This window comes from Macaca nemestrina, chromosome 20, assembly GCF_043159975.1.
Source record: "Macaca nemestrina isolate mMacNem1 chromosome 20, mMacNem.hap1, whole genome shotgun sequence".
NCBI lineage: Eukaryota > Metazoa > Chordata > Mammalia > Primates > Cercopithecidae > Macaca > Macaca nemestrina.
The window spans coordinates 57,315,184-57,448,594 of record NC_092144.1 but is presented as its reverse complement, the minus strand read 5'-3'; the positions used below and the strand labels follow the sequence as shown (position 1 = coordinate 57,448,594).

The 133,411-nt window shown below is 48.6% G+C and overlaps 2 protein-coding genes and 1 pseudogene across 8 annotated transcripts; 1 reads left to right on the top strand and 2 right to left on the bottom strand.

Annotated features, from left to right (window-relative positions):
* Positions 1-6,060: 6,060 nt before the first annotated feature.
* LOC105478601 (BCL2 binding component 3) lies at positions 6,061-18,272 on the top strand. Of its 5 annotated transcripts, none has more exons than XM_011736077.2 (4): positions 6,061-6,216; positions 10,368-10,656; positions 12,066-12,256; positions 17,181-18,272. In XM_011736077.2, exons 2-4 carry the CDS (start codon positions 10,383-10,385, stop codon positions 17,295-17,297), a joined length of 582 nt encoding a protein of 193 aa, XP_011734379.1. In that variant the 5' UTR covers positions 6,061-6,216; positions 10,368-10,382; the 3' UTR covers positions 17,298-18,272. The 5 variants fall into 5 exon arrangements, with proteins under 5 accessions (XP_011734379.1, XP_011734377.1, XP_070943351.1 ...); XM_011736075.2 differs by lacking the exon at positions 6,061-6,216 and adding an exon at positions 7,552-7,822; XM_071087250.1 differs by lacking the exon at positions 6,061-6,216 and adding an exon at positions 8,130-8,433.
* An 11,126-nt stretch (positions 18,273-29,398) lies between these two features.
* LOC105478598 (SUMO1 activating enzyme subunit 1) lies at positions 29,399-116,111 on the bottom strand. 3 transcript variants are annotated; one of them, XM_071087245.1, is made up of 9 exons: positions 115,917-116,111; positions 102,931-103,042; positions 95,051-95,224; positions 92,036-92,178; positions 89,234-89,333; positions 72,390-72,495; positions 39,226-39,370; positions 35,663-35,732; positions 29,399-30,434 (listed from the first exon to the last, which is right to left on the bottom strand). In XM_071087245.1, exons 1-9 carry the CDS (start codon positions 116,012-116,014, stop codon positions 30,342-30,344), a joined length of 1,041 nt encoding a protein of 346 aa, XP_070943346.1. In that variant the 5' UTR covers positions 116,015-116,111; the 3' UTR covers positions 29,399-30,341. The 3 variants fall into 3 exon arrangements, with proteins under 3 accessions (XP_070943346.1, XP_070943348.1, XP_070943347.1); XM_071087247.1 differs by lacking the exon at positions 115,917-116,111 and adding an exon at positions 103,926-103,944; XM_071087246.1 differs by lacking the exon at positions 35,663-35,732.
* LOC139360385 (putative uncharacterized protein FLJ38264) lies at positions 61,147-66,684 on the bottom strand (annotated as a pseudogene).
* Positions 116,112-133,411: the final 17,300 nt, after the last annotated feature.

Here is a 133,411-nt window from a genome sequence, read left to right as displayed (position 1 = left end):
TAAAAGAGGCAGAGGGGTCCTTAGCTAGAGGTTTCCTTGCTTGGATTCTCAGAGTCAAGGGACTCCCACACTGGTAATAGTAATGATAGGTAAAATATATTAAACATCCACCATGCCCCAGTACTTTTATTGTTTAATTTTTTTTGGTTTATTTATAAAACAGGGTCTCTTTATTTTATTTATTTATTTATTTTTGAGACAGAATCTCACTCTGTCGCCCAGGCTGGAGTGCAGTGATGGGATCATAGCTGTCTGTGGCCTTGGCCTCCTGGGCTCAAGCGATCCTCCTTCCTCAGCCTCCCAAGTACCTGGGCCCACAGGTGCACACCACCACACCTGATTAATTTTTTAATTTTTTGTAGAGTTGGGGATCTCACTATGTTGCCTAGGCTGGTCTGAAACTCCTGGGCTCAAGTGATCCTCCTGCCTCAGTCTCTCAGAGTGCTGGGATCACAGGCATGAGCCACTGTGTGCCTGGCCCAGTGTTTTATCTTTATTCACCTTCTGACTACACATCCTATGAGGTAGCGACCTGTGCTGTCTTAACTCACAGATGAGGAAACTGAGGCACAAAGCTGTGACCAATTCCCCCAACATCACCCACAGCCAGTAGGTGGCACAGGGGATTCTAACTCAGGCCATCTAGACTCACAGCCCACAGTCTTTTGTGAGGACTGTATGCGGGCGTGGGAAACCAAGGCAGGAGAATGGGTTCAGGCCAGGAGTTCGAAACACGCCTGGGCAGGCAACAACCTCATCTCTACAAAAAATTAAAAAATTAAGGCCGGGCGCGGTGGCTCAAGCCTGTAATCCCAGCACTTTGGGAGGCCGAGACGGGCGGATCACGAGGTCAGGAGATTGAGACCATCCTGGCTAACATGGTGAAACCCCGTCTCTACTAAAAAATACAAAAAACTAGCCAGGCGAGGTGGCGGGCGCCTGTAGTCCCAGCTACTCGGGAGGCTGAGGCAGGAGAATGGTGTAAATCCGGGAGGCGGAGCTTGTAGTGAGCTGAGATCCGGCCACTGCACTCCAGCCTGGGCGACAGAGTGAGACTCCGTCTCAAAAAAAATAAAAATAAAAATAAAAAATTAGCCAGGCGTGGTGGTGTGCACCTGTAGTCCCAGCTACTTGGGAAACTGAGGTAGGAGAATTGCTTGAGCCTAGGAGGTGGAGGCTGCGGTGAGCTGTGATAGTCAGCTGTGATCATGCCACTAGACTCCAGCCTGGGCAACAGTGCAAGACCCTGTCTCAAAAAAAAAAAAAAAAAAAAAAAAAAGAGGCAGCCCTTAACCCACCCACAAACTTCTTTTTCTTTGCCCACAAGGGTTTTGTGTTGTTGTTTTGCGGGTGGGGGTTGGTTTTTTATTTTTGAGACGGAGTCTTGCTCTGTCGCCCAGGCTGCAGTGCAGTAGCACGATCTTGGCTCACTGCAACCTGGGCCTCCCGGGTTCAAGCGATTCTTCTGCCTCAGCCTCCTGAGTAGCTGGAATTACAGGCATGTGCCACCGCACCCAGCTAATTTTTGAATTTTTAGTAGAGACAGGGTTTCACCATGTTGGCCAGGCTGGTGTTTTGTTTTGCTTTTGAGATAGGGTCTCGCTCTGTTGCCCAAGCCGGAGTACAATGGTGCGATCACAGCCCACTGCAGCCTTGAACTCACAGGCTCAAGCGTTCCTCCCACCTCAGCCTCCCAGTTAGGTTCCTGCATGTTGCCCAGGCTGGTGTGGAACTCCTGGGCTCAGGCAATCTGCCTTCCTCGGCCTTCCACAATACTGGGATTACAAGCGTGAGCCACCACGCCTAGCTGTAGGGAGGACTTTGACTAGTGACAATGCTTATGGCCAAATAGACTCTTGGCCTCTCCCCGTCTTTTCTACCTTCAGCCACCAAGCCAGATTCCCATTATCTTTCACACTCATTTTCTTCTCAAAAGAACATTACAGGCTGGTGCGGTGGTTCACACCTGTAATCTCAGCATTTTAGGGGGTCAAGGAGGGAGGATTGCTTGAGGGCTGGAGTTTGAGACCAGCCTGGGCAACATGGTGAAACCCTGTCTCTACAAAGAAACAAAGAAAGAAAGAACATTCCGGGGCCGAGCATGGTGGCTCATGCCCATAATCGAGGCACTTTGGGAGGCCAAGGAGGGAGGATCACTTGAGCCCAGGAGTTTGAGACCAACCTGGGCAACATGGTGAGACTCCATCTTTATTAAAAAAAAAAAAAAGAAAAAAGAAGAAGGAGAAGAAGGAGGAGGAGGAAGAGGAGGATGAGGAGGAGGAGGAGGAGAAGAAGAAAGAAGAAGGAGGAGGAGGAGGAGGAAAAGAAGAAAAGAATATTACAGGCTGGGCATAGTGAATCATACTTGTAATTCCAGCACTTTGGGAGGCCAAGGCAGGCGGATCATCTGAGATCGGGAGTTTGAGACCAGCCTGGCCAACATGGTGAAACCCCATCTCTACTAAAACTACAAAAATTATTAGCTGGGCATGGTGGCACATGCCTGTAATCCCAGCTACTCAGGAGAGTGAGGCAGGAGAATCACTTGAACCCAGGAGGTGGTGGTGGTTGCAGTGAGCAGAAATCAGGCCACCACATTCCATCTTGGGTGACACAGCGAGACTCCATATCAAAAAAAAAAAGAGAACATTCCAGTACATCTGACCTCCGGGTATCTGCCCTGCAATGGGCAGTCTGGACACTGCTCAGTGAGTGAGAGGTGTGAAGTACAGGCAGGACCATAAGCTAGCAGAGGGCTAGAGACTGCCCTTCTCTCAACTTCATCACTGTCAAACACAGAGGAAATACTGGCAATAATTAGTTATACAAGTGATAATAGCTAACACTTATTAGGCACTTACTATATGTCCAATACTGCACTAAATGACTTCCAGTGTGATCTCATTTAATAAGTGTCTAAAGCAGCATTTCTCAAACGTATTTATTTATTTATTTATTTATTTTTATTTTTATTTTTTTGAGATGGAGTTTCGCTCTGTCGCCCAGGCTGGAGTGCAGTGGCCAGATCTCAGCTCACTGCAAGCTCCGCCTCCCAGATTTACGCCATTCTCCTGCCTCAGCCTCCCGAGTAGCTGGGACTACAGGCGCCCGCCACCTCGCCTGGCTAGTTTTTTGTATTTTTAGTAGAGACGGGGTTTCACCATGTTAGCTAGGATGGTCTCGATCTCCTGACCTCATGATCCACCTGCCTCGGCCTCCCAAAGTGCTGGGATTACAGGCTTGAGCCACCGCGCCCGGCCTCAAACGTCTTTAAACTTGATCTACGGCCAGAAAAATACTTTCCTTGTAACCTAATATGTATTCACTATACATCAATAAAATGTTCATAAAATATTACTTTCCCTTGACTTCATAATTTTTCAAAATTATATATATATATGTATTTTTTTTTTTTTTAAGATGGGGTCTCGCTCAGCACCCAGGCTGGAGTGCAGTGGTGCAATCTTGGCTCACTGCAACCACGGTCTCCCGGGTTCAAGCGATTCTCCCATCTCAGCCTCCTGAGTAGCTGGGATTACAGGCAATGCAACCATGCCTGGCTAATTTTTGTATTTTAGTAGACCGGGGGTTTCACCATGTTGGCCAGGCTGGTGTCGAACTCCTGACCTCAAGTGATCCACCCTCCTCGGCCTCCCAAAGTGTTGGAATTACAGGCAAGAGCCACCATGCCCGGCCCGTAGTGTATTTTTGTTGTTGTTGGCGTTGTTTTGAGACGGAGTTTTGTTCTTGTCGCTCAGGCTGGAATGAAATGGCGCGATCTCGGCTCAATGAAACCTCCTTCTCTTGGGTTCAAGCAATTCTTCTGCCTCAACCTCCCAAGTAGCTGGGATTGCACCACCATGCCCGGCTAATTTCTGTATTTTTAGTAGAGATGGGGCTTTACCATGATGGCCAGGCTAGTCTCGAACTCCTGACCTCAGATGATCCACGCCCCCCAGCCTCCCAAAGTACTAGGAGTGAGGTGTGAGCCACCGTGCCCGGCCTGTAGTGTAGTTTTTAAAAACTCTGGTCAAAGCAGTCATGTATGCCTATAATCCCAGTTACTAGGGAGACTGAGGTGTGAGGATGGCTTGAGCCCAGAAGTTTGAAACCAGCCTGGGTAACACAGCCAGATTCTATCTCAATTAAAACACCACTAACAAAACCTCTTGTCTAGGGCCAGTAAAATTGCAGGTAGAAGTTGTGGTAATACAAAATTGTGTACTTTTATCACCACTTACAAACCATACACCTAAAAAGAGTGAATGTTCTTGTGTTTAAATACATCTCAATAAAGCGCAAGTTGGTTGGGATGTGAATGCATCTTTTTTTTTTTTTTTTTTTTTTTTTTTTTTTTTTTTTTTTGAGACGGAGTCTTGCTCTGTCACCCAGGCTGGAGTGCAGTGGCCAGATCTCAGCTCACTGCAAGCTCCGCCTCCCGGGTTCCCGCCATTCTCCTGCCTCAGCCTCCCGAGTAGCTGGGACTACAGGCGCCCGCCACCTCGCCCGGCTAGTTTTTTTGTATTTTTTAGTAGAGATGGGGTTTCACCGTGTTAGCCGGGATCGTCTCTCGATCTCCTGGCCTCGTGATCCGCCCGTCTCGGCCTCCCAAAGTGCTGGGATTACAGGCTTGAGCCACCGCGCCCGGCCGTGAATGCATCTTACTGAGAAAAATGCATTAAGATCAGCCAGGCATGGTGGTTCACACCTGTAATCCCAGCACTGAGGGAGGCCGAGGCAGGAGGTTTGCTTGAGCCCATAAGGTCAAGACCAGCCTGGGCAACATAGCGAGACCACCCATCTCTATTAAAAAAAAAAAAAAAAAATTAGCTGGGCATTAAAAAATTTAAATTTTTTGGCCGGGCGCGGTGGCTCAAGCCTGTAATCCCAGCACTTTGGGAGGCCGAGACAGGCGGATCACGAGGTCAGGAGATCGAGACCATCCTGGCTAACACGGTGAAACCCCGTCTCTACTAAAAAATACAAAAAACTAGCCGGGCAAGGTGGCGGGCGCCTGTAGTCCCAGCTACTCGGGAGGCTGAGGCAGGAGAATGGCGTGAACCCAGGAGGTGGAGCTTGCAGTGAGCTGAGATCCGGCCACTGCACTCCAGCCTGGGCAACAGAGCGAGACTCCGTCTCAAAAAAAAATAAAAATAAATAAAAAATTTAAATTTTTTAATTTAAAATTTAAAAATTTTAATAAAAATAAAAATAAAAATTACTTAGGAGGCTGAGGCAGGAGGATCTCTGTAGCCCAGGAGTTTGAAGCTGCAAGGCTATTGTACCACAAGACTATCTATTGTGCCACTACACTCCAGTCTGGGCCACAGAGTGAATCTTTTATCCAAAAAAAAAAAAAAAAAAGCTGAGTGTGGAGGCTCATGCCTGTAATCCCAGCACTTTGGGAGGCCAAGATGGGCGGATCCTGAGGTCAGGAGTTCAAGACCAGCCTGGCCAATATGGTGAAACCGCGTCTCTACCAATAATACAAAAATTAGCTGGGTGTAGTGGCGCACACCTGTAGTCCCAGCTACTCGGGAGGCTGAGGCAGGAGAATTGCTTGAACCCAGGAGGTGGAGGTGGCAGTGAGCCAAAATCGTGCCACTGCACTCCAGCCTGGGCAACAGAGCAAGACTCTGTCTCAAAAAAAAAAAAAAAAAGTAAGATCCATGTAAGTGATGTCATATATCATAATCCATGGTTTACTCATGAACCACAGTTTGGAAAACACCAGGAAGAAGGAAGGGAGAATGAATAATCAGGGAAAGGGAAAGAGAGAGGAAAGCTGAGGCGTTCCCAATGTTTCAAATGGGAAAATTTCATGTGAGATATAGATTAACTGCTTTTCTTGGGGAAGCTAAGAGTGTGTACTTGGAGGCAGTCAAGTTTGAGAAGTCTGACATCTTTTCTCAGCCAGCCCCATGCTAGGCACTGGAAGGTGACTCACTCTGATGAGGCGATTGTGATTGGGTGAGACCCGGTAGGGATGGAAAGTGTAGAGGAGGAGACAGGAGTCCACAGCTTTGGAAGAAGGAAGGACAAAACTCAAAACTCCCTGAACCAGAGCAGAGAAGGAAGTAACAATGAGAAACTGAAAAAGGAAAGGGAATAGAAAACTATGAGACAGGATAAAATTTGGCGTGGGGTCTGCCCGGGCATGTCCATGCCAGGTGCCCAGGGCTTCTTCTGCGACGTGGGTCCCCTGCCAGATTTGTGGTGAGTGTGGCCAGGTGTGCATGCTCCCGTGTGTGTGCAGTCAGTGGACCAGTTAGCAAGAAGCTGTCACAGGTGTGACTTCATGACATGTGTCGGTGGTCAGTTTCTTCTATGTCTATGTCTGATTTGGTCTGTCTATGAATGTCAGTTTCCTTCCTTTTTTCTTTTCTTTTTTTTTTTTTTAGATGGAGTTTGCTCTTGTTGTCCAGGCCGGAGTGCAGTGGCAGGATCTCGGCTCACTGCAACCTCTGCCTCCCGGGTTCAAGCAATTCTCCTGCCTCAGCCTCCCTAGTAGCTGGGATTACAGGCATGCGTCACCACACCCGGCTAATTTTGTATTTTTAGTAGAGACAGGGTTTCACCATGTTGGTCAGGCTGGTCTCGAACTCCTGACCTCAGGCGAGATCCGTGCACCTTGGCCTCCCAAAGTACTGGGATTACAAATGTGAGCCATCGTGGGGGGCAAATGTCAGTTTCTGATAGTTTTAATGTGTTAGCTGTGAAATTGCGTGAATGCATTTGTGTATGTCCCTGTTGGAGTGTGATTTGGATTTGGCTGTGTGTCCAGGTATCCCTGTAACAGGTGTCTGTGTGTGTCTGGGTGTGTATGTGTGTCCCCTGTGCCTATCAGCAAGTTTGTGTTTCCAGACAAGCATTCCGCCTGTGTCTGTTGTGGTTGCACCACCGTGTATGTGGTGTGGGTGCCTGTTCGGTAGGGTTGTTTGTGAACACAGTTCGTGGGCCCAGGTGTGATCATCAGTGTGGGTGTTTGTGCAACTGTGTGTGGCCCTGCCATTGTGTCCGTCTGCTTGTCAGGGGGCCCTGTTAGTGGGTCTGTGCATTTGCGTCTGGGTGTGTGTGTTAGCCCCATCAGTAAGTGAGTGTGTGTGTTCGTGCCCCTGTCCATGGTGTGGATTTGTGAGACTGTGGCCTTGTGTCCATGAGTATATCCTCTGGGCTCTGCCTGCACGTGACTTGGTGGACCCTGGAACGTCGGTCGGTCTGTGTACGCATCCCTGGGGGTGTGGATCTGTGGGTCCCAGTCAGTGTGTGTGTCCGACTGTCCCGGTGTCTGGGCGATCTCCCTGGACCCCGCTGCACAGCGCCTGGGTCCTCCTCGCCTTGGGCCAGGCCCTGCCCCGTCCCCTGCTGCAGGGAAACCCCCGGCGCGGAGGTGGGGGGGCGCGGCGCGCGCCTGCAAGTCCCGACTTGTCCGCGGCGGGCGGGCGGGGCCGTAGCGTCACGCGGGGGCGGGGCGTGGGACCCGCCGGGCGGGGGCGGGGCGGGGCGGGGCGGGGCGGCTTTGGAGCGGGCCCGGGATCCGCCGGGCGGCCTGAGACGCGGCGCGAGCCACATGCGAGCGGGCGCCTGGCGGTGGCGGCGGCACCAGCGATCCCAGCAGCGGCGGCCACTACGCGGACGCGCCTGCGGCCCGGGGAACGGCAGCAGCCACAGCCACAGCAGCCGCCACTGCAGTTAGAGCGGCAGCAGCAGCGACAGCCCCAGCAACAGCCGCCGCGGAGAGCGGCGCTTGGCGGGCGCGCCCTCTTGAAGGAAGCCGCCCGCCCCCCACCGCCGCCCCCTCCGGCGTGTTCATGCCCCCGGGGTGAGTGTGCGCGCCCTGACTCCTAGCCGGCGGCGATCGGCCAGGCCGGGTGGACTCCCTGGAGGAGGTGACGGGAGTGCAGGCGGAGAGCAGTGTGGGCGCCCTGCCTCACCCCACCGCGCCTCCCTCCAAACCCCGCGAGGGACCCTGGGCCGAGGTCGCCGGGTGAGAGGCGGCTCGGCGTTGGGGCGCCGGTCTGGGCGCACAGGTGCCTCGGCGGTCTGGCGGGTTTGTTTACAAACAATGGGGTGCGGGCTTGGCAGCGCCCCCTGGCGGCCAGTGCGGCCCCGGGGAAGAGGGTCGACCCCGGGGTGCCCCAGCCCCCAAAGTCCGGGAGGGGCGGGGGGGCGGCACGGAGGGGCGGCCACACCCAGGGCGCGCGCCCGCTGGGGGCGGCGACGGGGGGCGGCTCGCGGGCCGTGGAGTCTGCGGCTCCTGCGGGCGGGGGCTGCGCCCCAGCAACAGCCGGTTATTGGCCCCGCGCTCGCCTGGCGGGCGGGGCGGGCGCACGTGGCGGCGGTGGGGGGGGCTGTGACAGCGGAGGGGGGCGTCTGGGACCGCCGTGGGAGCGCGCGTGTGCGGGGTTGTGGATCTGCAGGTGTCTCGCCTGGGTGTGTGCGCGTGTCTGGCTCTGAGTTTGTGCTGGGTTCTGCAGCGAGTGGTGGTGTCGATCCGGAGGAATGTTGGGGTTTCTGACCCGTCGGGGTGTCTGCGTGAGTCCCCGCGCCTGTTTGTGTGGGGTTCTGTCTGTGGGTGCCCTGCCTGTGGGGTGGGTGGACCTGCGTGTGTTCTCGGTGAGAGTTGTCTGTGTGTGCTGTTTTGGGGTGATACTGGGGGTCTGTTGCCTGCGTGTGCTGGGCTGTGGAGGTTGTAGTGTGTGTGTGTGTTGCTGGAGTGAGCTGTTTGTGTGTTTCTGTGTGTGTCTTGCCCGAGCGTGCGGTGTGTGCGCTTGTGTCTTGCCTGTGTGTTTCTGTCTTGGCTGAGGCTGTCTCTGTATCTCCGGGGCATGTGTGTCTTTGCCCAGCGTTTGTGATGCTGCGCCTGCTAAATGCAAATGTCTTGTTTTCTGTCCAGGTGTCTGTGTGAGTTCTCAGGTGTGTGTGTGTGTGTGTGTGTGTGTGTGTGTGGTGGGGGATTGTTTCAGTCTGGGTTTGGCTTGTGTGTCTGGCATCAGCGTCTGGGATTTGAGGGCCCAGGATCTGTGGGGTCTATACAGTGTAGACGGTGGGTGTTGCTCGCAGCCTCTGGATGGGGTTGTTTCTGAGCCTCTGTGTGTGTGTGTAGTGTATGCGTGTGTGTGTTGGGTCTGAGGGGCTTGTCACTGTGATCGGCTGGCTCATGTGTGTCATGTGGGCTGCGTGTGTGTAGTGTTTATGTCAGTCACGTGAGACCAGTGTTTTCTGTGGGTGCGCTAGGTGTGTGCGCTGCTGGGCTGTGTGGGATTAGAGTTAGCTGTAGGGTGTGTGTGTGTGTTGCTGACAGTTGGTGATGGTGTTTGAGGGCTGCGTGAGGAGGGTGGGTTGGTGTCTGCTGGTCGTAGCCTGCGTGTCTGGTGGTGTGTTGAGGTCTGATGGCATGTGTCTGTGTGTGCCTGATTTACGTGTGTCCTGAGAGTTGGTGACATGTGGGTGTGTTTTGGGGGTGTTGATGTATGTGTGTCCGTGGGTGTCTGTTTTGTGTTGATATGTGAGTCCAGAGGTGTGCCGGTCTTATCTCTGGAGTGAGTGTGTGTGTGTGTGTGTGTGTGTGGGGAGAGGGGCATGTTTGGGAACTGAGGCAGTGCCTAGCTGGTGTGTGTGTGTTTGTGTTTGCAATGGCTGCATTGTGTTTGCATGTGCCCCTGGGCATATCAACAGTGGGTCAGTGTGTGAGACTTTGACAGTTTGGATGTGTGTGTGGGGATGGGTTGTGCCAGCCAGTGTGGGCAGTATGTAGAGTGCTTGTGATGGTCTGTCTGGATGCTCCTGCTTTGGTCGGGGTGTATGTGTGTGTGTGTGTTGTGTGTACCGAGTAGTGATGTCTGAGACTGGGGCCATCTCAGTGTTTGTGTGCAAGTGGGAGGTGGGGTGGGTGGTCAGGCTGGCCAGTCCCGCGTGAGTCCTTGTGTGTGTGCTGTGGGGGCCTCACTGTGCCTCGCTGCCCTCCCTGTGTGCCCGTCGCTGTGTTGGGAAAGTTGTCCCCACCAGCCCTTGCTGTGAGTCCCAAGTGGAGTGAGTTTGTGTTGTGGGACTGTCACAGCCCACGTACACACACCTGCTAGACCCCTCCATCCGTCCTGTGTGAGCCCTGCCTTTGCTGTGAGAGCCATCCTGTGCTCCCTGTCCCTCCTGTGTGCCCATCACCGTATGCAGGGGAGGCTCTCCAGACCAGCCAGGACCCGGTGGTGTCATCCCCTGGTTGGGCGTGTCTCTGTGGGGCCATCACCCCCTCCGCATGCACACACACCTCCACTCTTCTCCATCTGGGTCCTGACCCCGGGTAGACTGGAGGTACAGTGGGTCCTGGTACTTCCCTGCTGACCTGCTCCTCCTCCCGTGTCCCGCAGGCCCCAGGGAGCGCCATGGCCCGCGCACGCCAGGAGGGCAGCTCCCCGGAGCCCGTAGAGGGCCTGGCCCGCGACGGCCCGCGCCCCTTCCCGCTCGGCCGCCTGGTGCCCTCGGCAGTGTCCTGCGGCCTCTGCGAGCCCGGCCTGGCTGCCGCCCCCGCCGCCCCCGCCCTGCTGCCCGCTGCCTACCTCTGCGCCCCCACCGCCCCACCCGCCGTCACCGCCACCCTGGGGGGCCCCCGCTGGCCTGGGGGTCCCCGCAGCCGGCCCCGAGGCCCACGCCCGGACGGTGAGTGCCCGCCCCGCCCCCGGGGTGATAGGAGTCGGGAAGAGAGAGGACCTGAGACTCGGAGGAACTGGAGAAGTGGGAGAGGACGGGGTAGGGGGGAAGTGGCGAGCCCGGCCGGGCCACTGGGAGGGTGTGGCCAATGTGGTCTTTGTGTTGAAAGAAGCAGGAAGACGGAGGCTGGGGGTGGAGGGGGAGGTCAAGTGGGAAGTCCCTCCTGGAATCTGACTGCAGTCCCCGAATTGCAGCCCACTGTCTCTTCCGGGCCTGGGGCAACAGCTGCATCCGAGCTGCCCTCCCCCAGTCTGGGTCCCCTAGACCCCCTGGAGGATTCTTGTTGCAGGGAGTGTGGGCCGAGCGGGAGGACTGTCAACTCTGGGCTCTGGGGAGGGGTCGAAGGGCCTTTGCCTTTATTTGCATCTCTTTGGCCAGGGTTGGCCCTCTCCGCAGTCCCGGCGGAGGAAGGAGAGGGGGAGGGGCCATTGTGTTGGGAAAGTCCCCTCGGGGAGGGGGGAGTCTTGGGGAGGGAAGGGTTAAAGGTCCCCTGCCTGATGGGCTGTTAACCCTGTGGTGCCCGGGGAGCCCCATCCCTGCCAGCAGGCACTGTAGCCCGGGAAAGTGAGTCCTGGTTTCCCATCCCCCATCCTGTCCCGGCAGCCCAAGGGGAGCAAGGAAAGAGAAAACTTCCCTAGCTCAGTTCCTGGAAGCCCTGGAAGGGGACACCGATTTCAAGCCAAGGTCATAGATGTGGAAACTGAGGTCCTGGTTGTAGGCCTTAGGGAACCCTCAGACCAGGATCTGGTGGGACGGGCGGGCAGGAGCCTCCCAGGGCTCTCAGAAGGGGGTGGGGCAGCAAGGCATCTCCCGCGTCCCAGCCCCCAGGCCCGCGCTCTGAAGCTGCCACAGTCTCTGGCCTTCTGGTCTCTAGGCCTCTGCCACATCCGGAGGTGTGGCTTCCCTGTGGTTGGACACGAGAGGGCTGGAGACCTGAGGCTTGTGATCTGGGTGGGGTTCAGTCGCTGTATCCCTGTGTGACCTTGGGATACTCCCTACGGGCGGGCCTCAGTTTCCCTGTCTGTCACATGGAACAGGCAAGATGTGTCCCCGTTGGGAAATAGAGGTCGTTAAGCCTGACCACCCCCGGGGTCACCTGTCTGGCCGTCTACCTTTCACACTGACAAGGGCCGTGGGGACGTAGCTGGCCAGACAGGTGACCCCAGAGCGGCGTCCCCAGGTCCTTTTTGCTTTCTGGTGCCTGGGGAGGAAAAGCTGAGAAACTGACTCTAAGACGGGGCGAAGGGATCACTAGAAATGAGTCGGGGAGCAGTAGCTGGGAAAGAGGGAAGTGGGCCCGTACACTTCGAGGCCTGGAGGGGTAGTGGGTGCTGACCGCGCCCCTCTGCTTCTCCAAGGTCCTCAGCCCTCGCTCTTGCTGGCGGAGCAGCACCTGGAGTCGCCCGTGCCCAGCGCCCCGGGGGCCCTGGCGGGCGGTCCCACCCAGGCGGCCCCGGGAGTCCGCGGGGAGGAGGAACAGTGGGCCCGGGAGATCGGGGCCCAGCTGCGGCGGATGGCGGACGACCTCAACGCGCAATACGAGCGGCGGGTGAGTGCTGGGGGTGGGGTAGACGGCAGGTGGGACTTCCCGCCGGAGGAGGGGGCGGCAGGCGGCCCCCGCCAGATGTGCGGCAGCTGCTGCCCTGCGCGGCTGGGTCGCTCCGCGGACAGGCAGGTGGGGGGTGAGTGGGTGGGGGGTATCGCGCGCCCGCAGAGCCGCCCAGGGACTCCGCGCCGCGGCTGACATAGCCGGAGCCAGAGCCCGGGCCAGGGCCGGGGACTAGGCCGCCGCGGAGACTAGCGGCGCGCCCGTGGCCCGCGGCCGCGGGGACTGAGGGCGGCGCTGGGCGGCGCGGCTCATATATCCCGGGCTATTTATAGCTGGTGAGTCAGCAGCCGCGCCGCGCCCGCCCCCTGCCGTCCCTCTCGCGCGGCCCGCAGCGCCACACAGCTTCCCGGGCGCCGGGGCGTGCCGGGGACAGCCGGGGCGGGCTGAGGACTGCAGGGGAGGGCTCGGAGCCCCGCCCCGCGGGAGGCCCCGCCCCCAGCCCCTGGCACGGCCCCGATTTTTTAAAACAGATATTCGAAGCCCACAGCAGAGAATGGGAAATCACAAACATCGTGCGCCCACTAGCCAGCTCTGTTCAGTCTGAACATTACACCCGCATTGCTTATTAACAAACCAAACAAAACCGCAGAAACGCATGTGGTGAAGCTCCTCACTCTCCCCATCCCTTCCCCCTCCCTGCATCCAAAGGAAATCTCTCAAGTTGGCCTGTCTCAACCCCTGCCGGTGTTGCTTTTACTCCATATTTACCAGGCCAGAACCAGGGCTTAGGATCATGGGGCAGTCTTAGCTTAGCCTACATGACATAGTTTTTGTTCCTCCCCAGAATTCGTTTTTCCCTTAATATTAGGCTTCAGATTCACCATATGTTCAGCCAGGCTCGGTGGCTCACGCCTGTAATCCCAGCACTTTGGGAGGCGGAGTTGGAAGGACACTTTACCCCAGGAGTTCTAGACCAGTCTGGGCCACATAATGAGACCCCTATTGCTACAAAAAATATAAAAATTAGCCGGGTGTGGTGGTGCCAGCCTGCAGTCCCAGCTACTCGGGAGGCTGGGGTGAAAGGGTCCCTTGAGCCAGGGAAGTCCAGGCTGCAGTGAGCCATGAAGGGCCACTTAACTCCAGCCTGGGGGCAGAACAAGACCATCGCAAGAAAGAAACAACAAATACAGCCATTTTCGGCCGGATGCAGTGGGCCACTCCTGTAATCCCAGCCCTTTGGGAGGCGGCGGCAAGCGGATCACTTGAGGTTGGGAGTTCGAGACCAGTCTCACCAACATGGTGAAACCTTGTCTCTACTAACAATACAAAAATGAAGCCCGGGCACGGTGGCTCACACCTGTAATCCCAGCACTTTGGGAGGTTGAGAAGGGCGGATCACCTGAGGTCGGGAGTTTGAGGGGAGCCTGACCAACATGAAGAAACCCCGTCTCTACTAAAAATACAAAATTAGCTGGGTGTGGTGGTGCAGGCCTATAATCTCAGCTACTCGGGAGGCTGAGGCAGGATAATTGCTTGAAACTGGGAGGCGGGGGTTACCGTGAACCGAGATAGCGCCATTGCACTCCAGCCTGGGCAACAGGAGCAAAAATCCGTCTCAAAAAAAAAAGAAAAGAAAAATTAGCTGAGCATGGTGGCACACCAGTAATCCCAGCTACTTGGGAGACTGAGGCAGGAGAATCTCTTGAACCCAGGAGGTGGCGGTGTGGAGGTTGCAGTGAGCCGAGATCAGGAGATCAAGCCACTGCACTCCATCTTGAAGGACAGAATGAGACTCTGTCTCAAAAAAAAAAAAAAAAGGCCGGGCGCGGTGGCTCACGCCTGTAATCCCAGCACTTTGGGAGGCCGAGGCGGGCGGATCACAAGGTCAGGAGATCGAGACCACGGTGAAACCCCGTCTCTACTAAAAATACAAAAAATTAGCCGGGCGCGGTTGTGGGCGCCTGTAGTCCCAGCTACTCGGGAGGCTGAGGCAGGAGAATGGCGTGAACCCAGGAGGCTTGCAGTGAGCCGAGATCGCGCCACTGCACTCCAGCCTGGGCGACAGAGCGAGACTCCGTCTCAAAAAAAAAAAAAAAAAAAAAAAAAGCCATTTTCACTGCTACATAGTATTCTGTTGGATAAACATAGTATCCTTATTCATTTTCTCATTGATGGATAGATATGTATTTTTATTTTATGTTTAGAGACAGGGTCTCACTCTGTCTCCCAGGCTGGAGTGCAGTGGTTCAATCACAGCTCCCTGCAGCCTCCAACTCCTGGGTTTAAGGGATCCTCCCGTCTCGGCCTCCCAACTAGCTGGGACCACAGGCAGGTGCACCATGCCTGGCTAATTTTTATTTTATTTTTATTTTTATAGAGATCAGGTCTTTCTGCGTTACCCAGGCTGGTCTCAAACTCCTGGCCTCAAGTGATCCTCCTGCCTCAGCCTCCCAAAGTGCTGGAATTATGGGCCTGAGCTACCTCACTCAGCCTATTTTAAAATATATTTCAGATTTTATTTATTGGCTTTCTTTTTTCTTTTTTTTTTTTTGAGACAGAGCTTCGCTCTTGTTGCCCAGGATGGAGTGCAATGGCACGATCTTGGCCCATTGAAACCTCCACCTCTCGGGTTCAAGCGATTCTCCTGCCTCAGCCTCCCAAGTAGCTGAGGTTACAGATGCCCTCCACCATGCCTGGCTAATTTTTGTATTTTTAGTAGAGATGGGGTTTCACTGTGTTGACCAGGCTGATCTTGAACTCCCGACCTCAGGTGATCCACCCACCTTGGCCTCACAAAGTGCTGGGATTACAGGTGTGAGCCACTGTGCCCGGCCATTATTTATTGCCTTTTTTCCTCTCCTACACATGCATGTTTCCAGGTGTGCTCTTGTGTTTCTAGAGTAGGTACCTGGGTGGTCTGCCCACCATCCACCTTACTAGGTGATTGCTAGCTTGCTCACCAGGTGGCACCCACAGCAGTTTGACAGTGGTGGGTTTTATAACTTACGCCAATCCGATGTGCCCCCTTTGCCACCATCTCCTGGCCCCAAGAGTTGCTAGGGAGTGTTGAGGAGACTGGGCTGGTACCAGGCGACTCACTGCCAGGTAACAGGAGGAAGATGAGGATCATTTAACCTTCTGTAAAGTGAGTTTCTCCTTCCCCAGCACCTGAAGGGGAGGAGGTTAGGTGGTCCCCACTTAGCATAGAGCCTGCCTGTGGAGCTACAGGGAGTGGCAGAGAACTGCAGCTCTCTGTACGCTTTTTTGTTTTGTTTTTTGAGATAGTCTTGCTCTGTCGCCCAGGCTGGAGTGCAGTGGTGCAATCTCAGCTCACTGCAACCTCCGCCTCCCGGATTCAAGCGATTCTCCTGCCTTGGCCTCCCAAGTAACTGGGACTACAGGTGCATGCCACCATGCCCGGCTAGTTTTTGTTGTTTTAGTGGAGATGGGGTTTCCCCATGTTGGCCAGGCTGGTCTTGAACTCCTGACCTCAGGTGATCCACCTGCCTTGGCCTCCCAAAGTGCTGGGATTACAGACATGAGCCACCTTGCCCAGCCTTTTTTTTTTTTTTTTTTTTGAGACGTAGTCTCGCTATGTCACCTAGGCTGGAGTGCAGTGGCGCGATCTCGGCTCACTGCAAGCTCCGCCTCCTGGGTTCACGCCATTCTCCTGCCTCAGTCTCCCGAGTAGCTGGGACTACAGGCGCCCGCCACCACGCCTGGCTAATTTTTTTGTATTTTTAGTAGAGACGGGGTTTCACTGTGTTAGCCAGGATGGTCTCAATTTCCTGACCTCGTGATCTGCCCGCCTCAGCCTCCCAAAGTGCTGCAATTACAGGCATGAGCCACCGCACCCGGCCTGTATTTTTTTTTTTTTGAGACGGAGTCTCGCTGTGTCTCCCAGGCTGGAGTGCAGTGGCGTGATCTCGGCTCACTGCAAGCTCCGCCTCCCGGGTTCACGCCATTCTCCCGCCTCAGCCTCCCAAGTAGCTGGGACTACAGGAGCCCGCCACCACGCCTGGCTAGTATTTTGTATTTTTAGTAGAAACGGGGTTTCACCATGTTAGCCAGGATGGTCTCGATCTCCTGACCTCGTGATCCACCCGCCTCGGCCTCCCAAAGTGCTGGGATTACAGGCTTAAGCCACCGCGCCCGGCCCCGGCCTGTATTTTTAATAGAGACGGGGTTCCACTATGTTGGCCATGCTGGTCTCAAACTCCTGGCCTTAGGTGATCTCCCACCTTGGCCTCTGAAAGTGCTGGGATTACAGGTATAAGTCACCGCACTGGGCCTCTGTACACTTTTTAGTATTGCCTTTAATTTTTACCAGTCGGGAGCCTTTCCTAGGACTTAGCCTCCCGCCTTCCCACTTCCTAGCATGTTGGAGCTGAGAGGTCCCTAAAGACCACCTTGTTTTCACCCTGCCACTGGAGAGAAGGCAGGGGTTTCACTCAGCATTGCCTAGAGGTGCTTCTTTTGAAGCCTTTGCAATGGGGGGTGAACTCTTCCCAGTTCTCCTCCTTCCACAGAGTGTTCTAGAACTGCCAAGACTGTGGGCACCCTGCTCCTTTCTCCTCATCTTGCCGGCCCTGCAGGGAGGGGTAGGATAGGTTGCAGTCCATCTTTCAGCCCCTTGTGGGATCTTTCCTAAGTGTACAGCAGGGCTGGGGCGGCCGCAGCTAACATGTGCCACACACTCGCTGGGTGCCTAGCTCTCTGCTGAAGACATTCCGTGTTTGTCCTCTGCCTCCTGGTCTCAGGTCCTGGATGAGGATGTGACCTCCAAGACATGGACGTTAGCCCAGGTGTGGGGAGCAGCCGGAATAGGGGTGGGCGAGACGGTCGCCTCACTGCTGGAGCTGACCATCCCCTCTCCCCTCACCATACTCAGTCCCCTGCTAACTGCCCGGTCTCTCTTCCCCAGAGACAAGAGGAGCAGCAGCGACACCGCCCCTCGCCCTGGAGGGTCCTGTACAATCTCATCATGGGACTCCTGCCCTTACCCAGGGGCCACAGAGCCCCCGAAATGGAGCCCAATTAGGTGCCTGCACCCGCCCGGTGGACGTCAGGGACTCGGGGGGCAGGCCCCTCCCACCTCCTGACACCCTGGCCAGCGCGGGGGACTTTCTCTGCACCATGTAGCATACTGGACTCCCAGCCCTGCCTATCCCGGGGGCAGGCCGGGGCAGCCACTCCAGCCCCAGCCCAGCCTGGGGTTCACTGACAGAGATGCGGACTCCTGGGTCCCTGGCCAAGAAGCCAGGGGAGGGAGGGCTGATGGACTCAGCATCGGAAGGCGGCGGTGACCAAGGGGGTGGGGACTGAGCCGCCCGCCTCTGCCGCCCACCACCATCTCAGGAAAGGCTGTTGTACTGGTGTCCGTTCCAGCTGCAGGGGTGACACTGAGGGGGGGCTCTCCTCTCGGTGCTCCTTCACTCTGGGCCTGGCCTCAGGCCCCTGGTGCTTCCCCCCCTCCTCCTGGGAGGGGGCCCGTGAAGAGCAAATGAGCCAAACGTGACCACTAGCCTCCTGGAGCCAGAGAGTGGGGCGCGTCTGCCGGTTGCTCCAGCCAGGTGCCCAACCATCTTCCCTGAGCCAGCCGGCGGGTGGTGGGTGTGCCTGCCTCACCTTCATGCGGGGGTGGCCAGGAGGGGCCCAGACTGTGAATCCTGTGCTCTGCCCACGACCGCCCCCCGCCCCATCAATCCCATTGCATAGGTTTAGAGAGAGCACGTGTGACCACTGGCATTCATTTGGGGGGTGGGAGATTTTGGCTGAAGCCGCCCCAGCCTTAGTCCCCAGGGCCAAGCGCTGGGGGGAAGACGGGGAGTCAGGGAGGGGGGGAAATCTCGGAAGAGGGAGGAGTCTGGGAGTGGGGAGGGATGGCCCAGCCTGTAAGATACTGTATATGCGCTGCTGTAGATACCGGAATGAATTTTCTGTACATGTTTGGTTAATTTTTTTTGTACATGATTTTTGTATGTTTCCTTTTCAATAAAATCAGATTGGAACAGTGGATACTCTTTCTGCTTGCCTTCCCTGCAGCGTGGCCTTGAAGAGGTCTTTTTTTTTTTTTTTTTTTTTTTGAGACGGAGTCTCGCTCTGCCGCCCAGGCTGGAGTGCAGTGGCCGGATCTCAGCTCACTGCAAGCTCCACCTCCCGGGTTCACGCCATTCTCCTGCCTCAGCCTCCCGAGTAGCTGGGACTACAGGCGCCGCCACCTCGCCCGGCTAGTTTTTTGTATTTTTTTTAGTAGAGACGGGGTTTCACCGTGTTAGCCAGGATGGTCTCGATCTCCTGACCTCGTGATCCACCCGTCTCGGCCTCCCAGAGTGCTGGGATTACAGGCTTGAGCCACCGCGCCCGGCCGAAGAGGTCTTCTAATCAGAGGCTCTGTGAGCCCTGCTTGTGAGTGGGTGGGAGAGGCGGGCCCGGGCAGTTGTGGCTCCATCAGAAGAAAGGCTAAGGGGCCTGAGCTCCACCAGACTGGGACACTCCCAGCCTTCATCATCCCCATTCCTGGTAAAAGTGAAGCTCGGCCTGGTGCCATGGGTCATGCCTGTAATCCCAGCACTGTGAGAGGCTGAGATGGATGGATCTTTTGAACCCAGGAGTTCAAGACCAGCCTGGGCAACACAGTGAAACCCCATCTCTACAAAAAAAAAAAAAAATTAGCCAGGCATAGTGGTGTGGGTGTGTAGTCCCAGCTACTCAGGAGACTGAGGCAGGAGGATCACTTGAGCCCAGGAGTTGGAGGCTGCAGTGAGCTATGATCAAGCCACTGCACTCAAGCCTGGGTGACAGGGTGAGACCCTGTCTCAAAAACAAAATAAAAAGTGAAGTCCCCAAAAGGGTAGGGGTTCTTTGTTGCTTTATCCTCACTTTGTCCCCAGTGGATAAAGTATGTTGTAAGGGCACTTGATATTTAATGGATGAGTGAATGACCCATAACATATTCAGAGGCACCACTGTGACAAGTGCTGGGGATAGAGTCATGAGACAGACCTCATCTCTGCCCTCACAGAGACAGAAAGGGACATCTGGCCTTGCACTGTGATCAGCCGTAGGCTGCCTCTCCAGCTGGAGGAGCACCTGGAGCTAAGATCACAGTCCCCGCACACTGCCCTGAGGCCTAACCAGGCTGGGCATAAGCAGCTGTGTTGAGTAAAAGTAGAAAGGGTCGCTCCTACTGCCATCTTCTGCAAATGGCGATGGCCACACACTGCCCTTGAGCCCTTTCCCTGTACTGATAACTGAGTGACAGAGACCTCAATGAGAAGCAGGGAGGTGGGCAGATCACCTGAGGTCAGGAGATCGAGACAAAAATCAGCTAAGCGTAGGGGTGAGTGTCTGTAATCCCAGCTACTCAAGAGACTGAAGCAGGAGAATTGCTTGAACCTGGGAGGTGGAGGTTGCAGCGAGCCAAGATTGTGCCATTGCATTCCAGCCTAGGTGACAGAGCAAGGCCCTGTCTGGAAGGAAGGAAGGAAAGGAGGGAGGGAGGGAGGGAGGGAGGGAGGAAGGCGGGGCATAATCCCAACACTTTGGGAGGCCAAGGTGGGCGAAGATCAGGAGTTCTAGACCAGCCTGGCCAACATGGTGAAACCTCGTCTCTACTAAAAATACAAAAATTAGCCAGGCGTGGCAGTGCACGCCTGTAATCCCAGCTACTCAAGAGGCTGAGACAGCAGAATCCCTTGAACTCAGGAAGTGGAGGTTGCAAGTGAGCCAAGATTATGCCACTGTACTTCCAGCGTGGGTGACAGAGAGAGACTGTCTCCAGAAAAGAAAAAGAAAAAAAAAAAGAAAGAAAGAAAGAAAAGAAAGAAAGAAAAGAAAGAGAAGCAAGGTATAGGCCAGGTGTGGTGGCTCACACCTGTAATCCCAGCACTTTGGGAGGCTGAGGTGGGAGGATCACTTGCAGAGTTCAAGAACAGCCTGGAAACATAGCAAGACTTCATCCCCACACACACACAAATACTTTTTTTAATTCGCTGGGCATAGTGGCACAAGCCTATAGTACCCACTACTCAGGGAGCTGAGGCAGGAGGATCATAGCTTGAGCCCAGGAGTTGGAGGCTATAGTGAGTTATGATCATACCACTGCATTCCAGGGCAACAAAGGGGGACTCTGAAGCAGGGTATATAATTATATAATATTTACAGACACAGGGTCAGTCCCAGATCCACCCCTTCCCAACTATCCTTGCTGCTAAAGGGACGCTAGGGGAAATGGCCCATCTGGATGGCCAGGGTGTGGTAACCGGGAACAATCACTTTGGAGAGGTATTTGATAAAACCGTGTGCTGTGATATGAATGAGTTCCCCGAAGTTCTTGGGTTGGAAATTTAATCCGCAGTGCTACAGATTTTAGAAGTGAGACATTCAAGAGGTAATTAGGTCACCAGGGCTCTGCTCTCAGAAATGCACTAATGCCATGACCACGGAAGTGAGTTTTCACAGGAATGGGTTCCTTATTAAAGAACGAGTTCACCCCTCTGTCTCTCAGATGAGATGCCTTCCTCCATGTTACAACGAAGTCAGAAGGCCCTCACCAAATACCGGCCCCACCATCTGAGACTTCTCAACCTTCAGATTTGTGAGCCAATAGATTTCTTTTTTTTCTTTTTTTGAGAGGGAGTCTCGCTCTGTCTCCTACAGAATTTCACTCTGTCTCTCAAGCTGGAGTGCAGTGGCACAATCTCAGTTCACTGCCTCCTCTGCATCCTGGGTTCAAGCGATTCTCCTGCCTCAGCCTCTCTAGTAGCTGGGATTACAAGCGTGCCCCATCATGCCAGGCTGATTTTTTGTAGAGATGGGGTTTCACCATGTTGGCCAAGCTGGTCTTGAACTACTTATCTCAAGTGATCCACCTATCTTGGCCTCTCAAAGGGCTGGGATTACAGATGTGAGTCAGTGCGCCCAACCAGATTTCTGTTCATTACACATTTCCTAGTCTGTGCCGTTCTGTCAAAGCAAGACAAAACAGACTCAGACATGGTGTCAAGATGAGAATGCACATACCTTGTGGCAAGCAATAGCTTTTGTGGGCATCCCCCTTAGAAGAACACGGGTGCATACAAGTATCCAAGTACTGGCAATGCACAAAACCATCTAAGTATCCAACAGCAGGTGGAAGGGTAAATAGTCTCATGTAGTGGCCAGGCCAGGTGGCTCACACCTGTAATCCCAACACTTTGGTAAGCCAGGGTCAGGAGTTTGAGACCAGCTTGGCCAACATGGTGAAAGTCTGTATCTATTAAAAACACAAAAATTAGCCAGGCATGGTGGCAAGCACCTGTAATCCTAGCTACTTGGGAGGCTGAGGCAGAAGAATCGCTGGAACCCAGGAGGGGGAGGTTGCAGTGAGCCGAGATTGTGACATTGCACTCCAGCCTGAGCAACAAGAGCAAAATTTCGTCTTAAAAATAAATAGGGTTGGCCAGGCGTGGTGGCTCACGCCTGTAATCCCAGCACTTTGGGAGGCCGAGGCAGGCAGATCACGAGGTCAGGCGATCGAGACCATCCTGGCTAACACAGTGAAACCCCGTCTCTACTAAAAATACAAAAAAAAATTAGCCAGGCGTGGTGGCAGGCACCTGTAGTCCCAGCTACTCGGGAAGCTGGGGCAGGAGAATGGCATGAACCCGGGAGGCGGAGCTTGCAGTGAGCTGAGATCATGCCACTGCACTCCAGCCTGGGTGACAAAGTGAGACACCGTCTCAAAATAAATAAATAAATAAATAAATAGATAAATAAATAAATAGGGTCAGGCACGGTGACTCATGCCTGTAATCCCAGCACTTTGGGAGGCCAAGGCAGGCGGATCATGAGGTCAGGAGATCGACACCATCCTGGCTAACACGGTGAAACCCCATCTCCACTAAAAATTCAAAAAATTAGCCAGGCGTGGTGGCGGGCGCCTGTAGTCCCAGCTACTTGGGATGCTGAGGCAGGAGAATGGCGTGAACCCGGAAGGTGGAGCTTGCAGTGAGCTGAGATCTGGCCACTGCACTCTAGCCTGGGTGACAGAGTGCGACTCCGTCTCAAAAAGAATATAAATAAATAAATACATACATATATACATACAAAAATTGGCCGGTGTGGTGGCAGGCACCTGTAACCCCAGCTACTTGGGAAGGTAAAGCAGGAGAATTTCTTGAACCCGGGAAGTGGAGGTAGCAGTGAGCCAAGACCATGCCACTGTGCTCCAGCCTGGGCGACAGAGCCAGACTCTGTCTCAAAACAAAAAACAAACAAAAAACAAAACAAAACAAAACAATGTATACTGTAAAAACAGTATACATCCATTAGCGGGAATGAACTAGAGCTTTACCAACATTAAGAAAAATGACAGATAATGATGAACAAAAACTGCAGTGGCAAAATAGTGGGTATGTGGGTATTTATTAGAACATTTAGCTGAGTGAGGAGGCTCCTGCTTGTAATCCCAGCACTTTGGGAGGTTGAGGTGGGTGGATCACTTAAGGTCAGGAGTTCAAGACCAGTCTGACCAGTCTGACCAAGTGAAACTTCGTCTCTACCAAAAATACAGAAATTAGCTGGCATGGTGGTGGGAGCCTATAAACCCAGCTACTTGGGAGACTGAGGCAGGAAAATTGTTGGAACCTGGGAGGTGGAGGTTGCAGTGAGCCAAGATCACACTATTGCACTCTAGCCTGGGTGACAGAGTAAGACTCTGTCTCAAACAAACAAACAAAAAGTAATCAAATAAATACTCCAAAAGAAGGCAGGAAAAGAGAAACAGGGGAACAAAAGTGGGACAAATGGGAAACAAATGGTAGACCTAAATTCAACCATGTTAATAATTCTAAGACATATTATGAGAAAGGGGAGCCAGTTATGGGAAGACGTCGCATCCTCTACCAAAGGGATGGCCATGCACTGCAGTGAAGGCAAAGCAGGGCTTTGGCCTGGGTGTGAACACTCTCTGCATGGCCTTTGCCCTGCTCACAAATATTTAAGCATGGAGACAAATAGAGGTTCTTTTATTTATTTATTTTTTTTGTGTGACAGAACTTCACTCATTTTGCCCAGGATGGAGTGCAGTGGCACAATTTCGGCTCACCACAACCTCCGCCTCCTGGGTTCAAGTGATTCTTCTGCTTCAGCCTCTCAAGTAGCTGGGATTACAGGCATGCGCCACCTTGCCCGGCTAATTTTGTATTTTTAGTAGAGACGGAGTTTCTCCATGTTAGTCAAGATAGTCTCAAACTCCCAACCTCAGGTGATCTGCCCAGCTTGGCCTCCCAAAATGCTGGGATTACAAGCATGAGCCACTGCGCCCAGCCTCCTTTTTTTTGTTTTTTTGTTTTTTCTTTGAGACTGAGTCTTGCTGTGTCGCCCAGGGTGGACTGCAGTGGCGTGATTCTCACTGCAACCTCTGCCTCCCAAGTTCAAGCAGTTCTCCTGCCTCAGCCTCTCGAGTAGTTGGTATTACAGGCATGAGCTACTGCGCCCAGCCACCTAGATGTTTTTTCTAAACATGATATTCTTCATATTTATCCTGTTTGGGATTCACTGAGCCTTTAACATCTGTAGATTTTTGGCTGGGCCTGTTGGCTCACACCTGTAATCCCAGCACTTCGGGAAGCCAAAGCGGGTGGATCACTTGAGGTCAGCAGTTCGGGACCAGCCTGGTCAACATAGTGAAATCCCATCCATACTAAAAATATAAAAATTAGTTGGGTGTGGTGGTGGGCACCTGTAATCCCAGCTACTTGGGAGGGTGAGGCAGGAGAATCACTTGAACCCAGGAGGTGGAGGTTGCAGTGAGCCGAGATCACACCACTGCACTCCAGCCTGGGTGTCAAGAGTGAAACTCCGGCCGGTCATGGTGGCTCACGCCTGTAATCCCAGCACTTTGGGAGGCCGAGGCGGGCGGATCACAGCGTCAGGAGATTGACACCATCCTGGCTAACATGGTGAAATTCCGTCTCTACTAAAACTACAAAAAAAAATTAGCCGGGCATGGTGGCAGGCGCCTGTAGTCCCAGCTACTCAGGAGGCTGAGGCAGGAGAACTGAAGAAGAATGGCGTGAACCCAGGAGGCGGAGCTTGCAGTGAGCTGAGATGCGCCACTGCACTCCAGCCTGGGCAACACAGCGAGACTCCATCTCAAAAAAAAAAAAAAAAAAAAAAAGAGTGAAACTCCATCTCAAAATAAATAAATAAAAAGTAAAAAAATTGTAAATTAAAAAATTAGCCGGGTGTGGCGGTGTGCACCTATAATCCCAGCTACTTGGGAGGCTGAGGTGGGAGAATTGCTTGATCCCAGGAGGTGGAGGTTGCAGTGAGCCGAGATCATGCCACTGCACTACAGCCTGGGCGATAGAGTGAGACTCCATCTCAAAAAAAAAAAAAAAGAAAAGAAAGAAAGAAAAGTACCAGCTAGATGCAGTAGCTCACATCTGTAATCACAGTACTTTAGGAGGCTGAGGTAAGAGGGTCACTTGAGGCCAGAGGTTAAGCCTGGGCAACACAGTGAGATCTCATGGCTACTAAAAATATGTATATAACTTTTTTGAGATGGAGTTTCACTCTTGTTGCCTAGGCCAGAGTGCAATTGCACGATCTTGGCTCACTAAAACCTCCACCTCCAAGGTTCAAGCGATTTTCCTGCCTCAGCCTCCAGAGTAGCTAGGATTACACGCATGTGGACCACACCTAGCTAATTTTTGTATTTTCAGTAGAGATGAGGTTTCACCGTGTTGGTCAGGCTGGTCTGGTGACTGCTGACCTCAGGTGATCCAGCCACCTTGACCTCCCAAAGTGTTGGGATTACAGGTGTCAACCACTGCACCCAGCCAATAATTTTTAAAAAGTTAGCCAGGGGGAAAAAATTAGCCAGGTATGGTGGTGCCTGCTTGTGGTCCCAGTTACTCAAGAGACTGAGGTGGGAGACTCACTTTGAGCCCTGAAGATCAAGATTTCAGTGAGCCATGATTGGACACCCCTGCACTCCAGCCTGGGCGACCGAGTACGACCCTGTCACTAAAACAAAACAAAACAAAACTGGCCAGGCACGGTGTCTCACGCCTGTAATCCCAGCACTTTGGGAGGCTGAGGAGGATGGATCATGAGGTTGGGAGTTCGAGACCAGACTGGCCAATATGGTGAAACCCCATCTCTACTAAAAATACAACAAAAATTAGCCAGGCATGGTGGTGGATGCCTATGGTCCCAGCTGCTCAGGAGGCTGAGGCAGAGGAGTTGCTTGAACCTGGGAGGTGGAGGTTTCGGTGAGCCGAGATCACGCCACTGCACTCCAGCCTGCGCAACAGAACGAGACTCTATCTCAAAAAACAAAACAAAAACCAACAAAAACCAACTTCTAAAATGCATTTATATACTCGCTAACCCTGGAACTTGGCTTTGGGAAGTCTTTCCTAAGTGTGCACAAAGAAAACAAGCTCGGCCGGGCGCGGTGGCTCAAGCCTGTAATCCCAGCACTTTGGGAGGCCGAGACGGGCGGATCACGAGGTCAGGAGATGGAGACCATCCTGGCTAACACGGTAAAACCCCGTCTCTACTAAAAAATACAAAAAACTAGCCGGGCGAGGTGGCAGGCGCCTGTAGTCCCAGCTACTCGGGAGGCTGAGGCAGGAGAATGACGTGAATCCGGGAGGTGGAGCTTGCAGTGAGCTGAGATCCGGCCACTGCACTCCAGCCCGGGCTACAGAGCAAGACTCCGTCTCAAAAAAAAAAAAAAAAAAAAAAAAGAAAACAAGCTCAACATCACTCAGCAGCAGACTGATTCAATAGTTAATGGTTCACCCGTTTTGGTTTGGGAATTTGATGCATGAGATATAAGGATCTCTGAGACATACTGAGAAAAAAGTACATTGGAGAAAAAGAGTTATTTCTGAATACGTAAAATAGCAGCTAACATTGAGCAATTTCGACTCAAAGAATGAATTTATTTTTTAATCCTCACATATCTGAGGAATGTACCATTATTCTACCTATTTTAGAGATGGGGCAACAGAAAGTAGTGTGGCGAGGGTCACATGGTTAAGTGGTAGAATCTAGGTTTGAACATGGCAGTCTGGAAGGATTCACTCTCAACAGTTACCAGGGGTGACCTCCAGGGAGTGGATATGAAAGTGGATACAGCTAGCCGGGCGCAGTGGCTCATACCTGTAATCCCAGCACTTTGGGAGGCCGAGACAGGCAGATCATGAGGTCAGAAGATCGAGACCATCCTGGCTAACACGGTGAAACCCCATCTCTACTAAAAATACAAAAAAAAAAAAAAAAAAAAAATTAGCCGGGTGTGGTGGCGGTTGCCTGTAACCCCAGCTACTCGGGAGGCTGAGGCAAGACAATTGTTTGGACCTGGGAGGCAGAGGTTGCAGTGAGCCGGTGATTGTGCCACTGCACTCCAGCCTGGGTGACAGAGTGAGACTCCATCTCAAAAAAAAAAAAAAAAAAGTGGATTCAGTACAGCTAGGCTGGGCGTGGTGGCTCACACCTATAATCCCAGCATTTTGGGTGCTGAGGCAGGTGGATTACTTTAGGTCAGGAATTCAAGACCAGCCAGGGCAACATGGTGAAACCCTGTCTACTAAAAGTATAAAAATTAGCTGGGCATGTTGGCGGGGGCCTGTAATCCCAGCTACTTGGGAGGCTGAGATAGGAGAATCGCTTGAACCCAGGAGGCGGAGGTTGCAGTGAGCCAAGATCGCACCATTGCACTCTAGCCTGGGTGACAGAGCAAGACTTGTCTCAAAAAAAAAAAAAAAGGATACAGCTAACATGTGCAAAAAGCATCTCATATTTCTCTCCAAAATACAGTTTAGCTGTGAAGTCAGCTGCTACTATTATGTGGCCAACATTGTGCTGACAGGCTGTGCCCTGCAGCGGAGAGGAATCTTCTCTTTATACTTGTATATTGCTTGAATATTTTACAAGCTTAGAAACCAAATCCACCCACCCTTCTGGACCTAGCTGAAGGCCCTCTTTCATGAAGGCCGACATGATGCTTTTCAGTGACTACTGGATCTCAGGGACTTGTGAAGGGAAAGTCCAAAATCTTATTCCCACTGAGCGAACAAGCCGTGCCACTACATGAATCTCTACTGAGTACCCCGCATTATGGCCTTCCCAATCAACGCCATTTCCATCTCTCCCTTGCTTGTGACGTGAGGCTGTTTCCTTATCTCCAGCACAGGCGGAGAACAGCATCTACCCCCATGGGGTTGCTGTGGGGATTCCAACTCAAAGAACAAGGACTCTGAAAAGTACCAGGCAGGTTGCATGGGTATAATGACCGTTAACTGTTATCATTAAACTTGTCACCTGCAACCTAAGCCATCTCTTCCACACCTGTAACGAGCTAATAGAACATATGCCAAGATACCTTTTTTTTTTGAGATAGTCTCGCTCTGTTGCCCAGGCTGGAGTGCAGTGGCGCAGTCTCAGCTCACTGCAACCTCCACCTCCCATCGGGCTCAAGCAATTCTCCTGCCTCAGCCTCCTGAGTAGCTGGATTATAATCGCACACCACCATGCCTAGCTAATTTTTGTATTTTTTTTAGTAGATATGGGGTATCACTGTGTTGGTCAGGCTGGTGTTGAACTCCTGCCCTTGTGATCCGCCTGCCTCGGCCTCCCAAAGTGCTGAGATTTTTTTTCTTTTTTGAGACAGTATCTCGCATTGTCACCTAGGCTTCATTGCAGTGGCGAAATGCAGGTCGTTTCAGCCTCAAACTCTTGGGCTCAAGTGATCCTCCTGCCCCAGTCTCCCAAGCAGCTGTGACCATAGGCACAAGCCACCATACTCAGCTATTTCTTTTTTTGTGGAGATGGGGTCTTGCTTTGTTTCCCAAGTTAGTCTCGAACTCTTGGGCTGAAATGATTCTCCCACCTCAGCCTCCTACCACGCCTGACCAACTGAAGATTTTTTTTTTGAGATGGAGGATTGCACTGTCACCTGGGCTGGAGTGCAGTGATGCGATCTCGGCTCATTGTAACCTCCACCTCCCGGGTTCCAGTGATTTTCCTCTCAGCCTCAGCCTCCCCAGTAGCTGAGATTACAGGCACCCGCCACCATGCCTGGTTAATTTTTTTGTATTTTTAGTAGAAATGGGGTTTCACTATGTTGGCCAGGCTGGTCTCGAACTTCTGACCTCATGATCTGCCCATCTCAGCCTCCCAAAATGCTGGATTACAGGTGTGAGCCACCACGCCTGGCCTTTTTTTTTTTTTAATGATCAATACAAACATCATGTGGGAGTTTATGAAATTTGTAGAAACTAGGTATTTCTTGCCTGGGGCTGGCAGCTTTCCCCTCGATTCCTGAGGGGTCCTCTGGGTGACTTAGTCTCTGCCATTAGAGGTACAGGGCAGAAAAGTTTGAAGCTTCTGGGGATTCTACAGTTTTGTTTTTATCAATGCAGACCCACCTGCTCCCCCTTGTGACCCAGGCTGCACATTACAGTCAAGAGTGTAATTAGCTCAAAATTTAAAGACCATGTGAAATTCATGCAGCAATGTTAACTGCTGACCCTGACACCACTGATTGCACTAAAGGTGGCCAGACATGGATCCCTTCCGAAATGCAGCCCGACTCACCTCTGGTGGGAGCAGGTGATGCAGGGTTGAGGAACGGAAGCCCTCCTATAGTGGAGACCAGTTTTCTCCCCAACTGACTGCTGTGGGATTGGAATAGGAGAGACTGATTTATTGAAACATCACACAATTTACATAAAGAAGAAACAGGAGCAAGAGTGGGGTGAACTGGAACGTGCTTTGGCTGCATCAAGGCAAACCTGGTCTTCCAATAAAAGCTCTGACCCGTAGCGGCTGTGGGACTTGGGGCATATTAAGCATCACTTTTGACTTCCTTTTATTATTATAATTCTTGTCACTGAAAATAGCCACTATTTAGCTGAATTACCCATTAGACAACTGGAGCCAGAAGCTTCTACACACTCTAGAATGTGAACAATTTAACTCTTGCTGCATCACCCAGAAAAAATGGTGGCAGGAATGGTGAGAGAGAGGAGGAATCTCTGAGTTAAGAGTCTCAAGGGAGATTTCTTCAGGTCTGAAAAGGCAACTGGTAGGATCATCCCATTCTCTCTCAGAAGCTTCTGAAGTGGAAGAAAAACAAGCAAATCCTAAAGCAAGTAACTTTATTATCATTCCTTTAAAAAGAACCAAGGAAAATTCACAACATATGTGAAACACAAACAGCTGTGGTTTAGGAGGTAAACAAAGGACCAACACAACCCTGAAATGCAACAGCCTCTGAGTGGCTTGGGCCGCATGTGACTGGGGTTCTGTTAAAAGGGCAGGCTCCTCCCTCCCAGCCCTGAAGCCCCAGGAACCTGCATTGAAAGACAAGCTCTCCTACTAATACTCAAATTGCAGGGTCTTGCCCTAACATCCAAGACTTGGTAACATCTCCTTTCTCCCAGCACCCAGCTGGAACTCAACTAATCCTAAATGAAAACTCAAGAACAGCACACCAGATGCCACCTGTTGTTTGTCAGGGTCTCAAACTCCAGAGGAAATGCATTTGCCTGTCATGGTTTTCCTCTCTAAGGGCACCTGTCTGAACTTGGAGCTGTGCTTCCACTGGTGCCTCATGGGGCCTGGGCCTACTCTCAACCTGAAGTCACACTTTTCTCTGTAAGACATCAGGTGGGGAGTAAGTCCAAGAAGGTGGCAAGAGGCTCCCAAGCAACAGAGCATGCTCGTTCCTGGCAGGCATCTCCCACAACGCCCCAGAGGGCTGGCGAGGCTGTGACTGCATAAGGACAGACAAAGGGCAGAGGGGTGCTTGGAAGTGCTCATCACTCAGGGGAGCTGGCAGGCCCGGGATGACAGGCAGCCTGAACAGTGCTGGAACAAAGACAGCCACCCTGCGCCCCTTGTCGAGCAGCTGCTTGTGATGGGAAGCAGCACGTCGGCACCACCTCCTTCGTCGCAGGAAATGTTCTGTACTGGGCCAATGACTTCAGTTTTCCTTGCCTGGAGATGCCTTCTGAAGGAAGGGGACAGGGAATACAGGCGGGAATGCTGCAATTGGCATCTCCGGGGCTGCCAAGTCTTGAGTTCACTTGGGGCCAAGGCACTCTACAATCCCATTCCCCTTCATGCCATCGAAGAAGAAGAAGTTGTTGTGAGGAGGGTCCCGCTGAGACAGGGCCTAGGGAGAAAAATGAAAAGAGGGTTTATCTCAAGTGCTTTAAGAGGAATAGAGGGAAAAAAAATTCTAAAACCAGTCTAGGGCAGTGGTTCTCAACTGGGGTTGATTTAGATCCCAAAGGGCTATTTGGCAATGTCTGGAGACAATTTTGATTGTCCTATCTCTGCTCTGTCCCTTACAAGCTGTGTCCATGAGGAGATTATTTAACCTCCAAACATTACCTTCTCTACCTAACATGAGAATAAGAAATGTATTAGCTTGGGTTAAACTATGTATCTCAAAAATTTAAAGCAGGCCAGGGCCAGCCACACTCACACCTGTAATCCCAGCACTTTGGGAGGCCGAGGTGGGAGAATCACTTGAGCCCAGGAATTCAAGACCACCCTGTGCAACATGGTGAGACCCCATCTACATGAAAACTGAAATAGGTTGGGTGCGGTGGCTCACGCCTGTAATCCCAGCACTCTGGGAGGCTGAAGTGGGCAGATCACCTGAGGTTGGGAGTTCAAGACCACCCTGGCCAACATGGTGAAACTTGTCTCTACTAAAAATGGTGGCGCGCTACTTGGGAGGCTGAGGTAGGAGAATCGCTCGAACCCGGGAGGCAGAGGTTGCAGTAAACTGAGATTGCGTCACTGCACTCAGCCAGGGCAACAGAGTAAGACTCTGTCTCAAAAAGAAAAGAAAAAGGAAAAGAAAACTGAAATAAATTAGCCAGGTATGATGATGCGTGCCCAAGGTGCCAGCTATTCGGGAGGCTGAGGTGGGAGGATCGCTTGAGCCTCGGAGATTGAGGCTGCAGTGAGCTGTAATAGAGTCACTATACTCCAGCCTGGGTAACAGAGTGAGACCCTGTCTCCAAAAAAAAAAAAAACCACACACACACACACAAAACACCTTAAGACTAAAGCAATGACTAACACTGTGTTGTACCACCACTGGGCAACAGCAGAAATAATTATTCATGACTATTCAACTCAGAAAGGTGGCAGTTCTTAGGCTGTGGCCTTGATCACCTAAGGGGACACATTTAATCAAGGAGCACACTGATCCAGAAGGAGGATCTTCCATGAGGACATAAAATCGCTAGGCTTCCAAAGGGGGTCAGGGCTGGGATCCAGAGGGTCTGGACAATGCTATTTAGAATGGTGATTATCTTGTGGGGTTACCAGACAGAGCACTTTAAAAGACAAGAACAGGGCTGGGCTTAATGGCTCACACCTGTAATCCCAGCACTTTGGGAGGCCGAGGCGGGAGAATCACTTGAGCCCAGGAGTTCGAGACCAGCCTGGGCAACATGGCAAAACCCCGTATCTACAAAAGACCTGTCTTTTGAGGTAGGGTCAGCCCCTGAAACAACATACTGACTCTCATGAGAAAGGGTTTACAATTGTCCACAAATTTTCAAACAGGTGCTTAATCTGGAAAGGATTGAAATTTCACCACAAGCCACCATTTAAAGAGAAGGACATCACCTAGGCAAGCTGCCAGGGCAGGGTTTAATGGTTCCCAGGAGCACCGTCCCATCATTCATGAGGAAGGTGGCGCTACACATCCTGAACTGCTCCTCCTCAAACTCAGCACCAAACCCTTTTCATTTCCTCATCCATAAAATGGGGACAATCACATCTACTATATACAAATAGTGTTATCCAGCCATTTTTCCAGGGAAATTTTATTTATTTAAAAATGTTTTTAATTTTAATTTTTTGAGACAGGATCTTGTTCTGCTGCCCAGGTGGGAGGCACATTCTCGGCTTACTGCAACCTCCATCTCCCCAGCTCCCACACAGACCCTCCTACCACCTCCCAAGTAGCTGGGACTTTTGTAGACATGAGGTCTCCCCATGTTGCCCAAGCTGGTCTTGAACTCCTAGGTTCAAGTAATCCTCCCAAAGTGCTGGAATTACAGGCTTGAGCTACTGCACCCAGTCAAGGGAAAATTTATTCAGCATCTACTTTATGCCAGGTATTTGGCTAGACATTAAGGATTCTGAGAAGGTCTCTGTCCACATGGAGCTTGGATCAGAAAGAAGTTTGCTTCTCTGGGCTCACGTATAAAATAGGCAAATAAAAAGCACCTGCCTGCTAGAGCTTTTGGTGAGAATGAAATGTGACCAGGCTTGTAAAGTGCCTAGCATATAGTAAATTCTCAGTAAGCAGGAGCTGCTATTAGTAGAGGCCAGGAGTCCTTTACCAATACTGGGCATGCCACCAATCCAGCCAGGTGGAAGGGTCCAACAGTCCACAGCTGGAACTCTTAGACCCTGAAACCCAAGATACAGGAGATGGTATGTGTTTTACCAGGAGCCTGGGATGGCTGCTGCTTTCACTATCACCTCTCTTACCATAGACAGGGAGACCTGCCGTGGACGGTGGGGATGGAGAGAAAGGAAAACTGCTATAAAGCTAAGGAAGTAGACATGGATATAAAATAGGGTATCTAGAAGGATATAAGAAAGGAAAGACGCAAAAGATGATTCCAAGGGAGTAGACTTGCGCTTGCCCCCATCTCCTAGTGTAAGCTTTCCATAGTGCTCAGACAGTGTCTCAGGAGAGAAAGGCGAGTCTGAGGCCCTTGGACTGTAGGCCCTGCCTGCCAGCTGGCTGAAGGCTGACCTGTGATAAGTATGAAGGAGTACTGGGGATGAGAGCAGGGTATGGGGTGAACATGGGGCAAAAGGTAAAGTGCCTCCCAAGCAAGATGGGGTAGGAGGAGATTCCAAACACACCCAGCAACCAAGAATGCAGAGTACTCTGGCTATCTGGGATAAACAGAAACAAGATGCTGGGCACCAGCTGTCTCCAGCAGGCAGGAAGGAGGGGGCTGTGTGAGGATGGGGATGTGAGAAGCTACCACCAACAATGGGGTCAAGGCTACCTGCCCCAACCTCCAGTCTCCATCCCACATGAAAAATTTAGGGGGAGCCCCTCAACGGGATGTACAGAAGTGAGGCTGATGGTGCGAGGTCAGCTGCCCAGGGGTCCATGCAGTCTCTACATGATGGTGCCGTTGAAGGCAACACCTGACACATGACTGCCACGTGGTGAAGAGGACAGGCTCAGCAACCAGAGTGCCTGGGCCCAAATCCTGGCACCACACTAGCCTGGGCAAGCAACTTCTTTCCTGCACTTTAGTTCCTCTTTTATAAACCAGGGATCACAGGAGTTCCTACCTCATAGGGCCAGTGGGAGATGAAATGAGTACCCACGTAAAAAACACTGTCTTTGTGTGGCAGCCAGTGGGCTTTCAGTAAGTCTTGTCTATTATTATTGGTGGTGTCATCACTTTAGGCTACAAAAATATGTACATTCCCATTCACCACTTAGAACGTTCCCATTGCTGCACTCTTTCCTGCAGTTTGTCTACAGGGAGCCTCAGAATACTGCTCAAATAGTTCTCTGGGTGGCCATTACCCTCTTCTCAGATTGGGCATATAAACTGTAATTTTCACATCACTCTGGGTTATGTATAAAACTGAGCAAGGAAAGAGGTATGGCCATTGCACACTTTTCTTCCCCCTTCAAATATCTCCTCAGTGCCCATCATAGAAGAAAGTTAGATTGATCAAAGGAAGAATTTAGACCAGAGAGAAGGATCAGAAAAGAATAGACAAAAAAAAAAAAAAAAAAAAAAAAAGCCATAGGAAAATGGTGTGACTAACAAATTGAGTCAAATGTCTCCAGAATTTACAGACCCCACGACAAAGTGTTAAGGGCTGGGTCTCCAAATTGTCCTCCTAAGTTCAAACTTGACATGTACATGGACATGGCCAATTATTTAACCAGGCATGACTCTGCTCCACAAGAAAGAAGGAAAAAGCCTCACTGGAGTCCACTAAGGCAGCCAAGAACCTGCAGAAGGCAAACTTAACATCTTTGGGCAACTAGGAAAGTCCGCAAAGAATGTACAATATGTTTGGGGGTATGGGATAGTTTTAGCACCCAAATGTTCCAGAAGACCCTCAAAAGGCTGTGCTAGTTACTGGCTATGTGACCCTGTAGGAAATGCTTCCCTTCTGAGAGAGACACTAACACCTACCTAACAGGGTCACGGGTCATCCTGTACAGAGCCTTGAGGGGCTCCTGGTGTGTTCATGGGGACACAGACATCGATTTCTCTGCAAATACCTACAGTGTGTGGGTTAAAAAGAGGGAGGCTTGGCCGGGTGTGGTGGCTCACACCTGTATTCCCAGCACTTTGGGAGGCCAAGGTGGGCGGATCACGAGGTCAGGAGATCGAGACCATCCTGGCTAACACGGTGAAACCCCATCTCTACTAAAAATACAAAAAATGAGCTGGGGGTGGTGGCGGGCACCTGTAGTCCCAGCTACTCAGGAGGCTAAGGCAGGAGAATGGCATGAACCCGGGAAGCAGAGCTTGCAGTGAGCTGAGATCGTGCCACTTCACTCCAGCCTGGGAGACAGAGCGAGACTCTGTCTCAAAAAAAAAAAAAAAAAAAAAAGGGAGGGCTTTGATGCCATGGTGATGAATGGAGATAAACTGTACAGAGGTTAAGAGCACAGGTTCGACTGGGCACGGTGGCTCAAGCCGGTAATCCCAGCACTTTGGGAGGCTGAGGCAGGCGGCTCACGAGGTCAGGAGATCGAGACCATCCTGGCTAACACGGTGAAACCCCGTCTCTACTAAAAAAAATACAAAAAACTAGCCGGGTGTGGTGGTGGATGCCTGTAGCCCCAGCTACTCGGGAGGCTGAGGCAGGAGAATGGCATAAACCCGGGAGGCGGAGCTTGCAGTGAGCTGAGATCCGGCCACTGCACTCCAGCCTGGGCGACAGAGCGAGACTCCGTTTCAAAAAAAAAAAAAAAAAAAAGCACAGGTTCTGGAGCCCCTTTCATGGGCCCCAGTGTCTTCCTCTTAAGTGGGGATCATGATAGTACTCACTATAAGAGCCATGAGAAGCAGAATCCCCGACCAAATCAACAGGCACTGGATAACTAACACAGTTAGGGGAGAGCAGATCACACCTTCGAGGCACTATGGCCAACTGTGCGCTGAGCACAGAGCTGGCACTCCAAGGTCATTTGCTGAACGGCCACCTGGATGGGCCAGAGAAAATGGGATGAGGTGGAAATGGGTAGGGCATGAAACAAAGATGAATGGGGTAAGAGAAAGCAGGCAGCTGTCTAAGACAGTTTCCATTCTCTCTGTCAGCACATATACAAAGTCATGGTTAACTATTTTCTGCTCCATAGTGATGTTTTACCTTCACAATTTCCTGTGCCAAAATCCCTCCAACCACCGCACACACTGGGGCCATCTCGGAGAAGCAGTAACTAAAAGAGAAGGAAGACAAGGAAAATGGAACACTGGGAACAGAACTGTGACCATGACATCTGGAGAATAAAAACAACTCTCCTGAATAAAAACAACTTCTAGCAGGAGGGCCAGATTCAGACAGCAGTGTTAATGCTGGCATCTAGGCATGAAAACGAAATCTGAGCCAGGGGTTCATAAGTGGTTGGAAAAGACCTTTGAACTTTGGCAACCAGAAATTCTTTCACAATACTTTTATTTTTACCTTTATAAGTTAAAGGAAAGACTATATCTGTGCTTCCTATATCTGTCCTAGAGATATCAGATGTTTCAGCGCCCTGGTCACATTCTCGCAATTCTCTTCTTACCCATAATGGGCAGTGGGTTCTATATGCTATTCCCAGACAAATGTCAGGGAGCAGGCCTGTGTTAACATGTAGGAGGCAAGGGAAATTTGAGGCCTGAAATTAAAGTATGAGGGCAGAAAGAGTCTTCACAACTCACATAGAAACCAGCCCTTCTGGGCCAGGATGGGGCATCCAGAGGACAAATTTTAGATGACACAGTCACCTGCCCCTCCAAGTCACCCATCCTAGTGAGCAAATCACTTTATTCCACCACTTCCCCAAAGGAAGTGTGCTCTGCCAGCTCCTACTCCTGAACACAATGGCGTGTGCTCACCAAGCAAACTGGAACACAGACAAGTGAAAGGGAAAGCCTCCCTACAGAACACTACCTCCAGTCTCCCCAGTTTGATGCACATCCTTCTAGATATTTTTTTTTGGAGACAGAGTCTCGCTCTGTCACGCAGGCTGGAGTGGCAGTGGTGCAATCTCAGCTCACTGCAAGCACCGCCTCCCGGGTTCATGCCACTCTCCAGACAGCCTCCCGAGTAGCTGGGACTACAGGCGCCTGCTACCACACCCGGCTAATTTTTTTATTTTTAGTAGAGACGGGGTTTCACCATGTTGGCCAGGCTGGTCTCGATCTCTTGACCTCATGATCCGCCTGCCTCAGCCTCCCAAAGTGCTGGGATGACAGGTGTGAGCCACCACACCCAGCCCCTTCTAGACGTTTTAAAAAGTGCACAATCTAAATGGATATAATTAGGCCAGGCTTGGTGGCTGATGCCTGTAATCCCAGCACTTTGGGAGGTCGAGGCAGGTGGATCACAAGGTCAAGAGATCGAGACCATCCTGGCCCACATGGTGAAACCCCGTCTCTAATAAAAATACAAAAATTATGTTGACGTGGTGGGGTGTGCCTGTAGTCCCAGCTACTCAGGAGGTTGAGGCAGGGGAATCGCTTGAACCTGGGAGGCATAGGTTGCAGTGAGCTGAGATTGCACAACTACACTCCAGCCTGGTGACAGAGCAAGACTGTCTCAAAAAATAAATAAATAAGTATAATTTAAAACCCAAATATTATCAACTATTACTTGTTCTGTTCTATAACCTATTGAGGGACATTTAAGCTGTTCAACACTGTAATCATACGTCTCGACAAAGACACAGGTGTTGAAATAATTCCTTAAGGCAAATTTCTAAATATGTGTGTGTATATGTATGTGTGTGTGTATATATATATATAGACTACAAGCACCAGTCATCAATACCCAGTTAATTTTTCTATTTTTTGTAGAGACAGGGTTTCACCACATCGTCAAGGTTGGCCTCAAACTCCTAAGCTCAAAGCAATCTGCCAGCCTCAGCCTCCCAAAATGCTGGGATTATAGGTTTGAGCCACTGCACCAGGACAATCATGGCTTATTGGGTCAGGGAACCGCAGGTGCTTCAAAGACCACTGCTGGCCCTAAATGGAGTGGGGTTTGCTGTTGCCTACCTGAAGTTCCCAGCAGGAAGGGAAGAAAGGAGGGACTAGGGACTCTGGCAGACCTTACTGTTGATAAGAAATCAAGGTAGCATGTTATTGCTAGAGCAAGCACTGTGATGATACCTGGGGTGGGATGTGGGTTGGCTACTTACTACCTGATGCCTAGTACATAATAGCTGCTCAGTAAACTGTAGCCATCATTACTGCTACAAGCTGGAGGCACTGCAAAGCCGAGTTTAGGAAGCCCCTCAAGACATGGAAAGGGAATTAGGGTGAATGCATGATCCCAGAGCTGCTTGAAGGAGATTATGGATGGAGCGTGTGGTGGCTCACGCCTGTAATCTCAGCACTTTGGGACACCAAGGTGGGCGGATCATCTGAGGTCAGGAGTTCGAGACCTGCATGGCCAACATGGAAAACCCCATCTCTACTAAAAATACAAAAAAAAATTAGCTGGGCATGGTGGTGGGCACCTGTAATCCCAGCTACTCAAAAGGCTGAGTCAGGAAAATTGCTTGGACCTGAGAGGCAGAGGTTGCAGTGAGCCGAGATTGTGTCATTGCACGCCAGCCTGGGCGACAAGAGTCAAACTGTCTCGAAGAAAAAAAAAAAAAAAAAAAAAAGGAGATTGTGACCTAGTCACCATCTGGTCTTCTCCAATCAAATCCTAAGCCTGTTTATGAGAGCAAAGAGGTGGTCACATAAGGTGAAAGCATGCAGTGTCCAAGTAAGAGGATGCTGGGAACATGGGTGGTTGTGCTGCTGGGGGTATAAATTGATAGGATACCAATGGGGGCAAAGTGGCAATGCCGACCAAATGATAAATTACATCCTTCTGACCCATCAACTCCCTTCCTTCTAATTATCCTGCAGTTATACCTGCACACGTACAACACAAGGTCACACACTACAGTGTTACACAGTTAGAAAAGCCTGTAATCTTTGCCACGGGCCAGGCACGGTGGCTCACGCCTGTAATCCCAGCACTTTGGAGGCCGAGGCGGGCAGATCACGAGGTCAGGAGATCGAGACCATCCTGGCTAACATGGTGAAACCCCGTCTCTACTAAAAATACAAAATATTAGCCGGGCGTGGTGGCGGGCTTCTGTAGTCCCAGCCACTCGGGAGGCTGAGACAGGAGAATGGTGTGAACCCGGGAGGCAGAGCTTGCAGTGAACGGAGATTGCGCCACTGTACTCCAGCCTGGGCGACAGAGCAAGACTCTGTCTCAAAACAAAACAAAACAAAACAGAAAAGCCAAAACACAACTTGAGTGAGCAGGCAACTGGTTTAATAAACTCCATCGCTTCACACACTGGAATACTGAGGAGCTGTGGAAAGGAGGGAGCAAACTATATACTGATCTGGAGATGTCATCAAGAAATAACAAGATCACGTAAAGTGAAAAAAGGTAGAGAATAGTGTTTACAGATCTTATATTGCCTTGAATTTTGAACGTGCATATAAGATACTTATTGTAAAAATCAGAATCTGCCCCCTCTTTATTTTTTATATATTGCTATTCTAGTGAAGAGGCAGAAGTCGACAGGAGCTAGCAGAATGTGGCAGGGGGCTCTCTGCAGGGCTTTGGGTCTAATAAAAGAGCTCCTCAAATTAAGGCAAATCCTGAAAACAAACTTCATCTGTCCAGACTAAACAGTGATAAATACTGAGACCAACCTGACAAAGTCCTCAGGAAGCAGGTCAGGACTAATACCCAGTGAGTCAAGCACATCATTTCGTATCTGGAGCAACAACTCGGAATCTTCCTCATATGTATCAGAACTGGGATCTCTTCCTTTATCTGTACGGAACTTTAGGAGCACTGGGAAAAAGAAAAAGAAGGCAGGTTATAAAGTCGTTTTTTTTTTTTTTTTTTTTTTTTGAGATGGAGGCTCACACTGTCGCCCAGGCTGGAGTGCAATAGCATGATCTTGGCTCACTGCAACCTCTGCCTCCCGGGTTCAAGCGATTCTTCTGCCTCAGCCTCCTGAGTAGCTGGGACTACAGGCACATACCACCATGCCCTGCTAATTTTTGTATATTTAGCAGAGATGGGGTTTCACCATGTTGGTCAGGCTGGTCTCAAACTCCTGACCTCGTGATCTGCCCGCCTCAGCCTCCCAAAGTGCTGGGATTATAGGCGTAAGCCACTGCACCTGGCCACCTTTTTTATTTATTCAACAAACATAGTCAGAGAGGCAATCCAACAATTGTAAACGCAATTTACCTTACTGTGAAAAGTGCTGTGATAGTATAATAGGGGGTCTGACACCCTCTGTAGAGTGGTATTAGGAAGGCTTCCCTGAGGAAACAACAATTCAATGATGTATGAGTTTGAAAGGGGCAGAAAGCAGTGGAAGCTTCCAGTAGAGGAAAAAGGCTCTATTAACACCTGGAAGAGCCAGGTGCGGTGGCTCATAGCTGTAATCCCAGCACTCTGGGAGGCTGAGGCAGGTGGATCACGAGGTCAGGAGTTCGAGACCAGCCTGGTCAACATAGTGAAACCCCATCTCTACTAAAAATACAAAAATTAGCCAGGCGTGGTGGCACACACCTGTGCTCCCAGCTACTCGGGAGACTGAGGCAAGAGAATCACTTGAACCCAGGAGGCAGAAGTTGCTGTGAACCAAGATTGTGCCACTGCACTCCAGCCGGGTGAGAGTAAGACTCTGTCTCAAAAAAGTAAAATTAAAAAAAAAAAAGCTGGGCGCGGTGGTTCACGCCTGTAATCCCAGCACTTTGGGAGGCCGAGGTGGGAGGATTACCTGAGATCAGGAGTTCAAGACCAGCCTAGTCAACATGGTGAAACCCTGTCTCTACCAAAAATACAAAAATTAGCCAGGCACCTGTAATCCCAGCTACTTGGGAGGCTGAGGCAGGAGAATCGCTGGAACCCAGGAGGCAGAGGTTGCAGTGAGCCGAGATCGTGCCACTGCACTCCAGCCTGAGCAACAGAGTGAGACTCCATCTCAAACAAAAAAAGGCCCAGAAGAGGCCGAGTGTGGTGGCACACATCTGCAATCCCAACACTTTGGGGGGCCGAGGCGTGAGGATCGGCTTGAGCCCAGGAGTTTGAGACCACCCTGGGCAACATAGTGAGACCTCACTGCTACTAAAAAAAAAAAAAAAAAAAAAAATTTAGCCAGGTATGGTGGTGCCTGTAGTCCCAGTTACTCAGGAGGCCAAGGCAGAAGATCACTTGAGCCCAGAAGGTCAAGGCTGTATGAGCAGAGATCTCATCACTGCACTCCAGCCTGGGTGACAGAATGAGACCCTATCAAAAAAAAAAAAAAAGAAAGAAAGAAAAAAAGGAAAAGAAAAGGAAAAAGGGAAGGGAGAAGGGAAGGGGAAGGGGAAAGGAAAGGGGAAAGGAAAGGGAAAGGGGAAGGGGAAGAGGAAGGGGAAGGGGAAGGGAAAGGGGAAGGGAAAGGGGAAGGGAAAGGGGAAGGGACCCAGAAGAGAGATGATAAGGAGTGGGAGGTATGCATTCTAGGCAGGACCAGTTCAAAGGCTGCTTTAGCCAGAAAGGCCAGACAAATACTTAGACCCATCAAACAGGCACAAACAAAACCTCCTTTACTATGAAAACTACCTCAATCCCCATAAACGGATGTTTAATTTTGGTTGTGAACCAGAGGAAAGGTTCAGATGATGGCTGTGAGTCAGAACTATTGTGTAGGAAGACCCCAGTAAGGCTAGAACTTTTATCCCAAACAAAGACAAACGATTGATTAGGCTGGGTGCAGTGGCTCATGCCTGTAATTCAAGCATTTTGGGAGGCCGAGGCGGGTGGATCTTCTGAGGTCAAGAGTTTGAGACCAGCCTGGTCAACATGGTGAAACCCTGTCTCTACTAAAAATACAACAAATTAGCCAGGCGTGGTGGCAGGCACCTGTAATCTCAGCTACCAGGAGGCTGAGGCAGGAGAACCGCTTGAACCCAGGAGGCAGAGGTTGTAGTGAGCCAAGATCACGCCACTGCACTCCAGCCTGAGCAACAGAGTGAGATCTCATCTCAGAAAAAAAAAAAAAAAAACACTGGCCAGGTATGGTGGCTCACGTCTGCAATCCCAGCACTTTCGGAGGCTGAGGCGGGCAGATCATGAGGTCAGAGGTTCGAGACCAGCCTGGCCAACATGGTGAAATACTGTCTCTACTAAAAAAATACATAAATTAGCCGGGCATGGTGGCGCACACCTATAGTCCCAGGTACTTGGGAGGCTGAGGCAGTAAAATCACTTGAACCTGGGAGGAGGTTGCAATGAGCCGAGATCGTGCCACTGCACTCTGTCTGTGTGATAGAGCAAAACTCCATCTCAAAAAAAAAAAAAAAAAAAAAAAAAAGACAAAAAAAGACTGATTAACATACCAACACCTTCTAACTGCCCACTACACCTTGTCCACAGGTAACGTGCCTGTGGGTGGGCAGGCATTCTTTCTCCCTACATGCTGCCCAAGGAAAGGGCACAGCCAGTCTCAAGCCTTATCTCTAAGGACAATACTCCTTCTCCCACATCACACAGGATATTTCAGAACAGACATAGAGACATGGATCAGCTTCTAGGCCCACGCCCTGAGTGCGCTGGGACCATATTTCACACCTGGAGACGGGGCTTTACAGTTTGCCAGTTCTTTCATTGATGTCCCTTCCGTATATGTTGACTGAAAAAGTAGACTTACTCAGCAAATTATACTCTCTACCAGGACAAGGGGTTCCTACATAAAAGTTAAGGTAAATTGAAAACTACCAGGAGTTGCTGTGAGGCTCTTTAAAAATGCAAGTATTTGGGCCAGGCACGGTGGCTCACACCTGTAATCCCAGCACTTTGGGAGGCCGAGACAGGCAGATCACGAGGTCGGAGATTGAGACCATCCTGGCTAACACGGTGAAACCCCGTCTCTACTGAAAACACAAAAAAATTAGCCGGGCGTGGTGGTGGGCGCCTGTAGTCCCAGCTACTCGGGAGGCTGAGGCAGGAGAATGGCGTGAACCCAGAAGGCGGAGCTTGCAGTGAGCCGAGATCAACTGGGTGACAGAGCGAGACGCTGTCTCAAAAAAAATAAAAATAAAAAATAAAAAAAAGCAAGTATTTGGTACCCACCCCAGACTGAAGCAGCAGAGTCACACTTTTTAAAGACCAAATAGTTTTGATAATGAGCAGCCTATGTTGAGGACCATTCTTTAAGTAGAAGTCACTCCACCAGCCTGGCCGAACATTTACTTTGTGCCAGAGAGACCTGGGTGCTAAAGGTCCAATGTCGAGTGAGTGAATCTTGGTCTCTGCAACTGTGAAGGCAATGGGTGGGAGAACAACTGAGGAGGACAGAGTTTTAGAAGCTACAACAGGTGGCTCCACTGAAGCCTGGGAGAAGTTCAGAAATGGGTTATAAAGTGTTCCAAGAAGACCTCAAATCACAGATGCCCAGGTTAAAAAAAAAAGACACACCCTGCTTCTGCACTACGCTTTTCTCAGTGCCAATGTCAAAGGCCCCTGGCCTGTATTTCTCTGGTAACTTTCAGGTGTCCAGTATAGATGGGGCTCTGCACATCAGAGCAGAAGTAATTTCTTTTTTTCTTTTTGAGACAGTCTCATTGTCTGTTGCACTCCAGTCTGTTGCCCAGACTGGAGTGCAATGGCACGATCTCGGCTCACTGCAACCTCTGCCTCCCGGGTTCAAGCCATTCTCCTGCCTCAACCTCCCGAGTAGCTGGGATTACAGATGCCTGCAGCCCCACCCAGCTAATTTTTTGTATTTTTGGTAGAGACGGGGTTTCACTAAAAATACATAAATTCCTGGTCTCAAACTCCTGACCTCAGGTGATCCTCCTGCCTTGGCCTCCCAAAGTGCTGGAACTACAGGCATGAGCCACTGCACCCGGCTGGTAATTTCTTTTAAAAAAAAGGAAAGAAGCCAGGCGCGGTGGCTCACGTTTGTAATCCCAGCACTTTGGGAGGCCGAGGCGGGCGGATCACAAGGTCAGGAGATCGAGACCATCCTGGACAACATGGTGAAATGCCGTCTCTAGTAAAAATACAAAAAAAAAAAAAAAAAAATTAGCCGGGTGTGGTGGTGGATGCCTGTAGTCCCAGCTACTCGGGAGGCTGAGGCAGGAGAATGGCGTGAATCCAGGAGGCGGAGCTTGCAGTGAGCCAAGATTGCACCACTGCACTTCATCCTGGGAAAGAAAAGAAAAAAGCTCCAGAAAACCCATGGACTCTGAATACTGTTTGCTTTCTGAGAATGTTACTCTCTTCTCTTTTTCAAGAACACAGCTTCTGCAACCCTCAATGCTACCTCAACACTTGGTAGCCAACTGAAAGCTATGACAATTGGCCAGGCACAGTGGCTCATGCCTGTAATCCCAGCACTTCGGGAGGCTGAGGCAGGTGGATCACCTGAGGTCAGGAGTTCAAGACCAGCCTGGCCAACATGGTGAAACCCCATCTCTACTAAAAATACCAAAACAATTAGCCGGGCATGGTGGCAGGTGCCTGAAATCTATTACTCGGGAGGCTGAGGCAGGAGAATCTCTCGAACCCAGGAGGTGGAGGTTGCAGTGAGCCGATATTGTGCCACTGCCTGAGCGACAAGAGCGAAACTCTGTCTCAAAAAAAAAGCTGTAAGGCTGTGACCATCTGGATGCCAGAGAGCACTGATCTGCTACCACCCAAGACTTCTAATTTTGTAGATGTGCTGCTGGTACTCCGATTGTAGTAAATAAATAAATGCAACTGAGTAACCATTTGGGGGCAGGGTAGAGAAATGACTGCAGAAGTGGAAAGTACTGCCTGTTTGGACCAAGCCTCTTTTCCAAAAATGTCCCATAAAATAAAGGAGGCCAAGGCGGGTGGATCACAAAGTCAAGAGTTCAAGACCAGCCTAGCCAAGATGGTAAAACCCTATCTCTATTAAAAATACAAAAATTAGCTGGGTGTGGTAGCAGGCGCTTGTAATCCCAGCTACTGGGGAGGCTGAGGCAAGAGAATCGCTTGAACCTAGGTGGCAGAGGTTATGGTGAGCCGATATCGTGCCACTGCACTCCAACCTGGGTGACGGAGTGAGACTCTGTCTCAAAAAAAAAAAAAAAAAAAAGTAAATAAATGAATAAAAATAAAGAATCCAGCCATCTGTTAGTATAGCCAAAGCAGAGGATATTACATCAAACGTCGAATGCTAGTCCTGTCAATCACTCCTGAGAGAACAGGGCAACAAGACCCAGAATGGGTATCAACACTGCCTGAGCAGATGGAGGCGATGCTGAGCACGGGCTGCTCATAGGGCATAGTCTGAGGCCCTGCAGCAGTCACGTGGCAACTGAGGCTGCCTGCTTTCCAGGTGCAAGGTGGTGGACAGTGGCAGGAGTCCTGTGCTAGATGGCTCTTCTTATTTCTGTGTCACTGGGACAGAAGCATCAACTGTCACATGTGACCAACAAGAGGTGATTTTTTTTCAGCTGTTACCACAAAGCTTTTCATCTTTTGGTTTGAAAACATAGCTGTGGGAGTACCAAAGCCCAAAGCGTTATAGTGCCTACTATGTGCCAGACACCATACTAAACATTTCACATGCATTAGCACTCATGGAATCTTCACAATAACCTGGGGTAATTATTATCACCCTTCCTACTGGTTTTTATTGTTGTTGTTGTTTTGAGACAGAGTCTCGCTCTGTCGCCTAGGCTAGATTGCAGTGGCATGATCTCAGCTCACTGCAACCTCTGTCTCCTGGGTTCGAGTGACTCTCCTGCCTCGGGCTCCCCAGTAGCTGGGACTATAGGCACCCACAGCCACGGCCAGATAGATAACTTCTGTATTTTTAGTAGTGACAGGGCTTCACTATGTTAAACTTCTGACTTTAAGTGATCCTTCTGCCTCAGCCTCCCAAAGTGCTAGGATTATAGGCATGACCCACTATGCCCAGCCTACCCTTCCTACTTTGCAGATCAGGAAACTGAAGTTCAGAAACATTAAACGACTTGGTCACTGTAACTCCCAAGTACTGGAGCAGAAATGTAAACTCAAATCTAGCTTCAGAAATTGTACTTCTTAACCCTAATGGAATCCAAAAGAAACTGCAGGTCCATACGGGGACAGAGCACCTAGGATTCCAAGTGGTCTGGTTCTTTGCTACCCACCTCAGGGGACCCTCCATTTGATCATGTTTTTGTCAAATGCATTTTTCCAGATGGGCCTTGCCTCTGTTAATTTCAAGCTGTAAGTTCAGTGGGTGAGAAGTGGGGATGGAGGTCATACAAAACCTTGCCCATCAATCTTGAGAGAGTAAGACCAGGAATAAATAGGATGGCATTAAGAGCAGGAGCAAAGGCAGCGGCAGCTGGCCCTGCTGTTTCTCTGGGCCCCTTGCCTGTTCCTGGTGCAGTTCGGCTGGACGAGGGCCGGCAGGCTGGCACCGTCCACATACCTCGCTGACCACATCTGAAGTCCTTGCAGGGCCTCTGGGAAGGGGGCCAATCAGTCCAGCCACTTATTTGCAGCAAAACAAACAGAAGCTGTCTTTTTTCACTCTTTCTCGAAGGTCAGACTCCAGTTAGCAGCAGTGGAGGGGGGCAGGAAGAAACCCTTGTTTTTGACAGGCAGCAGCCTCAGAACTGACCCTAGCCCCTGACAAGTTCTTGCTTATTAAATTCTCCTCTTTGTTCTGCTTTATGCCCCGCCCAAAGAGCCAGCGCACACACATACCACTGTTGACTCTGCATTTCTGAAGAGCACCTCCCACCAGTTTACACATTATAAAACTGTTCCGTTAAGATCAAACACTGTCAGGGCTAGAGAGCTGCTTCACCAAAAGATGACTCATCAAATCGTATCAAAACACTGCACAAAATTAGAGTTCCAAACTTGATTAACTTCATCTGAACCTTTTAATTAACTCAGGTTGCTGAAGTCTAGGGGGATGACATTCATCGCTGGAGATGATGGGCTAGTGTCTGGGCTTAGGTTCAGGACTTGCCCATGTGATGGAAAAGGCCAACTTTGGAAAAGAGAAACCAAGCACAGTTTCACATATTTAAAAGAAAAAACTGTGGATATGTGGATATACTACCACCTTTACAAAATAATGTAAGCACTCAAATTCAAATTTAATCTCAGTTCATAACATCAGGTTAGAGCTATAACAGGAATCTGGACAGCAACATTTATTAATCACTGTTTGTTACATAAACTATTACATTTAACTATTATGCCTAAATTTATTCACCAAGGCTACTGAATAAACCACTATTTTAATAGGAAGAAAATGAAGTCACTGTCACAAATTAGCCCCTAATTGCTGGCCCCCAAAACAGTTTCAATTGTGGGGGGTAGGGGAGCTGAATCTATATCAAAACTTCATTTACATGAGAAAGGCCTAAAGTTTTTCGGTGCCAGATACCTCAGCCCCAATTCTCTGGCTCCCTGCGGCTGAACATAGACTCCTCCTCAGGGTTGGCTTTTTTTTTTTTTTTTTTTTTTTTTTAGACAGAGTCTCTTGCTCTGTCACCCAGGCTGGAGTGCAGTGGCGCAATCTTTGCTCACTGCAACCTCTGCCTCCCAGGCCCAAGCAATTCTACTGCCTCAGCCTCCTGAGTAGCTGGGATTACAGGCGCCCACCACCACGCCCGGCTAATTTTTGTTTTTTGTTTTTTTTTTTACTAGAGATGGGGTTTCACCATGTTGGCCAGGCTGGTCTCAAACTCCTGACCTCGTGATCTACCTGTCTCAGCCTCCCAAAGTGCTGGGATTACAGGCGTGAGCCACTGTGCCCGGCTCCAGGGTTGGCTCACTTTATGGAGAGTTGCTGTCTCTGGAAACAGCCTGGTAATCTGCTCCACTCCCAGGTGACATAAATTTCCAGAAAAAAATGCAAAGTATGGTAGTCCTCTTATCCAACAGCCTACTTCCTAAGGCAAAGCCCTGGGCCTGACATTCAGTCAATTGTTCATTCAATAAATATACACTGAGCAATGACTGTGCCAGGTGCTGGGCTGGGCAGGCGAGGGCAGAATGATCTGTCCTCTCACAGCATTTCAGAGGGCAATCAACAAAAACTACACAGGAGATAACAAAATGTCCTAACTGGAAAAGGGGCTTTGAGAGAGCCTCAGGGGGGTGCAAAGAGGTGCCTTGTCAAGTGACCAGGCCCTCCACAGTTGGCAGAACCACCTCGGTCCTCACAGTCCCTGAATATCTGTCTGTCCCGTCCTCTGCACCTTCTCTCTGCAAAGCCTGTCCCTGGCCTGGAGAGCTTTCCAACTGGAGGGCAGCAGGGAAGAGCACAGCTCTAGACTCCCTATTCTTTCACTTACTGTGACCTTGGGCAAGTGACAAGGACCCTGAGCCTCCTCTGCAAAATGGGAATCCCAAGGGCACTTATGGGGTTTGAAGATTAAATGAACCAATACATGTAAAGCACCCAAGAGTGCCTGGGGCAATATCTTCCAGGTCTGTCACTGCTCTTAAGCAAAGTGCAGAAACCCAGCTCACACTCGCCCTAGAAAAGCTGACACTTGCTGTGGTGACCTGTGCCACACAGTAGCTCATTTAGCTGCATTACCATTAATTCAGCTGTGAGCTCTGGACACAACACTGCCTCAGACCTCCCTGTCTCCTGACATTCACTCCCAGCACCCTGTTTTTCCCTCAGACACTCTTACGCACAGTTTGTGATTTTTTTTTTTTTTTTTTTTTTTTTGAGACACGGCTTCAGTCTGTCACCCAGGCTAGAGTGAGTGGCACAATCTCAGCTAATTGCAGCCTGGACCTCCTGAACTCAAGTGATCCTCCTGCCTCAGCCTCCCAAATAGCTGGGACTACAGGCATGCACCACCACACCTGGCTCGTTTTTTATTTTTTGTAGAGACGGGGTCTCACTATGTTGCCCAGGCTGGTCTCAAACTCCTGAGCTCAAGTTGTCTACCTGCCTTAGTCTCTGAAAGTGCTGGGATTACAAGCATGAGCCATCACACCCAGCCCAGTTTGTGGTTTTATATTCACCTGTGGAAATTAGTACAAGGATTGGCTTGTCTCCTCCATTAGATTTTTATGCTCTGTGGGGCAGAGGCCATGTCTGTTTGTTCACTACTACTATATACTTGACACCTGGCACAGGGCTTGCTCCATAGCTGGCACTGAAAAAATATGTCACACAGGAAGTCTGTTTGAAGAATAAAGGATAACTAGGGGAGAAGGGCTCATGACAAAGTGACACAGGCCGGGCAATCCAGAGGCCAGGCGCGGTGGCTCACGCCTGTAATCCCAGCACTTTGAGAGGCCAAGGCAAGCAGATCAACTGAGGTCAGGAGTTTGAGATCAGCCTGGACAACATGGTGAAACCCTGTCTCTGCTAAAAACACAAAAACGAGCCGGGTATTGTGGCAGGCACCTGTAGTCCCAGCTACTTGGGAGGCTGAGGTACAAGAACTGCTTGAACCCTGGAGGCAGAGGCTACGGTGAGCTGAGATTGTGCCACTGCACTCCAGCTGGGTGACAAAGCGAGATCCTGGCTCAGAAAAAAAATAAAGTGACAAGAGCTCCTGGAAATCCAAAGCAGACCTGGTCTGTTACTGACTGAACTGAAAAGTGTTCGAGCTATCTGGGATGGTTCTGTCTCTTAGCAAGTGTTACAAACATGCTACACACGGAATACTCAGCAAGAAAAAAAGGAAACAGCAGCAGCAGATACACAGGGCACCATGTCTGCCCTTAACAGGGAAACACAATAGGAATCCCACTTTCACCACTGCATCTGAGGGCTAGGGTGCAGAACAGTCTATAGGTGTGAAGCTCAGAGGAGGGACATAGCTGGGCTGGGGGAGGAGGCAGGGATACTTCATAGAAGCCACCGTGATTCTGGATCTCCTGGCCTCTTACCATTCATGGCATCTTGCCATCTGCTCAGTTTACCTCCACATTACTTTCCTTTGTTTACCTCATTCTGTTTTTCTCTTTAACCCAGAAACTTAAAAGTATGTGTGTGCATGTATATTCATTCATCCATTCTTCAAAAATCACTTCCTGAGCACCTGCTCTCCACCGCTACCCTATGCTAGCTGTGCTGGGGACCCAGAAGCGACCCAGACAGCCCCAGGCCTTGCCCTCACACGTGGAGCTCACAATCTCCAGAGGGCAGGCTCATAAGCCTCTGTCTGTTGCCACAGCCACATGGTGCTTTCATCTCTTTCTCTAGAAAACTTCACCTCCGGAGCAGCCGCCCCTGAAGACTCACTCTGAAATGCCCCCTTTTTGTGCTCCAAGTCCTGCCCACGCTTTCGTCTTTGCAGTGAAACCCAGTCTATGGCCTCATCAGGCATCAGCTCAGAAAAGGGAAAGAAGCTGTGCCTCGTTATTTGCATCTCACTCTACTGAAGAGATTCCGAGGTGCCGGATGAAAGTTGTTGATGGGGAAAAGGAGCGTGCACTTTCTCAGAAACAAGCTCAAAAACAAGATGCCATTTTTTGCCTACCAAATTAAAGACCAAGATGACTCAACCCAAGCAAGGCTGAGGGACCTCGAACGGAGGGGAGCACGAACGCTCAGTGAACCATGTAAAAATGTGGTATTAAGGATCCCTATAAAAGGTCCTGACCTTTACCCACTGAATGAATTACCTATAAATGTTCACTGCAGTGTTGTTTACACAGGATGAGCCCCCCTTATCCAAAATGACAGGGAGCAGAAGTGTTTGAATTTTGGGTATTTTCAGACTTTGAAATATTTGCAATGTGCTTACTGATAGAGCACCCCAAATCTAAGAATCCCAAAACCAAAATGCTCCAATGAGCCTTTTTTTTTTTTTTTTTTTTGAGACGGAGTCTCGCTCTGCCGCCCGGGCTGGAGTGCAATGGCCGAGATCCGGCTCACTGCAAGCTCCGCCTCCCGGGTTTACGCCATTCTCCTGCCTCAGCCTCCCAAGTAGCTGGGACTACAGGCGCCGCCACCTCGCCCGGCTAGCTTTTTTTTTTTTTGTATTTTTTGGTAGAGACGGGGTTTCACCGTGTTAGCCAGGATGGTCTCGATCTCCTGACCTCGTGATCCGCCCGTCTCGGCCTCCCAAAGTGCTGGGATTACAGGCTTAAGCCACCGCGCCCGGCCTTTTTTTTTTTTTTTGAGACAGAGTCTCACTCTGTTGCCCAGGCTGGAGTGCAGTGGCAGGATCTCAGCTCACCGCAAGCTCCACCTCCTGGGTTCAAGTGATTCTCCTGCTTCAGCCTCCCTAGTAGCAGGGACTACAGGCACCCACCACTACACCTGGTCAATTTTTGTATTTTTAATAGAGACAGGGTTTCACCATGTAGGTCAGGCTCGTCTTGAACTCCTGACCTCTGGTGATCCACCCACCTCGGCCTCCCAAAGTGCTGGGATTACAGGCATGAGCCACCGCGCCCAGGGCCAATAAGCATTTTTTTGAGTGTTATGTCAGCACTCAAAACATTTCAGATTTTGGGGGCGGGATGCGGTGGCTCATGCCTGTAATCTCAGCACTTTGGGAGGCCGAGGCGAGTGGATCAACTGCGGTCAGGAATTCAAGAGCAGCCTGACCAACGTGGTGAAACCCCGCCTCTACTAAAAATACAAAAACTATATGGGCATGGTGGCGGGTGCCTGTAATCCCAGCTACTTGGGAAGCTGAGGCAGGAGAATCGCTTGAACCCAGGAGGTGGAGGCTGCAGTGAGCCGAAATCACGCCATTGCACTCCAGCTTGGGCGACAAGAGCAAGACTCTGTCTGAAAAACAAAAAAACAGAAACAAAAAAGACTGAACAAGGTAGGTACAACTGTTACCACCCCCATTTTAGTGGTAGGAAAACTGAGGCTTAGGAGAGGTTTATGGTCATGACGGATTTAAAAGTCACCACATTCTTAACCTCTATGTTATAGTGTCACCTCTGGAACAGAGACAAAATAGAAGACATGCCAATTTTTACAAAAATCACTTGAAAATGGATTTGGTGCCCCTAACCTAGAGCCCATCAATTTAGAATAATGTAAACTACCATTTCAGATTAGCCCCAGCCCAATACTCGATTCCTTTCCTTAAAAATGTCAGGCAATTCTGGCTGGGCGCGGTGGCTCAAGCCTGTAATCCCAGCACTTTGGGAGGCCGAGACGGGTGGATCACGAGGTCAGGAGATCAAGACCATCCTGGCTAACCCGGTGAAACCCCGTCTCTACTAAAAAATACAAAAAAACTAGCCGGGCGAGGCGGCGGGCGCCTGTAGTCCCAGCTACTCGGGAGGCTGAGGCAGGAGAATGGCGTGAACCCGGGAAGCGGAGCTTGCAGTGAGCTGAGATCCGGCCACTGCACTCCAGCCTGGGCGACAGAGTGAGACTCCGTCTCAAAAAAAAAAAAAAAAAAAAAAAAAAAAAAAAAAAAAGTCAGGCAATTCTGCTGGGCGTGGTGGCTCACACCTGTAAGCACTTTGGGAGGCCGAGACGGGCGGATCACGAGGTCAGGAGATCAAGACCATCCTGGCTAACACGGTGAAACCCCGTCTCTACTAAAATACAAAAAAAATTAGCCGGGCGTGGTGGCGGGCGCCTGTAGTTAGTCCCAGCTACTCAGGAGGCTGAGGCAGGAGAATGGCATGAACCTGGGAGGCGGAGCTTGCAGTGAGCTGAGATTGCACCACTGCACTCCAGCCTGGGTGACAGAGTGAGACTCTGTCTCAAAAAAAAAAAAAAAAAAAAAGTCAGGTGATTCCAGAGCTTGACTCTCACCTTTAAACTGAAACATTCTAACTAGTATGAGAAAACTAGTTTACAAAAAGAAAAAGGAAAAAAAAAAAATCTAAAAGTCACAGGGAAATAATGTGGAAAACAAGTATAAACTTCCATGGGCCCCTAATGCATTGCTTTGCCAACCACACCCTCTGGTCACAGAACTGTTCTGACAGAGCCCTCTACATTCAGAGCCACCCTGCCTGGTCACAAGCAGCAGGGAGAGAGGGTCTTGTCTCCAGCCCAGCACTTGAGCAGCACATGACCTTGACTCTAGGCATCTGCTGCTCTCTGCCAACCCCTCTTGCTGAGGGAACATGGCACAGGACATTCCCGTGACTGTTGTCTGACAGTCAGAGAAAAGATGTGAGGCTTTAAACAAGAATTGCAGCTGGGCCTTGGGGCCTGTGAGCAGCTCAAACACAGGCTACTGCCAAGGGGGTGGGGGAGTGGGGGAGATGTGGGCCTGCAAAGAAAAACAGCAAGGCAGGTTGCTGACAATGTTGCCCATTATTGTAATCTGGTCTTGGTGGACCTCAGTTTCCCATCTGCAAAAGTGGAATAAGAAAATGTCACGAGGCGTCTGTGAAGTTCAGACAAAATAATCATCGTAATGGTATTATTACTAATGCTAATAATTAAAATCTGAGTACTTTGTCAGGCAATGCTTAAACACAAGGCCCTGGGGATGACAGTGTGACAGCTCTGGCTCAAGTCTAGACTCTAACACTTACGGAGTGTGGTGACCCTGGACAAATGACTTAGCCCTTCCAAGATTCAATTTCCTCATGTCAAAATAGGACAAGACCTGATCTAGTAAGGATGTAATGAAGATTTAATATGATCACAATGCATGTAAAGTACATGAACCGGCCAGGCACAGTGGCTCACGCCTGTAATCCCAGCACTTTGGGAGGCCAAGGTGGGTAGATCACCTGAGGTCAAGAGTTCGAGACCAGCCTGGCCAACATGGTGAAACCCCATCTTTACTAAAATACAAAAATTAGCCAGACATGGTGGTGGGCACCTGTAATCCCAGCTACTCAGGAGGCTAAGGCAGGAGAATTGCTTGAACCTGGGAGGCGGAGGTTGCAGTGAGCCAAGATCGCACCACTGCACTCCAGCCTGGGTGACAGAATGAGACTGTTTCCTCCCCCCCCCAAAAAAAGAGAGAGAGACAGGGTATTGCTGTGTTGCCCATGTTGGTCTTGGACTACTGGCCTCAAGCAATCCTCCCACTTTGGCCTCCCAAAGGGCTGGGATTATAAGCATGAGCCACGGCACCCCACCTGTAACCAAGAGCTATTAATTTACAATGTGTGCCAGGCCTTCATCTAATCCTTCCAGTACTGTGTGGCATAGACTTGCTGCTGAACCTCTCTTGCAGACTGAGGAGCAGAGTCGGTGACTAACCAGTTCTGTTCTCTCATGAGCTCTCTGCTGTAAGGCACAGAGACGCATTTGTGGGTCACCTCTGCCCTTCTCCTCACCTCTCCTGTTTGCAGGGTGGTGCCTTCTTCCTTTCTGAATGACTGTGGTCTGCATTCTCTACCACTGATAAGGCAGTGGTGTGCACACACGCACACACCACACACACACACACACACAACTATGCTTTTTTTTCCTTTTCCTTACAAATTATTTTTAAACATCTGTGGTCATGACAACAGCAAATCAACAAGCACTCAGCTGCTGCCCCATTATCGGAACCCATTTCCCTGTGGCTGTCTCCTTCTCAGCAGTTTTTGTCATTACTGGACACCAAAAACCCACTGGGGAAACGTCATACCCAAATAGCGATGGCTGCCTATGGCCTGCTTTGCAAAGGTTACAAGTTCTAAAATAAGAAGTTTCTTCTGAAGAGAACTAATCACCAAATCAAGCCAGCATCCAAAGACAAAGTCATTTAAAAATCACAAAACAGGAGTGTTGGGAGTGTGAATAAGGGGAAATTGAAGAATGAGGAAAGAAAGTTTTCTAAATTATCTAACAGGCTGGGTGCAGTGGCTCACGTCTGTAATCCTAATGCTTTGGGAGGCAGAAGTGAGAGGATCACTTGAGCCTAGGAGTTCAAGACCAGCCTAGGCCACGAAGTGAGGCCTCTTTACAAAAAAAATTTAAAAATTTGCCTACAAGAATCCCAACTACTCAGAAGGGTGATGTGGGAGGATCACTTGAGTCCAGGAAGTTGAGGCTGCAATGAGCTGTGATCATACCACTACACTATAGCCTTAGAGCAAGACTCTGTCTTTAAAAAAAAATTATGTAAAATTAAAAAGTGGCCAGGCGCAGTGGCTCACACTTATAATCTCAGCACTTTGGGATGCTGAGGTGGGAGGATCACCTGAGGCTAGTAGTTCGAGACCAGCCTGTGAAACCCCATCTCTACTTAAAATACAAAAATAAGCCAGGCGTGGTGGCGCACCCCTATAATCCCAGCTACTCAGGAGGCTGAGGTGAGCGAATCGCTGGAACCCGGGACTCAGAGGTTGCAGTGAGCCGAGATCGCGCCACTGCACTCCAGCCTGGGTGCCAGAGTGAGACTGTCTCAAAAATAAAAATAAATTAAAAAGGAGAAAACAGAACTATTTCTAAAGCTCTCCTATACATGATCACTGAGAGTAAAAGGTTATCATCATCTCCCACGTTCTTTTTTTGGGACGGTGTCTGGCTTTGTCACCTAGGTGACAGTGCAGTGGCGTGATCTTGGTTCACTACAACCTCTGCCTCCTGGGTTCAACCAATTCTTCCGCCTCAGGCTCCAAAGTAGCTGGGATTACAGGCACACGCCACCACGCCCAGATAACTTTTGTATTTTAGTAGAGAGGGGGTTTCACCCTGTTGGCCAGGCCAGTTTGAAACTCCTGGCCTCAGGTAATCTGCCCGCCTCGGCAGTTGTGCGGCTGTGCAATCACAACTCACTGCAGCTTCAACCTCCTGGGCTCAATGGATCCTCCCATCTCATCCTCTTGAGTAGCTAGGACTACAGGCATGCACCACCGTATCTGGCTAACTTTTGTATTTTTTGTAGAGATGCGGTCTCGCTTTGTTTTCCAGGCTGGTCTTGAAACTCCTGGGCGCAAGTGATCAATTTGCCTCAGCCTCCCAAAATATTGGCATTTATAGGGGTGCACCACCAGGCATAGCATAAAAGCATGTGATAAGGAAACATCTCCACTGTTTCACCACAAACTGTTCCCCATTGATTTTAGCATCTTGATTCTTGAAAGAATTGTTACTACTATGGTGATAGTCAAAGATAGATTTTGTTATCTTCATAATTCCTTGTTTATATTAATTGATTATTTTTCTTGTTCTTCTGACATGCTACCACACCCAGCTAATTATTGTATTTTGAGTACAGATGGGGTTTCACCATGATGCCCAGGCCCTGAAGTACTGGATTATAGGCATGAACCACCATGCCAAGCCTGATCAACCAATTTCTCTTCACCCTTTTTTTTTTTTTTTGAGACGGAGTCTCGCTCTGTCGCCCAGGCTGGAGTGCAGTGGCTGGATCTCAGCTCACTGCAAGCTCCGCCTCCCGGATTTACGCCATTCTCCTGCCTAACCCTGCCGAGTAGCTGGGACTACAGACGTCCGCCACCTCGCCCGGCTAGTTTTTTTGTATTTTTAGTAGAGACGGGGTTTCACTGTGTTAGCCAGGATGGTCTCGATCTCCTGACCTCGTGATCCGCCTGTCTCGGCCTCCCAAAGTGCTAGGATTACAGGCTTGAGCCACCGCGCCCAGCCCCTTATCATTCTTAGAGCACTTCCTTACTTTCTGGCATAGCAGAAATCACCTGTAATTTTCCTACCCCAGCACTGGAATCAGCCATTTCTCCAAGGAACCCTGGTTTCTGTTTAGTGGGGAAAGGTATTAACATCTTGGCATGAGTGCATTCAGTGCTTCTGGGATGTCTCTGGGCATAAACCCTCTCAACAAATAGTTCTAGGAAATAAACACGTGTAAAAGTGGATATGCATACACACATACATATTGCTACATCTACATATAAGAAACCATGAGTTCATCTAGATAACTTCAATTCCAATCCAATACCACATGTTTCCTTCTAGCCTTTCTCACTGTCCATATTCATAGGAACATTCCTTTCTGACAATAAGAAAACTTGATTCTCATTATCAACACTACATTTATCTATATGCTCAATCTTAGAAGAAACAGTAAGTAGTTTCAGAATTGCTAACCCACACCACTGTGAAAAACCTACTAGGCCAGGCAAAGTGGCTCACACGTGTAATCCCAACACTTTGGGCAGGAGGCTCACTTCAGCCCAGGAGACAGAGACTATCCCTGGGCAACACAGTTAGACCCGTCTCTACAAATAATACCAAAATCACCTGGGTGTGGTATTGCATGCCTGTAATCCCTACTACTTGCCTATAATCCCAGCTACTTGGGAGGCTGTGACGTGAGGATCACTTGAGCTGGGAGGGAGAAGCTGCAATGAGTTATGATCATGCCACTGCACTCCAGTCTGGGGTACAGAGCAAGACCTCATCTCAAAACAAAAACCCTACTAAGTAGAGTTCAATATTTATTTAGAGTTTTTCTTTTTTTTTGAGACACAGTCTCACTCTTTCCCCCAGGCTGGAGTGCAGTGGTGCGATCTCAGCTCACTGCAAGCTCCGTTTCCTGGGTTCACATCATTCTCCGGCCTCACCCTCCCGAGTAGCTGGGAATACAGGCGCTCACCAACACGCCCGGCTAATTTTTTGTATTTTTAGTAGAGACGGGGTTTCACCATGTTAGCCAGGATGGTCTCGATCCTGACTTTGTATTCCGCCCATCTCCGCCTCCCAAAGTGTTGGGATTACAGGTGTGAGCCACTGCACTCGGCCTTTTTTTTTTTTTTTTTTTTTTTTTTAAGATACTCTGTCAGGCTGGAGTGCAATGGCAGGACCTCAGTTCACCGCAACCTCTGCTTACAGGGTTCAAGCAATTCTCCTGCCTCAGCCTCCCCAGTAGCTGGGATTACAGGAGCGTGCCACCACGCCTGGCTAATTTTTTTGTATTTTAGTAGAGATGGGGTTTCACCGTGTTGCCCAGGCTGGTCTCAAACTCCTGAGCTCAGGCAATCCACCTGCCTCAGCCTCTCAAAGTGCTAGGATTACAGTTATGAGCCATCGTGATTGGCTAGATTTTTTCCTTTACTTTGAGGGTATACAGTCAAAATACTATATTCAACAGCTACTTGGGTTAGCTCCTTTTTCCTCCCTGCTTCAGTGCACAAATGTAATTTAAAATACAGTAATTAATACATTTTAAGAGAAAAACACGTTGGGCGTGGTGGTTCACGCCTGTAATCCCAGCACTCTGGGAGGCCGAGGCGGGCAGATCAAGAGGTCAGGAGATCGAGACCATCCTGGCTAACACGATGAAACCCCGTCTCTACTAAAAATACAAAAAATCAGTTGGGCATGGTGGCGGGTGCCTATAGTCCCAGCTACTCGGGAGGCTGAGGCAGAAGAACGGTGCGAACTCAGGAGAAGGAGCTTGCAGTGAGCCGAGATCGTGCCACTGCACTTCAGCCTGGGCAACAGAGCAAGACTCCGTCTCAAAAAAAAAAAAGAAAAAGAAAAAGGAAAAAGAAAACCACAGGCTGGGCGTGACAGCTTATGCCTATAAACTCAGTACTTTGCGAAGCCGAGGTGCATGGATCACTTGAGGTCAAGAGTTCAAGACCAGCCTGGCCAACATGGTGAAACTCCATCTCTACTAAAAATACAAAAATTAGCCAGGCATGGTGGCGTGTGCCTGTGATCCCCGCTACTTGGAGGCTGAGGCAGAAGAATCACATGAATCTAAAAGGCGGAGGGTGCAATGAGTTGAGATTGCACCTGCAACTCCAGCCTGGGCAATAAAGCTAGACTCTGTCTCAAACATAAAATACAATAAGGCTGGGCGCGGTGGCCGAGATCGTGCCACTGCACTCCAGCCTGGGCAAAAGAGCAAGACTCCGTCTCAAAAATAAAAAATAAAATAAAAATAAAATAAACATAAACATAAACATAAACATAAACAAGTAAGCAAAGGCTTTGGCCTGGGAAATGGGTTTCCCTTTCCTATGGTAGTACTTTCCCTTAACTTGGCTGGTTTCTGAGAAACCTGGGTGGTATAGAAAAAATGCAGACATGCAAGTCACTCCTGGTTATCTGGATTCAGTAACATGAGCTAGAAGCAGGGACTCTGCATTTTTCAACTGTTTCCTGGGTGATTATCATAGATAGACAGATAGATAGACAGACAGATAGATAGATAGACAGGCAGAGAGATAGATTTTTTTTTTGGAGATGGAGTCTTGCCCCATCATCAGGCTGGAGTGCAGTGGCGCTACCTCAGCTCACTGCAACCTCTGCCTCCCAGGTTCAAGTGATTCTCCTCCCTCCTCCTGCCGAGTAGCTGGGACTACAGGTGCATACCACCATGCCCAGCTAATTTTTGTATTTTTAGTAGAGACGGGGTTTCACTGTGTCGGCCAGGATGGTCTCGATCTCTTGTCCTCATGATCTGCCCACCTCAGTCTCCCAAAGTGCTGGGATTACAGGCATGAGCCACTGCGCCCGGCCAGGTTCTGATATTCTATCAATAGGGAAACCACTGGTCCGCTCTCTCTAAGCTTCAGTCCCTCTGAGGCTCAGCCTCTGTCCTGCTGGCCCTGGGCATGTGTTGCTCTGCAATATTCTTCCCTCTTTCCCACCTGGCAAATACCTGTTCTGCAAAATATAGCTCAGATCTCCCCTCCTCTGTCAAAACTTCACAACTCCCCAGAGATGGCCAGACCTTCAGTTTCCTAAGCTCAAATAATAAAATACTTTTGATTATTATGGAATAATGCAAATGTATTTAAAAACAGAACAATGAGCCAGGCATGGTGGTGCTTTCCTATAGCCCCTCTTTGGGAAACTGAGGTGAGAGATTTCTTGAGGCCAGGAGTTCAAGATCAGCCTGGGCAACATAGCAAGACCCCCCTTGGTCCCAATCTGTACAAACAAATTTTTAAAAATAGCTGGGCATGGTGGCACACGCCTGTAGTCCCAGCTACTTTGCAGGTCGAGATGAAAGGATAACCTGAGCCCAGGAGTTCAAGGTTATAGTGAGCTATGACTGTGCCACTGCACTCCGGCCTGGAAAGCAGAGCAAGACCTTGTTTTGGGGGGAAAAACAAACAAACAAAAACCGAGAACAACACATGATAGTTTCTATAGCCCTCTGTTATGGCTGTCCTCACAAGGAGTAGAATTATTTGTTTGTATTTTACATCGGCAAGGAGACTTATTCTATTCCTCTTCCAGTCCCAGCCATGAGATCTGGTACATAGCAGGTGCTCACAAAATGTTTGGTCTAAGAATATTTTCAGCTTCAATTCTGTGGCTCAAAGATGGTCTAAGTACTTTTCCATAACTCATCAGAACAGAGACTGAGCAAGTTAAGATTGCCAAGAATTATCTGATAAGTATTCTCCTCTTGAGATGAAGTCCATTTCTTCCTGCTCTAGGCTAAACCTGTATGTTATTGTTCATGCTGGTAAGTGAATGCTGTTTCCATACCAGACTTGATATTTTTAGCACTCCTGTTATGATAAACTCACAGTAACCTCAGAAAGAACAAATCAAAGTCAACTTTCTGCCACAGGAAACCAGCTCACGCTTATTGTTTTGCAACACGCCATGGGAGAATAATAAAAAGATGAGACCTTTTGCTCATAGATGGCGAGGCCAACTCTCAAGACAGTGGAAAAATGCAGCAGGAAGCATTCAGTCTGGCCACTAACTTATTAAGTAAACTGGAAAAACACCCAATACCTAAACATGGCAAGCACATGCATGTGGACAGCGGGTGGCTGAATTGTGAATGGGGCAATAAAAAACATCTACCTGTGAGTGAGAGCCCAGCGCAACATTGGAATCAAAAGCCTAATTGGTGCCACAGAGGCAGACATGAAGGCAAAATGACCCTGTGGGGACCCCAGTGGGCACACTGCTCTCCCTCTATAATAGGGCAAATGACCAGACAAGCAAAAACCACTCATGCAAAAAATATTTATTTATTGAGCACCTACTATGTGCGCCATCAGGCAATGGTGAAACAAAATCAGGTTTCTTTGTGAGGTATTCTTAGGTATGCATCCCAGCCAAGCACCTTGTCCCCACTAGGAATTCCTAAGGCATCGTCAGTCACGTTAGTCATGTTCCTAGAAACAATTTTGGAAACAAATTCCAAGCACTGGGAAAAATGGAAAACATGCATGCCTTTCAAGGTGAGACTGGTCATAGATGATGGTACATCCAAAGGATACAACATTATGCTGCCAAGAAAGCAAAAGCCGCCACTCTATATATGCTCTTTCCCTATAATTTACACCATCAAGTGTAAACAAGCAAGTTCCCAACCAGTGTTTCACAGTTTGATTACACAAATACAAACGATAATTGCTAACCATTTTAACAAGATACTAAAAAACTTAACACTAGTTCCCCTAGAAATTTAGAAGACAGAAAAATGGGGAGGGTTTAACAAAGAAAACTTTTGGCCGGGCGCGGTGGCTCAAGCCTGTAATCCCAGCACTTTGGGAGGCCGAGACGGGCGGATCACGAGGTCAGGAGATCGAGACCATCCTGGCTAACACGGTGAAACCCCGTCTCTATTAAGAAATACAAAAAACTAGCCGGGCGAGGTGGCGGGCGCCTGTAGTCCCAGCTACCCGGGAGGCTGAGGCAGGAGAATGGCGTAAACCCGGGAGGCGGAGCTTGCAGTGAGCTGAGATCCGGCCACTGCACTCCAGCCTGGGTGACAGAGCGAGACTCCGTCTCAAAAAAAAAAAAAAAAAAAAAAAAAAAAAAAAAAAACAAAGAAAACTTTTTATGCCTTCAAAAAGTTTGAAGACTTTTTACTATGATGCTTATCTAACAGAAATACAATTCAAATGTTTCTTGGGGAAAAAGAAGACAATTATCTGGGTCTAAATTCAGATAATCTTTGTGTCTAATACTATCTGCACCAGTTTTTTCTAGTATCGTGGTGATCTTGTTTCCCTAACTCAAAACTCCAGATTTGAAATTTAATGAGATGTATTAGTTTAGAGATATTTAATTTAATTTATTTTATTTCGAGATAGAGTCTCGTTTTATCGCCCAGGGTTGGAGTGCAGTGGCACAATTTTGGCTCACTGCAACCTCGCCTCCTAGGTTCAAGAGATTCTCTCACCTCAGCCTCCCAAGTAGCTAGGACTAGAGGCGTGTGCCACCAAACCTGGCTAATTTTTGTATTTTTTAGTAGAGACGGGATTTCGCCATCTCGGTCAGGCTGCCCTCGAACTCCTAGCCTCAAATGATCCGCCCACCTCAGCCTTCCAACATGCTGGGATTACAGACATAAGCCATCGCACCCAACCTACAGATCTATCTTAAATATGTTGAAAACTAAGTCCACAGGTAAAACAACCTAAATTCCACAGGTAAAGTCTAAATTCTGACTGTCTATAAAACCATGGATATGATTTTCAGCAGTCACAACCATGCTCAACCTTGGTCTCCTTAAAGGAAAATGAGATAACAACTATACTTTAAAGATTGTCACAAGACTGTGAGAAAATATATCAACTTAGGTGCCAGGAACATGGAAACAAGAGTAGTGCTTACAAAGTTTACCACTCAACTTGGATATCCCCCAAAGCCACCCTACATTCTGAAGTCAGAATGTTACTGAGACTTTACAGTAGGCCAAAAAAAAAAAAAAAAAAATCAAGGCCACTTTTAAATTATTTCTACTTCTAATGTGCTAACTTTGATCGTAAAAAATCCTTCCTGGTGCTACACAGTATCTGATTGTAAAATGTTCCCATAAGAGCCAAAGAGAAAAACCAGAATGGTATAAAAGTTGGGTTGCCCAGCACGGTGGCTCATGCTTGCAATCCCAGCACTTTGGGAGGCCAAGGTGGGTGGATCACTTGAGGTCAGTAGTTCGAGACTAGCCTGACTGACATGCCAAAATCCTGTCTCTGATAAAAGTACAAAAATGAGCCGAGCATGGTGGCGCATGGCTGTAATCCTACCTACCCAGGAGGCTGAGGCAGGAGAATTGCTTGAACCTGGGAGGAGGAGGTTTCAGTGAGCAGAGATTATGCCACTGCACTCCAGGCTGGTAAACAGAGTGAGTGAGATTCCATCTCACAAAACAACAACAAAAGCTGTGTCCCTGGAACCTTTCACATCCACCATCTCACTATCTTCCTTACAGCTGGGAGAAAGAAGAATTTTCCCCCTCAGCCCACTTTACAGATCAGGAGGCGAGATCTAAAATTTACACACTGAAGCTTATCCTAGCTGAGATGGGGGCGGGAGCTGTGAGCTGAGCTCAGGTCTATTGGTCTCCAAAGTCTGCTTTTTCCCTGACAAAGCACTGCTTACCACTCGATATGGACTTCACCTTTAATGCTATGGGTGGCAAGCAAAACAGGCTACAGCAAAAATACGATTCTAACTATAATAAAACTTTGGGATTAACTGGAGAATCTTCTATTTAAATTAATGAAATAATGTCTACTACATTAATTAAATAATAATTTAAAAGAAATACGGCCGGGCGTGGTAGCTCACACCTAAAATCCCAGCATTTTGGAAGGCCGAGGTGGGTGGATCACGAGGTCAGGAGATCGAGACCATCCTGGCTAACAGGGTGAAACCCTGTCTCTACTAAAAATACAAAAAATTGGCCGGGCGCGGTGGCTCTAGCCTGTAATCCCAGCACTTTGGGAGGCCAAGACGGGTGGATCACGAGGTCAGGAGATCGAGACCATCCTGGCTAATATGGTGAAACCCCGTCTCTACTAAAAATACAAAAAACTAGCCGGGCGAGGTGGTGGGCGCCTGTAGTCCCAGCTACTCGGGAGGCTGAGGTAGGAGAATGGCGTAAACCCGGGAGGCGGAGCTTGCAGTGAGCTGAGATCCGGCCACTGCACTCCAGCCTGGGCGACAGAGAGAGACTCCGTCTCAAAAAAAAAAAAAAAAAAAAAAAAAAATTAGCTGGGTGTGGTGGCACGCACCTGTAGTCCCAGCTACTCCGGAGGCTGAGGCAGGAGAATTGCTTGAACCCTGGAGGCAAAGGTTGCAGACTGCGCCACTGCACTCCAGCCCCAGCAATGAGAGACTCCATTGCCCAAATACCAAAACAAACAAAAAAACAAAAACCCGGCTGGGCACGGTGGCTCACACCTATAATCCCACTTTGGGAGGCTGAGGCAGGTGGATCACCTGAGATCAGGAGTTCGAGACCAGTCTAGCCAACATGGTGAAACTCCATCTCTACTACAAACACAAAAAATGAGCTGGGCATGTTGGCAGGCGCCTGTAATCCCGGCTACTTGGGAGGCTAAAGCAGGAGAATCGCTTCAACCTGGGAGGTGGAGGTTGCAGTGAGCCGAGATCTGGCCACTGCACTCCAGCCTGGGCGGCAGAGCGAGACTCCGTCTCAAAAAAAAAAAAAAATTAAAAAAAAATAAATAAATAAATAAAATAAAATAAATACACAGGACAGGCCTGGTGGCTCATGCCTGTAATCCCAGCACTTTGGGAGGCCGAGGTGGGCGGATCACCTGAGGTCAGGAGTTGGAGACCAGCCTGACCAACATGGAGAAAACTCGTCTCTACTAAAAATACAAAATTAGCTGGGCTTGGTGGCACATGCCTACAATCCCAGCTACTTGAGAGGCTGAGGTTGCAGTGAGCCGAGATCGCACCACTGCACTCCAGCTTGGGCAAAGAAAGTGAGACTCCTACTGGGGCGGGGGGGAGAAAGAAATACACAAATGGTGTTGAAAGTATAAAATTTTAAAAGGCTGAAAGACAACACACAGGAAGGAACTTTATTTTATTACATTCTCACTGACTACTCAGAATGTAGAAACTTGAGATTGGCTGGCTAACTTAATCCTATCATTTTATAATTCAGTAAACAAAACCCTAAAGATATAAGTTGACTTGTTTGCCCCAGGTCATAAAGACACTTAATGGGAAGTATATTTGGCAGAAGGTAACCTCACCTGGGGAAGCTGCCATGCTCTCCTGGAAAAATTCAATGAGGTCAAATTACTGGAGAATCTCATTTCTATGAATAACCAAGCAAAATACTGAAAGAAGTATTTCTCAATATGAGGTCAGGGCTGGGTGTGGTGGCTCACGCCTGTAATCCCAGCACTTTGGGAGGCTGAGGCGGATGGATCACGAGGTCAGGAGATCAAGACCATCCTGCTAACTGGTGAAACCCTGTCTCTACTAAAAAAAGAAAATACAAAAAATTAGGCGGGCATCTATAGTCCCAGCTACTCGGGAGGCTGAGACAGGAGAATGATGTGAACCCAGGAGGCAGAGCTTGCAGTGAGCCAAAATCACGCCACTGCACTCCAGCCTGGTGACAGAGGGCGACTCCCCTCAAAAAAATAAAAGAAAAAGAAAAAAGAAAGTAAATCACATCCTTGTGCCCACTGCATTTCGAACACTCCTTATAGTTTCAGGTTTAGCACTCCTGTAGAGACACAACAGCTCAGGAGGACCAAGAGGGAATAAAAACATTTTCAGAAATGTACAATACATACAATAAAAGTTAGGACTTGTCATCTGCTACAAAGAGAAAAGCCGAGGAAAGGTTATATTGGATATCCAAAATATTGGGAAGGGCACTGTGTGTGGTGTAAAAGAATTGGACCCTGGAAGAGTTGGGAGACTTGGGTTGAGACATAGTAATATCGGACCACAGCTCATATGAACATAGAGTCCTTTCCTTTCTAGACCTCATTATTTTTTTTGGTTTTTTTGAGACAGAGTCTTGCTCTGTCACCCAGGCTGGAGTGCAATGACAGGATCTTGGCTCACTGCAGCCTCTACCTCCTGGGTTCAAGAAATTCTCCAGCCTCAGTCTCCTGAGTAGCTGGAACAACAGGAATGCGCCACCATGCCTGGCTGATTTTTTTTCTTTTTTCTTTCTGAGACAGAATCTCGCTCTGTGGTACAGGCTGGAGTGCAGTGGTGCAATCTCAGCTCACTGCAAGCTCCGCCTCCCAATGCCATTCTCTTGCTTCAGCCTCCCGAGTAGCTGGGACTACAGGTACCTACCACCACGCTCGGCTAATTTTTCTGTATTTTAAGTAGAGATGGGGTTTCATTGCGTTAGCCAGGATGGTCTCCATCTCCCGACCTCGTGATCTGCCTGTCTCGGCCTCCTGAAGTACTGGGATTACAGGCGTGAGCCACCACGCCCAGTCTATTTTTTTTTTTTTTTTTTTTTTTGAGACGGAGTTTCGCTCGTTTCCCAAGCTGGAGCACAATGGTGCTATCTCAGCTTACTGCAACCTCCACCTCCCAGGTTCAAGTGATTCTTCTGCCTTAGCCTCCCTAGTAGTGGGAATTACAGGCGCCCACCACCATGCCCAGTTAATTTTTTGTATTTTTAGTAGAGACGGGGTTTTACCACGTTGGCCAGGCTGGTCTCGAACTCCTGACCTCAGGTGACTCACCCGCCTCGGCCTCCCAAAGTGCTGGGATTACAGGTATGAGCCACCTCACCTGGCCTAGGCCTCATTTTTATCATGAAAAGAGAGTTGGACTAAGTAGAATTGAAAAGTGGTTCATTTTGTGTGCCAGGACAGAGAATGACTGCAAGCAGTGCTGTATAAAGAATTCTGAAGCTATAGGGAATGTGGCTTGATGGTTTAGATGTGCTGGCCAACGTGGAGGGCTTCCTTAGCCATGTTTTTCATAGGTGAGGGATGGAGGGAATGGGAAATACGTATTTGCCATTCTTGGCCTAGACGATACTTGGGGTTGCTTCCTTTTAACACTGTATGATTGACTGGGCACGATGGCTCACGCCTGTAATCCCAGCACTTTGGGAGACTGAGGCAGGAGGATCACCTGAGGTCAGGAGTTTGAGAGAGCCGGGCCAACATGGAGAAGCCAAAAATACAAAAATTTGTCTCTACCAAAAATACAAAATTTGTGGCCGGGCGCAGTGGCTCAAGCCTGTAATCCCAGCACTTTGGGAGGCCGAGACGGGCGGATCACAAGGTCAGGAGATCGAGACCATCCTGGCTAACACGGCGAAACCCCGTCTCTACTAAAAACACAAAAAATTAGCCGGGCGAGGTGGTGGCGCCTGTGGTCCCAGCTACTCGGGAAGCTGAGGCAGGAGAATGGCGGGAACCCGGGAGGCGGAGCTTGCAGTGAGCTGAGATCTGGCCACTGCACTCCAGCCTGGGCGACAGAGCGAGACTCCGTCTCAAAAAAAAAAAAAAATACAAAATTTGCGAGCGTGGCGGTGCATGCCTGTAATCCCAGCTACTCAGGAGGCTGATGCAGGAGAATTGCTTAAACCTGGGAGGTGGAGGTTGTGGTGAACCGAGATCGCGCCATTGCACTCCAGCCTGGTCAACAAGAATGAAACTCTGTCTTAGAAAAAAATAAAAAAAAAATAGGCCGGGCGCGGTGGCTCAAGCCTGTAATCCCTGCACTTTGGGAGGCCGAGACGGGTGGATCACGAGGTCAGGAGATCGAGACCATCCTGGCTAACACGGTGAAACCCCGTCTCTACTAAAAAATACAAAAAATGAGCTGGGCACGGTGGCTCAAGCCTGTAATCCCAACACTTTGGGAGGCCGAGACGGGCAGATCATGAGGTCAGGAGATCGAGACCACTGTCATCCTGACGGTAAAACCCCGTCTTTACTAAAAAAAAAAATACAAAAAACTAGCCGAGTGTGGTGGCGGGCGCCTGTAGTCCCAGCTACTCGGGAGGCTGAGACAGGAGAATGGCGTAAACCCAGGAAGCGGAGCTTGCAGTGAGCTGAGATCGGGCCACTGCACTCCAGCCTGGGCCACAGAGCGAGACTCTATCTCAAAAAAAAAAAAAAAAAAAAAAAGGCCGGGCGCGGTGGCTCAAGCCTGTAATCCCAGCACTTTGGGAGGCCGAGGCGGGCGGATCACAAGGTCAGGAGATCGAGACCACAGTGAAACCCCGTCTCTACTAAAAATACAAAAAATTAGCCGGGCGCGGTGGCAGGCGCCTGTAGTCCCAGCTACTCAGGAGGCTGAGGCAGGAGAATGGCGGGAACCCGGGAGGCGGAGCTTGCAGTGAGCCGAGATTGCGCCACTGCACTCCAGCCTGGGCAACAGCGTGAGACTCCGTCTCAAAAAAAAAAAAAAAAAAAAAAAAAAGAAAAAAGAAAAAAATAAAATAAAGTAAAACATTGTATGATTATGACTGACCTATACATTTAAGTTATAATGATAAATTTTATGTTATGTGCTTTTTACCACAACAACAACAAAAAAAGAAATTTCTGACTGTTAACAACTTAACTGAATGTTTTGATCACCATATCCAAAGCCCTGGAACTCAAAACTGAAAATGACAGATAATGCCATCTTGGAGAGAGCGGTAAACATGATAGGATATATTATCCGGCAAAGTGTCATAGGCTCTCACAAGACTGTTGCCATAATCCCCACTGAGGGATGGAATTAAGGGTAAACAGGCTGGGCGCAGTGGCTCACGTCTGGAATCCCAGCACTTTGGGAGGCCAAGGCGGGTGGATCACCTGAGATCAGGAGTTCAAGACCAGCCTGGCCAACATGACCCATCTCTACTAAAAATACAAAAACTAGTCGGATGAGGTGGTGTGCGCCTGTAATCCCGGCTACTCGGGAGGCTGAGGCAGAATCACTTAAACCTAGGAGGCAGAAGTTGCAGTAATCCGAGATTGTGCCAAAGCACTCCAGCCTAGGTGACAGAGCTGAAGTCCGTCTCAAAAAAAAAAAAAAAAGGGGAAAAACAGAGCCAATCACAAATCATCTACTCCGGAGTTGAAAAGTGTACACGCCAAAAAAAAAAAAAAAAGGAGAGAAAAGAAAAAAAAGCACATATCTTCACACATGACAGTTCTCTAGGACTTGCTCTGTGCCAGGTGTTTTGCATGTATATCACCTTAATCTCACAAAGGCCCTCAGGCAACTGCTATTAACACCACCAGCTGCAGAGGGGAATCTGAGGCTGAGGCTCAGGGAATTTGAAGTCAGTGGCTCAAGATCACCCATCTAAAAGAACATGGTAGTGGCCCACTGGAAGCCAGGTCTGTTTTGATTCCAGAGGTCTTGTTCTTTTTTTTCCCCCGAGACAGAGTCTCTGTCACCCAGGCTGGAGTGCAGTGGGGTGATCTTGGCTCACTGCAACCTCCGCCTCCTGGGTTCAAGCGATTCTAAAGGCACGCGCCACCATGCCTAGGTAATTTTTGTATTCTTAGTAGAGGTGGGTTTCACCATGTTGGCCAGGCTGGTCTCCAACTCTTGACCTCGTGATCTGCCCGCCTCAGCCTCCCAAAGTGCTGGGATTACAGGTGTAAGCCACCGCGCCTGGCCCAAAGGCCTTGTTCGGAACAATCATGCGCCACTGCCTGCCACAGAAGTCATAAAGCTACTGTTTCTTCCTCAACCACCTGCCCACCCCTCCAGCCTCATAACTGCTGATGCTGATGGCCAGTGGCACCTGCATTGAATATCCACTTTGCTCGTAGATAACAGTTTTGTCCCCTCAGTTCAATGACCCCTGTGATGTTGAGATGAATGAGAAAATATTCTGGAAACTGCAGAGGGTTAAATCAGGATTTCTTCACCTCAGCACACTACTGACATTCTGTGCTGGATAACTCTGTCATGGGGGGCCTGTCCTGTGCACTGTGGGATATTTAGTAACACCCCTATCCTCTACTCACTAGATGCCAGTAACATCTCCCCACCCAGCTCTAACAACAAAAAATGTTTCCAGACATCACTGCCAAATGTCCCCAGTTGAGAGCCACTGGATAACGGTAAACTCAAAGGCCAGTTGACTCTTTTTTTTTTTTTTCTTTTTTTGAGACGGAGTCTCGCTCTGTCGCCCAGGCTGGAGTGCAGTGGCTGGATCTCGGCTCACTGCAAGCTCCGCCTCCCGGGTTTACGCCATTCTCCTGCCTCAGCCTCCCGAGTAGCTGGGACTACAGGCGCCCGCCACCTCGCCCGGCTAGTTTTTTGTATTTTTTAGTAGAGATGGGGTTTCACCGTGTTAGCCAGGATGGTCTCGATCTCCTGACCTCGTGATCCGCCCGTCTCGGCCTCCCAAAGTGTTGGGATTACAGGCTTGAGCCACCGCGCCCGGCCGTTTACTCTTTTCATAAGCAGCAGTTAGAGATGCTCAAGTCAGACCCAAACTTTGGCAAATTAGCAGCCACTGTTCCCTGAGGGCTTTCTATGTGTGAGGCAGTCAGCAACATGCTTCCCCCAAAGGACCCAGATGCTGCTCCCACATGGAACCCCAGACTGGAGAAGACTCTGCTCTGACTGCTGGCGCCTCTTCCACACCTGGTCCCACTATCAAGAGGAGGCATTTTCTGAGTGCAGCCCACTCACATGCAAGACTCATTCCTGCTCAACCCATTTAATTATTTCCATACAAATGGATATTTGGGACTTTCAGATAGTTCATCCTGCTGGGCACGGTGGCTAACACCTGTAATCCCAGCACTTTGGGAGGCTGAGGCAGGTGGATCATCTGAGGTTGGGAGTTTGAGACCAGCCCGGTCACCATGGTGAAAGCCCATCTCTACTAAAAATACAAAAATGAGCTGGGTGTGGTGGGGGGCACCTGTAATCCCAGCTACTCAGGAGGCTGAGGCAGGGGAACCGTTCGAATCAGGAGGTGGGGGTTGCAGTGAGCCAAGATTGCGCCACTGCACTCCAGCCTGGGCATCAGAGTGAGACTCTGTCTCAAAAAAATAAATGCATAAATAACAACAACAACAAAAATACTATTTTAAGAATTATCACGCCTGTAATCCCAGCACTTTGGGAGGCTGAGGCGGGCGGATCACCTGAGGTCAGGAGTTCAAGACCAGCCTTACTAACATAGTGAAACCCTATCTCTACTAAAATACAAAAATTAGTTGCAGCCGGGCACAGAGGCTCACACCTGTAATACCAACACTTTGGGAGACTGAGGTGGGCAGATCACCTGAGGTCAGGAGTTTGAGACCAGCCTGGCCAAGATGGTGAAAATACAAAAAAATACAAAAATACTCAAAATACAAAAAATTAGCCATGTGTGGTGGCAGGTGCCTGTGAGCCCAACTACTCGGGACGCTGAGGCAGAAGAATCGGTTGAACCCGGGAGGTGGAGGCTGCAGTGAGCCAAGATCATGCCACTGCACTCCTGAGCAACGGAGTCAGACTCCATCTCAAAAAAAAATAAAAATAAAAAAAAATAATTAGCTGGGCATGATGACGCCCGCCTGTAATCCCAGCTACTCGGGAGGCTGAGATAGGAGAATTGCTTGAACCTGGGAGGCAGAAGTTGCAGTGTGCCGAGATCATGCCACTGCACTCCAGCCTGGGCAATAGAGCTAGACTCCATCTCAAAAAAAAAATTAAAATAAAATTAAAAGTGCCAGGTTTGCCAGGCGCAGTGGCTCACACCTATAATCCCAGCACTTTGGGACACCAAGGTGGGCAGATCACGAGGTCAAGAGAGCAAGACCAACCTGGCCAACATGGTGAAACCCTGTCTCTTCTAAAAATACAAAAATTAGCTGGGTGTGGTGGCACACGCCTGTGGTCCCAGCTACTCAGGAGGCTGAGGCAGGAGAATCGCTTGAACCCAGAAGGCAGAGGTTGCAGTGAGCCAAGATCGCACCACTGCACTCCAGCCTGGGGACAGAGCGAAACTCCATCTCAAAAACAAACAAAACAGTGCTAGGCACAGGAAGAACACTGAAAAGCCAACCAATACTTACTAATAGTCTCCTGAGTACCAGCAAAGATGGACTGATAAGTAGTTCATTAATAGTAAGAGGGAAAACAACCCCACCTTTCATGAGCCTGAGGCTGGTTTTGAGGCAGTGAAAGAATTCTGAAGAGGGGACTAAGCGCTGGTGGCTTACGCCTTTAACTCCAGCACTTTGGAAGGCCAAGGCGGGGATTTCACTAGAGTCCAGGAATTCAATACCAGCTTGGGCTACATGGAGAAACTTCGCTTCTACAAAAAGTATACAAAAATTAGCTGGGCACAGTGGTGTGTGCCTGTAGTACCAGCTACTCAGGAGGCTGAGGCATAGGGAGCACTTAAGCCCAAGAAGTACAGGCTATAGTGAGCCATGATCGCGCTACTGCATTCCAGCCTGGGTAACAGAGCAAGACTTTGTCTCAAAAAAAAAAAAAGCCGGGCGCGGTGGCTCAAGCCCGTAATCCCAGCACTTTGGGAGGCCGAGATGGGCGGATCACGAGGTCAGGAGATCAAGACTATTCTGGCTACCACGGTGAAACCCCATCTCTACTAAAAATACAAAAAAATCAGCTGGGTGTGGTGGCGGGTGTCTGTAGTCCCAGCTACTCGGGAGGCTGAGGCAGGAGAATGGTGTAAACCCGGGAGGCGGAGCTTGCAGTGAGCTGAGATCCGGCCACTGCACTCCAGCCTGGGCAACAGAGTGAGACTCCGTCTTAAAAAAAAAAAAAAAAAAAAGGTGAAGAGAAATTGGTCGATCAGGCTTGGCAAGGTGGCTCATGCCTATAATCCAGTACTTCAGGGCCTGGGCATCATGGTGAAACCCCATCTGTACTCAAAATACAAAAATTAGCCGGGCGCAGTGGTGCATGCCTGTCATCCTAGCTACTGGCGACACTTTGACACCAGAATCGCTTCAACCCAGGAGGTGGAGGTTGCAGTGAGCTGACATTGTACCCCACTGCACTCCAGCCTGGGTGACAGAGCAAGACTCTGTTTAAAAAAAAAAAAAAAAAAAGAGGCTGAGGCTGCTCAATCTGTGACCTGTAACACTATTACCACAGGGTCAACTTATGGAGGTCATTTCAACAAGTAAAAAAAGCAAAAGTCATCAGAATCCAGAGTTCAATGGTGGACCTCATCCCCTTCACATGCCTTTCTCAAGTGATCACTGAGAACTAGCCAATGAAGAATGTCACCCAAGGCAAACATCACAAAACCATCTGGACCTTGCAACCACATCTGCAGAAATCTGAGCCAAAAGCCCTCCCTGGGTAAGTTGTGCTTTGAAGCCTCACCTTGAAGGAGAAAGTAGTCGGAAGTTGTGCGCTTCAGAGCAGCCTTTGCTTTCTCACTGCTCCAGTCCACCTCCAGGGCTTCTTTAACAGGACAGAAGACCACCTTCTGTGGAAAAACGGCAGAACTGCTTAGGAATAACATACGCTGACTTTCAATCACAAGGCAGTGGCTCTTCTCTATCGTAGAAAAATCTCATTATTTAAAGTTTACTGAACATTAAAAGAAGCAGGGGCCATTTGATCCAAGAAATGCTTATTGAATACTCACTATGTGCTTACCTTGAGGCTGGGGATGGACAACACAAACTCCCTGCACTGAAGGAAGACAGAGCCAAGCTCCCAAAGACCTGCTTCCATTCTGGCTCTTTAACTCTGGCTAGGCCAGGAGCGGTGGGTCACGCCTGTAATTCCAACACTTTGGGAGACCAAGGCAGGCGGATCACATGAGGTCAGAAGTTGGGAGACCAGCCTGGCCAACATGGTGAAACCCCCATCTCTACAAAAATACAAAAATTAGCTAGGTGTGGTGGCGGCTGCCTGTATCCCAGATACTTGGGAGGCTGAGGCAGGAGAATTGCTTGAATCCAGGAGGTGGAGTTTGCAGTAAGCTGAGCTCGTGTCACTGCACTCCAGCCTTGATGAAGGAGTGAGACTCCTCAAAAAAACCAAACCAAAACAAAAAACCCCTGGCTGTATTCACACTACAGGAATACTTCCACGATGAGGGGCAAGAATGTAAGTCTAACAATATTCTATAAAACGTTTTTGTAGTAGTAAACAAAAACAAAAATTAAATGTTTCCTGGCAGAGGAATGGTTTAATGATGATACATGACAGTAATAAATAACAGCAAGATAAACAATAAAGGAGATGGGACAAAGCTCCAGGTTGTGGAAAGAGGAACAGCATTTGCAAAAGCCCAGTGGTAGGCAGAAGGATGGCTAGGACCTATAAAGCTCAAATTATCTTGATAAATGCAATGACATATATTTTTACTTTGAAATACCATTTACAAGGCCAGGCATGGTGGCTCACACCTGTAATCCCAGCACTTTGGGAGGCTGAAGTGGGTGGACTGCCTGAGGTCAGGAGTTCAAGACCAGCCTGACCAACATAGTGAAACCCCGTCTCTACTAAAAATACAAAAATCAGTCGGACGTGGTGGCGGGCACCTGTAATCCCAGCTACTCGGGAGGCTGAGGCAGGAGAATAGCTTGAACCTAGGAGGGGGAGGTTGCAGTGAGCCCAGATCGCACCACTGCACTCCAGCCTGGGCAACAAGAGCGAAACTCTGTCTCAAAAACAACCACCACCACCACCACCACCACACATTTATGGTTGAGTGTGGTGGCTCACTTTTGTAATCTCAGCACCCTGGGAGGCCAAAGTGGCACAATCACCTGAGTCCAGGAGTCAAAGACCAGCCTAGGCAACAAAGTGAGACCCCGATCTCTACAAGTTAGCTGGGTGCAGTGGCATGCACCTGTGGTCCCAGCTTCACAGGAGGTTGAGGCAAGAGAATTGCTTTAGCACAGGAGGTAGAGGCAGCAGTGAGCCAGATTGTACTGCTGCAATCCAGCCTGAGTGACAGAAAAAAAAAGAAAAAAAAAGACTGAAATATTTGGAAATGACACATGTGGCATCATGCTGGGACCACTTTCACAAATGGTTCACACATAAACACACACACACAAAAATAGTTTTGGTTTTGTTTATTGTTTTTTTTTTCCAGACAGAGTCTCCCCCTCTGTCACCCAGGTTGGAGTGCAGTGCATGATCTCAGCTCGCTGCAACCTCTGCCTCCTGGGTTCAAGTAATTCTCAGGCCTCAGCCTCCCCAGTAGCTGGGACTACAGGTGCACGCCACCATGCCCGACTAATTTTTGTACTTTTAGTAGAGACAGGATTTCACTACATTGCCCAGGCTGGTCTCGAACGCCTGACCTCAGGTGATCTGCCTGCCTCGGCCTCCCAAAATGTTGGGGTTATAGGCGTGAGCCACTGTGACTAGCCAGAAAAAAGCAGTTTTTAGAATTAGCTACTCCTCAGAAGTTTAAGATAGCCCAGCTGGGGGAACACTGTTAGATCCCATCTCTAAAAAAAATTATTTTAGGCCACGCGTGGTATAGACTCTGTATATTTTTAAAAGGTTGGTGGTGGGCGATGGCGAGCGGGGGATGCAAATAATTTCAAACTTACAGAGGTGTCTTTCTTCCTCCCTCTCTCTCCATGCCCTCCCAACCAGATATTTAAAGAACAGAGAGACAAGACGATAACAGCGTAATTTGGGAAGCTAAGTGAACCAAGATCTATCAGTTACCAGGCTGTTTACAAAGCTTGCTAAGGATGCAAACAGATTTGACAGATAAAAGTTCAAATTGTTGCTGGGCGCAGGGCCTGTAATCCTGCCACTTTGGGAAGCTGAGGTGGGCGGATCACGAGGTCAGGAGATCAAGACCATCCTGGCTAACATGGTAAAACCCCGTCTCTACTAAAAACACAAAAAAATCAGCCCAGCGTGATGGCAGGCGCCTGTAGTCCCAGCTACTCGGGAGGCTGAGGCAGAAGAATGGTGTGAACCTGGGAGGCAGAGCTTGCAGTAAGCTGAATTCCACTGCACTCCAGCCCGGGCGACAGAGCAAGACTACGTCTCAAAAAATATATATATATAAATTTTTTTTTTTTTTTTTTTTTTTGAGACGGAGTCTCACTCTGTTGCCCAGGCTGGAGTGCAGTGGCCGGATCTCAGCTCACTGCAAGCTCCGCCTCCCGGGTTCACGCCATTCTCCTGCCTCAGCCTCCCGAGTAGCTGGGACTACAGGCACCCGCCACCTCTCCCAGCTAGTTTTTTTTTTTTTGTGCTTTTTAGTAGAGACGGGGTTTCACCGTGTTAGCCAGGATGGTCTCGATCTCCCGACCTCGTGATCCGCCCGTCTCAGCCTCCCAAAGTGCTGGGATTACAGGCTTGAGCCACCGCGCCCGGCCATAAATTTTTAAAAGTTCAAATTGTTGACTGGGCGCGGCGGCTCACACCTGTAATCCTAGCATTTTGGGAGGCCAAGGTGGGTGGATCACTAGAGGTCAGGAATTCGAGACCAGACTGGCCAACATGGTGAAATCCCGTCTCTACTAAAAATACCAAAAAAATTAGCCTAGTACAGTGGCAGGTGCCTGTAATCCCAGCAGATCGGGAAGCTGAGGCAGGAGAATCACTTGTACCTGAGAAGTGGAGGTTGCAGCGAACCAAAGTCATGCCACTGCACTCCAGCCTGGGCAACAGGGTGAGACACCGTCTCAAAAAAAAAAAAAAGTTCAATTTGCTAGTGAAGATTAAACAGTCATTTTTAGGTGGCTTTCCTTCAGGAGTTAAATCCATTGTTAAAGATAGTATACAAGATGTTTTCACTGCCCTCAAATCTTTTTGTCAATGGGTCTGTTTGACCTCAAGAAATAAGTCATGAAGTCGGCCTGGTGACATTTAATGCCTGCTATATAGACCACCAGGCCCTTCTCAACAAGTTTGAAATACACATCAAGTCATTTGCAATATGGTCTGGGAATGCCATCAGAATGAGGAAACACAGTATTACCAGGCAGGTTTCAAAAATTATCAAGAGTTCAATTTGGAGTCTCTGTTGTTTGCCTGACTATAAGCAATGAACCAACTAATATGTTAGGCTACTATATGATGAAACGGAGTAGGGGGTGGGTGTGGTGTTTTAGAATTTCAGTCCCAGGCAGGTCTTGCCTGTGAGCTAACACTTTCAGGGCCTGGGCAAGAGTATGAATGAACACCCATATATCATGTCTACATATTTAGTTATAAATCACACTAACAAACTATTAAGTGAAGTATATTGTATTATTCTGTCTTGACAAATACGCGTTCTTCATAACCACCTGGAAGGCCTGGATCAAATTTGAAATTTTCACACTCCTTAGGAGTTCTATGCCAGAATAAGGCACATCGGGAAAGCTGGCCCCCATCCGTGCCCACTTCTCTTCCCATGCCTGGCTCTGTCCCACAATACTGGTGGGTCTGCACTTGAGTGTGGCTACCCAGCTCATCCTTTCTCACCAAACCCCCATGCCTCTGGCCTAAGCATTCAGACATTGTGACAAGGCCTGCACTGCACAGGCAAAACAGGGAAGCAGCTCACAAGAAGCTTGGGGTTGTCTGGGCAGGAGATTTCTGGGGCCCTAGGTATCCATACTGTGCTCTACAACTGGGGGAGAAAGCCATAGGTGACAGCCAGAAGTGGGCACAGGGCCCCAACCAGGCCAATCAGATTTTCTCTCCTGGGAACGGAAAATGTGAAAGTTGGAATGCAGAAATGCAGATACACATAATGACAATGCTCTAAAGGGAAAGGCCACAAATTCCTAATGCCTCTGGGACTCCCCAGTGGCCCTGGTTTTTATTACTCCTCTCAGATAACAATATTCAGTGCTTCTTGCAGTCTACTTAACATCCCTTTTGGTTCAAACTAACTCATAATAATTAAAAACAAAACAAAACTTAACCAAGCTGCCTAACCTGTAGCAGCAGATGCAAAAGGCGGTACACCTGCCTTACCCACTCCACTGGCATTAGGTTTATAAAGAAAAAATATACCTCACAATGCCTTCAGGGAATCAGGAGTCTTTCAGGTGAGGCGCCCACAGTGTCTGCCAGGGAGTGGCATCCACTATCCACTGGAATGAACACACGAAAACAGGTAACTTACATGCCTCCTCTTCTCCATTTCCTCAGCTCAAGAATGCCTCTGCCTAGAATGCCTGAGCCACTCTCCACCATCCTTCACATACAATTCTGGGCTTAAGGATTTTAATCAACAATCTAGTTAAGACTAATAACAAGGTGGGGTGCGGTGGCTCACACCTATAATCCCAGCACTTTGGGAAGCCCAGGCACATCAGGAAAGTCGTGGATCGCCTGAGGTCAGAAGTTTGAGACCGGCCTGGCCAACATAGTGAAACTCCGTCTCCACTAAAAATATAAAAATTAGCTGGACATGGTGGCACATGCCTGTAGTCCCAGATGCTTGGGAGGCTGAGACAGGAGAATCACTTGAATCCAGGAGGCAGAGGTTGCAGTGAGTCGAGATCACGATCATGCCACTGTACTCCAGCCTGGGCAACAAAGCAAGACTCCGTCTCATAAATAAATAAATAAATAAATAAATAAATAAATAAATAAATAAGACTTGGCTCATGCCTGTAATCCCAGCACTTTCAGAGGTTGAGGCAAGTGGATCACAAGGTCAGGAGTTCAAGACCAGCCTGGCCAATACGGTGAAACCCCTTCTCTACTAAAAATACAAAAATTAGCTGGGCACGGTGGCTCACGCCTGTAATCCCAGCACTTTGGGAGGCTGAGATGGGCGGATCACGAGGTCAGGAGATCGAGACCATCCTGGCTAACACGGTGAAACCCCATCTCTACTAAAAATATAAAAAATTAGCCGGGCGTAGTGGCGGGCACCTGTAGTTCTAGCTACTTGGGAGGCTGAGGCAGGAGAATGGCATGAACCTGGGAGGCAGGGCTTGCAGTAAGCCAAGATCGCACCACTGCACTCCAGCCTGGGTGACAGAGCGAGACTCTGTCTCAAAAAAAAAACCCACAAAAATCAGCCAGGTGTGGTGGCAGGTGCCCGTAGTACCAGCTACTCAGGTACTACAGATGCAAGAGAATCACTTGAACCCGGGAGGTGGAGGTGCAGTGAGCCTAGATTGCGCCACTGCACTCCAGTCAGGGCGACAGATCAAGAATCCATTTCAAAAAAAAAAAAAAAAAAAAACTAATAACAAGCCTTCTTACAGCATTAACTCACCTCCTCTCTTCAAATGGGGATCAGTTTCCTGAGGTAGGAAAAGGCACAGCACTGAACAGACTAGACTTTCAATAAATACGCATGAGCTGACAGAATCCGACCTGCTTTTCATTTGCTAAAAACCTATGAGTAAATATAAAAGATGAATTCTCACCTGACGCGGTGGCTCAAGCCTATAATCCCAGCAGTTTGGGAGGCTGAAGCGGGAGGATCACGAGGTCAGGAGATCGAGACCATCCTGGCTAACAAGGTGAAACCCGTCCCTACTAAAAATACAAAAAATTAGCCGGGCGTGGTGGCGGGCACCTGTAGTCCCAGCTACTTGGGAGGCTGAAGCAGGAGAATCGCTTGAAGCTGGGAGGCAGAGGTTGCAGTGCACTGCACTCCAGCCTGGGCGACAGAGAAAGACTGTCTCAAAAAAAATAATAAAAGATCGGGCCGGGCGCGGTGGCTCAAGCCTGTAATCCCAGCACTTTGGGAGGCCGAGACGGGCGGATCACGAGGTCAGGAGATCGAGACCATCCTGTCTAACATGGTGAAAGCCCGTCTCTACTAAAAATACAAAAAACTAGCCGGGCATAGTGGCGGGCGCCTGTAGTCCCAGCTACTCGGGAGTCTGAGGCAGGAGAATGGCGAGAACCCGGCAGGCGGAGCTTGCAGTGAGCCGAGATCGCGCCACTGCACTCCAGCCTGGGAGAATGAGCAAGACTCCGTCTCAAAAAAAAAAAAAAAAAAAAATAATAATAATAATAAAAGATGAGTTCTCCACATAGCCCACCAACCATCAAATCGTTCTTGTTAGGAGCCATTTAGAATAGTAGGAAATGGCAATAACCTCAATAACCTCGATACAATAGGAGACTGATAAAATAGATTACAGCTAGGCAAGAAGAGGAAAAATGACATAGACATTTAAAATCACGCTCCCCGGCCGGGCGCGGTGGCTCACACCTGTAATCCCAGCACTTTGGGAGGCTGAGGCGGGCGGATCACAAGGTCAGGAGATCGAGACCACAGTGAAACCCCGTCTCTACTAAAAATACAAAAAATTAGCCGGGCGCGGTGGCGGGTGCCTGTAGTCCCAGCTACTTGGGAGGCTGAGGCAGGAGAATGGCAAGAACCCGGGAGGCGGAGCTTGCAGTGAGCCGAGATCGCGCCACTGCACTCCAGCCAGGGGAACAGAGCGAGACTCCATCTCCAAAAAAAAAAAACAAAAAAACAAAAAAACAAAATAAAATCACGCGCCCCAAAGCAGATTTGGGGAGTGCTTATTGAGTGAAAAAAGCAAAAGACAAAACCATGTACATATATATATACACACACATATACAAGCCAGGCGCAATGGCTCACGCCTGTAATCGCAAAACTTTGGCAGGCTGCTGTGGGTGGATCGCCTGAGGTCAGGAGTTTGAGACCAGCCTGGCAAACAAGGTGGAATGCCCTCTATTAAAAACACAAAACTTAGCCGGGTGTGGTAGCACGAGCCTGTAATCCCAGCTACTCAGGAGGCTGAGGCCAGAGGATCACTTGAACCTCAGCGGTGGAGGAGATCGCGCCACTGCACTCTAGCCTGGGCAATAAAGCAAGACTCTGTCTCTAAATAAATAAATAAATGGTGTAGTACTTGCATACACTTTATGCACATCCTTCCATATACTTTATTTATTTATTTATTTTTGAGACAGAGTCTTGCTTTGTCACCCAGGCTGGAGAGCAATAGGGCGATCTTGGCTCACTGCAACCTCTGCCTCCCAAGTTCAAGTGATTCTCTTGCCTCAGCCTCCTGAGTAGCTGGGTTTACGGGTGTGCCCCACCATGCCCAGTTAATTTTGTATTTCCATTAGAGATGGGGTTTCACCATGTTGGCCAGGCTGGTCTCCAACTCCTGACCTCAAGTGATTCACCCACCTTGGCCTCCCAAAGTGCTGGGATTTCAGGAGTGAGGCACTGTGCCCAGCCTCCCATATACTTTAAATCATCTCTAGATTACTTATAATACCTAATGTAATTGCTACATAAACAGTTGTTATATTGTATTGCTTGGAGAATGACAAAAAAAAAGTCTGTACATGTTTGGAACAGATAGACACAATGTTTTTTTCCCAAATATTTTATTAATATGATTTTAATATTTTTTTTGGATGTACTCCAAGCACACCAAATATTTGTGATCCACAGTTGGTTGAATCCATGAATGCAAAACCCATTAATAAGGAGAGCTAATCTTATATATTATATGTATTAAACAGTGCTCCAATGTTGTGGTATATACATAGAAAAATACTGAAAGGAAGGTTACAGTTATTTGGTAGTAGGATTAACATTTCGTTAACTTCTTCTGTATTTTCCACATTTGGAATTATGAACTTATTTTACTTAAAAAAAAATTTTTTTTTTTGAGACAGTGTGTTTGTTGCTCTGTCACCCAGGATGTGTAGTACAGTGGCACAATCTCAGCTCACTGCTGCCTCCACTTCCCAGGCTCAAGCAATCCTCCTGCCTCAGCTTCTCCAGTAGCTGAGACTACTGGCACGTGCTACCACGCCCAGCTAATTTTGGTAGAGACGGGGGTTTCACCATGTTGCCCAGGCTGGTCTCGAACTCCTGGGCTCAAGTGATCTGCCCACCTTGACCTCCCAAAGTGCTGGGATTACAGGCATGAGCCACTGCACCCAGCCTTATTTTACTTCTTAAATCAGGCCGAACATTAGTAACAGGTAATATAATTCTGCATATAAAGATGAATATAATCCCCATGTCCTACCCAATCAAAATTCCTGGGGTAGGGGGTGTGGAGGATTAGAGGGGCCAAGAATCTTTAAAAAGCTTTAAAAAAGTATTCTAACAAATGACAACCACAATCAAAACACATTTTTCACACTCAGCAGAATGGAAAAAAAAACGCCTGAAGTTACCAAATGTTACTGATACATACTCTTGGTTCTAGAATATAAATTGATAAAACCACTTTAGAGTTAACTTAACAGGGTCTGGTAAAGCTGAAAATGCCCTTATCTTAATTTTACTCCCAGGTACATACCCAAGAGAAATTAACACAATAGACCAAGGAGATCATCTATACACACACAAACAAAATGCTTATGCAGCACAATTTGTAACAGCAAAAACTTGCACACTCAAATGCTCATAAATAGAAAAATAGATATATAAATAGTAATGCATTCATGCAACAAAGACTCTAGCAAAAAACAAAAATAAAAACAAAACAAAAAACAAAAAGAAATGCCCTGCAGGGCTATCCAAGAGAACTAGCTGTGATGATGGAACAGAATGTAATCTGTGCTATGCAATACAGATGCCAATGGCCACATGTACTTACTGGCCACTTGAAATGTGACCAGTGAGACTGAGGAACTAAATCTTTTATTTTATTTGATTTTAATTAATTTAAATAGCCACCTGTGGCTAGTGGCTACCAAAATGGACAGCAAAGCCCTAGAACAACATATAAACAGATGGCCTCATAAACATGTTGCTGCTCCTTAAAAGCAGGTGGCAGCATGCATACAACATAAAACCAGTTTTTAAGAAGCTAAAAAGCATCCAAAACAATTCTATGTATTGCTTGGAAATACATAAGTAGTAAGAAGAAATGCATGGGAATGAGAAACCCAACTGAGGAGGGTGGTAACTTCTGTTGGAGGGAAAGCCAGAGGGCCTCACCGTACCAGTAATGTTTGGTGCTTCAAACTGAGTGGCAGGTCTATGATGGTAAGCTAAATCATTCTTAATTTATGCCTAAAATATTGTATAATAAGTTCCATGTCATTGCTTAGATTTATAAACACGTGATAAAACAGGAAGTCAAGCAGGGCTGTATCTGCCCCTTCCAGGTGTCTTTTTTAATTCACACAAATGTACCAGTAGCTCTGGGGTTACTTACCTGGTGAGGGCACAGGGAGAAGAAATAGAAGATAGAGAAGCAGCACACAGATTGGTACAAAAGTACTAAAAATGTTTGTGTTTTTCAAGTGGATAGTGTTTGTTTTGTTCCGTTATCTGTATGGATGTTGCCTATCTTCTTTTGTGCATGAAATATCACAATAAAAAAATATATAGGCCAGGTACGGTAACTCACACCTATAATCTCAGCACTTTGGGAGGTCAAGGCAAAAGGATCGCTTGAGGCCAGGAGTTTGAGATCAGCCTGGGCAACACAGGAAGATAATTCATCTAAAAAAACAAAACAACAAAAAAAAAACCCCAAAAAACTTAGCAGGGCATGGTGGCACACGCCTGCAGTCCCAGCTACCTTGAGGTGGGTGGGAGGATCCTTTAGCCTAGGATTTCAAGGCTGCAGTGAGCTGTGTTCGTGCCACCACACTCCAGCCTGGGCTACAGAGTTACATCCTATCTCAAAAATAAATAATACATAAAATTAAATATAGATAGATAAGCTAACATTAGTATCCCCCACCCCAACTAACTCTCCGACCTGGAAAACTTGCTATCAGCATTCCACCTAACTGCAAATTTACAACCCTCGTTACCCTATTTTCACTCCTTTGAACCAAGTAGTTCTGATTAATAATTAGCAGGATTGGCCGGGCGCGGTGGCTCAAGCCTGTAATCCCAGCACTTTGGGAGGCCGAGACGGGCGGATCACGAGGTCAGGAGATCGAGACCATCCTGGCTAACACGGTGAAACCCCGTCTCTACTAAAAAATACAAAAAACTAGCCGGGTGAGGTGGTGGGCGCCTGTAGTCCCAGCTACTCGGGAGGCTGAGGAAGGAGAATGGCGTAAACCTGGGAGGCGGAGCTTGCAGTGAGCTGAGATCCGGCCACTGCACCCCAGCCTGGGCGGCAGAGCAAGACTCAGTCTCAAAAAAAAAAAAAAAAAAAAAAAAATTAGCAGGATTGGCCAGGAGTGGTGGCTCACGCTTATAATCCCAGCACTTTGGGAGGCCAAGGCAGGCAAATCACGAGGTCAGGAGATCGAGACCATCCTGGCTAACACGATGAAACCCCGTCTCTACTAAAAAAAAACACAAAAAAACTAGCCCAGCGAGGTGGCGGGTGCCTGTAGTCCCAGCTACTCGGGAGGCTGAGGTAGGAGAATGGCGTAAACCTGGGAGGCGGAGCTTGCAGTAAGCCGAGATCCAGCCACTGCACTCCAGCCTGGGCGACAGAGCCAGACTCTGTCTCAAAAAAAAAAAAAAAAGAAAGAAAATTAGCTGGGCATGGTGGTGGGCGCCTGTAGTCCCAGCTACTCGGGAGGCTGAGGCAGGAGAACGGCATGAACCCAGGAGGTGGAGCTTGCAGTGAGCCGAGATTGCGTCACTACACTCCAGCCTGGGCGACAGAGTGAGACTCCACCTCAAAAAACAAAAAAAAATACAAAAATTAGCTGGGCATGGTGGCGCACAACTGTAGTCCCAGTTACTCCGAAGGCTGAGGCAGGAGAATCACTTAAACCCAGGAGGCGGAAGTTGCAGTGAGCTGAGATCATGCCACTGCACTCCAGCCTGATGACAGAGCGAGACTCCATCTCAAAAAGAAAAAGAGAAACAAAGAAACAAACAAACAAAAAACAAAAGGCCAGGATTTTGGACCTCTCTGGTCCGAGGGTTCCAGTCCAGGCAACTGAATGACTTCTAAATATTCCTGGGCAAGTCTATTGTCTTCTTTGATATTCTGTTCTCTCAGCTTAGTTCAAATAACCTAAACCATGAGAATTAATATACTAGAAGGTTAATTCATTTCATAGGTAACAAAGAAGGTCACTTCAATTACTCTTTTTTAAAACGGAAATAATCAGGCTGGAAGTTGTGGCTCATGCCTATCATCCCAGTACTTTGGGAGGCCGAGGTGGGTGAATCACTTGAGGTCAGGAGTTTGAGACCAGCCTGGCCAATATGGAGAAATACTGTCTCTACTAAAAACACAAAAATTAGCAAGTGTGGTGGCGCACACCTGCAGTCTCAGCTACTCTGGAGGCTGAGACAGGAGAATTGCTTGATCCCGGGAGGCACAAGCTGCAGTGAGCTGAGATTGTGCCAGTGCACTCCAGCGTGGTTAACAGAGCAAGACTCCATCGCAGAAATAACAACAATTTTTAAAAATTAAAAATTAGGCCGGGCGCGGTGGCTCAAGCCTGTAATCCCAGCACTTTGGGAGGCCGAGACGGGCGGATCACGAGGTCAGGAGATCGAGACCATCCTGGCTAACACGGTGAAACCCTGTCTCTACTAAAAAATACAAAAAACTAGCCGGGCGAGGTGGCGGGTGCCTGTAGTCCCAGCTACTCGGGAGGCTGAGTGAGGCAGGAGAATGGCGTAAACCCGGGAGGCGGAGCTTGCAGTGAGCTGAGATCCGGCCACTGCACTCCAGCCTGGACCACAAAGCGAGACTCCGTCTCAAAAAAAAAAAAAAAAAAAAAAAAAAAATTAAAAATTAGCCAGGTGTAGTGGATGTCTGTAATTCCAGCTACTTGGGAGGTTGCAGTGAGCAGTGTTTGAACCACTGCACTTCAGCCTGGGTGACAGAGTACTGAGACCTTGCTTCAAAGAAAAAAAAAGGAAGAAAATAATTTCCTCCAGGGTTGTTGGATTATGCTGCAGTTAACAGCCACCACTACACTGAACAAATATTCCCTGGATATGACTGTGCTAGACACTGGACTAGCAGTCTAGCAGTGAACAAGACTGCCTTTCCCCTATGGAGCTTCAAATGGAAAGGGGGGAGACAGAGACAATCAATCTCAAGGGCCATCAGCAGTGGTAACCAAGGTACCACATGAAAGAAAAAGAACTCGACTGTTTCTTTAATGACGGGTGTGGGAGAGGATGAGAAGGTTGTCAACAAATTGCTCAGAAAGAGGGAGTCAAAAGAATGAATCACTCCTCAACTGTGGAATTTCTCAACTAATTCATGAAAAGTGTATTAATAGTACTCCAAATTAGTCACCTATTTCAGGAGCAGAAGTAAAATTAAATCTGTATTTCTGGTGCAGTCAGGAACAAATCCTACTTTGCCTTTAATTTTTAAAGAGCTATTAGAGAGTAACCACTGTCAGGCATCTCATCATCTGTGGCAGCACCTGACACAAATAACTCACGATAAAGAAACGTAAACATGGGAGCATGACAGTGGCCTTTTACCCTAAAGGTTTTCCAGAATGATCCCGATGTTCACACATTTTATCCTACCATCCTCCTAATATGTCACATTACCCTAGAAACTTCAGGGGGATCCTTCTTTGTAAATCATAGGGTGAGCCAATGCCCGTACCCACTGTCTACGCTCTCGCCTTCTTCCACAGCTGTGTGACCTTGGTCAGGTCACTTAATTTCTCGTAGCTTCTTTATCAGCTGTAGGTGTGGACAACAAGACTGGATGTGATTCCCTGCGCTCAACACTGCCTTGCACACAGTAGGTATTCTGCAACTCACAGAAAGAGCTGGCTGTGGCAGTGAGGGCAGCCAGAGCAACTCTGCCCCCACATCAGTCTTTCAGTTTATCCTACTTCCTCGGACGGAGCACTGCTCCGGGCTCTGGTGCCTGGAAAGTTTGTCCCTCACATGCCAACACAAACAACTCTTCCTCTGGGAAACTTTTGTGGGCACTTCCTCACCACCACCTCATTGCTCTCTCCTCTGTCTCCTGAACGTCAGTGTCCATGTGAGGCTTGTGCCCGAGACCTGATTGTGACGAAATCTGTCTCAAATCTTCTCCTGGGCACCAAAGAAAGCAAACAAACTACTGAGCACCTATTTCTGGAAAAGGCATTTTCTTAAGGCCTTATTTATCAGAATGGCACAGGTGCTAGAAAGGCCCACCAGCTTCCTAGAGGGTGTGAAAACCACAGGCTGTTTTTCCTTTTTGTTTTTTAACGTTACTAATTTAGGAGCACAAAGTGTACCTTGAAGCAAAAGTGGCTTTACAACCTTTGATTAAACCTAGGGAAAAGGGGGAGGGGAAGGGAACCCTAACCAGAAAACCTTTCACAGGAAACAGGAAGCGGCTGCTTCCCCACCCCCACCCTGCACTCTCTGAGCACAACCCAACTAGTTATTCTGTACAATTAGGCAGAACAGCAGCATCAGAATCAAGGAATCTTTGGTGTTGGAAGAGAACCTTGAAATCACAGGGCCATCTGTACCAAAACGGAAGGAGGCATGTTATTGCAAGGTGACAAAGCCATGGCCAAAACCCAGTCCAGCCCACTCTGTCCGCAGGGCCCTTGGGAGGCCACACAAAGGCAAGGTTTGGAATCCCGGGGATTGTCAGCAGGAATGCACTGAATGCCTCATAACCTTAAGGGCTTGGGGTTGGAATCTGAGCCTGAATTGTTCAAGTGTAACAGCTGACTAACAATGTCAGCTGGAGAATATTTTGATACCTTCCAGCTCAGCTCCACATAGGAAGAGGCTGCACAAAAACCTCTGTGCCTGTAGGGCCCTCCGTAATGGTAGGCAAAGGCCTGGGCTGCCTACATTCTCCTCATAGCGACATCAAGTGGTTCCCAAAAGGTTTCCAGATCCACCCCAGTGGGCACCATCAGAACTGACTCCAGGGAAACTTCCAGCTGTGAATGGCTAACAAAGCTAGGCACTCTCTCCATTTGAATGTGAAAGACCCGCCTCAATCAGAGAAGGCCCTTAAGCCATAAAACCCTTCACACCAAGGCCAAGTGTCACACTTGTAAGAGGGTGTGATTTATAAACTGACAGCACCCACAAAGCAGCTTTTGTACTCCTCCGTTTGTTAACAATTTATCTCCCCCCACCAAATTCATGGAGCTATTCAGATAAATCTTGACTGGGCCTCAAAAAGAAAGAAAGGCAGAAAGAAAGGGACCCAAGTTTTGGCCAAAACACCAAGGTTCACTCTGGATAATTACGGTTCTGTGAATAGACACTAAAATTAGGGCTTAATTCCTCTGTATCACACTTACAGCACCAAACTACTCCAACACAAACACAAAAAGAGAAAGAAAATCTCCAACGCCGCCTTGCTGGAGACTCTGAGAGTTCCACTTTTGTGGTTTTCTGCAGTCTCTTTTGTGGTTTCTGAACTCTTTAGAATCCCCTCGTTAGCGTAATTTAACTCAACATTCTGACCAACTGTTTTTCTTTCTCAACATTTAAATCTACAAAGCAAAGAGTAAATATGGGCTTGGTCATGTCTTTCCTCTCAGTTCAATGAAACCAATTCTGGCCCCTTCATCTTACTTTCCCCATCGCATGGTTCCCATCTCAGATTCCAGCACTAGCAACAGAAACCATCGTCTTCTGACCCCTTCTCCACTCCTTTCTTTTTTTTTTTTTTTTGAGACGGAGTCTCGCTCTGTTGCCCAGGCTGGAGTGCAGTGGCGCGATCTCGGCTCACTGCAAGCTCCGCCTCCCGGGTTCATGCCATTCTCCTGCCTCAGCCTCCCGAGTAGCTGGGACTACAGGCGCCCACAACCACGCCCGGCTAATTTTTTGTATTTTTAGTAGAGACGGGGTTTCACCGTGGTCTCGATCTCCTGACCTTGTGATCCGCCCGCCTCGGCCTCCCAAAGTGCTGGGATTACAGGCGTGAGCCACCGCGCCCGGTCTCCACTCCTTTCTAAAAATGTAATTATTGCACCTGATCCAAATAGAGGCTGAGCACCCTAATATAAACTACATTAACAAATATGAATCTGATAACACCTGTCAACATTGAAAAACTTTTCTTATTAAAGGTTGTTTGGCAAAAGGAAAAAACAGGCAAAGAAAACTTTTTTTTTTCTTGAGACAGTCTCGCTCTGTCACCAGACTGGAGTTCAGTGCTGCCGTCTCGGCTCACTGCAACCTCTGCCTCCGGGGTTCAAGCTATTCTCCTGCCTCAGCCTCCTGAGTAGCTGGGACTACAGGCATGCACCACCTTGCCCGGCTAATTTTTATATTTTTAGCAGAGAAAATACAAAAAATTTTTTGTTTTGCCTTTTTTTTTTTGTTTTAGACAGGATCTTGCTCTGTTGCCCAGGCTGGGGTGCAGTGGTGTGACCATGGCTCATTGCAGACTCCACCTCCCAGGCTCAAGCAATCCTCCACGCTGAGCCTCTGAGTAGCTGGGCCTACAGGTGCTCACCACACCAGACACATTTTTACTTTTTTTTTTGTAGACATAGGGTCTTGCTATTGTAACCAGGGCTGGTGTTTTGCCACTTAAAAAAAAAAAAAAAAGTTTTCTGGTCGGGCATGGTGGCTCATGCCTATAATCCCAGCACTTTGACGGGGGCTGAGGCAGGTGGATCACGAGGTCAAGAGATAAAGACCATCCTGGCCAACATGGTGGAATCCCATCTCTACTAAAAATACAAAAATTAGCTGGGTGTGGTGGCACATGCCTGTAGTCCCAGCTACTCAGGAAGCTGAGGCAAGAGAACCTCCTGAACCTGGGAGGCGGAGGTTGCAGTGAGCTGAGATTGCACCACTTCAGCCTGGACACAGCGAGACTTCACCTCAAAAAATAAAAATAAAAAAAAGAAGTTTGGAGCCGGGCACAGTGGCTCACGCCTGTAATCCCAGCACTTTGGGAGGCCAAGGCGGGTGGATCACCTGAGGTCAGGAGTTCGAGACCAGCCTGGCCAACATGGCGAAACCCTGTCTCTACTAAAAATACAAAAAAAATTAGCCAGGGGTGCTACTTGGGAGGATGAGGCAGGAGAACTGCTTGAACCCAGGAGGTGGAGGCTATAGTGAGCCGAGATCATGCCACTGCACTCCAGCCTGAGCGACAAGACAAAAATTCCGTCTCACAAAAAAAAAAAAGTTTGGGACAGAGCCTACAAAAGTTTGCATTTCTCATTGTCTTGAAAAATCCCATCTGGAATCACTGGGCCCACATTCCCTCACAGCAACAGCTGGCTGACACTAAGCTGTGGCAGTCTCCCTTTAGATAGGACAAGCACTCGCCCCACCCCTTCAAGAAGTGCTTTCTCTTCTCCTTTTCAATCATCATTGCCCGTCCCCTCCAAGGCCCTAGGGTTTCTGACCTCTGTTCCCACATTACACATACCTTTTTGACCATCGTTGTCTCAGAAGAATCAAGTTTTGCTCTCTTGGTATCGGGCCCATCTTCTACTCCTTGGCTAACTTTGGCAATTTTAGTTTTCTCCCTAGAGGGTGACAAGGGGAGGGAATGTAATTTTACCCTAGGAATCATGCTACTGGAATCAAAAAAAGCCTCTCCAGGTCACAGATTGGGATGGTGGTTAAGGGCAAAAGCTTTGGAGTCAGATCTCGGTTCAAATCCCAGCTCTGCCATTGATAACATGATGAGTCTGGTACTCACACTGTTGGGCACTCAGGAAATTACCGTGGGAAAAACAGAGCAGCATACGTTGCTCAGCACACTGCCAGGCACACAGCTGCTCTCAATAAATCAAAGTGATTACTTTGTAAAGACTCTACTTGAATCATGAAATAAATAGCCAAACTTGGCCAGGTGCAGTGGCTCACGCCTGTAATCCCAGCACTTTGGGAGGCCAAGGTGGGCAGATCACTTGAGGTCAAGTGTTTGAGACCAGCCTGGCCAACATGGCAAAACCCCATCTCTACTAATAGTACAAAAAATTAGCCGGGCGTCGTGGCGTGTGCCTGTAATCCCAGCTACTCGCGAGGCTGAGGCAGGAAAATTGCTTGAACCCAGGAGGCGGAGGTTGCAATGAGCTGAGATCACACCACTGCACTCCAGCCTGGGCAGCTGGGTGAAACTCCGTCTCAGAAAAAAAAAAATTGCCAAACTTAATTCTGCCCCTCTGCTGTGGGCATCTTATGTTAAAATAATCTGGACTGCTTTCCACTACTATGACTTCTTTAAAATACGCCCAAAGAAGCCAGGCACAGTGGCTCACGTTTGTAATCCCAGCACTTTGGGAGGCTGAGGTGGGTGGACAACCTGAGGTCAGGAGTTCGAGACCAGCCTGGCCAACATAGTGAAATCCCATCTCTACTAAAAATACAAAAATTAGCCGGGCATGGTGGTGGGCGCCTGCAGTCCCAGCTGCTCGGGAGGCTGAAGTAGGAGAATAACTTGAATCCGGGAGGTGGGGGTTGCAGTGAGTCAAGATCGTGCCATTGTACTCCAGCCTGGGTGAAAAGAGCAAAACTCCATCTCAAAAATAATAGCCGGGCGCGATGGCTCATGCCTGTAATCCCAGCACTCAGGGAGGCCGAGGTGGGTGGATCACCTGAGGTCCGGAGTTTGAGGCCAGCCTGACCAACATGGAGAAACCCTGTCACTACTAAAAATACAAAATTAGCCGGGCATGGTGGCACATGCCTGTAATCCCAGCTACTCCAGAGGCTGAGGCAGGAGAATGGCTTGAACCTGGGAGGCGGAGGTTGTTGTGAGCCGAGATCGCACCACTGCACTCCAGCCTGGGCAACAAAAGCAAAACTCCGTCCCTAAAAAATAAATAAATAATAATAATATGCCCAAAGAACTAGATTATCCTAAAGCCATAAAACACTAGAGTTAGTAGATGTCTGTAACATGCCTGTCCTTCCCCCATCTTGATTTTACAGGCAAGAAACTTGGAGACCAGAGAAATTTCAGTGATTTGCCTGAGAGGCTGAACAAGAGAACAGTTCTCAGTCTCCTGGTAGGAAGCTCCTACCTCACAGAGCCTGTCTTTCTTTTTGGAGGGGGTGGTCAGAAACTGCAGCCAAAATACCTAACTCATATAGTTTTACAATAACAGATCATCTGCCATCTTTCACCCAGAGACTACAAAGTCAAAACACTACAAGTCCTGTCATGTGAGAATTACCAAATTCTGCAGCCTCAATGTTCAACATGAGAGGATGAGGTCTGTTTGTTCTACCAGAGTCGTCTCTCTGGATATTGGATAGCTTTTCCAAGGTAGACTTTGGCTGAATGTGCCTCCAGAGTCACTCAACTAACTATTTTGTACTCATTTTACTATCTCTCAACTTGAAAACGTGTAAGTAGGCCAGGCGCGGTGGCTCATGCCTGTAATCCCAGCACTTTGGGAGGCCGAGGTGGGCGGATCACCTGAGGTCGGGAGTTCGAGACCAGCCTGACCCATACGGAGAAACCCCATCTCTACTAAAAATACAAAATTAGCCAGGCTTGGTGGTGCATGCCTATAATTCCAGCTACTTGGGAAGGCTAAGGCAGGAGAATCGCTTGAATGTGGGAGATGGAGGTTGAGGTGAGCCGAGACTGCGCCATTGCACTCCAGCCTGGGCAACAAGAGCAAAACTCTGTCTCAAAAAAAAAAAAAAGAAAACATGTAAGCCCAGGCTGGGGAACAAATGTTTACAATCAGAGCAAGCCTTCCCTATGCAGAAAATGTGACTTTACCACCTGAGGCCCAGACTGATCAAACAAATACCCATGTGGTGTACTTTTACTGCTGTAAAACTCTGCTTGCTTTAGGCTTTAGATTTAGTCCATCATTTTGGAAAGCAGGGGCATACCTCCTAAAATTCTGAACCCACAATCTATTGTATGTGGCAAGTTGTTAATGACTTGGTTTCAGAATGTTCTAAGTATTATAATCAAATTATTTCCTTAGATGGTTGTTTTCTACCAGTAAATAAGACTAAATTTTGAAAAGTGTTATGTTGTCATCTAGGCGCAATGGCTCATGCCTGTAATCCCAGAACTTTGGGAAGCCAAGGTGGGAGGCTCACTTGAGCCCAGGAGTTAAAGACCAGCTTGAACAACATAGCTTAGATCCTGTCTCTACACATAAATACATACATACATACATACATACATACATAATTTTTAAAAAAAAGTATAAAAAGGAGAAAATGTTACATTCTCCCCGCCTCTCCCAACACTTACTCTACAAACTCATGCTCTCCTAGATTGGCAAATGTGTATCCATGGTAGCCAAAAACATCTCCTGTAAAGAACTTGATGCTATTTTTGTGACAGATCTGGTCAACTTTAACTATGACATCCCTGGAGCAGCAAGTCAGACACACCTGCAGAAAGAAAGAAATTGGCTGGGTGTGAGTTTTGCATACTGTGAATCACTGCCCTGATGTCTAAATAAATCTTAATGAACAGTCTCTCTGGGCATGTTTAAAACACGTTTCAAACTGGTACAACAGGTTCTTTGCGTCCTATGGCTAGAAGACAAAAGAAAAGTTGCAGGTTTCAATGTGTAGAAAATATAAGTTGCCGGGCGCAGTGGCTCAAGCCTGTAATCCCAGCACTTTGGGAGGCCGAGACGGGCGGATCACGAGGCCAGGAGATCGAGAGACGATCCCGGCTAACACGGTGAAACCCCGTCTCTACTAAAAAATTCAAAAAAACTAGCCGGGCGAGGTGGCGGGCGCCTGTAGTCCCAGCTACTTGGGAGGCTGAGGCAGGAGAACGGCATAAACCCGGGAGGCGGAGCTTGCAGTGAGCTGAGATCCGGCCACTGCACTCCAGCCTGGGTGACAGAGCAAGACTCCGTCTCAAAAAAAAAAAAAAAAAAAAGAAAATATAAGTTATGAGACTGTCATGTTCTGCAGCCAAAATAAAATGTGTTTAGCTAAAAAGTAAAAGCCATTCAACAAATGTTTTCTGTAATCCATGAACATATACACATCTCATAGTTTTCATGAAAAAAAAAATAACTTAGCAAGTTGTTTCTAAACCGTTAAATCTATTAAAATCCAAATAAGCTACAGTGAGAAGTAAAACCAGTTTTTTAAACTGACCCAAAGGTCATGTTTAAATACAAGTGCTTTTTTTCCCCCTCCTTTTGATTGATATGTTAAGATAAAGAAGATAAACAAGTCCTGTTGAGATCATTTTTCCACAGATTGCGGTGTGAAACTTTATCTGAATTTAAGGACAAAAGAAAAGGTTATAGACCAAGTGACCTTCCATTTGGGCTTAGACAATGAACTGGTGATTCACTCAGTGGAATTATCAGTGTTGCTCTGGGGCCTCCAGGTTGTATTCCAGTAAGTTGAGGTATTGGAAATGGCTAAGTTCTACTGCACAAAATACCGTCTTTCTGGGAGAAGCTTTGTGATCATGGTCAAAAGACAACTTCCAAATTGCACATGCTTTCTCCTGAACAAAAGGGCATTTTCACTTGATAGACCCTCTTTGCCGTTGTCTAGCAGCCTGAATACCGAAATAACACTCACAGAGAAATGTATTCCTTTGGTGTTTCAAAGGATGCAGCCACCCAAGGAAAAATCCCATCTAAAAGGTAAGAAATCCACAGGTGAACATGCAACCAATTGATCAAATGGAACCCTGCAGAGTCTAAAGTAACTATCAAACCTGCAAGGACCAGCCAAACACGGCCTGCAAGGCAGACAACATAGTCCCATGCACACAGATTACACAATCAACTGGCCTCACACTTCAGTTTTAACAAACCCTCTTTCTACTTCTACAAGTTCGAGGGACACCTGGCATAAAATAAATGTGGTTACTGCAGATAAGAAAATGAAGACTTATGCCCAAATGGAAAGTGTCCCAATACCTGAAGTTAAAAAATAGAAAGGACTAGGAAAAAGAAAACAGGACAAATGCACAGATGATCCATCTTTCCAAGCCCATATTTGAACAGATGCACATATGAAATAGAAAAGTGTAAAAACGGGAGGCTAAGGCAGAGAACTGCTTAAACCAGGGAGGTGGAGGTTGCAGTGAGCTGAGATCATGCCACTGCACTCCAGCCTGGGCGACAGAGTGAGACTCCATCTCAAAAAAAAAAAAAAAAAGAAAGAAAGAAAAGTGTAAAAAAACAGGCTGGCTGCGGTGGCTCACACCTGTAATCCCATCACTTTGGGAGGCCGAGGCAGGTGGATCACCTGAGGTTAGGAGTTCAAGACTGGCCTGACCAACAGGTTGGTGAAACCCCAACTCTACTAAAAATACAAAAAATTAGCCAAGCATGGTGGTCAATGCCTGTAATCCCAGTTACTTGGGAGGCTGAGGCAGGAGAATCACTTGAACCCAGGAGGCGGAAGTTGCAATGAGCCAAGATCGCACAATTGCACTCCAGTCTGGGCAACAAGAACAAAACTCCATCTCAAAAAAAAAAAAAAAAAAAAAAAGCGTTAAAAAACAAACTACCTAACCCAAATTCTAACCTCTCATATAACATACCGGGACCTTTCATTTGAAAAACTAGTAGCTCATCTATGACTATTTCACAGTTCTCAAGATTTGTTAAGCATTTCCAGAACGCAGGGAACTATGTCTGAAAGGTCGCAGACATTGACAAAGAATTTAATTTATCCTTTCACCTCCGCATAGATTTGGCAGTGAAACCAAATGAGGCTGGATATGCCTCATTTAGTTTATGACTACAGTGATTTTTCTCTAGTTATCCATGGCAACATGGTCAACGTGACTGTGAGAAACAGACAGACAGACATAGATAGACCAAGATCAGGTGTGCTTTTTCTTTAAGACAAAACACAAGCTGTAGTTTGATATTTCCAACAAAAAAATGCCTCTGCCACAGAAATTAATCACCAACTTGTTAAGTTTTCGGAAGAAAACATTTGCAATAACATGGATTAAAGTTATGTGCAAAGATTCTGGAAGGAAGACAAAACACCAAAGACGAAACCTGGCTGAGGGAACATATGCCCAGAGAAGAAGCCAGCAGACAGCAAGTCACCAATAACTACAGCAGATCCAACAGACTGGACCTCTCTAGCAACACATTCACACAATATACTAAGCCTAAACAACAGAACAGCTTATACATTTTATTGGGAAAAAGCTCAGAATTTGATATTTGAATGCTCTCAGATTGCTTTGGGATTTGAAAGTACACAACTAGCACCTTAATTTGTTTACTTCCCGCAGCAGATTTTACATTAAGAAACTTACAGCATCAAATTGAGTGAAAAATGACTCTGGTTTCTTCTCTATATCCTCAGTGTCCACCTTCACATCCACCATGGGGTTGAGATTCTGAGCTCGCTCCAAAGAGGCTTCAGCCCTATTTCGGCCAACAGACCCAGTACGAATCAAGAACTGAGCTCCAGGATCTTCGGGAGATACCTAGGAATAATATATGTATTTTTTTAATTATTGAATTTTTAGGGAAAATAAATCTGAAAGACAATCTTTAAATTTTAAAGCATAGCTAAAATACCTACCACTTAAATTTTTTTTTTTTTGAGACAGAGTCTTGCTCTGTCGCCAGGCTGGAGTGCAGTGGCGTGATCTCGGCTCACTACAACCTCCGCCTCCCGGGTTGAAACGATTCTTCTCCTGCCTCGGCCACCCAAGTAGCTGGAACTACAGGAGCGCACCACCACGCCCAGCTAATTTTTGTATTTTTAGTAGAGACGGGGTTTCACCACATTTGCCAGGATAGTCTTGATCTGTTGACCTTGTGATCCGTCCGCCTCAGCCTCCCAAAGTGCTGAGATTACAGGCATGAAACACAGAGCACGGCCCTAAAATGTATTATTGTTCCTGTAGCAATTTTCCTTATGCAGGCTTCCTTCCAAGGCTTTAAAATGACTTTAAACTTTTTTTAAACTGGTCATTGATGGTTAAAGAGCACCCCCTTGTGTTTATAAAGAAAATTCACTCTCAACAAAAAAATCCATGCTTTCTTCTTCTATGCAAATTTGTAACTGCTAACAAATGACTGATGACCAGTGGCAAGAATTGACTAAATACTTAGCATGTGCCCAACTATAAGCATTTGGGGAAATACACCAGTAGTTTACAGGATTAAGTCTCTGTCTTCCAGTGGTTTAAAAGTAGACCAGTGTGGGCAGGGCGCGGTGGCTCACGCCTGTAATCCCAGCACTTTGGGAGGCCGAGGCAGGGTACCTGAGGTCAGGAGTTCGAGACCAACCTGGTCAACATGGTGAAATGCCGTCTCTACTAAAAATTCAAAAATAAGCCAGGTATGGTGGTGTGTGCCTGTAATCCCAGCTACTTGGGAGGCTGAGGCAGGAGAATCACTTGAACTCGGGAGGTGGAAGCTGCAGTGAGCTGAGATCATACCACTGCACTCCAGCTTGGGCAACAGAGCAAGACTCCGTCTCAAAGAAAAAAACCAGACCAGTGTGGAGTGTGGCCTGGCACAGTGGCTCACATCTGTAATCCTAGCAATTTGGGATGCCAAAGCAGGAGGATCACTGCTTGAGGTCAGGAGCTCAAGACTAGCCTGAACAACACAGAAAGGCCCTCTCTCAAAAAACAACAAAAAACTGCAACCTCATGAGAAAACTTACTAAAAAAAAAAAAAAAAAAAAAAAACCAGTTCAAATATCAGACAAAATTAACAATGCTTGAAATGAACTTTTAAAAAATATAGACAGACTAAGGCCAGGCGCGGTGGCTCACGCTTGTAATCCCAGCAGTTTGGAAGGCCGAGGCAGGCGGATCACCTGAGGTTCAGAGTTCAAGACCAGCCTGACCAACATGGTGAAACCTCAAAATTAGCCAGGCATGGTGGCGCATGCCTGTAATCCCAGCTACTCCAGAGGCTGAGGCAGGAGAATCACTTGAACCGGGGAGCCAGAGGTTGCAGTAAGCCGAGATTGTGCCATTTGTACTCCAGCCTGAGCAACAAGAGCAAAACTCCGTCTCAAAATAATAATAATAATAAATATATATATATAGACAGGCTATGTCATCCAGGCTAGACTGCAGTGGCTATTCGCAGGCACGATCATAGCACATTGCAGCCTCAAACTCCTGGGCGCAAGTGATCTTCCCACCTCAGCTTCCCAATTAGCTGAGCCACCACATCCAGTTTCTTTCTTGAGACAGAGTCGCTCTGTCTCCCAGGCTGGAGTGCAGCGGTGCGATCTCCACTCACTGCAAGCTCTGCCTCCTGGGTTCACGCCATTCTCCTGCCTCACCCTCCCGAGTAGCTGAGACTACAGGTGCCCGCCACCACACCTGACTAATTTTTTTGGTTTTTTTTTGTTTTGTTTTGTTTTTAGTAGAGACGGGGTTTCACCGTTTTAGCCAGTATGGTCTTGATCTCCTCGTGATCTGTCCGCTTCGGCCTTCCAAAGTGCTGGGATTACAGACATGAGCCACTGCGCCCGGCCTTGTTTATTTATTTTATTTTTATTTTTGAGGCGGAGTCTTGGTGTCTCCCAGGCCACCGCGCTCGGCCTCACATCCAGTTTCTTAATGAACTCTTAAATTCGATTAAAACTCAGAGAGAGGCCGAGGTGGCTCAAGCCTGTAATCCCAGCACTTTGGGAGGCTGAGACGGGCGGATCATGAGGTCAGGAGATCGAGACCATCCTGGCTAACACGGTGAAACCCCATCTCTACTAAAAATACAAAAAAACTAGCCGGGCGAGGTGGCGGACGTCTGTAGTCCCAGCTACTCTGTAGTCCCAGCTACTCGGCAGGGTTAGGCAGGAGAAGGGTGTAAACCCGGGAGGCGGAGCTTGCAGTGAGCTGAGATCCGGCCACTGAACTCCAGCCTGGGTGACCGAGCCAGACTCCGTCTCAAAAAAAAAAAAAAAAAAAAAAACTCAGAGAGGAGGCTGGGCAGGGTGGCTCAGGCCTGTACTTCCAGCACTTTGGGAGGTCGAGGCGGGCAGATCACAAAGTCAGGAGTTCAAGACCAACCTGGCCAACATGGTGAAACCCCGTCTCTACTAAAAATACAAAAATTAGTCAGGCATGGTGGGGCACGCCTATAATCCCAGCTGCTCAGGAAACTGAGGCAGGAGAATTGCTTGAACCTGGGAGGCAGACTCTGCAGTGAGCCGAAGTCACGTAACTGCACTCCAGCCTGGGCAACAGAGTAAGAAGACTCTGTCTCGGCCGGGCGCGGTGGCTCAAGCCTGTAATCCCAGCACTTTGGGAGGCCGAGACGGGCGGATCACGAGGTCAGGAGATCGAGACCATCCTGGCTAACATGGTGAAACCCCGTCTCTACTAAAAATACAAAAAACTAGCCGGGCGAGGTGGCGGGCGCCTGTAGTCCCAGCTACTCCGGAGGCTGAGGCAGGAGAATGGCGTGAACCCGGGAGGCGGAGCTTGCAGTGAGCTGAGATCCGGCCACTGCACTCCAGCCTGGGCGACAGAGCGAGACTCCGTCTCAAAAAAAAAAAAAAAAGAAGACTCTGTCTCAAAAAAACAAAATAAAATAAAAAACTCAGAGAGAAGGAGAGATAAGTGGGGACTGAAACAGGGGAATTATTTCACTCCTAAGGCTGAACATCAGCAGAGCAGAGCCTCAAAGAATAATATAATCCCCTAACAGCCACCATTAAGATTACAGATTCCATACTGCTCTCAAAGGATTTCTTCACACTTCAAACAACTAATTGAACCATTATTCTCTGCAAATAACCTTGCCACCTTCACCAAGGCTAGATTCAACAAAAGTAATCTCCCCTCATCACCCCCTACCAACCATCCACAGCACACTCTCTATCTTACTACCTTTTCCTCCAAGAAAATGAGCTGGCCCACTTCCCATTCCAGGCTAACCCTGTATCCTTGACCCATCCCATCCTGCTTCTTCAGGGATCTCATTATGTGCTGAGAAGCTGCACCACACAATGGTTAACAGTAAGGCTCTGAAATAATTCAGGCTGAATTCAATCTTTGATTCAAATCCTGGCTCAACAACTGTGTGACCTTGAGCAAGAATGTGGGAATCCCATATAAAACGAGGACACGGATAAAAACATACAGTTGAGGTCGGGCACGGTGGCTCATACCTGTAATCCCTGCAGTGTGGGAGGCTGAGGTGGGAGGATCACTTGAGGTCAGAAGTTCGAGACCAGCCTGGCCAACATGTTAAAACCGCATCTCTACTAAAAACACAAAAATTAGCCAGGTGTGGTGGCACACACCTGTAATACTAGCTACTTGTGAGGCTGAGGCAGGAGAATCACTTGAACCCAGGAGGCGGAGGTTGCAGTGAGCCAAGATCTCACCACTGCACTCCAGCCTGGGTGACAAGTGAGACTCCATCTCAAAAAGACAGACAACAACAACAAAAATACGGTTGAGCCCAGAAAGTTCAAGACCAGCCTGAGCAACATCACGAAACCCAGTGTCTATAAAAAATACGAAAAATTAGTCAGGTGTGGTGGTGTGCACCTGTAGTCTCAGCTACTGGGAGGCTTAAGTGGGAGAATACCCTGAGCCCAGGAAGTTAAGGCTACAGTGAGCCATGATCATGCCCACTGCATTCCAGCAAGGGTGACAGTGAGACTGTCTCAAAAAAAATAAAAATACACATACAATTATCACTTCATCAGTATCAGTCCACAGATCACACCTTCCTTGCTATGCTCTCCTCCCCTGCTACACATTCTAGTCTCAATTTGGGCCCTCTTAGGTGTGGTTGTCCCCAAGATTCCATCTCAGAACTACTCATCTTTCCACTCTGTATAGCTCCATAAACCAACTCAATGCCTCTTTAGTTTCTACCAAAATCTGCCATTATTTTTCAAATCACTCTTTCTGGTAAAGATTTCTTCCTGATCCACCTGAGTCTTCTCTACTGTACTGCCCATCAGCCATTTCCTCTCAGATATCCATAGACCCTACGTGTCTGTCTGCTTCTGTGTGCTGTCTCCGGAGTCCACCAACCACCCACCCAGTCACTCAAGCCAGAAGCCTGGTCTTCATATCCTTGCTATTTCCACGAGAGTGTTCCATAGTGAGGTGGCTGAGAACATGGGCTCTGGAGTCAAGATGCCTGAGTCTCGGCCATACCACTGGGGCCTTGGATGGGCCAATACTTTTCTTCCTTTTTCTCTGTTTTTCTATCTGTAAAACAGGGATGATAACGGGTCCTTGATCTCAGATGTGTCATGAGGACTCTATGAGATAATACAACTGCAGCTCTGAGAACAGTGCCTAGCCCCTTTAGTGTCGGCTGCTCTGGTTATTCCTGGCTTTCTTTAAGCTCCCATACACAGACCTCCCGATTCTACCACCTAAATCTATTTCTCACATCTGTGTGCTTCCTGCCACCCTATCAGCAAGGCCACTTTCGCCTCTTACCTAAACTACTAAAAACTGCCGTCTAAGTGGTCTTCTGCCCTGTATTTTGTGCCAACCATAGTTAATACAGTAATTAGTGATCTACACATAAAGCCCAAAGCTAACCATGTCACCCTTCCTGTCATTTGAAACTCTTCAGTGAATCTGCACCACCCAGAGGATTAAAAGCTTACAGTGGGGCTTCCTAGGAGCCCCTCCTGACTTGGACTTCACCAGCAACCTGTCCCTACCCACCACTTTGGGTCTCACACTCTAAAAACACCAAACTACTTTTATCTTCCATTTCTACCACACTGTTGGGTGCCTTTGTAACACTGCTATGTCCCCTGCCTAAACACAGGCCTTTATCTTGACAAATCCTCCTTGTTCTTTAAGACTTAGATCAGGACTCCAGGAAATCTTTCATGTCTCGCAACCTGAGTCAGGTAGCCTGCTCTGGTTTCTGGGGGAGAGAAAAAAAAAAACTTGAGAATGGGAACCAAACCGTGAGCATCTTTCTATCACCAGCATCTAGCAGACTTCAGGGCACCCAGTAGGTACTATCAGATGCTTTTTGAACATAAACTAAATAATATGTTCTAAGATGGGTGCAGTGGCTCACACCTGTGGTGTCAGAATCACTGTTCTGTGATTGGCCTCCAATGTTGGATTCTTGCAACCAGATGAAGTAGTTATGTAATCCCAGCTACTAGGGAGGTTGAGGCATGAGAAGTGCTTGAACCCGGGAGGCAGAGGTTGCAGTGAGCTGAAGTTGTGTCACTGTACTCCAGCCTGGGCAACAGAGTAAGACTCTGTCTCAAAATAAATAAATAAAATAAATAAAATGTCACTGAGGCATGGGAATGTAGAGAGAGAAGCACTTATTTTCACCTTGAAGATGAGCCTGGGCCGGGCGCGGTGGCTCAAGCCTGTAATCCCAGCACTTTGGGAGGCCGAGATGGGCGGATCACGAGGTCAGGAGATCGAGACCATCCTAGCTAACACGGTGAAACCCCGTCTCTACTAAAAAATACAAAAAACTAGCCGGGCGAGGTGGCGGGCGCCTGTAGTCCCAGCTACTTGGGAGGCTGAGGTAGGAGAATGGCGTGAACCCAGGAGGGTGGAGCTTGCAGTGAGCCGAGATCGCGCCACTGCACTCCAGCCTGGGGCACAGGGCAAGACTCGTCTCAAAAAAAAAAAAAAAAGAAGATGAGCCTGGTCAGAGAAAGCTACACTGGAGTTGGGCTCTACCATCATATTAATCAAGCAGCATTATGTCAGCAGGGCGTGGTAGCTCACACCTGTAATTCCAGCACTTTGGGAGGCTGAGGCCAGTGGATCACTTGAGGTCAGGAGTTCGAGACCAGCCTGGCCAACATAGTGAAACACCGTTTCTACTAAAAATACAAAAATTAGACAGGCATGGCCGGGCGCGGTGGCTCACGCCTATAATCCCAGCAGTTTGGAAGACCAAGGCGGGCAGATCACCTGAGGTTGGGAAGTTCAAGACCAGCTTGACAAACATGTAGAAACCTCATCTCTACTAAAAATGCTAAATTAGGAGGGCATGGTGTTGCATGCCTGTAATCCCAGCTACTCAGGAGGTTGAGACAGGAGAATTGCTTGAACCTGGGAGGCTGAGGTTGCAATGAGCCAAGATCGTGCCATTGCACTCCAGCCTAGGCAACGAGAGCTAAACTCCGTCTCAAAAAAAAAAAAATTAGCCAGGCGTGGTGGCGCGTGCCTATAATCCCAGCTACTTGGGAGGCTGAGGCAGGAGAATTGCTTGAGTCTGGGAAGTGGAGGTTGCAGTGTGCCGAGATTGCGCCATTGCACTCCAGTCTGGGCATCACAGCAAGACTCCGTCTCACAAAAACAAACAAACAGCATGTCAGATCATTATTCCTAATTACTGGATACTTGTTAGGTTCAAGCACTATACAAAGCAGTCTGCACACATTCTCTCTGATCCAGTGTTTTTTAAAGTGATGACTGGACCACCTAAATCACAATCTCCTGAAACACCTTTTATTTATTTATTTTTTTAAGGCAGAGTCTCGCTCTGTTGCCCAGGCTGGAGTGCAGTGGTGCCATCTCAACTCACTGCAAACTCCACCTCCCAAATTCAAGCGATTTTTGTGCCTCAGCCTCTCGAGTAGCTGGGATTACAGGTGCACACCATCATGCCTGGCTAATTTTTGTATATTTAGTAGAGACAGGGTTTCACCATGTTGGCCAGGCTAGTCTCAAACTCCTGACCTCATATGATCCACCTGCCTCAGCCTCCCAAAGTGTTGAGATTACAGGCATGAGCCACTGCGTCCGGCCCTAAAATACCTTTTAAATGCACATACTCCTGAGCTCATCTCAGACCTAAATGAGAATCACTAGGGGTGAAAGCTAGGGCACCACAAAGCCTCCAGGCCACTCTGCATTTTCATTTAGTCACTCAGGTCATTTTCAGGCACAAATTGGAAAAACACATCTCTATGCCTCACAAGCAACCACCAAGGGAGATATTATTAACCCCATTTTACAGACAGGCAAGCTCAATGCGGGGATGTGAGTCTCCACTGCTCATCCAGCTAGATGTGGTGGAGCTGGAATTCAAACCCAACAATAGCACCTTCAGTCTCCAGAGGCAATGGTTCATTAATGTTAGCCCTCTTTTCGCAGCCCTTAAGGCACAAGTAGGAACTCACAAAACCTGCAGGTCTTCATACTGGAAAGGGGAGCCAGAGCAGGGGAGGAATGAGCTGACAACAGCGCACCTGTTCGTGATCCAGCATGGTCAGTCCTTTCACTCCTGCCAAGATGAGATTCTTGGCAATTTCAGCCCCAAGTCCTTTCATGCCGACAAGAAGCACCCGGGAGGCCCGCAGCCTGTAAGACAAACATTGTTAACCTGATGATACAGAACAGTAAGCTTGCAGAATCACAGAACAAAAAATACACAAATTATTTTGGTTTGCCAGGCACGGTGGCTCACACCTGTAATCCCAGCACTTTGTGAGGCTGAGATGGGCGGATCACCTGAGGTCAGCAGTTTGAGACCAGCCTGACCAACGTGGTGAAACCCCATCTCTACTAAAATACAAAACTTAGCTGGGTGTAGTGGCAGACGCCTGTAATCTCAGCTACTTGGGAGTCTGAGGCAGGAGAATCACTTGAAACCATGAAGCGAAGGTTGCAGTGAGCCGAGATCACGCCACTGCTCTCCAGCCTGGGCAACAAGATTGAGACTCTGTCTCAAAAAAAAAAAATCATTTTGGTTCTAACTGCATTGAGCCATCACACCTCAAATCTAGGAGAGAGACAGGCTCCAATCCATACTGCACATAATAATTCATTCCACAAATATTTATTGAGTACCTACTATGCCAGGCATCCTTCTATGGTATGGAAATCAGGCAGTGAATCAGAAAGACACAGTCCCTGCCCTCATGAAAAAGTAGGAGCAGATAAACAAATAGATACATATTATGTGAAAAAGTGATAAAAATCAAATGTGACAGGAATCAAGAATGATGAAGAACACTATTTGAGACAGAGAAATCATACAAGCCTTTCTGAGGAAATGCCATATGAGCAAAAATAAAAATGAAATAAAGGACAAACACACAGATATTTGGGAGCAGAAAATTCCAGATAGAGAAAACAGCAAATGCAAAAGCCCTGAAGCAGGAGCACTTGGCATGTTCTAGGGATAGGAATGACAGACAGGCTGAAAAGTTGGAACCAGGGGCGACATCATGAAGGCTCTTACGTGCAATAGAAGGATTCTGGATTTTCTTCTAAGCATGATGGAAAGCCATGGGATAGGAAGATGTCACAGTTAAGGTGAGGGAGGATGATGGTGGCTCAAACTAGTATGACAGCAGAAGAGGTCCTGAGAAGAGGCGCTAGTTAAGTATAATACACAAGCAAAACACACAGTGGCACGAAAAGAGGATGTACACAGGGAATTGTTTTAACCTTTTTTTTTTTTTTTTTAAAGATGGAGTCTCAGTCTGTCACCCAGGCTGGAGTACAGTGGCTGATCTCAGCTCACTGCAACTTCCACCTCCCAGGTTCAAGCAATTCTCCTGCCTCAGCCTCCTGAATAGCTGGGATTACAGGCACCTGCCATCATGCCCAGCTAGTTTTTGTATTTTTGGTTGAGACAGGGTTTCACCATGTTGTTCAGGCTGGTCTCGAACTCCTGACCTCAAGTGATCCACCCACTTCAGCCTCCCAAAGTGCTGGGATTACAGGCATGAGCCACCGCGCCCGGCCTTGTTTTTAGCTTTTTAAATCTGTAAAGTGACAGAAGATGAGGCTGAAAAAAGGCAATCAGAGGTCAGGCCATCCCAAGGCTTATCTGAGGTCAATAAGAAGCAGAACAGATCCACTATATCTTATCTGAACTTTCTTGAACCAGAAGTATTTCAGAATCACAATTTTTCAGATTTCAAAAAGGAAATATAGACTTTACATCATATATTATGAAACAACTCATCAAGATCTTGGGCTGCATCATGTAACCAAACTCATTAATAATTCTGCAGCAAATGTATTATTCATACTGAAAAGGATTTAGTAATAACTAAGAATAGTTTCACACAATTCAAGTTCTGCTGGCTAATAAGTTTGCTATTAATTTAATTAAAAACTAAATAAAATTTAATCACAACATTCCACCCTCACAAAATGCACCATTTCTTCCTCTCAATGCCTAGCTAAGCCTTTCCTCTTCAAAACCCAACTCCAATGCCATTTCCTCAAAAAAGCCTTTTTTATCATGGCTGAGTCGACACCAGCAAGCACTCCCCCTCCCCGAACTCTTCCAGCAATAGCTACATATAAAAAGTCCCTGACAATAAATCTCCTCTCCACGACCTACATTTCTACATAGCTCTACAGACTCTGCTCTGCAGTTTTTTAAAATTCATTACTCAGCTGGGCCCAGTGACTCACGCCTGTAATCCCAGCATTTTGGGAGGCTGAGATGGGTGGATTACCTGAGGTCAGGAGTTTGAGACCAGCCTGTCCAACCTGGTGAAACCCCCTCTCTACTAAAAATACAAAAAAAAATTATAGCCAGGTGTGGTGATTCACACCTGTAATCCAAGCACTTTGGGAGGTCGAGACGGGCAGATAGATCACTTGAGTACAGGGGTTCGAGACCAGCCTGGCCAACATGGCAAAACTACGTCTCTATTGAAAATACAAAAATTAGCCAGGCGTGGTGGCGGGTGCCTGTAATCCCAGTTACTCGGGACACTGAGGCAGGAGAATCACTTGAACCTGGGAGGCGGTTTTGCAGTAAGCTGAGATCATGCCAGTCTGGGCGACACAGCGAGACTGTTTAAAAAAAAAAAAAAATAGCCTGTTTAAAAAAAAAAACAAAAAATTAGCTGGGCGTGTTAATGGCAGGCACCTGTAATCCCAGCTATTTGGGAGGCTGAGGCAGAAGAAGCACTTGAACCCGGGAGGCAGAGGTGTCAATGAGCCAAGACTGCACCACTGCACTCCATCCTGGGTGACGGACTCTATCTCAAAAAAATACAATAAAATAAAATTCATTACTCAACTGCCATCGACACCAAATATCATGCTTACGTTTTGTTTTGTTTTATTGAAACAGGGTCTCATTCTGTGAAACCAGACTGAAGGGCAGTGGCAAGATGGGCTCACTGCAGCCTCAACCTCCTAGGTTCAAGTGATCATGCCACCTCAGTCTACTGAGTCCTGGGACTACAGGTGCACACCACTGCACCTGGCTAATTTATGGATTTGGTTTTTTTTCTTGTAGACACAGGGTCTCACTATGTTGCCCAGGCTGATCTCTAACTCCTGGGCTCAAGCAATCTTCCTGCCTCTGCCTCCCGCAAAGTGCTGGGTTTACAAATCCCATCACTTTGGGAGGCCGAGGTGGGTAGATCACCTGCGGTCAGGAGTTAGAGACCAGCCTGGCCAACACGGTGAAACCCCATCTCTACTACAATTACAAAAATTAGTCGGGTGTGGCACAGCGGCTCACACCTGTAATCCCAGTACTTTAGAAGGCCGAGGCGGGCGGATCACGAGGTCAGGAGATTGAGGCCATCCTGGCTAACACGGTGAAACCCTGTCTCTACTAAAAACACAAAAAATTAGCCGGGCACGCTGGCAGGCGCCTGTGGTCCCAGCCACTGAGGAGGCTGACACAGAAGAATGGCGTGAACCCGGAAGGCGGAGCTTGCAGTGAGCCAAGATGGCGCCATTGCACTCCACCCGGGGCCACAGAGTGAGGCTCCCTCTCAAAAACAAAAAAAAAATTAGCCGGGCGTGGTGGCAGGCACCTGTAATCGCAGTTACTTGGGAGGCTGAAACAGGAGAATCGCTTGAACCTAGGAGGCGGAGGCTGCAGTGAGCCGAGACCGCACCACTGCACTTCAGCCTGGGTGAAAGAGCAAGACTCCTTCTCAAAAAAAAAAAAAAAAAAAAAAAAACCCAAGTGGGCACAAAAATGATACACATTCGGCCGGCCGCAGTGGCTCACACCTGTAATCCCAGCACTTTGGGAGGCCGAGGCGGGCAGATCACAGGTCAGGAGACGGAGACCATCCTAGCTAACACGTAAAAACCCCGTCTCTACTAAAAATACAAAAAAAAAAAAAAAAAAAAAAAAAAAAATTAGCCGGGAGTGGTGGCGGGCGCCTGTAGTCCCAAGGTACTCGGGAGGCTGAGGCAGGAGAATGGCGTAAACTCGGGAGGTGGAGCTTGCAGTGAGCAGAGATCGCACCACTGCACTCCAGCCTGGACAACACAGCGAGACTCCGTCTGGAGAAAAAAAAAAAAAGAGGCCGGGCGCGGTGGCTCAAGCCTGTAATCCCAGCACTTTGGGAGGCCGAGACGGGCGGATCACAAGGTCAGGAGATCGAGACCATCCTGGCTAACATGGTGAAACCCCGTCTCTACTAAAAATACAAAAAAAAAACTAGCCGGGCGAGGTGGCGGGCGCCTGTAGTCCCAGCTACTTGGGAGGCTGAGGCAGGAGAATGGCGTAAACCCGGGAGGCGGAGCTTGCAGTGAGCTGAGATCCGGCCACTGCACTCCAGCCTGGGCGACAGAGCGAGACTCTGTCTCAAAAAAAAAAAAAAAAAAAAAAAGAAAAAGAAAAGAAAATATACACATTCACGGTAGCATCATCCATCTACTTCCCTCGACTTCCACATCCACCACTCTAGTTTGAGCCACCATCATTTCTTTTTTTTTTTTTTTTTTTTTTTTTTTGAGACTGAGTCTGGCTCTGTCGCCCAGGCTGGAGTGCAGTGGCCGGATCTCAGCTCACTGCAAGCTCCGCCTCCCAGGTTTATGCCATTCTCCTGCCTCAGCCTCCCGAGTAGCTGGGACTACAGGCGCCCACCACCTCGCCTGGCTAGTTTTTTGTATTTTTAGTAGAGACGGGGTTTCACCATATTAGCCAGGATGGTCTCAATCTCCTGACCTCGTGATCCGCCCGTCTCGGCCTCCCAAAGTGCTGGGATTACAGGCTTGAGCCACCGCGCCCGGCCGAGCCACCATCATTTCTGTCCTACAAAACTACAACAGGCTGGATGCAGTGGGTCACACCTGTAATCCCAGCACTTTGGGAAGGCAAGGCATGAGGATCACTTGAGCCCATGAGTTGGAAACCAGCCTGGGCAACAAAGTAAGACTCCATCTGTACAAAAAATAAAAATTAGCTGGGTGTGCCAGGCACAGTGACTTACGCCTGTAATCCCAGCACTTTCGGAGGCCAAGGCAGGAGCATCACGAGGTCAGGGGATGGAGACCATCCTGGCTAACATGGTGAAACCCCATCTCTGCTAAAAATACATAAAATTAGCTGAGGCGGGCGGATCACTTGAGGTCAGGAGTTTGAGACCAGCCTGGCCAATATGGGGAAAACCCGTATACAAAATTTACAAAATATACAAAATATATACAAAAATTAGGCCGGGCGCAATGGCTCACGCCTGTAATCCCAGCACTTTGGGAGGCTGAGGCAGGGAGATCACAAGGTCAGGAGATTGAGACCATCCTGGTTAACATGGTGAAACCCCGTCTCTACTAAAAATACAAAAAATTAGCCGGGCGTGGTGGTGGGTGCCTGCAGTCCTCGCTACTTGGGAGGCTGAGGCAGGAGAATGGCGTGAACCCAGGAGGCAGAGCTTGAGGTGAGCTGAGATCGCGCCACTGCACTCCAGCTTGGGCTAGAGAGCGAGACTCAGAGCGAGACTCCACCTCAAAACAAACAAACAAACAAAAAAATCAGCCAGGCATGGTGGCACATGCCTGTAGGCCCAGCTACTCGGGAGGCTGATCCTAGAGAACATCATCCTTGCTCCCACGTTAGGACCTTGGCATTAGTGCTTCCCGCTGCTTCTTCCCTCAACTTCTTGAGGGACACATTCTTTAGGTCCCAGCTCAACTGTCACCTCCTCAGAGAAGTCCATACTGGCCACCTAATTTAAAATAGGTCCACATCCTCTATCTCGAATTATGCTATTTGTTTTTGTTTTTATTGAGATGGGGCCTATGTTGCCCATTGTTTGGATTGACATAGGGCCTCACTACGTTGCCCAAGCTAGTCTCAATCTCCTGGCTCAAGTGATCGTCCAACCTCAGCCTCCCCAGTAGCTGGGATCACAGGCACACATCACTGTGCTAAGCCACACTACTTGTTTATATGTTTACTGACCCCCCCATTAGAATGTAAACTCCAGAAACCACTGTATCCCTAGAACCAATAACTTCCTTGGCATTTAGGACATACTGTTACTCAAATGGCTGTGAATTAATAAACACACCAAAACAAACCTGTGTCCATCAGCAGAATTATAGAAATCTGGTACATAATAAAATAATAATAGCCAACATTTATCTACCATTTACTATGTGCCAAGCACTGTGGGCTCTTTGTATGTATTATGTCAGTTAATTCCCATAAGACTCCATCACACACACATACACACACACAATTAACTGAGTGTTACGGCATATGGTCCCAGCTACTTGTGGGGCTGAGGTGGGAGAATCCCTTGAAACTGGTGGGGGGGAGGGGGAGGTTGCAGTGAGCTGAAGATCACATCACTGCACCACTGCACTCCAGCCTGGGTGACAGAGTGAGAAAAAAAAATTTTAGTTGGCTAGGCGCGGTGGCTCAAGCCTGTAATCCCAGCACTGTGGGAGGCTGAGACGGGTGGATCACGAGGTCAGGAGATCGAGACCATCCTGGCTAACACGGTGAAACCCCGTCTCTACTAAAAAATACAAAAAACTAGCCGGGCGAGGTGGTGGGCGCCTGTTGTCCCAGCTACTCGGGAGGCTGAGGCAGGAGAATGGCGTAAACCCGGGAGGCGGAGCTTGCGGTGAGCTGAGATCTGGCCACTGCACTCCAGCCTGGGCGACAGAGCGAGACTCTGTCTCAAAAAAAAAAAATTTTAGTTGTAATTGTCAAATATCAATAAAAACTCCAGAAACTTGGCCTCAATTTAAGCAACCAAATCTGCTCTAGGAAGCTGCTTCTTTACTCCATTTTAGTTTAATTATTATTTATTTATTTTTGAGACGGAGTTTCGCTCTTGTCACCCAGGCTGGAGTGCCATGGCGCGACCTCAGCTCACTGCAACCTCCGCCTCCTGGGTTCAAGTGATTCTCCTGCCTCTGCCTCCCAAGTAACTGGGGTTACAGGCACCCACCACCACACTTGACTAATTTTTTTTTGTATTTTTAGTAGAGATGGGGTTTCACCATGTTGGCCAGGCTAGTCTCGAATTCCTGACCTCAGGTGATCCACCCACCTCAGCCCTTCAAAGTCCTGGGATTACAGGCTGAGTTACCATGATGGCCTTTACTCTCTTTTAATCCACAACAGTCCCTTCACTTGTTTTTCCCATGAAACTGACTTCTGGAAGAAAACTAGGACAACTGTCTTATACAATGCCCCACAATTTGTACATCTTATCAGTCTGCATATTTTCAGGGCTTCCATTTCATAAAGGAACTCCAGTCTCCAGAGTTCTCCTATCCCACCTAGAGCCCTCTTAGAGGCAAGTCAATTTGCTCTGTGGAGCCTCCTTCCTCATCTGAACAGAGAAGGAAATCACTGCCCTTCCTACTCCAGAGAGCTGCTATAAGACTCAGGTGAAGGCTGGGGGCTGTGGCTCACGCCTGTAATCCCAGAAGTTTGGGAGGCCAAGGTGGGTGGATCACCTGAGATCAGGAGTTCACAGCCTGACCAACATGGAGGAATTCCGTCTCTACTAAAATACAAAATTTTACACCGGGCGTGGTGGCACATGCCTGTAATCCCAGCTACTCGGGAGGCTGAAGCAGGAGAATTGCTTGAACTCAGGAGGCAGGGGTTGTGGTCAGCTGAGATTGCACCATTGCACTCCAGCCTGGGCAACAAAAGCGAAACTCCATCTCAAAAAAAAAAAAAGAGTCAGGTGAAAATGCCATCCCACTGCTAGGTATATACCCAAATGAAAATCAATCAGGCCTGGTGTGGTGGCTCACGCCTGTAATCCCAACACTTTGGGAGGCCAAGGAGGGCCAATCACCTGAGGCCAAGAGTTTGAGACCAGCCTGGCCAACATAGTAAACCCCATCTCTACTAAAAATACAAAAATTAGCTGGGCGTGGTGGCAGGTGCCTGTAATTCCAGCTATTCCAGAGGCTGAGGCAGGAAAATCGCTTGAACCTGGGAGGTGGAGGTTGTACTGGGCTGAGATCATGCCACTGCCCTCTAGCCTGGGCGACAGAGCGAGACTTGGTCTAAAAAAAAAAAAAAAAGGTATCTGCACTCCCATGTTTATTACAGCACTCTTCACAATAGCCAAGATTTGAAAGCAACCCATGTGTCTATCAAAAGACAAATGGATAAATAAATTGTGGTACACTTGGGAGGCCGAGGCGGCCGGATAACGAGGTCAGAAGATCAAGACCACAGGGAAACCCCGTCTCTACTAAAAATACAAAAAATTGGCCAGGCATGGTGGCTGGCGCCTGTAGTCCCAGCTACTCGGGAGGCTGAGGCCAGAGAATGGCATGAACCCAGGAGGCGGAGCTTGCAGTGAGCCAAGATCACGCCACTGCACTCCAGCCTGGGGCGACAGAGCGAGCAAAAAAAAAAAAAGAAAGAAATTGTGGTACACGAGGTCAGGAGATCAAGACCATCCTGGCTAACAAGGTGAAACCCCGTCTCTACTAAAAATACAAAAATTAGCCGGGCGTGGTGGCGGGCGCTTGTAGTCCCAGCTACTCCAAAGCCTGAGGTGGGAGAATGGGGTGAACCCAGGAGGCGGAGCTCGCAGTGAGGTGTGACTGGCCACTGCACTCCAGCCTGGGCGGCAGGGGGAGACTCTGTCTCAAGGCCAGGCACGGTGGCTCACGCCTGTAATCCCAATACTTTGGGAGGCCAAGGTGGGCAGATCACGAGGTCAGGAGATGGAGACCATCCTGGCTAACACGGTGAAACCCCCTCTCTACTAAAAATACAAAAAGTAGCCGGGTGTGGTGGCAGGCGCCTGTAGTCCCAGCTACTCGGGAGGCTGAGGCAGGAGAACTACAGGAACCTGGGAGGCGGAGCTTGCGGTGAGATGGCGCCACAGCACTCCAGCCTGGGCGACAGAGTGTCTGTCTCAACAAAAAAAAAAAAAAAAGAAAGAAATCCTGGTACAAAGGCTGGGCATGGCGGTTCACACCTCTAATCCCAGCACTTTGAAGGGAGGCAGGAGGATTATTTGAGCCCAGGAGCCCGAGACTAGCCTGGTGCAACCCCACCTCTACTAAAATATTGGCTGGGCTTGTGGCACATGGTGTAGTCACAACTACTGGGAGGCTGAGGTGGGAGGATCACCTGCGCCCAAGTGGTCAAGGCTGAAGTGAGCTGTGATCACACCACTGCACTCTAGTCTGGGCAACAGAAGCAGACCCTGCCTACAAAAAAAAAAAAAAGGGGAACGAGATACTGTCATTTACAACGACATGGAAGGAACTGGAGGTTATCATGTTAAGTGAAATAAGTCAGGCATAGAAAGACAAACTTTGCACGCTCTCACTTATTTATGGGAACTAAAAAAAAATTAAAACAATTGAACTTATGCAGATAGTAGACTGATGGTTACCAGAGGCTAGGAAGGATAGTGGGGGGTAGAGGGGTATAAAAATATAATTAAATACAATGAATAAGATCTGGTATTTGATAGCATAACAGGGTGACTAGTTAACAATAATTTGTTGTACATTTCAAAGTAACTAAAATAATATAATTGGATTGTAACACAAAGGATAAGTGCTTAAGGTGGTGGATACCCCATTTACCCTCATGTGATTATTACCCATTGTATGCCTGTATCAAAGTATCTCACATACCCCCAAAATATATACACCTACTATGTACTCACACACAAAAAATGTTTAATTTCTTAAAGACTTCACTGAAAATGGACATAAAAACACTTTAATAAACTCTCTAAGACTGTCTAAAAATAGAGTACAAATTACAAATAACCTCTTCCGTCCCTCCTACAACCCCCAGCCAGTCCTTTTCATGTTCTCCATCAAATTCAGTACAGCTCCACTCCCTCAGAATAATTCCCACCTTCCACAAATTCCATGCCCTGACCTTGACTTGTCCCTTAGGTCATCTACCACTCAGAGGCCCCCCATCCATTCTTCACTGCTTCTCAGAAAAATCATCCCTATCCCTGTGAAAGTTCCCTAACTACATTCCAGTTTAAATCTCACCAACTTTGCCCCACTTCAAACAAAACTATCTACTGCCACAAACCCCTTCGATTAACCCTTCCAGGACTTTAGAATCCCCTCCTCAACCCTTTAGGACCTCATAACACCCCAAGCTTCCTCAAAGTTTCCTCCAACTCACATAAAACCTCTTTCCACTCCATCCAGAAAATAGCAGTCCCTAAAATCAATGCAGCCCACCTATGTCCACAGGCATATTCGCATCACTTAATTCCCAATCTATTCCAGGTGGCTTCAACCTTCCCACCAATGTTAATGCCTCATGATGACATCCCCGACCTCATCAAAGACCCCACAGATCTGAAATGAGCCTGAGGTAATTCCCATCCCACCACTGCACACTCCAAAACCTCCTGAAAGCTCCCACTAAAAATACACAAGATTAGCCGGGTGTGGTGGCAGGTGCCTATAGTCCCAGCCACTAAGGAGGTTGAGGCAGGAGAATCGCTTGAACCTGGCAGGCAGTGGTTGCAGTGAGCCAAGACTGAGCCACTGCACTCCAGCCTGGGCGACAGAGCGAGACTCCATCTCAAAACAAAAACAAACAAACAAAACAAAACAAAACAAAAAAACCCACAGATCATGTTACTCCCACACTCAAAACACTCCAACAGGTTTTCCCCACACACTTAGAATAAAAGCTACTCAACTCATTTGGTTCTTGCCACCTTATTTCTCTAATTTGACGATCATGCCTGGGCCTCTGGGAATTTGCACTTGCTGTTCTCTCTGCTAGGAAAGTTCTCCTAGATGATCACAAGGCTTCTTCCCTTCTTAAGAGGCTCAATGTTACCTCTTCAGAGCCCTTTCCCAGCCAACCTATCAAAACAACCCTCCCACTTCACCATCCTTTAATGACTGACACATATGTACACATTTGTGGAATTTTTTTTTTTTTTTTTTGAGACAGGGCCTCCTCACTCTGTCACCCAGGCTGGGGTGTAGTGGCGCGACCACGGCTTACTGCAACCTCCGCCTCCTGGGGGCTCAGGTGATGCTCCCACCTCAACCTCCATACTAGCTGGGACTATAAACTCATGCCGCCATGCCTGGCTAATTTTTGTATTTTTGTAGAGACTGGGTTTGGCAACGTTACCCAGGCTGGTCTCAAACTCCTGGACTCAAGAGATCTCCTCCCCCCAACTCAGCTTCCCAAAGTGCTGGGATTACAGGTGTGAGCCACTGCGTCCCGGCTAAGTAAAAATATTGATCGGTGAGGCCAGGCATGGTGGCTCAGGCTTGTAGTCCCAGCATTTTAGGAGTCTGAGCTGGGGGGAGATCTCTTGAGGCCAAGGATCGCTTGAGCTTGGAAGTTCAAGACCAGTCTGGGCAACGTGGCAAAACCCCATCTTACAAAAATATATATATAAATATTAGTCGGGACCGGGCGCGGTGGCTCAAGCCTGTAATCCCAGTACTTTGGGAGGCCGAGATGGGCGGATCACGAGGTCAGGAGATCGAGACCATCCTGGCTAACACGGTGAAACCCCGTCTCTACTAAAAAATACAAAAAAATACTAGCCAGGCGAGGTGGCGGGTGCCTGTAGTCCCAGCTACTCGGGAGGCTGAGGCAGGAGAATGGCGTCAACCCGGGAGGCGGAGCTTGCAGTGAGCTGAGATCCGGCCACTGCACTCCAGCGGGGGCGACAGAGCGAGACTCCGTCTCAAAAAAAATAATAATAAATAAATAAATAAATATTAGTCGGATGATGTGGTGGGGTGCGCCTGTAGTCCCAGCTACTTGGGAGGCTTAAGAGGGAATATCACTTGAGACTTGGAGGTCGAGGCTACAGTGAACTGTGATCCCATCACTGCACTCCAGCCTGGGCGACAAAGAGGAGAAAAAAAAAAAAAAAAAAAAAAAAAGCCGGGCACAGTGGCTCAAGTCTGTAATCCCATCACTTTGGGAGGCTGTAGCGGGCAGATCACTTGAGGTCCGGAGTTCCAGACCAGCCTGGCCAACATGGTGAAAACCCGTCTCTACTAAAAATACAAAAATTAGCCGGGTGTGGTGGCGTGAGCCTGTAATCCCAGCATTCGGGAGGCCGAGGCGGGTGGATCACTTGAGGTCAGCAGTTCGAGACCAGTCCGGTCAACATGGCGAAACTCCATGTCTACTAAAAATACAAAAATTAGCCGGGTGTGGTGGCGGGCCCCTATAATCCCAGCTACTCGGGAGGCTGAGGCAGGAGAATCGCTTGAATCCGGGAGGCGGAGCTTGCCGTGAGCTGAGATCCGGCCACTGCACTCCAGCCTGGGCGACAAGGGAGAGACTCCGTCGAAAAAAAAAAGAAAAGAAAAGAAAACCCCACTCCTAAGCTACTCCACAATGCCCAAACTATGTCTCCTGTCTTACCAAGGCACAGCCCCATACCAGACACAAGCAACCTTTTCGGGAGCCTACTGCCGTCCCCCTCCAGACTCTCCGAGCCTCTCAAGAGTTCCATTTGACATAACTTGCTCCAAAACTCCTCAAAACCCGCATTCTTTCAGCCTGGCCCGCCCCTGAGCACCCACAAGAATGTAAGCTCCCGTCGGCCCGGTTGGCCAGTCCAGTCTCCCCCGTATCCAGCACGGAACCGGGTCCCACACCATCGAATGAACGAACTATGTCCTTCACCTCACCCCTTCCACGTACCCCAGCCCCTCTTATCCCCTAACCGCGACCTAAATCCCACAATCACCGCTTTCGGGCCTCGGATTTCCTGAGTTTGAATTCTCCCGCTCCCTCAGGACTCCCCAATCAGAGCCCCCTTCAGAGCTCCCATCCTTCGGAACGGCTCTCCCAACCACTTCCCAGACCATCCAGAAACATCCCCAATCAACTCCTCTAGTTCCCTCAGGAGCGAGACGATCCCGGGGCACATAATTCCCGCCTCCTCCCTTCAAATCACACCTTCCCGCTCCTTCCGGGCCGCAAACGCCTCAGACTAGACGCCCCCTCCAGACCCTCGGCGCCTCAAGCCGCGCCGGCGCTGACCGTTTCTGGGCCTCCAGTCCCCACAGGCGGATCTGCCGGTCATACTGCGCCGCCTCCTCCTCGCTGATGCCGCCGCCAGCCTCCTCCTTCTCCACCATGGCGCCGGCTCTTCCTGCCTCAGCTCACGTCCCGCTCACGCCAACCGCCCGCTAGCCCCGCGCGCCACCAACCTCCGCCGGCAGCACACCCAGGGTGCTTCTGCGCGTGCGCAGACCCCCCCCACGCCTGCGCAGTACCTCGTCCAAGGAGCCTGGGACCAAAAGTACCTCACGAGACTCAAAGGCGGTCCGGCAACTGCATGTCACGTGACGGAGGGTCCAACCAATCCTAGCCCCAAAAATGGCGCGGGTTAAGGCCACGAGGGCGTTGCCCACGTGGTCACTTCTGAGGCGCTTAAATTCTGCAAATATTTAAGGCGTGCATACTGAGATCCCAGCAATAGGGATGTTGTAAAATAGGGTATTGAGTAAAATCGACAAAGCCCTGTCCTCATGGAGTTTACGATCCAGTGAGAAAAACCCAAAGATAAATAAATATAAACCCAGCGATGACAAATGCTTTGGAGAAAAATAAAGCAGGACATGGGGCTACAGAGTAACAGGGGTGGTCAGGGAAGGCTTATCAGAGGTGACATTGAACTGTCAATTTTCTTTTTTTTTTCATACAGATGAGGTCCCGCTGTGTTGCCAAGGCTGGTCTCGAACTCCTGGTCTCAAGCTATCCTCCCGCCTCTGCCTCCCAAAGTGCTGGGATTACAGGCATCAGCCACTGTTCCCAGGCTTTCATGTCCCTACTATGCGTTGCACTTTGTGCCCAGCCCTGGACATAGAATAATAATAAAAAATGGACACATCTCTGCTTTGGAGGCAGTCACGGCCCAGTGGGAGAGAGAAGCATTAAGAAAACAGGAATAGGCCAGGCGCGGTGACTCACGCCTGTAATCTCAGCACTTCGGAGGGCCGAGGCAGGCAGATTAGTTGAGATCAGGAGTTCGAGAGCAGCCTAGCTAACATGGTGAAATCCCGTCTGTACTAAAAATAAAAAAAAAAAAAAACAGCAGAGCATGGTGGCTCACACCTGTAGTCCCAGCTACTTGGGAGGCTGAGGCAGGAGAATCGCTTGAACACAGGAGTTGGAGCTTGTAGTGAGCCAAGATCATGTCTCTGCACTCCAGCCTGAGATAGAGCGAGACTCGGTCTCAAAAAAATAAATAAATAAAATAAAAATAACAGAAAAGAAAACACGGATGGCCCCAGGTGGGCAATATAGTGAAACGCCATCTCTATTCAAAATGCAAAAATTAGCTTGGTGTGGTGGCACTGAGCCTATAGTCCCAGCCACGTGGGAGGCTGAGGTGGGAGGATTTCTGATGTTAGAATCATAGGCTTTTGGCCGGGCGCGGTGGCTCAAGCCTGTAATCCCAGCACTTTGGGAGGCCGAGACGGGCGGATCACGAGGTCAGGAGATCGACACCATCCTGGCTGACACGGTGAAACCCCGTCTCTACTACAAAATACAAAAAACTAGCCGGGCGAGGTGGCGGCGCCTGTAGTCCCAGCTGCTCGGGAGGCTGAGGCAGGAGAATGGCGTGAACCCGGGAGGCGGAGCTTGCAGTGAGCTGAGATCCGGCCACTGCACTCCAGCCTGGGCGGCAGAGCGAGACTCCGTCTCAAAAAAAAAAAAAAAAAAAAAAAAAAAAAGAATCATAGGCTTTTTAGCAGGGCACAGTGGCTCATGCCTGTAATCCCAGCACTTTCGGAGGCTGAGGAGGGCAGATCACAAGGTCAGGAGTTTGAGACCAGCCTGGCCAAGATGGTGAAACCCCCTCTCTACTAACAATACAAAAATTAGCCGGGTGTGGTGGCATGCCCATAGTCTCAGCCAATTGCCAGGCCGAGGCCGGAGAATTGTTTGAACTGGGAGGCAGAGGTTGTAGTGATCCAAGATCCTGCTACTGCACTTCAGTGTGGGCGACAGAGACTCTCGTCTCAAAAAAAAAAAAAAAAGCCACCACGCCCATCTATTTTTTTTTTTTTTTTTTGAGACAAGAGTCTCTGTCGCCCACACTGAAGTGCAGTGGCGCAATCTCCACTCACTATAAGCTCCACCTCCCAGGTTCACGCCATTCTCCCGCCTCAGCCTCCTGTGTAGCTGGGACTACAGGCGCCTGCCACCATGCTGGGCTAATTTTTTAGTGAAGACCAGGTTTCACCGTGTTAGCCAGGATGGTCTCGATGTCCTGACCTCATGATCCGCCCGTCTCGGCCTCCCAAAGTGCTGGGATTACAGGCTTGAGCCACCGTACCGGGCCTAATTTTTGTATTTTTAGTAGAGACAGGGTTTCACCATGGTGGCCAGGCTGATCTCGAACTCCTGACATCAAGTGATCCACCCACCTTGGCCTCCCAAAGTGCTGGGATTACAGGCGCGAGCCACCACACCTGGCGGAATCATGTATTTTTATTTAAGAATTGGCATCTGGCGTGGTGGCTCACGCCTGTAATCCCACCTAAGCACTTTAGAAGACTGAGGTAGGAGAATCACTTGAGACCAGGAGTTCAAGACCAGCCTGGGCAACATGACAAGACCCCTGTCTCTACAAAAAAAAAAAAAAAATTTATTAGCTGGATGTGGTGGCGCATGCCTGTAGTCCCAGCTACTTGGGAGGCTAAGGTGGAAGAATCCTTGAGCCCAGGCGTTGGAGGCTGCAATGAGGTATGATGGCACCACTGCACTCCAGCCTGGACAACAGACCTTGTCTCAAAAAAAAAAACAAAAGGTGCCTAAGATGTTTTTCAGATCCTGAATTCCAGCAGAACAGCTGATGCCAACCAGTGTGAAGACCCCAGAGAGGAACCAAATTGACAGGAGAATAGAGTTTCTTCAACTCCCTGTTTCATTACTTCACCCTGCACTCAACCAACCAACGATCCCCACACTTCAACCCACTCCAAAACCCTTAAAAACCCCTGAACTCCCTGGGGAGGTAGATTCGTGGTTTCCTTCCATCTCCTCCCTTGGTTTTCAGTGGCCCTATGATTAAACCTCTTTCTCTGCTGCAACCTGGTGTCTCCCACTATTGACTTGCTGCAAGTATGGGGCAAAGGACCTATAATGGTTGAAAAACTTTCAACAGGCCAGGCACAGTGGCTCATGTCTGTTATCCCAACACTTTGAGAGGATCACTTGAGGCCAGCAGTTTGAGACACAGCCAGACCTCATCTCTACAAAAAAAAATATAAAAATTAGGCCGGGCACGGTGACTCATGCCTGTAATCCCAGCACTTTGTGAGGCAGTGACAGGAGGATCACCTGAGGTCAGGAGTTCGAGACCAGCCTGACCAACATGGTGAAACCCCGTCTCTACTAAAAATACAAAAATTAGCCAGGTGTGGTGGTGTGCGCCTGTAATCCCAGCTACCCAGGAGGCTGAGGGGAGAGAATCACTGGAACCTGGGAGGGTTGGGAGTTCAAAACCATCCTGACCAAAGTGGAGAAACCCTATCTCTACTAAAAATTAGGCTGGGCGCGGTGGCTCACGCCTGTAATCCCAGCACTTTGGGAGGCTGAGGCGGGCGGATCACGAGGTCAGGAGATTGAGACCATCCTGGCTAACATGTGAAACCTCCTCTCTACTAAAAATACAAAAAAAAATTAGCTGGACATGGTGGCGGGCGCTTATAATCCCAGCTACTCAGGAGGCTGAGGCAGGACAATGGCGTGAACCCGGGAGGCAGAACTTGCAGTGAGCCGAGATCCTGCCACTGCACTCCAACCTGGGCGACAGAGTGAGACACTGTCTCAGGAAAAAAAAAAAAAAATTAGCCAGGCATGGTGGCACATGCCTATAATCCTAGCTACTTGGGAGGCTGAGGCAGGAGAATCGCTTGAACCTGGGAGGTGGAGGTTGCAGTGAGCCAAGATTGTGCCATTGCACTCCAGCCTGGGCAACAAGAGCAAAACTCTGTCTCAAAGAAAAAAAAGAAAGAAAGAAAGTAATCCTGAAGGTCTACGGCATATAGTAATTCGTAATTGGTTAGGGAGTGACCCGGGTTCTTACCCGTGCCTATGCCGTAACTCTTGTAAAATGATCACTTTGTGAAAAAGAGCCCTGGAAATAAAGCTAATTGCTGTGCAAATTATTTTCTCCTGTACTTGTAGACTCATTAAAGGTCTAAAAGTGTCTCCCTTTCCTCTCCTCACTTCTACTTTTTTATAATTTCTGGGAAAAATTAAATGTGATGGTATAGTCTCATGTTTGGAAACATACATCCTTTTTTAAAAAAAACATTTTTATTGGTCAGGTGCAGTGGCTCACGCCTGTAATTCCAGCACTTTTGGAGGCCGAGGCAGGCGGATCACAAGGTCAGGAGATCACGACCATCCTGGCTAACATAGTGAAACCCCGTCTCCACTAAAAAGAAAAAGCAAAAAAAAATTTAGCTGGGCGTGGTGGCGCAAATCTGAGGCAGGAGAACGGGTTGAATCTGGGAGGCAGAGGTTGTAGTGAGCTGAGATTGTGCCACTGCACTCCAATCTGGCTACAAGTCGAGAATCCTTCTCAAGAAAAAAAAAAAAAAGAGAGAGAGAGACATTTTTATTGAGGTGAAATTCACATAATATAAAATTAGGCAGCATTTTGAAGTGCACAATTCAGTGGCCTTTAGTACTTTCACCATATTATACAACCACCACCTCAATCTAGTTCCAAAATACTTTCAGCCGGGCGCGGTGGCTCACGTCTGTAATCCCAGCACTTTGGGAGGCCGAGACGGGCGGATCACGAGGTCAGGAGATCAAGACCATCCTGGCTAACACGGTGAAACCCTGTCTCTACTAAAAACGCAAAAAATTAGCTAGGCGTGGTGGCGGGCGCCTGTGGTCCCAGCTACTGGGGAAGCTGAGGCAGGAGAATGGCGTGAACCCGAGAGGCAGAGCTTGCAGTGAGCTGAGATCGCACCACTGCACTCCAGCCTGAAGCAACAGAGCAAGACTCCATCTCAAAAAAAAAAAAAAAATTTCATAATCCCAAGAGTGGTGGCTTAAATCTTTTAAATGGCCAGGAGTCAACTATGACCTTGCTATGTAAACAATTTCAAAAGAACTGTACAGTTCAGTGTTACAGCTTAGTATAATTTAGTATAAACCGTCTTTTCCCCACTTTTTAAGAGCTACCATTAACTTTATTCATTAGTTGATTATTAACTAGGAATGCTATATTGCAGAACATCTTGGCATGTCTGGTCCTTGTCCTCTAGTCCCAGTAACAAACCCCTCACCATTATGATGATGAAAAAAGGTAAGTTCCCAAAACGATCCCAAGGAAGCACCACTGTTCCCTTGAGAACCAGATGACAACCAAAAATAAGTCCTTAATTTTCCTTAATAATTTCCAAAATGTCCTCTAGGGGGCAACATTATCCCTTCAGAACCAGGTAGATGAATCACTCCTCTTCCAGCCTGGATCTCAGTACCTCTCACCTCCTCAAAGACTCTGCCATTGGATTAGCAAGGAAGAAAGGGAAAAAAGCTATAGCTTGCTGGTAGGGAGGCTCCAACACAATGGAATGCCTCTCTTTGGCCAATGGTCTCCTCCTTTGTTCTCCAGGTGTCTCCAGGGGTTGGTGCCAAATGGTAGTACTTCTTCCACACTCTGGAGGAACTTCTGTGAGAATGCCTCCTCATTCACAGTGTGAATAACCCTCCCAACAGCCATCCCAGAAACTAGAGAAAAAAACAGGTCTTTCATCAGCATAATAATGTACTGGCCGTTTGCAGTGACTCACACCTGTAATCCCACCACTTTGGGAGACCGAGGTAGGAAAATCACTTAAGGTCAGGTGTACAAGACCAGCCTGGGCAACATAGGGAGACCCCCTTCTCTACAAAAAAGAAAAAATTCTGTCCGGCCGTGGTGGCTCACGCCTGTAATCCCAGCACTTTGGGAGCCCAAGGCAGGCAGATCATGAGGTCAGGAGTTTGAGACCAGCCTGGCCAACATGGTGAAACCCCATCTCTACTAAAAATACAAAAATTGGCCAGGTGCGGTGGCTCATGCCTGTAATCCCAACACTTTGGGAGGCTGAGGCAGGCGGATCACGAGGTCAGGAAATCGAGACCATCCTGGCTAACATGGTGAAACCTCGTCTCTACTAAAAATACAAAAAAAAAAAAAAAAAAAAAAAAAATTAGCCTGGCATGGTGGCAGACGCCTGTAGTCCTAGCTACTCGGGATGTTGAGGCAGGAGAATGGCGTGAACCCAGAAGGCGGAGCTTGAAGTGAGCAGAGATCGTGCCACCGTACTCCAGCCTGGGCAACAGAGTGAGACTCCATCTCAAAAAAAAAAAATTTATTGGCCGGGCGCGGTGGCTCAAGCCTGTAATCCCAGCACTTTGGGAGGCCGAGACGGGTGGATCACGAGGTCAGGAGATCGAGACCATCCTGGCTAACACGGTGAAACCCCGTCTCTAATAAAAAAATACAAAAAAAAACTAGCTGGGCGAGGTGGCGGGTGCCTGTAGTCCCAGCTACTCGGGAGGCTGAGGCAGGAGAATGGCGTGAACCCGGGAGGCGGAGCTTGCAGTGAGCCGAGATCTGGCCATTGCACTCCAGCCTGGGTAACACAGCAAGACTCCGTCTCAAAAAAAAAAAAAAAAAAAAATTTTATTAGGCATGGTGGTGTGCACCTGTGGTCTCAGCTACTCGAGAGGCTAACACTGGAGGATCACTTGAGCCAATGAGGTGGAGGCTGCAGTGATCTGTGATTGTGCCACTGTACCTTAGCCTGGATGACAGAGCAAGACCCTGTTTCATAATAATTAAATAATTATAATAATAATATCGATGTACCAAGAGCAGAAAGAAACAAGTACCATGGAAGTATTAGCTGACTTACATGCATTTGAGGAAATTCAATTAAAAAAAACTACAGGGACCTGCCAGCCCAGAGATATTTTGGAGGTCCCAGAGAAGAGTTATGTTAGAATTTTATTTTTCCCTAAATACAGGGCAAGCTGCTGAAACTTTCATCCCCTACCCACCCATCCTTTAATGGAAAAGGTGGTAAGAGCCGGGCGCGGTGGCTCACGCCTGTAATCCCAGCACTTTGGGAGGCCGAGACGGGTGGATCACAAGGTCAGGAGATCGAGACCATCCTGGCTAACCCGGTGAAACCCCGTCTCTACTAAAAAATACAAAAAACTAGCTGGGCGAGGTGGCGGGCACCTGTAGTCCCAGCTACTCGGGAGGCTGAGGCAGGAGAATGGCGTGAACCCGGGAGGCGGAGCTTGCAGTGAGCCGAGATCGCGCCACTGCACTCCAGCCTGGGCGACAGAGCGAGACTCCGTCTCAAAAAAAAAAAAAAAAAAAAAAAGGTGGTAAGAAAAAGCCCTTTGAAATGTTGGGGGCCGGGCGCGGTGGCTCACGCCTATAATCCCAGCACTCTGGGAGGCCGAGGCGGGCGGATCACGAGGTCAGGAGATCGATACCATCCTGGCTAACACAGTGAAACCCCGTCTCTACTAAAAAATACAAAAAATTAGCTGGGTGTCGTGGCGGGCGCCTGTAGTCCCAGCTACTCAGGAGGCTGAGGCAGCAGAATGACGTCAACCCGGGAGGCAGAGCTTGCAGTGAGCCAAGATCGTGCCACTGCACTCCAGCCTGGGGCAACAGAGCGAGACTCCGTCTCCAAAAAAAAAAAGAAAAAAAAAGAAAGAAATTTTGGGGGCAGCTTGTATCATGGCCGGGAGACCTGCTCCTCTCACTCTTCAGCAAAGAAAACTGTAAGGCTGGTGGAGCCCAGTGCAAGGGGAGATTCTCTAGTCTGTCCAGGATGTGGTGCAATCAACTCTACCATTTAGGTTTTATAACCAAGCAGATGCACAAAATATGTGCGTGCAGTACAATACACTGTTCTTTTTCTTTCTTCTTTTCTTCTTTTTTTTTTTTTTTTTTTTTTTTTTAGACAGAGTCTCACTCTGTTACCCAGGCTGGAGTGCAGTGGCACAATTTCAGCTCACTGCAATCTCCACCTCCCAGGTTCAAGTGATTCTCACGCCTCAGCCTCCCGAGTGGCTGGGATTACAGGCGTGCGCCATGACGCCCAGCTGAATTTCTTGTATTTTTAGTAGAAATGGAGTTTCGGCATGTTGGTCAGGCTGGTCTCGAACTCCTGACCTCAAGTGATCTGCCCACCTTGGAATCCCAAAGTGCTGGGATTACAGGCACGAGCCACCTCGCCTGGCCCTGTCTTTTCTTCTATTATGGACATTTGAGCAGTTCCCAGTTAGGGGCATTTTTTGTTTGTTTGTTTGTTTGTTTGTTTTGAGACGGAGTCTCGCTCTGTCGCCCAGGCTGGAGTTCAGTGGCATGATCTTGGCTCACTGCAACCTCCGCCTCCTGGATTCAAGCGATTCTCCTGGCTCAGCCTCCCGAGGAGCTGGGGTTATAGGTGCCCACCACCATGTCCAGCTAATTTTTGTATTTTAGTAGAGACAAGGTTTCACATGTAGGTCAAGCTGGTCTCGAACTCCTGAACTCAAATGATCTGCCCTCCTAGGCCTCCCAAAGTGCTGGGATTACAGGTGAGAGCCACCATGCCTGGCCATTTAGGGACTATTTCTTTTCTTTTCTGTTTTTTGTTTTGTTTTGTTTTCTGGCTCACTGCAACCTCCGTCTCCTGGACTCAAGTGATCCTTCTCCTTCAACCTCCCAAGTAGCTGTGACTGCAGGCATAAACCACCATGCTTTGTTAATTTTTGTATTTTTTGTAGAGACAGGGACTCGGTATGTTGCCCTACTGGTCTCAAACCTCTAGGCTCAAGCAATCTTTCTGCCTCGGCCTCCCAAAGTGCTGGGGTTACAAGCATGAGCCACTGTATCCAGCCCGAAGTGGTTAGTTGTTTTATTTATTTATTTATTTTTTTATTAGACGGAGTCTCACTCTGTCGCCCAGGCTGGAGTGCAGTGGCACCATCTCAGCTCACTGCAAGCTCCGCCTCCTGGGTTCACACCATTCTCCTGCCTCAGCCTCCCGAGTAGCTGGGACTACAGGCACCCGCCGCCACGCCTGGCTAATTTTTTGCATTTTTAGTAGAGATGGGGTTTCACCGTGTTAGCCAGGATGGTCTCGATCTCCTGACCTCGTGATCCGCCCACCTCGGCCTCCCAAAGTGCTGGGATTACAGGCATGAGCCACTGCGCCTGGCCCCAAAATGGTTATTTAAAGTCACAGCAGTGTAAGAGCGTTCCAATCATTCCACATAATCATGTAATACCTGCTTTAGTCACACCGTGGAATACTATCCAGAAATGAGAATGAATGAACTATAACTATATGCTATAAATATAATGTGGAATGAAAGAAGCCAGATACAAACGAGTACATATTATACATTCAATTTTTATGAGAAAATTAAGACAAATTAAGAGAATATTTATGTATGTGGCTAGAAGTGAGAATGGTGATTGCTTTAGAAGGAGCAGTGACTATATGGGAACAGGATGGGGACTCTGCTCGCCTTCTAATTTTCTGTTTCTTGATTTAGCTGCTGGTTATATAGAACATTCACTTTGCGTAAATGTGTCAAGCTGCATACCTGTGATTATATACTTTTTCTGTACATATGTTATTCTTCAATAAAAAATAGCCCAAGGCTGATGAGGGCGGATCACCTGAGGTCAGGAGTTCAAGACCAGCCCGGCCAACATGTTGAAACTCTGTCTCTACTAGAAATACAAAAATTAGCCGGGTGTGGCTGCGGGCGCCTATAGTCCCAGCTACTCAGGAGGTTGAGGTAGGAGAATCACTTGAACTTGGGAGGTGGAGGTTGCAGTGAGCCGAGATGTGTCACTGCACTCCAGCCTGGGCCACAAAGCAAGACTGTCTCAAAAAAAAAAAAAAAATCCACAATAAAAATGAAATAAAATAGGGATATATATGTGTGTATGTGTGTGTATGTGTATCTATCTACCTATCTACATATATATACATTTTCTGTTTGTTTTTTTTTGTTTGTTTTTTTGTTTTTTTGTTTTTTTTGAGACGGAGTCTCGCTTTGTCGCCCAGGCTGGAGTGCAGTGGCCAGATCTCAGCTCACTGCAAGCTCCGCCTCCCGGGTTCACGCCATTCTCCTGCCTCAGCCTCCCGAGTAGCTGGGACTACAGGCGCCCGCCACCTCGCCCGGCTAGTTTTTTGTATTTTTTAGTAGAGACGGGGTTTCACCGGGTTAGCCAGGATGGTCTCGATCTCCTGACCTTGTGATCCACCCGTCTCGGCCTCCCAAAGTGCTGGGATTACAGGCTTGAGCCACCGCACCCGGCCAGAGTCATGTTTTTAACTTTTAAAATGTGTCCCTGGTCGGTCACAGTGGCTCATGCCTATAATCCCAACACTTTGGGAGGCCGAGGCAGGCAGATCAGGAGGTCAGGAAATTGAGACCATCCTGGCCAATATGGTGAAACTCCATCTCTACTTAAATTACAAAAGTTAGTCAGGCGTGGTGATGGGCGCCTGTAATCCCAGCTACTCAGGAGGCTGAGGCAGGAGAATCGCTTGGACCTGGGAGGCGGAGGTTGCAGTGAGCGGAGATCCCACCACTGCACTCCAGCCTGGGCGACAGAACAAGACTCTGTCTCAAAAAAAAAAAAAAAAAAAAAAATCCCCAGGCTGGGCATGGTGGCTCATGCCAGCAATCCCAGCACTTTAGAGGCTGATGAAGGCAGATCACTTGAGCTCAGGAGTTCAAGACCAGCCTGGGCAATATAGTGAAACCCCATCTCTACCAAAAATTCAAAAAATTAGCTGGACGTGGTGGCACGACCTGTGGTCTCAGCTACTCAGGACGCTGAGGCAGGAGGACTGCTTGAGCCTAGGAGGTCCATGATGTAGTGAGCCATGATTGTGCCACTGTCCTCCAGCCTGGGTGACAGAATGAGACCCTGTCTCAAAGAACAAACACATACACATGACTCTCATACAAAAACAGGGTGAGCAGATGTCAAAGATGTTATTGAACTCATTAATGATGAAAGCAGCAGAAAAATAGAGATGGTTGAAAGAAGGAGCAATGGATATTCTAGAGCGTGTTGGGGGCAGTAAGGATGTTGCAATTATGTTGGGAAATTGGATACAAAACTGGTAAATTTCTTTCAGGCTTGTCTGTTATGCCAGAGCAGTTATTCCAAAGGAGAATCTTATGCAAATTACTATCTAACTTTACTGAGTCTAGACACTAATCAACAGCTAAATAGTAAGTTAGCTGGGTGCAGTGGCTGACACTTGTAATCCCAACATTTTGGGAGACTGAAGTGGGAGGATCACTTGAGGTCAGATGTTTGAGACCAACCTGGGCAATACAGGGAGACCTCACCTCTACTACAACGCAAAAAAAATTAGCATGGTGGTGCACACCTGTAGTCCCAGCTACTCAGGCAGCTGAGGCAGGAGGACTGTTTGAGCCCAGGAGGTCAAGGTTGCAGTGAGCTATGATAGTGCCACTGCATGATAGCCTGAGGCACAGAGCAAGACTCTACTTGAAAATAAATAGTTGGCTGGGCACGGTGGCTCACACCTGTAATCCCAGCACTTTGGGAGGCCGAGGCGGGTGGATCACGAGGTTAGGAGATGGAGACCATCCTGGCTAACATGGTGAAACCCCGTCTCTACTACAAATAAAAAAAAATAGCCGGGTGTGGTGGTGGGCGTCTGTAGTCCCAGCTACTCGGGAGGCTGAGGCAGGAGAATGGCGTAAACCCAGGAGGCGGAGCTTGCAGTGAGGTGAGATCCGGCCACTGTACTCCAGCCTGGGCCACAAAGCAAGACTCAGTCTTGGGAAAAAAAAAAAAAATAAGAAAGAAAATAAACAGTTACAAGAGCATCCAAAAAGTAGGAGAGAGGGAAAGGAACAGGAAATTGACAGAAAGTAGCGAAAGTTGCCAGGCGCAGTGGCTAACACCTATAATCCCAGCACTTTGGGAGGCTAAGGTTGGCGGATCACCTGAGGTCAGGAGTTCGAGACCAGCCTGGCCAACATGGTGAAACTCTGTCTCTACTAAAAGTATAAAAATTAGCTGGATGTGGTGGCAAGTGCCTGTAATCCTAGCTACTAAGGAGGCTGAGGCAGGAAAATCGCTTGAATCTGGGAGGCAGAAGTTGCAGTGAGCCAAGACCATGCCATTGCATTTTAGCCTGGGCAACAAGAGGAAGACTCTGTGTCAAAAGGAAAAAAAAAAAAAAAAAGAAAGTAGCTAAAGTCAAAACAATGGGCCAGGCACAGTGGCTCACGCTGGTAATCCTAAGACTTTGTGAGGGTCAAGTGGGAGGATCACTTGAGCTCAGGAGTAGTTAAAGACCAGCCTGGGCAACATGGTGAGACCCTGTTTAAAAAACAAAAAAACGGACAACACACACACACACAAATTAGCTGGATCTGGTTGCCCACATATGTAGTCTCAGCTACTCAGGGGACTGAGGTAGGAGGATCACTTGAGCCAGGGAGGTTGAGGCTGTAGTGAGCCACAATTGCACCACTGCACTCCAGCCTGGATGACAGAGCGAGGCTCTGTCTCAAAAATAAATAAATAAAATTAAAAAACAAAAAAAAAAGTCATGGGAGGCTGAAGCAGGAGAATTGCTGGAACCAAGGAGGCAGAGGTGGCAGTGAGCCGAGATTGCACCACTACACTCCAGCGTGGGAGACACAGCAAGACTCCGTCTCAAAATAAATAAATAAATAAATAGGCCGGGCATGGTGGCTCATACCTGTAATCCTGGCACTTTGGGAGGCCGAGGTGGTTGGATCACCTGAGGTCAGGAGTTCAAAATTAGCCTGGCCAACATGGTGAAACCTCATCTGTACTAAAAATAATTTAAAAAAAAATTAGCTGGGTTTGGTGGCGGGCACCTGTAATCCCAGTTACTGGGGAGGCTGAGGCAGGAGAATCACTTGAACCTGGGCGGGGGAGGCGGAGGTTGCAGTGAGCTGAGATTGAGCCATTGCACTCCCAGCCTGGAAAACAACAGCAAAACTCAGTCTCAAAAAAAAAAAAAAAAATTAGCCAGGTGTTGTGCCTGCCTGTGGTCCCAGCTACTCGGGAGGCTGAGGCAGCAGAATCGCTTGAACCTGGAAGGCAGAGGTTACAGTGAGCCGAGATTGCGCCACTGCACTCCAGCCTGGGAGACAAGTGAGACTCTATCTCAAAAACTAAATAAATAGGCAGGGCATGGTGGCTCACACCTGTAATCCCAGCACTTTGGGAGGCCGAGGCAAGCGAATCCTGAGGTCATGAGTGTTAGACCAGCCTGGCCAACATGGTGAAACCCTGTCTATACTAAAAACATAAAAAATTAGTTGGGCATGGTGGCACACGCCTGTAATCCCAGCTACTCGGGAGGCTGAGGCAGGAGAATCACTTGAACCCGGGAGGCAGAGGTTACAGTGAGCCGAGATTGTACCACTGCACTCCAGCCCGGGTGACAGTATGAGACTCTGTCTCAAAAAAATAAATAAAAATAAAAATAAAAATAAAAAAATCAGATGAAGTGTCAGAAGGGCTTGGTAGACAATGTTCCACAATGTTCCAGTATAAAACTGAAGAAGTACAGGGAATTCCTGCTTGGTGGGATTTTCGTTTTCCCTATTACTTAAAAGCAGATGACCATCTAGAATGGTAGAATGGCCCTGTTGAAACTTCAGAGATGGGGGCCCTTCAGGACCGTACCTTGAAAAGACAATAGCGGTCCTCTTAGATGTGGTCTATGTTCTCTATCAGTGGTTTTTGTCCATAACACAATACATGAAGTCCAAATATCAAGGTGTAAAGGAAGGAATGGCACCATCCACAATCGCACAGTGAGCTACTTTGGTGTCCTTCCTTTCCATTCCTACAAACCTGCAGTATTAGTTCTTGGTGTATTAAAGAAAACTTTTTTGGACAACATAGCTATGAGCATGAGTGAACACTTTATTACAATCTTACATGCAAGGAAAAAAGGTCCCTTGTAGGCCAATTAAGATTCACTCTAATAGGGACATTTTATAGGAGAAGAGAATCATTATCTAACCATTAGATCTGAGACTGGATCCAGAAAGATAAAGGTAACACAGTTCTTGGCTGGCAGTCAGCTGACTATCAACTGGGGTACCAGGTGGGATGGTAGGGGGAGCACCAGCTTCTCAAAACAAGTTTCATCCACTGATAATTTATTTTAAGCATTTTATCAGGAATTTTCTTTTCTTTTCTTTTCTTTTTTTTGAGACGGAGTCTCACTCTGTCACCCAGGCTCTAGTGTAGTGGCACCACGATCTTGGCTCACTGCAATGTCTGTTTCCTGGGTTCAAGCGATTCTCCTGCCTCAGCCTCCTGAGTAGCTGCGACTGCAGGTAACTGCCACCACACTCGGCTAATTTTTTGTATTTTTAGTAGAGACAGGGTTTCACCGTGTTAGCCAGGAAGGTCTTGATCTCCTGACCTCATGATCCACCCGCCTCTGCCTCCCAAAGTACTGAGATTACGGTTGTGAGCCTACTTTATTAATATTATTATTATTATTATTGAGACGGAGTCTTGCTCTGTCGCCCAGGCTGGAGTGCAGTGGTGCCAGCTCAGCTCACTGCAAGCTCCGCCTCCTGGGTTCACACCATTCTCCTGCCTCAGCCTCCTGAGTAGCTGGGACTACAGGCACCCGCCACCACGCCTGGCTAATTTTTTGTATTTTAAGTAGAGACGGAGTTTCACCGTGTTAGCCAGAATGGTCTTGATCTCCTGACTTTGTGATCTGCCCGCCTCGGTCCCCCAAAGTGCTGGGATTACAGGCATAAGCCACCGTGCCCGTCCTATTATTTTTTTTGAGATGGAGTTTCGCTCTTTGTTGCCCAGGCTGGAGTGCAATGGTGAGATCTCTGCTCACCGCAACCTCTGCCTCCCAGGTTCAAGCGATTCTCCTGCCTCAGCCTCCCAATTAGCTGGGATTACAGGCGTCCGCCACCACGCCGGGCTAATTTTGTATTTTTTAGTAGAAACGGGGTTTGGTCAGGCTGGTCTTGAACTCCCAACCCCAGGTGATGCACCCACCTTGGCCTCCCAAAGTGCTGGGATTACAGGCGTGAGCCACCATGCCTGGCTCTATTTATTTATTTTTTTATTGATATGGAGTGTCGCTCTGTCACCCAGGTTGGAGTGCAGTGGTGCCATCTTGGCTCACTGCAGCCTTTACCCCCTAGGTTCAAGCAATTCTCCTGCCTCAGTCTCCCGAGTAGCTGGGATTACAGGCGCACCACACCATGCCTGGCTAATTTTTTGTATGGGTTTCGTCCCGTTGGCCAGGCTGTCTCAAACTCCTGACCTCAAGTGATCTGCCAGCCTCGGCCTCCCAAAGTGTTGGGATTATGGGTATGTGCCACCACGCCCTGCTGCCAGCTGGAACATTTAAAAAATAGTAGGATTGGCCGTGGTGGCTCACGCCTGTAATCCCAGCACTTTGGGAGGCCGAGAAGGGCGGATCACAAGGTCAGGAGATCGAGACCATGGTGAAACCCCGTCTCTACTAAAAATAGAAAAAATTAGCCGGGCGCAGGGGCGGGCGCCTGTAGTCCCAGCTACTTGGGAGGCTGAGGCAGGAGAATGGCGTGAACCCGGGAGGCGGAGCTTGCAGTGAGCCGAGATAGCGCCACTGCACTCCAGCCTGGGCGACAGAGCGAGACTCCGTCTCAAAAAAAAAAAAAAAAAAAAAAAAAAAAAAAAAAAAAAGTAGGATCAATATACCAGGAAGTCACATGGTGCCTCTGTCTCCAGCTTTATCAATCTTGACGAGGTTTTTCTCTCTTCCTGGAATCTAAGTGGTCTTTGCTTTGTCAGGGCCTGAAATAAGGTATTCTTTTCTTTTTCTTTTCTTTTTTTTGTTTTTTGAAACGAGAGTCCCACTCTGTCGTCCGGGCTGGAGTGCAGTGGTATAATCTCAGCTCACTGCAGCCTCACGACCTCCCCGGCTCAGGCGATTCTCCCTTTTCAACATCCCGAGTAGCTGGGACTACAGGTGTGAGCCATCATGTACTGCTAATTTTTGTATTTTTAAGAGAGAAGGGATTTTACTATGTTGGTCAGGCTAGTCTCCAACTCCCGAGCTCAAGCGAGCGATCTGCCCGCCTCGGCCTCCCAAAATGCTAGGAGTACAGGCGTGAGCAACATCGCCCCGCCTGAAATAAGGTATTTCTTCTGCTTGGAACCAGCTCTCCTTTTTCATATACCAGCCTAAAGAGCAATTTCAAGACTCTCCTCTAACACTCCACCCACCTCCTTTATTCTTTTTTTTTTTTTTTTTTGAGACAGAGTCTCGCTCTGTCGCCCGGGCTGGAGTGCAGTGGCCGGATCTCAGCTCACTGCAAGCTCCGCCTCCCGGGTTCACGCCATTCTCCTGCCTCAGCCTCCCGAGTAGCTGGGACTACAGGCGCCCACCACCGCGCCCGGCTAATTTTTTGTATTTTTTAGTAGAGACGGGGTTTCACCGTGTTAACCAGGATGGTCTCGATCTCCTGACCTCGTGATCCGCCCGTCTCGGCCTCCCAAAGAGCTGGGATTACAGGCTTGAGCCACCGGGCCCGGCCTATTCTTTAACTCTGTTTCTCTCTCGGGGCATTGTCGGTTAAGTTCCATGAAGACAGAAACTGTTCCCATAGTCCATCACAGGGACTGGCACTGTAGAAAGAGCTAACAAAAGTATTTAAGGAAGATCCCTGGATTCGAGGTTAGAGGGACGTATGATCGTGTCACAGCACTGCAGTCTGGGGGACAGAGCAAGACTCTGTCTCTTAAAAAAAAAAAAAAAAAAGGCCGGGTGCGGTGGCTTTCGCCTGTAATCCCAGCACTTTGGGAGGCCGAGGGGGAAGGTCATGAGGTCAAGAAATCGAGAACCATCCTGGCTAACACGGTGAAACCCCGTCTCTACTAAAACACACACACACACACACAAAATTAGCCGAGCGTGGTGGCGGGCGCCTGTAGTCCCAACTTCTCGGGAGGCTGAGGCAGGAGAATGGCGTGAACCCAGAGGCGGAGCTTGCAGTGAGCCGAGATCGCGCCACTACACTCCAGTCTGGGCGACAAAGCGAGACTGTGTCTTAAAAACAACAACAACGGCCGGGCGCGGTGGCTCACGCCTGTAATCCCAGCACTTTGGGAGGCCGAGGCGGGCGGATCACAAGGTCAGGAGATCGAGACCACGGTGAAACCCCGTCTCTACTAAAAATACAAAAAAAAATTAGCCGGGCGCGGTTGTGGGCGCCTGTAGTCCCAGCTACTCGGGAGGCTGAGGCAGGAGAATGGCGTGAACCCGGGAGGCGGAGCTTGCAGTGAGCCGAGATCGCGCCACTGCACTCCAGCCTGGGCGACAGAGCGAGACTCCGTCTCAAAACAACAACAACAACAACAACAACAACAACAACAACAAAAAAGTCTTGCTGTGCTCTTTAGCACTAATCCTATGACGTTGAACTAATTA

Bases quoted from the DNA above. Each gene is read 5' to 3' on its own strand.
- LOC105478601 (XM_071087248.1), top strand. From the start codon at position 8,503: ATGTTGGGGTTTCTGACCCGTCGGGGTGTCTGC. The intron at 10,657-12,065 runs GTGAGTGCCCGC...TGCTTCTCCAAG, and splicing joins CCGAGGCCCACGCCCGGACG to GTCCTCAGCCCTCGCTCTTG. The intron at 12,257-17,180 runs GTGAGTGCTGGG...TCTCTTCCCCAG, and splicing joins ACGCGCAATACGAGCGGCGG to AGACAAGAGGAGCAGCAGCG.
- LOC105478598 (XM_071087245.1), bottom strand. From the start codon at position 116,014: ATGGTGGAGAAGGAGGAGGCTGGCGGCGGCATCAGCGAGGAGGAGGCG. The intron at 92,179-95,050 runs GTAAGTTTCTTA...TTCTTTCTGCAG, and splicing joins TTTTCACTCAATTTGATGCT to GTGTGTCTGACTTGCTGCTC. The intron at 39,371-72,389 runs GTGAGGCTTCAA...TCTTTTTCCCAG, and splicing joins CGACTACTTTCTCCTTCAAG to TGCTCCTAAAGTTCCGTACA.